Raw genomic sequence first — 144,179 nt, forward strand, 5'->3', positions numbered from 1 at the left:
AAACCCGAAGAGTACCCACAGTTGCCATGAAAGTCAACTATCCTTACTGATTACAGGGGCTGAGGCAAATGTAGCGGAGACCGGCAGCATGAAAAAGTACAACATTAAGGCATCCCGCAGCCTTCGCCGGATACCAAGGTACGCTGTTCAGACACAGAAGAATCAGACTCAGTCCCAGGATCGTGCCCCGTGAAAAGCATCCAGCAACAGCAGATAAGCAAGAACAAAGCTTCTCGCTCTCGTTTCCATTTCGTTCCAATTTTTTTTTTTTTTTTTGAGGCTTCTCTGAATTTGCAACACGCTGTAAACACGGCAAAAGCAAAGAAATGCGGCCGAGGCGAAGAGCACCATCCTTCTAACTGTAAACAGGATTTTGCTTTTTCACCTCTTCTTTTTTTGTTTTTCCTAAAGATGGGAAGATTTGACTTGTGGCTCCCCCCTCCCTGCCCTTCCCCCTCCACCCCTTCCCCACCCCCCCTGCAATGCTTTAATCAGGCACCAAAATAAGGAATCTATGAAAAAATATTTGGTGCAAATTAGGTTAACAGCGACATGTCCACCACAAGATGACTAGGGCATCAAACACAACATTTCTTAAGCTAACATGCTCCAGCTGCCATCCATAGAAATAGCTAAAGAACCCCTAACATGTTTCTACTTAGTCAAGAGGTATATATACAATCCTCATGAGATGCAGGATTGACAAGCCAGACTACCACAAACTAGTTCCTTCATGTTCAATACTAAATCTTCTGCAGCACAGGGCCTTCAAGCTCTGGGAATGCCAGCTCCCATGCATTGGGCCAATATGGCTGTTAGGATACTCTCCTACCCCTAGATTTTGTACCACCAACTCCTCCTCCTCCTCGCTAATGTGCTTGCAGACTTCTCCTCTAAATCAAATGGCTCAGAAGGCAAAATTTTGCTGCAAGGGTTTATGGCCATACGACCTGGTAAGGAAAATGGTGCATCCAGCTGGATCTTTCAGCTGTCGGAGCCAAGTTGTGTTTCAATGTCCACTCTGCAGATTGGGCACTTCTTGCTGGTGGCTAGCCACTGATCCACACACACTTGGTGAAATAGATGCATACAGGGTAAACGCCTGCAAGAGAAGAATCACACGCCTGTTAGGGGCCATGCACGGATGCACTTCAAGGAGGCTGGAAGGGAAAAAAAAAGACAACGAGAAAAACCTCGAGGGAGACGTAGACACTGACCCAGTAACCTAGAGGCAGGGACGAGAGCGTCATGCATTCTGCACTCAGTGTATTTCACGGATTCGTGGATTCGAAGGTGAGAAGGGACCGTGATGATTGTTGGATCTGACCTCAGGCATAGCACAGGCCATAGCATCTCAGCCAGTGGCTCTTGTATCATATCCACAGCTTCTATTTGAGCAATTACATCTCTGCCGAAAGGCAGCCAGGCTGGATTTAAAGATTTCAAGGGACAGAATAATCCACTGCCTCTCAGGGCATGGTGTTCCCATAGCTAATTACCCAGCCCTGCCAACATGCTAGCCTCTCTATTTCTTGCAGTTCAGTATAGTTAAATTTGTCCATCCCGATCTGCCTGAATGCAGCTGGCATCTTACACCGTCTTTGTGAGGACAGTCAGCTCTGTGCACTTCAGTGTACTCCACAACCACCCATTCAACAGAAATAAAGAGAAAATGGAGTAAAAAAAAAAAGGTGTGAAGGGCCAAGGCTCCTCGCCTGAGCTAATCTATGGTGGATCACTGGGATTTCTCCCTCCGTGAGTTTGCTGAGGGTCCAAAGTTATCCCAAATACGAGGCAAGAGAAAGGGAGGAGGCAAAGCTGAGCGCCCATGGTGCCACATAGCCTGATTTGGATTCAGCCATGGAGGCAAGCTACCACCCTGTCAAGGGCAAATCAGTGTAAACTGGCTGGGAATAAAGGAAAGCTGAAAAGCAGGGGAAAAAAGGAAACTCAGGAATAGCCTCCCAAATGGGGAAACCACCAAAGCAGTTTAAGGAGAGGGCTCACTCAGTTTAAGAAAAGGATGCTACGATACAGGTGCTTGAAATAGCAGGGCGCTGGACTCCATGACCCAGGAAGCCTCTTCCAGTTGTATGGTCCTAGTCAAAGCATCTCCTTGCAGATGAGACACAACCCTGTCCTGAGCTGCACTTGGACTGGCCTCCCCAGCAAGGCCTGCAGCTAAATCACATGATTATACAGAAGTGGGGCTGGAAGGGACCTCCAGAGGTCATCTAGTCCAGCCCTCTACTCAAGGCAGGACCATCCCTGTCCAAACCAGCCTATACAAATCCATAATCTAAACTCAGTGTAACACTGCCATTAAAACGACACCAAACCTTAGCTTGGCATCACTGTCCCAAAGCCACAAAGGGCTAGCTTGTCAGAGCCCGGACTCCTGGCTCCCACCAGCTGAGTAAACCCACCGAAGCTCGTACTCTACACACGTGCGTGTAAAACTGCTAGGAGAAGGGCTATGGGCTCTACCTTCTCAGTCATTACACCGTGTCTGAACCTTGGCTTCAATCCCACTTAAGTGAACACTGATAACATTGCTTTTGCTGTGATACAAGACAGGACCTCAGTGATAAAGGTTGGCCAGAGTCCTCTTGTTACAGCTTGGGTCGTTCTACTCAACCGCCTGTCTGCAGCGGCAGCTAGAACTTAATGAATAAAAGGCCACTAGCAAACACACCCAAATGGCCAAAAAAGGGTCATAAGCCAACCTTGAATTTCAGGAGCGCAGTTTAAAACCCTAGCTCCCATCCTCTCCACTCGGGCACAGCGGCCTAGAAGCTGAACTAAGAAAAACCTGAAGCAAAACCCTAGATCCAACCACCCTGAACTTGAATCTCAGGTCTTCCCATGGCCACTCTCATCAGAATGGGTTGACTTCAATCCCAATACACAAACCACCCCTGAATCAGAGACCTGCCTCCAGCTCAGAAACCTATTTTGTTCTTAATGTTGGCATCCAGCAACTTAACCAAATGCTGCACAAATGTTCCTCTGTGCTAAAGTCTTCAAGAAGAGAGAAACCAGAGACCACTGTTGGGAAAAAAAACCCTTTGCTCCCAGCCTCCCACCCTACTGCACTCTTTATCCACACTTTATAAAATGCGTTTTGAGACAGTCCTAATCATGTTTAGCTTCCTGCAGATAAACTGCACCTTGCATGCTCAGAGAGTTCACCAGAACAGGAACTTTGACAGCCTTGTCTTGGATGCAGACCCACGCAGCGGTGAATGATTTCCAATAAATAAAATACAAACCAAGCAGAAAATGAATGGAGAGAGGCAGAGGGGGAGAGCCAGAGCTCTCAGTGGGAATGATTATACCTCACATCTTCTCCATCTTCAAGCATAGACAGACAGATTGTGCATTTTTCATCGGTGTCCGACTCCTCCCCGTCCTCCTTCTCGGCTTTGCCTTCCTGCGGTCTTCTCTGTGACAAGGTTAAAGACATAATTTAATTACAAAAGGAGAGCTGACGACTCTCTAATGCTCTCGAAAGCCTCCTGAGTTGGAGGAATGCGAATAATAAGTGCTTCATTGTCAACTGAATAGACCCACCAGGTCAGGGAAGTCTGCCCAGCCAAAAACCTACAGAGGGAAGGATGCCAGGTCCTATTAATGTTCTGACTGTCAAAATGTACCGGGAGAGGAGAGGCAGAGAGAATAAATGTCAGCAGAGAAGCCAGGAAGCCATTTCCTCCCGAGTCCCGTGATTAATGTCACACTGATTATTAAGTCTCCGCAGTCTCTTGAGCATTTTGGGACCTGTAATTATGCGTGAGGGGCTGGATTCAAACCTCAGGTACAACGTGATTCCCACTGGCCTCCATAAACACCACCTTATCTAATCCAGGCATCATTTGTCCCTGTAGGCAACTGCATGTGTGTGCCTGAATTTCTAGGGTTGTGGGGGTTTTTTTCTTGCAGACTTCATAACTGCAATCGTCTTTACAGGAGAGCTCAGAATTCCCTGGAGTGCATTGCACATGACCCTATGCTTCCCTTAAAAAATACCTTGCCACCTCCATTCTTGCTATCTCTAATGTGACAGCGCTGACAGCCCTGTGCCCGTGATGCTAGCCACTGGACAGATCTATAGAAAGAGAAAGGATGTTTAATAGAGCCCACTGTCAGCAAGGGCACAAATTGGTCCAGGAGTTTTTCCCAATGGTTTGCCTCAGCTTCTAGGTTTAGCAACGTTCCCTTTCCCGAGTGAGGGTGGCATAAACCCAGTTCAGGATTCAAAATCATATGCCCCACTGTCCCCTGGCCTCCTCTCACACCAGTGTAAAGTGAGGTGACCGGATTTCATGAAAAGAAGTCGAGGAAGAGAGTTATCTTTCATGGACAGGAGAGTGCAAGCTTCCCCCTGCACTCTAGGAACGGAGTTTGGACTCACGGGAGTGGGTTTGTCCATGCTTTGCACACCACATAACTTTGTGGGTTTAACTTGTGGGTACTAACACTTGAATAAAAATGAGCGCAGTTGCAAGCACCAGGCCCTGTTTGCGTGTGCACGGGTCACGCTGAGAGAAAGCTGCATTGGCCGAGCAGGAGAAGGTTCACGTCCCTGGAAAAATCTGACTTGCAGATTTGAGCCTACAAGTCAGAAAGCCACCATCAGACTGCCCTGGCCTGTTAGCCTAGGCTTGCCGCTGTGTGTTATCATCATCCAAATGAGAGGTGGCCTCTGGATGTTAAATTCCTCCCAAAATCTGGGGATGTTTGGACTTGAAGCTCTGGGCTCCAGTCTACCCTGTCACCTGCACACTGTCCTATCTGACAAGGATGGCCCCATGTCTCTAGCTGCTGCACTCTCTTCCTTAGGCAGGGTGAGTCAGGACTGCTTGAGGAGCTGCCTGGAGACGCTGGAGGTCCGGCCCTCACCTTCTTGTACTTGTGTGGGAACGTGAACCTCTCGATGGTGTTCTGCACAGCTCCCCGGCTCACGCTGCCCAGTCTGTCCTCCAGCTGCAGCAGCTCCTGAAACACAAAGCACCAGCCGGTCACGAACCCACCTCGCCGACACCAACCAGCCTCTCGGACAAGAGGCAGCACCCACAAGATGAGAGGTAGGGCTGTAAATCAGGGAAAAAGCCAGGGAGGGGGCAACCCTCCTAAGTTTTCATCCCAATGGCCAGGTGATTAAGGCACCTGCCTGGGAGCCCAAAGACCCAAGTGCTAGGCTGCCCTCCAACCTAAGAGGTTGGCTGTAATCACCACCGCACACAACAGGCATTAGCCAGGCCCCTCTCTAGTGCCCCTGAATTCGCACCACCGCCCGGCAGCACAACGGTGGATGTTGCAACACCGGCTGCATGAAAACACACCTGATAAGCTACAACTCCTGCCTGCTCTCTGTGGGGAAGCAGCCCTCGTGGGCCAACACCCAAAAGTCTGATCCTAAACCCGCTGGTGACATTAGGCATCTTTCCATAGACTTCAAATGGACTACAGCTCCAACTACATGTGTGTAGCACTCGGGCCTTATCCCACGTGTCCCTAGTGCTCTGCTGCAGCCCAGCTGTGCTCTGGAGAAGACCTGTAACAGTTTATATTACAACATTTGCAGGGTCCTGGGGTTAACAACCACTGAAGTCAGAAGGTACGTACTTCATAGCTCTCCCTCACAGCAGATGTGTGCCTGTTCGGATTTAGTCCCTGAAGAGCAAGTAGCTGAAGCTGAGGATAAGGGTAGTTTCTGATTTCATGGACAACCTGTGCAGGATAGGGAAGAAAAACCATCTCAGCACCTCTAATCCTCTGACTGCCTTGACTTCAAATAAAACCTTTTTTTTAAAAAGTACAGAACTTAAAGGGCAGCCTAATAACTAGCTTTTAGCCTCCAAAATGAAGATTTCTCTAAAAACAAAGAAATAATAGGACTTTAATAAGTCCTATTAATAAATATGAATCATAGTTATTTTTATTTCAATTCAATTATTTGTAATACTGTGTCTGTAGTCTCTGCAGTGTTGCCAACTCAAAGGCTTCAGACATTGCCAGACTGGCTTAAGAAATAGGAGGCTTTTTTTTTTTCAGAAATACATTTACGGTTCTCCTTGTTTGTTCTCTGATCTTTTAAGTGTTTCTGAAACTTTTGAGTCATTTTTCAATTTCGCTGCAACCAAAAAGTGTAGACAGTTGCCTTTTTTTTTAAGGAAAGCTAAGATTCTCACATGTTCACGTTCACCCGGCTCCAGCACCTGAGGGCTTTAAGAAAAACACCAAAGGTTGTCATAAAACTGTCATGGGTTAGCAATGCTTATGTGGGTCAACCCAAAATACAGTGTTCTCAGAATGGGAGCAAACCCATCGACGAAGCGACCAGGCTTTGTTCATGGACCAGGTTGACTAAAGTGCAGAAAGTTGAGAGGCAATGGTGACATTTTCAAAACTGGTCAGAGGATCGTGGACACCCAAATCTCATTAGCATCTCAGTGGGTGCGGCTACACAAGATGTGTATTGTGCAGTTGACTAATTAACCGCAATAAATGTCTCGGTGTCTGCCTGTGTCCCTATAAGGGTGCATGAAACCAATAAATTCCACAGCAGGCTAGGACTTGCAAATACAAGGCTTACTCTGCTGAGGAGGTTTTTTGTGCACAGCAGTGCACGTGTAGACACTGACAGGACTGGCTGGGGCTAACTCAGAAGCACCCTCGTGCCCCAGCCAGCCCTGCCACTGCACCTTGAGCCTGGTTGGAGCAGCTCCAGGATGGCAGACTGACCCTCCAGACCCCCTGCCAGCCAGGGCTGCTTCAACCTGGCTCAATGTGCTGCAGTCTGGGCGCACGTGTAAACTGCACACCCAGGAGCTTTCCCAGGAGCAATTAACTGAGGAGCAATAAGCTCTGCAGTTTATTGCTTCATGTTAATGGCTTATGTAAATGCACCCAGTTTGAGGTTTCCTCTTGAAATGACCCTACACCAATTTAGTGTTGGGCCTCTCCCTTACAATTGCAAAAATCAGAACACACCCAAAGGCAAACGCTCTTTTTTTTTTTAAATGCAAAATTTTGGAGGGAAAGGTCTGAAATAATTATATTTGACCTCAGGGGAAACTGTGTCAATAGTGAAGAGTGAGTTGGGATTTTTTTTTTCTTTGCGTTTTAACGTTCTGCAGTGATGCTTTGTGAAACCCCCAGTTTACTCAGGTGCCCATTTAAATGAAAACAGGAAGAGGCTGTCAAGGATCCTTTTGAATGAAAAGGGGGTCAATGGACCTGTTTCTTATGTATGAGAAGTCCTATTTACGGTACCCCTGGCCCTATAAATTGGTTAAATTACATTTAAATCCTCTGTAAGGCTCTTTTACAGCATGCAAGTAGCGGAAATACGAATAAAGATCAGTGACTCGAAGTGTGCTCTCAGTTAAAACAAGGGGGGATCTGCAGTAACAACATCCACTTGAGCGGAGTTAACCTGGATTGACATTCGTTCACCTGAGAGCTGAATTTGCTTCAGTGCCTAATATCATGTGCCAGATCTTCCCCATTCTGTCTAGAACGTGTAGGCCAGCTTATCAGCTGGTGTAAAGTGATGTAGCTCCATTAGAGATAACAGACCAAACCCATCTTCAGCTAGTACACATCCTTCCTTGTAACTTTTCCTACCCCATGAATATAACAATGCAACATTATCTTTTCAGACAGACTGCCTCCCACGGACAGAGATAAGTAGGACTCTTGGAAGACAGGTGATGGAAAGATAGCAGCCTTTATTTTGGCTTCCGTCTAGTAGACAATGCATAAAACATTTCCCAGCAAAAGCATTTCACTCACCATCTGCGTTGAGGATGTGTTCCTAGGGAAATGGTGCATTCTAGGTGTAGCTAAGTAATGCTGATAGGGCTGAGGAACTGTCCTAACCTGGAACTGGGCATGAGTCAGGCCAGCATCAACACTGAGATCCCTGCAAGCACAAGAACAGGCATATAACAATAATCTCATCTTTTTGCAATGCATCCCTTTATTTCTCCTCTACCGTTCCATTCATAATCCATACCACACTCAAGAAGCAAAAGGGCACAGCGCATTGGCTCCAATTTTCAGCTACACCGATTCAAATCCAGCTTAATGCCATTGATTCGGTTACTTCTGATTTACATTAGTGCAGCAGGGCTTACAGAGATGAAGGGGGCCCGGATTTGCTCTCTGTACTCTCCTCGCCAACATATAAGAGCTCTGATCTGCTTTTGTTTTGCTAAATAGATGCACCGTTCTTTGCTGGGTAGCACAAAACTGAGTTCGACTGGCTTCATAACTGGATGAGCGACAAATCTGTAGCTCTGCTAAGACTGAACCAGCTGGGTTAGAGCAGGGCAGCGTCTATCCTTACTTATGTCAGTGTAAATGTGGAGTAACTCCACTGGTTACCTCCGGCAGCAGGAGGCTGGACTCTGTGAGCCAGGCGCTCTCTTTCAGCCCTGTGCTCCTATTAATTAGATCACAAAAACCCCACAAAAAAGAAATTTGGACCCACATATTCCTGCCTAGAACCCCTCTAATCGAACAGATGCCTTTCTCTCTTCCAGAAAGACATCTAAGTCTTGATCTGAAGACTCCAGAGATGCAGAATCCACCGCCGCTCTTAAAAGAGGAGGCTGCAACTTACTGCATTGCATTTCTGATGCATCTGCCCAGCAGAAATTAATTATCGTTCTGTACCACATCCCCTCTGCACTGACGCGGGCACAAGCCAGTGAGCTGCAACATGCTGGCAAGCCCCATCCCCATGGGTCTGTGTTGGAGGGAGGAGAGCGAGGACAGTATCTCCATCTATAATCCAATTTACCGATCCCCTGTCTCTCCAGAGAGCGAAATCTCTTCACAAATAAATGCTGAATGCCGTTCGTTTCCCCCTAATTACAAAAGCAGGCACTTTAATAAACATTGTCTTAGCATTTACCAAAGCAAAGCTCATTAGAAGAGAGAAATTGCCATTCATTTCATCTTCAGAACTTCTTTCCCCTGAAGCAGAGGAAGGCAGCAGCCAGCGCTGCGACTTGTTATGAACCGTCAAACATTTCTCCAAGTGGCTCTTGCTCAGCAGTGGATGACAGACACGAGGAGACGAGAGCTGTGGAAGTACCTGGCAGCACGGGGCCCCAAGCAGCGTGGGCATTGGAGCACATCAACCCCTTCTCTGGCCTAGACCTCACCTCCCTCGGTTGTCTGAGGCCTCCTGTTATATGTGAGCTCCTATGGAGAAGGGGCCAAAAACAGGCCAGGTGGAAAGCTATAAAGAGGTAAGGGGGGCCAGGGTGGGGGCTTCCAGCTGAGAAGAGATTTGCAAGCCATTGCATAATACTGTGTATGAAAAGAAGACGACTATGAGCTAAAGAGTAGCTGCATGGGCCGGTGGATCGGGCCCTGCGGTGGGACTCAAGAGACCTGGTTTCTATTCCTTGCTCTATGCCTGAACTATTGTGTGGCCTTGGGGCAAGTCACTTCAGCTTGGCTTTGCCTCCCGGTCTTAAGGTGCTCTGGGAACACATCTACATGACAGCAACATCTGTGCCCAACATGTGGACAACCAGGGATGTACGAGACAGCTTTTGCTTCCAGAGTTTATTACAAAGTGAATCCCTGCTCCTCCAAAGGCACCTGTCCAAGAAGACCCTTCTTGGCCAAAGCCACCAGAACTGAAGCCAGCCTTCAGGAGCAGGGGCTGCTTGCATGGGTGTCCTACCAGGCTCAAGACCCGTACAGAGCCATTACGCCATGCTTCTGGGTCATCCCTCTTTCTCTCCAGCTTCAGGTCATCCCTATTCTCTTCTCTACTGGGTCCCAGTCTCCCACCCTGGGCTCCTCATCCTAGCTTAGTTCACAGACCCCTTGGGGCTGAGTTTTCCAACAGCACCTGTGGCTGTAGGCACCACTGACAAGAAGGGCTCAGGACCGTGTCTGAGAAGTCATTTCTTCTGAAAATTACAGTGAAAAATATCAAACATTGGTCACCACCGCTAAGCAGCAAAACCCAGATTTAAGCAAAGACAGCAGTGGCCTCGTTTTACAAAGTGCTGAGCACCCACAGCTCCCTTGGGGTTGATGGAAACTCAGGGTGCTTACACCTCTGAGCCAGGTACTGAAATATGCCCACCTGGTTCGAAATGTTGGGCATAGCGTCCACCCCTTTGTAGCATCTCGCCCTCCCCCAGCACAGACAGTGGTGACATGTAAGTCGCTGGGACTTCATCACAAGCGTTGAAAGGCAGGAGGAGTTTCTGGAGTTGGGGGAAGCAACCCAAGTATGGGATCCTTTAAAAGATCATTTCTCTTCCTCTAAAAGCCTAGACTCACCTTGACAGCTCATTGTCACCACTGGGTTACATAAGGGACAGCAAACAAATGGCTTCATGACAGGACTATACAGAAATGCCCAAACTTCCCCCTGCCCCAGCCACTTATTATTATCATTTAAATTAGAGTAGGGCCTTGAGGCATCTGTCACTGTGCCAGGTGCTGTACCCCTAACTCTCTCCTCAAGACATCAAGGACTAGAAGGGTAGACGATGGCAGGGAGACAGAGGTACACAGAGATGGAGTTGCTTATCTGAGGATGCCCAGCAGGTCACGGGCAGAGCCAGAACCGAGCCCAGGGCGCTGGTCCCTAGTCTGGCATCTCTGCCACTGGGGCAGACATCCTCCTGCATGAACTTTATACACCTTTGCAAGACATGCTCAGTGCAGGGCTTGGCAACCTATGGCCCGTGAGCTGGATCCAGCCTGTGAAGATGTTGGCTCTAGCCCGCAGAGGTCTCATCTGGCTGGAGGTAGCATCGAGCGGTGTCATGAAGCTCTGCTTGTACCCTCCATTTCCTCTGCAGAGCCCACACTCTGCAGGCTGATCTCTCATGCCTGCACTTACCCTCACCACAGAGTTTGCCAGCACTCATTTGCTTTTCAGGACAGGGATTGGGGTCCACAGCAGAGGTCTGCAGCCTGTGCAAGGGCCGGGTTGGATACGGCAGCTTGTAACAGCAACAAGTTATGAACTCCTCGCTAGCAGGTAGCAACAAACTGGGAAGCAGAGGATCCGGGGTCTAGTCCCAATTCTGGCAATGACTTTTTAAGTGGCTTTTAGCATATAAATTCCTTTCTTTGCAACACCCTTTTTTTGGAAAGAGCTTCGAGACCTATGGATGAAACGTACTATGAAAGAATAAGGCATCGGCCTTTATTTCTAACCTTGTGGTGCCAAATTAACTATGCAACTAACTTGGAAAATAAAATTTAAGGAAAAATAATCAGGTCCTTTAGATCCGCACAAGGTCCCTAGTCAGCAGATTGTATTGGCTAATGTTCCCCCAGGTGTTTGGGAATTAATACATCTGACCAACCAGCTGGGGAAGTCAAAGCAAATAATATTCTAGCATTACATGTTTAAAAAAAAACAACCCAAAAAACAAGCATTGGTACAGAGCACTGATGTACGGACATTATGAATTCAGATCTTACTGTTTTGCCTTCAGGGGGTATCTCACTTAGAAATAATAACTGAAGGATTAGAGCCAAGATAACAGGTGAGATTGTATTCGCTTAATGCATGTTCAGAATTTTATATCAGGAAACAAAGGGAGTTTCTCTCTCATTTGGTTTAAGCACCAAAACATTTTAATAAAGGCTTGGTGGGTTAAGAGATCTGAGTTCTTGCCGCCCTTCCCACCGTCCCCGTCTCGTGTAAGAAAGTGCTCCGTTACCTTTGAGCAAGTGCAAATCTACGCTGATGTATTAATACATAAGAGAAATGTTTTTACATCTGTCGCTGGGGTGGAATAGTACAAGCACCCTGAGGGGAAATGAGTCACCAAGATGTACATACAGTATATGATTTCCTGCCATCCACTCCCTCGGTTTTTATAAGGCCATTGTACAGCCAAGGGAAAAATAGGAAGAGGGGAAGTGGTGCTTTGTGAGATGCTACTAATAATGATCCTAATTAACATTGCTCACACACACGTGCACATGCATGCGTGCACACACACACACTCATACGCGCACACACACACACACACCTTTCCAGATAGAAGTCAAAGCACTTTCCTAACCCGTATAAGCCACGCTGCATGGGCTGCATTCTGGTCCCCCTGGCATCTGCAGAAATGCTTGAGTAGAAACAGAAAGGATCTGGCCCTATTTTTTATTACATATAATTACCCATGAAACAGCTACGTTAAAAAAGCATTCACAGTTTGCAAAGCAAAGCACTCAGAAGTTCCCAAACGCCATAATTAAGGTTGCCTGTGCAAGTTTAATTTGACCCCCCTTGTCCGTAAGCATTATGATCATCTTTCGTGACATGATTGCACGCTATTTTTTTCCCCACAGGAGCCCCTGCCTCGTTCACCAGACAGAATGAATGGTGATAATTAATAAGCAGCTAGTCAAAATTTGGGTTTTCCTCAGAACGTGCCCTTGTGCCTTATTTTCTTATTATTCAAGCCTTCCTCTGAAGAAAGAATTATTCATATGTGGGGGGCTTTTCTAGGGTGGTTTTGTCCAGTTTAATTTTCTTCCGCAGAAACACAAGGAAAGGTTGGAAGGACAGGGATTATTTGGCCTGAAGAAGAGAAGACTGAGAGGAATTTGATAACAGTCTTCCAATAAAGGATTGCTACAAAGCGGACGGTGATAGATTGCTCTCTGTGGCTGCAGGGGGCAGGACAAGAAGTAACAGGCTTAAATTGCAATAAGGGAAATTTAGGCTGGATATTAGGAAGAACTTTCTAACTCTGTGGGTGGTTAGGCTCTGGAAGAGATCACCTAGAGAGGCTGTGAAATCTCCACCACTGGAAGTTTGTGAGAGCCGGTTAGACAAACCATTGCTTGCGAGAGTTAACACAGGGCTGATTCTGCTTCCAGCAGAAGGCTAGGCTACATGACCTCCTGAGGTCCCTTCCAGCCCCGTTTCTCAATGGTTTCATAGGGCTAACACTACAGTATCTGAGCGCTTGATAAATATGAATGAGTCTCCATAGCACTCTGTGAGGTGTGAGGGTATTATCATCCCAAAGTTATTTATTGAGTCCTGAGGCATAGATACATTAAGGTCAAATGTCTTCATTTTGGGGGTCCCGTTGGAGACACTGAGCTCCTGACTTTCCAGGATGGCTATGCATCACATAGCAGTATATATGTTCCAGCACTACACCCCTCAACTTGGGTCATGGCTTGGGCTCCCTACACTTCAAGTCAAACTCTTGGATCTCATGTGAAGCACCCAGGAAATGAAGACCACAAATGAGTGGCCATTTGCATTGAGTTGTTCAACATCACACAGGACCTGTGTGTCAGAGGCAGGGATAGAAACCAGTTTTGCAGGGCAGCACTCTACTGCCTTAGCACTGAGACCACCCCTTGTCTTCTTGCAAGTCCCTGCCTCATTCACTCCACACTTCCCCCTTCTGCAAGAGGCTACATCCTCCTCCACTTCACAGCCGCCGCTCTCTCCCGGAGCGGGTCCACCTGCGTGTGCACTGAAGGAGGCAGGGCTCCTGTGGAGAAATTTCGTGCAACTAAGGTGATCCCACAAAGCTCATCCCCAGTGGGAACAAAATTAAAATCACATGGAAGTCAGGCAGCATTTCCTAACGTCCGAGGGACTGCGCAACTTTAACAAGAGGTTTTTAATGCCATTTTTTGTGTGCGCAACTTTTTAGGTTTTTTTTAAAACAAGGATCAAGAATTGGAAATTCTATCATGCGTCTTTATTGTGACATTCACATGGGTACCTTCAGGTCTGCCACACAGACCCGTGTCCCTTGAGGTAACAGAGTAGCTGGCAGCAGCAGTAGGGTGTTACGCTGTGTGGACCAGCACTGGGGGTAGGAGACACACACTGTCTTCAAAAGGAGGCTAGGGAATCACCTTGCCGGGGTTGTTTGATCCCAGCACTCTTTCCTGCCAGGGCATGGGGTCGGACTTGATGATCTGCTCAGGTCCCTTCTGATCCTACCAACTATGAAACTGTGCCAGTGGGCTGACCAGGTAGGTGGTGATGGGAGGGAATGGTGACTTTCTGCCATCTTGGTGCCAGTCCAGGTCCTGGAAGGGGAGGATGCGCTAATAGGCCCTGGCCCTTCTGCTTGTCCCGTCCCCCAAGCTCGAATCTTTCTGCCCCATGCCCTCCCCCTGTGCAACTCTCCTGTCTCTACCCTCTACCTAACTCCTCATTCCCGTCCTGTTTGTCCATCCAGTTTCCCCGGTCCCAGCTAGTCATCTAATTGGTCTCTCCACACTCCTGCTGGCTGTCACTCCTACTCTCATGCCAAATGGCAGGCTCTTCTCCCAGCCCCTGGCCCCAGTTTCCTTCCCCCGTTAGTTGTAGTTCCCTGCTCCTGGCTCTTCATCTGATCTGGCTCTCCCTCTCCAGCCTTGGGCGGGTCATCCCTATTCTCTTCTCTGCTGGGTCCCAGTCTCCCTCCCTGGGCTCCTCATCCTAGCTTAGTTCACAGACACACACACCCCCTTCTACAGAACCTTGTCTCAGCCTCTTTGTCCAACCCCCGTCTGCCCACCCCCTATCTCAGTCCCTGGCTCAATTTGCTCCCTTACTGCTATTGACCCCATTTTTCTCCTCTCTGTAAAGCTGAGATTGCAAGACAGGGCAGGCAAGTGGCCAGGACGCGGAGCAGTAGGGCCCTCCAGACAGCAAGGACAGCTCAAAGCAGGCTCCAGCCAGCTCCAGTTCTGATTCAGAGAGCTGTCACTGCTCAGCGGCAGTCTGCAGCGCTCAAACCAGCTGTCTGCAGCAGAGGATCTGATCTGTTAAATTCAGCTCAAACTGACAGGGGAGGTAAACAGGGAGAAGGCAATCACTAGGCCTGGTGTGGTGCTAGGATGCTGAGCCTGCCCTTCTCCTTGCTATACAAGTGGCGTTATGCTGCGAGCAGTGCTGTGGGGATTGGCAGTGCTCATTTCTCACTGTCGTACCTGGGCACCACAATCTTGAATAGCCACAGTTGTCTTTAGCTGTGGTTGTATGCCTCAGTCCAAGCAAAACGAAAGACTTACCAGTCTGTGCCTTCAGCTAAGTACCTGGGCTGCGGCCCCATGGGTTGAGGAGTTTGCAGTTGGTGGCCAAAGTCAAAGCCTGGGTGTAACCGATGAGGTTGAACAGACATGCGCTCCTGAGTCCGCCTGCGGGGGGGGAAAGCAGAGCAGGGGTGGTGAGAGACAAGGCGGCTGAGCCTGGGTGCCGGCAGCTGGGAAAGAGAAACTTGTGCTGGGCTAAGCACTGGGCAGACGGCCATCAAAGACTCCCACAAGGGGATGAACAGCTCTCTACTTCCTGCAACTAAGAAGTGGGGGGAAAATATCGCTGTCCAACAATGTTATCTGTATAGTTTCTATATAACATCCTAAGCCCATAATACTAAATAAGGTGAAAAAACAGCAGCTAGAGAAATGGCCAGGTTTAGGAACTGACAGTCAGCAGAGGCAAGGCCTACAGAGGATGGGATGGAGGGGGAGCAGGAGCACAGAGTGGTGATGTGATGTGCCCAAGGTCAACGAGAAGGTCAGCAGCAGACCCAGGAAAATGTCTGAGCCCATGTCAAGAGATGCTCCCAACACCCTCAGAAGTATATAAATAGCTATCTAAGTGCCATATGGGTCAGACCATCTAGTCCAGCATCCTGCTCCCAGAAGGACAAAACTGGATGCTTTAGATGGAGAACACTAACCAGGGTCTATCTCGAGTGTCCCCTCCCATGTTTGTTAGCCTCCCTGACATCCACCGTCATCGGTTTAGAGGTGCCAGAGGATACATCCCTGACTGCTCCATCGACTCTTCGGACTATCCTGTTCTAAGAAACGTATTTTCTTCTTATCAGCATCATAAATTCAGCCAGAGGTCTGCAAGTCAACACACGCACACTCTGACTTGGGCATCAGCCGTCATAACAAAGAAGCACTGACCAAAACTGCCTACATCTCAGTAACCTAGGTGTCTCCAAGTTCAGTTTATTAACATTTGGGGAGCCCCATCTGGGCATAACTGAAGAGCTTGTGGTCCTGGCTGGGGACCTGAGCCAACAGTTCTCCTGACAAAAGAGAGGCTAGAGTAGATCCAGCCTGCTTTCCCATGGCTCTGCAAAGACAAAGACAATACAACTTAGAGAAAGAAAAAGCAGCAAAAACTCCTTTGAGCCCCTAAGAACTGGTCTATGGACAGTTTTCACTCCAATTAAATGACCTCAGTTTCTAACCAACATAGTTACAGATTTCCTAAAACCAGATGGGAGCAAGGCCTCAAGTATCTAGCGTAGCTCTGCATATGCCAGAGGTTGTTATAGACACATCTAATGTCCTGGCATCAGTGCATTAATGCACACAGGGGATCAAACATTACGAACAATTGCACAAAGACACTGGGGAAAATAGTGGCCAAATCCTCAGCAATCTGCACAGTCCTTATTTAGCCAAACTCCCACTTATTGATGTTCTGGGGCAGAAATTCAGGAGCAAACAGAGCAAAGCTGCTATAGAAACAGGAGCTGTACTTCACCAGTCCTCAACTGGTACAGCTGTTTTCAGAAACAGTATGCTGGACTAGCAAAGACGGTCTTCACCTTTTCCATAGCAGGACCCTCCTCCTCATACCAGTTCTCCCCCATGGACAGCTGCCACTATAGGTGGGCTCCCTCATTGTCAATGAGAATGATCTAATTCAGCATCACAGTTGCTACGTAGAACCACAGCCAAAGGTCTCAGCTGAGTGCAATGAGGCATGAATACGCGTCACCATTACCTCATCCCCAAATGTTGTTGCAAGTCAATTATTAACAACCAAAAAATAAAACAAGCATGAGAAAGATGCATGACTTAAAAGCACAAAGCGTATGAATCTTCACTCCACGGCACAGCAGCACTGCAAAGTTTCATACACTTACTTCCGACCCATTAGTGTAATACACAACTTGATTCCTGAGTGTTTTCAATCCACGCTCTCCATCCTTTGCTTTATATAAACCACTTGCTCAAGAAATTCAATCCGAGTCAAATTAGGCATTCATTTCCACCTCTGCTATGTTAAAATAATTCTCTTTGCAGGCAATCTCCCCTGAATCCAGGTTGTCTCCTTTGATTGGATGTTCAGCAAATCAACAGCCTCATTTATTCTACATACAGTTGGATTACAGCCATAAATCTCTAGCTGGAAGAGGGATCATTTGCCTATCCACAATCTGTACATACTACTGAACAGTCTCCGAATATGTAGACGAAGAGTTACATATGGTTTTGAAACCTCGAGGAGAAACGTGTAGGTTTAGCGTATCATTTTCTCCATAGTTCAGCACAGATTATCTACAATTTTAAAATGGTGCAGTATGGATTTTCCTGTCTTTTACAGTGGTAACTCCATGTGACTCTGGATTTACTCTGGCGTGACACAAGAAGCAGTCTTGGTACTTTTAAATTCATGTTTATAATTAAAAAGCCAAATATTTTCCCCAGTGTCTTTGTGCAATTGTTCACAATTCTAATCTCCCGTATGCATTAATGCATTGATGCAAGAGCAATATACGCATTAGATGTGCATAAAATGAATTATTTGAATAAACCTGTGTTTTCTGAGCATGGTGGGCACATCAATCAGGTGTTTTCAATTGGCAAATGTTTCATATGTATTCAAAAATGTATATACCACTGCAGTTCAGGTCCAGCTCGACCTGTACGTAAATTAGTGGCTTATTTTAAAGCAGCTGAGCATCCACCGCTCCTCCTGTATGGAGGTGCTTATACTATTACTGTACTGATGTGTATACCACATGAACATCTCTCCCAAAAATTCGCCATCCAAAATCAGTGTGTCCTAAGTGAAGCTGATTTCTGCACTGGAACAGAAGCATGGAGATGCTGGGGAATGGCTGCTTGGGGCTGTACTGGTTTCTGTGATGCATAGAGGGAGGGCAGAGTCTATCCTCCAGTGTCACTGCCCTCCACTTGCTGCTGAGCCAAAAGCTGCTGCCAATTTGGCAGCGGCACTAAAGGGATTAAACCTCTAGCAACAGGATGGCAAGTGATGCTGGAAAACAGACCCTGTTATGTGCAGCCAGCGTTTATCCATGGCTCTAAAAACAATTTGGTTTTCTTCATGCTGCTTTCCCAGAACAAGGTGTGTGTCCTATATGGGGGCCTGTGATGTTCGAGACATTATGGTAATGCCCACAAATTAGCAAAGTTAACAATCTGGCCTGTGGATTCTCTACCTGTTGATGATCCCTTTGGTGCCAGGCTGAAGCTGTGGCATTGACAGCTAGAATAAAAGATTATGCCATTGGCAGCAAGTGAGAGAACAATGTGATGCCCCTTACTACTCCACGATACTACTTACACTAAGCCACTTCCCAGAATTTAAGATGATAGGAAATTCCTTCCATCCTGACCCTAGAAATCTTTGGGACTTGAGCTCCTGGAAAAATCAGGCCCCAGGCACCTATCTCTTGAAGCAGGTCAGAAGTGGGTAGAATGCCATATAGCATCTCTCTGGACTCATAACATTTAATGGCCACTGTTTTATTACAGATCATGACCCAGACACCGTGCCAAATTCAGCCCCGAGCAAGTTGTTAGTGGCACTGGGAGTCACACGCCAGCCCCAGCACTGAGTTTCTCTTGTGTGGCACGGAAGAAGAGAAGATGCCCTCGTGAGCTGTTTGCTATCTGGCGTGGGTTAACTTATTGTTCCTCTGCTTCTTGCAGAATAGCTCACCTGGGATGAGGCATAAGCCTACGGTGCTGGGCCTCAAGGAGCTGCTGCTGGAGGAGGTATTGCTGGTGTAGCGCCTGAGGTAGGAAGGAGGGTCCTGTCACATCCTGAAACGGCAGGGCTGGCATAGGTGGCAGGGGCTGGTGCAGCGAGCCATTATGCTGGTGAGCTGTCGCCATGTGAGGGTTCAGCCCTGGCTGTGGCTGGACAGGGTGAGGGAGAGGGAAGTCAGCTGAGATCTGAGGTTGGGGGCCCAGATGGAAGTGCCGGCAGGAGGTAGCATGAGGATGCTGAGACCTTTGAAAGGGAGCACCTGGAAGAGAAGACCATCAAGCCTGTCATGGAGCCACAGAGATACAGTTGTAAGGTAACACATATAAACATAAAGCCTTCTTCTAAAATACCCAGTGCTTGTCAGAATTTTTCCCATAAAAAGTATTTTTTTGCCCCCCAAAAACCAAAAAGACCTAACACATGCAAACCATTTCACTGAAAGCCTGTTGTGGTGGATTTCCCGATTGAAAACAACTCTAAATCTGGATGAAGCTTTGAAATTGTTTAAAAAGGGTTGAAACTAAATGTTTTTTATGGTTTACAATGACTTTGGATTTCAAAATGTTTACCAAGGCAGAGGTTCAAAAAGTCAAAACTGAAATGACATCTTTGTAAATTCTAACCATGAAATGTTTCGATTGAGCCAAATGAGTGATCTCCGTTTGCACTGAGGGTCAAGATTTTGACTTTTCTAGCAGATATAGAATGGGAATTTGGGGGGGGAAATTTCAAGTATTCTAACAGACCAAAAAACCATCATTTTCCTCCCAACTCCTAATAGTAGCTCAAATAGAACAATCCCCTGTTGACTAAAGGAAAGAGTAGATGGCCCAGGAGGCATCTTCCATCTGTAACATCAATGATGAAAATCACCTGGAAGCATGACTGGATTTCCAAGCTTGTCTCCACAGAAGCTGGCCTTTGAATGATGAGTGGACCAAATGGATAGCTTCATTAAATGGGATGTGGAACGATAAAGGAATATACCGTATTGTTTCAACTATAAGCTGACCTGGCATAGGTTGACCCTGTATTTTAAGGTTCAATTTTTTTGAAAACCAGCTCTCCCCCTGAATGTAAGTAGTATGCTAAAGATAAAATACCTTGAATTGCTCTTGCCCTTACAAAATCCCACAGGAGAATCGAATGATCACGGAAAGGACCCAAAGGGTTAAAAACACTCAAAATACCACAACAGTACTGAGGAAGCTTGGAGAAAGGCTGTTATATGAGTGCAATGTCTTAAAGCATTCAATGAAACCAGTGAACGCTCCTGTTCTGCTGTCATCACGTAGTGAATTAAAAGGCCCTCATCCAAGTTACTTACATTTAGTCTGTAACATAATGCAAGATTGTGGGTCAATGAAATACTCTTGTAAGTTCATTAGGATACATTTTTCAACAGAGAAGAAAGTCAGCACAGAAGAAAGCAGAAAATGGAGATTCTTATATTTTAAAGTAACCCCTTGTTCAGCCCTAGTGAAGGTCCATGTAGGCTCTTGGTAACATTTGTAAAACCAGTGGTGGCCTTAAAGAAGGGCAAACGTGGTGACTGCCCAGGGTCCCACACTTTAGGGGGCCCCAACATTTTGCAATAAATGTCTAACTTGCTTATAGGCCATCAAAATTAAGCCTCCAAAGGGCCCCAAATGATTCTTTTGCCCAGGGCCCCAACAAGCCCAAGGCCACCACTGGTATGACCTTTCCTAACCTAAGAAATGGCTCTGCCAATAACACCTCGATATCCCCCCACCCCTCTCTCCCCCACCACTGGGGATGCTAGTCATAAACCAGGGGATGGTCTGATAGTTGGGGTATTATGCCATGGGTGACTGGTGCTTCCTGAGTCGGGGCGGGGAGCCAGATCGCCGATGGCGGGGGAGGGGATGGTCCCCCAGTGGCCAATCGCTGACTGGGAGAGGGGGTCCGCCAGCGGAAAATCACCAACCAGGGGAATTGCCCAGCAGCTGATCACCAAGCCAGTGGTGAAACTGGAAGTGCACTTCCAGTTTTGCAACTGGTGCTTCCAGGGGGTGCACGTCCGATCGCAGGGCGTGCACGTGCACCAGCGTGCATGCTCTATGCATTGCAATGGGGGACTGACGTTCCTGACTCTGCCACATTCTTTCCATATGATGTCAAGGAAATGACTTGGTATTTTTGCACCTCAGTTCTCCTTCAGTAAACAGGAATTATAGCAGTTCCCCACTTTATGGGTGAGGACAGATGCATTAGACTGCGAGTTGTTCAGACACCATAGTGATAAAGGCTATAAACGCAGTCAATTAAAATTTGCACTTTCTCCAGTGCTTTCCCTCAGATCATCTCCCATATTAATTAGTTTGGCCTCACAACTCTCCTGTAAAGTGGATGGGAGTTGCTGGCTTTCATAATCTTATTACAAATCTCATGAGATTTGGTGACTTTCTTCCAGCCTCAAGTAATTGTATGAAATGCTCAGCTCTCTGTTCACAAAAAGGGCAAGGTCCTAGACCTCACAGTTGTATAGAAAAATTCAAAACTCAATTGCTCCCTAAAGACTTGGGAACAGAGAAAAAAAGCTCCTCCCAAAATTATCATTTAACACCCTTCATTATTTTATACCAATACCATGATTTGGGGAGGAGGGTTTGGCTCATGATTCTTCTAAATGATAGGGATGATAATACCACATCAGACTCACTTTATAGATAGGGAAAATAAAGGTACAGAAGCATTGAAGAGACCAGGGAGCCAGGGAGATAATGGCAAAGGCATAATTAGGATCCAGACTGGAAGACGGGACTGGAGGGAATCTCAAGGGTTGCAGAGTCCAGTCTCCTGCTATTACCGACGCCCATGTTGGGTAATCACTTTCATAAAATAATCAAGCTCCATCTTCAATCGAGCTGGGCTGTTTGCCGTCAGTGCTGCTAATGGATGGCTGTTCCAGAAATAATGAATCGACAGCCCTCGGGCAAAGAGAGCCATGAAGAATGAAGGGTTTGCAGGGCGACGAGCACTTCACAACCATTCTTTACAACTGACAGCTCGAGCCGTTCTTGCACACCAGGGAAGATTTCACAGGACCTTGCCTGGGTGCAGTGCATTGCACACAGGGCCTCAGACCCCCCCACCTGCTGCCATGTATCCCAAGCAGGGGACTTTCTTTCTATGCTCAGGAAAGTACAGAGCAACTTCTAGGGTCCTTTGGGATATAGGGTGGGGGTACAGATGGGCCCCCCCTGCTACCCCAGGGAAGAGAAATCCCAGAATTGCTTCAGGAACTTCCTCTGGGATGGTGCATCTGCACGCCCGTTCAACATGGACCCATGCAAAAAAAAAGCATCACTGAGCACTGTATACAGATAATTTCTCACTACAAATTATCAGCATATCAGTCTACCACAAGCTAGCCATATATCTTGCATGCAGCCTAAGTGCGTAAAACAGAGTGACTTTCCCATAGGCATTTAAATAAACAGGCACTTCCTTATCTCTTGAAATCCATTAACAGCCCCTGCAGGGCTAACCTGTCATTTCACAGCTCCTCGGGGTTGGTCTCAGGTAATCCACTCCAGATACTACCAAGTCTGGAGACTGACAATACTCCAGATCTTCTGCACAGCAGACCAGGGGAGGTTGCTTCCAAAGTCCGTGTCCTTTACAATTAAAGCCCTGAGAAATGTTGTCACCAAATATTAAACGAAAACTGCACCTTCAGTAAGGTAAAAACTATTTGTGAATTCAGTTCAAATTCAGCAAATCATTTTGTACAAATATCAATAAAAATAAGGAAAAGATTTTGAGAGCCTACACATTTTTATTTTGACTTTAAAAAATCATTTTTTTATTAAATGGCATGTTTCTTCCAAAAAACTGACCATTTGGTTTTTTTTTTTAGAAAAGATTTGGGTTTTTTAAAAGAAAGTTTACACCTGTCAATGAAATGAAATGTTTAATTTTAGGGCAAATTAAATGTTTAGGGTAGACTCAAAATAATGCTTTGGTTTTTCCTATTCCACTGGAAAAAAAACCCATAAAATTGAAGGGGGAAAAAAGTGTTTAAGTGAATTCAAAGTATTTTTTTTTCATTTGCTTGTTGGACTGTCGAACTAAAACATTATTCACGCTGCTTTAACGATGTGCTTAACTGTGCAATGGACTACATAAAGCATAATCACGGTGTCACCAGACAATGCTCACAATGAAACCAAACACTACAGGAAACCTGATCTGAGTCAACCTTTTCTTGTAAATTCAAATCTCAGATCGGGTTTGTTAAAGGTTGGGAACCTCAGAGTAAGCTGGGTCTCTCCCGGAGTGAACGTGAACCAACGTTATGTTCTTGTACAAAAAGTTTATTGCAAATGATTTATGGTACTAAGTGTCAATAGTGAACACGGAGCTTTGCAAACCTATGCCACGGTACAAGCCTTGCCACCTAGTTCACGGTAAAGTTAAGCCACATCCAGTTTTTTCCCCAAAGCAGGACGTGCATATCCATGGCTTTATTTTATGTATTTGTTTGGGCGGGGATGAGGGGGTTCACCGAACTCAAACACAAAGCACTTCAAATGTGCCTGTTCCCCAGGGTGCAAATAAAGTCAGGAGCGGGGGAGAGAAGTCAACCAGCAAATGCATTTGAGATCTGTGGTTCGAAATGATTGTTGCATTAAAAATCAAGCCAAGCCTAGTAGTTTTGAATGAAGAGGAAGAGTTGCAAACACCGCTGGATCAAAACCAAAAGAAAAGATTGAACACACACCCGTGTAGCCAAGCGCCCTCATTGTGAACAACTTAAACCCTGCTCTAGTAAGCAAGCCTATCTGAGCATGGTTTTGGTGTCTGGAACAAAACTGGAACCTGATTGATTTTGCAGGGTCAGGGTTGGAGAAATTGCAGAAATGTTGGGTGTCTCTGGTGTACAACAGATTACAATGCTTTTCCACTTACGATTAAGAAAAGCTCGGACAGGAGGGGGCAAATCCCTGCCAGCTGCATTTGGGAACATTCATTGAAATAAAAGCTACAAGCTTGTTTAGCTATAATTCATCATCCTTTTTTGTTCATTTCCTTTGAGTAATTGAGGGGAAAAGCAGAGGCATTGGGAAATCCTTCAGTAGGTCTATGTAGGAGCAGCCTTCCAACCAGAAAGAGAAACAAGAGCAAGTAATATAACTACCACGACACACCACAGCAAGTGCCACGCTGACATAAATCTGTCCATAGACACACATAAATCTGTTCATAGAAAGGATCATTGAGCAAACAGAGACAAAAAGAAAAGACAGTTAAATTCACCTGCTCCGTTCTTTGTCATCAATAGCTTAGCCAGCTCTGCTCACCATCCTTGACTAACTAGGAGCTTCATTGAGGTGCCTCAACTTTAGGCCCAAATTTTGATCTTGTCTATACTAGTGTAAATCCATAGCAACTCTGCTGACATCGCTGGAAGAGAATTATTCCAGCTTTATCCTGAAGTGCCAGAGATCAAAATCTGGACCTAAGGCAACAGTCCCTTAACTGAGCTCGAAGGCTGATCTCAAGAGTGAAGTGCATGGGAGCACATCCTATAATATTTAATTAAGGAACAATTGTTTGTCCTTTTCCTCAGCCCCAGATCCGATGTGCACTGTAACCTAAAATCACTGCCCACAAGGCACTGGGGGAACTGAGAGCTCGATTCACGTCTTTTCCACAGCCTTTTGTTTCCACAGCACTACTTGGCACCGCAGAGAGAAATCCAGAAGCAGGAGCAAGCCGGAGACATCGCAGCGCCTCTCATTTGTGCTCCCCATAATGACAGCAGGACGGACACTTCCACCCTGCAGAGCAGCTCTTGACCCTGTAGGGCATTTTGACAGCAAAAATTATGTGCGTGTCAAATTCAACAGCCACTAACTGCATCTTTCACGTGCCACATTCTCCATAATCTGCCACACCAGGAACTCGCAGAAGAGAAGTGCCATACTAGGTGTAGAGAGGGGAGATGGAGGGTCAGATACTCCTCCCTGCTTCAAGTCAGAAAGGGGGCCAGGTTTTCAAAATCAAGGGAATGGGAAGTCTGAGCACCTGAGCAGTCTCCAGTTGGACTCCCTTATTTCCAAGGTGGCATTTTGCTCTTCTGACAGGTAAGCAAAGATCCTAGCAACTGGACCGACCAGCTTAGTCTAATACAGCAGTTCCCAACGCGGTGCTCACAGGTGCCATGGCACCCCCCGAGGTTTATTCAGGTGCCCATATGCATTTTAATGCCCAGTAAAAATCATTATTCCAACAAAACATGCTGTCACTGCTGATTGCACTCAGAACAGCAACGCTTCAAAAAAATGTTCACAGGCTGTACACAACCGCCACCAAAATGAGACTGAGTTGGTCTGTCTGGTGCAGTGACGGAGTGGCGCTTACTACTCCCCCCCCCAAATGAAACTATGCATGTGCGCATATGCATATGCAGAAGTTACCTTGAGTCAGCCCCGAGAGACCGACCGGCTGAATTCAGTTGTGTAACGACGTGTAACGTGTCCAAAGTGTTCCAGATCAACCACATCTCTGACTTTTAAGTTTTTTCTTGGGGGTGCATGCTCCATCCAGAATTATAAAAGGTAAGTTTTTAATATTTGTTGCTAATGTATTCATATTGGTGCCCACTACTTTTTCTTTTAAATTTGAATGTGCCCTTGGAGGCATAAACATTGGGAACCCCTGGTCTAATAGACCAGTTTCTGTAGTGAGAGCTGCTTTTTTTGGGCATTTTCTGGAGAATTAACTGGAGAACTCCAAAGCCCACTGAAAGACTCCCATAAACTCCACTAGCCTTCAGATCACATCCTTACTCTCCACTCCCCAGATAAGATGAGAGGAGGAAAAGGGGGAAGCAGTGTCATTTGTCTGGAGGGCTTCTGACCTCAAGCAAACCTGGGAGGGCACTATGAGGCCCTCCCAGCTCTCCCATCCCAGTGGACCAACAAGCCTTGAAGGCCAGGTGCAGACATTACACCTTTACCAGTATGAGCGATCAGGAAACGGGTCTATACTCATAACAGAACAGAAGTTCGGCGCACATAGATTGGTTTAAAAATGGCAGAATCTGGTCTAAGATTTGCCCCCCACCCTGCAAGGGCAAACGTGTGTTTTGTTCACTACCGATCTACATTATGCTGCTTACAGAAAACCATGCAACGTAGATCAATTCTGCCTTGGGTGTTTTGACTATCTGTACCTAGCCACAGGGAGTCCCTTGGTGTGGCAAGCCTATTTACATGTGTCTTCAAACTGGAAATACCAGCACCTCTCAGATCTCTCTGACCTGAGAGAGGGTTCTGGGACCGTTCATGACTTAATTTTTTTCTCCACCTCCCCACCAGCCAAAATCCCGATTTTGCCTTGTTGCCTCTTGCCCTCATTTTGACAGCCAGCTAGGATATTTAAATAGTAACTTGAACCAATATTGGATCAGCTGCCCTGATATGAAATATATGAAAACAGCATGCTGAGGCTGCATCAGCAGAGGAGATAACATATCAGAAAGCAGATGGAGGCACCGGGCCTAGCTGACTGATAAGGCCCAGGTGCCGTGAGGATCAGAGATCTGTGGAGCTAACTACGTTGTGCATTGGTAGAAAAGGCTGACTTTCTTCTTCCTTTGTCTCCTTGCTTTCTTTTTGCCACCTTTAATGGTCAGTCATCTCATTCACCACTGACTCTTTTCCTATTGCATAAACCTTGCTGCTTCCTAGCTATCCCTTTCCAATACAACATTGGAATATGGCAGGCTACTCATTCCAATGAGTAACACCACTGAAGCCAAGGAGGCAATTTAGCCCTGCATATGCCCAGCAGTGCTATATCAGACTGGACAAAACACCTTATGACTTGGGTCTGGTTCAGAAAGACTCCTGCATCCAAACATTTATCCAAACTATCCATAGAGAAGAAGCATGGTTCAATGGTTTTGGCACTGAACTAGGACTTAAAAGATATAGGTTAGAAAGACAAAGACTTAAGACTTAGGGGGCATGTCTACATGTGAATGTACATGTGCCTAAACTTAATGCACCTCAGCCTAAGGTGCATTAAGGTGATTTAGGCACGTGTCTACACGTGGATGCCTTAAGGTGCCTTAATGTGGCTCACTAGGCAGATGCCAGGGATCAAGGAAAGTGTGGGTCCCTGACAGAATAGGGGAGGCAACGTTGTGACAGAGAATGTAGAAAAGACTAAAGCGCTCAATGCTTTTTTGCTTCAGGCTTCACAGGTGAGGTCAGCTCCCAGGCTACTGCACTGGGCAGCACGGTTTGGGGAGGATGTGAACAGCCCTCAGTGGTGAAAAAACAGGATAGGGACTACTTAGAAAAGCTATCCAGCTATCCAAGGATGCTGAGGAAGTTGGCTGATGAGATTGCAGAGCCACTGGCTATCAACTTTGAAAACTCATGGTGATCAGAAGAGGTCCCAGGTGATTGGAAAAGGGCAAACATAGTGCCCATATTTAAGAAAGGGAAAAGGGAGGATCCAGGGAACTACAGACCAGTCAGCCTCACCTCAGTTGCTGGAAAAAACATGGAGCAGATCCTCAAGAAAACCATTTCTAAGGACTTGGAGGTGACAAAAGTGATTAGAAACAGTCAGCATGGATTCACCATTGGCAAGGTATGCCTGACCAACCTGTTTGACTTCTATGATAAGATGACTGGCTCTGTTGATTCAGGGAGATCAGTGGCTGTGATACACTTTGATTTTAGCAAGGCTTTGGATACAGTCTCCCACAACATCCTCCCAGGCAAGCTAAGGAAGTACAGGCTGGATGCATGGACTTTAAGGTGGACAGAAAACTGGCTGCAGCATCAGGCTCAGAGGGTAGTAATCAATGGCTCGATGTCTAGTTGGCAGCTGGTATCAAGTGGAGTGCCCCAAGGGTCGGTCCTGGGGCCAGTTTTGTTCAATGTCTTCATCAACTACCTGAAAGATGGCACAGAGTGCACCCTCAGCAAGTTTGCAGATGACACCAAGCTGGGAGGAGTAGTAGATATGCTGTGGGGTAGGACTGGGATTCAGAGTGACCTAGACAAATTGGAGGATTGTGCCAAAAGGAATCTCATGAGGTTCAACAAGGACAAGTGCAAAGTCCTGCACTTAGGAACAATCCCATGTACTGGTACAGGCTGGGGGCTGACTGGCTCGGCAGCAGCTCTGCAGAGAAGGACCTGGGGGTGACAGTGGACAATAAACTCAATATAAGCCAGCAGCGTTCCCTTGTTGCCATGAAGGTTAATGGCATCCTCAGCTGCATTGCGAGGAGTGTTGCCGGTAGGTCAATGGAGGTGATTATTCCCCTCTATTCAGCACTGGTGAGGCCACATCTGGAGTACTGTGTCCAGTTTTGGGCCCCTCACTACAGAAAAGATGTGGACAAATTGGAGAGAGTCCAGCAGAGGGTGACTAAAATAATGAGGGGCCTGGGACACATGACATCTGAGGAGAGACTAAGGGAACTGGGCTTATTTAGTCTAGAGAAGAGAAGACTGAAGGAACATTTAATAGCAGCCTTCAACTACCTGAAGTGGGGTTCAAAAGGGGATGGAGCTGGACTGTTCTCAGTGATGGCAGATGACAGAACAAGGAGCAATGGGCTCAAGTTGCAGCAAGGGAAGTTTAGGCTAGATAATAGGAAGAATTTTCTCACGAGGAGGGTAGTAAAGCACTGGAACAGGCTGCCCAGAGAGGTGGTGGAAGCGCCATCCTTGGAGGCTTTCAAGACCTGGCTAGACAAAGTTTTGACTGGGATGATCTAGTTGGGGATATTCCTGCCTTAAGCAGAGGGTTGGACTAGATGACCTCCTAAGGTCCCTTCCAAACCTAATTTTCTATTTGTCTATGTGTTGGCAGCCTGCCCTGGTCAGCACTCTGGACAGCCCTGAAAAGCCTGTGGGAGCATACCTGGGGGGTGCAGCCCGCACTGGATGTGATCAGCCCTGGCTGTAACCTCCCCTCCCCATCCGCCTGTGTTCCTGCCTCCCTAGTGTCAGATGAGCATGGGCTGGAGCTGAGTGTATAGTGCCCCGCACTGCTGCCACGTGCCACCAAAAAGAAGAGGCAGCGGGTGCTGTTCTACTTGGTGCAGATGTTGGAGCTGGAGCAGCCGTTCGGGCAGCAGCGGTCCCTGTCGGTGTGCCAACCAACTTGGGACTAAGTCAGCAGAGGGGGCAGGAGGCATGAGGGCTCCTGTTAAAGCACAAGAAACAGGCCCCCCCATGACTCCCTGCAGGGGAAGAGGAAAGTGCAGCATGGACAGGGCTTTTGCTAGTATCTCCCCTTTGCCTCTCCCTCAGGGCAGGCTTGCTGGCCAGGCAATGCAGCCCTGCAGGGGTGGGATGCCTCGCTGCCCACCCAGGATTCAGGCACCCTTAGAAGCCTGTGCTGTGACTCCTGCCCAGGAAAGCAGGCGGGCTGGGACTGCATCTGTCCCAGCACAGCTTTCTCTGCTCCACCCACCTCCTTCTCAGGCAAGTGCCTGGCCTCCCTGCTGGACACTGCCCATGGGAGAGGTGTCTGGAGCTCCTGGGGGCTCTGTACAGCTCAGCCCAGGCAGGTTCGGCCCAACACAGGTGCAGGCTCAGCTGTGAATCTGGTGGGCCAAGGAGAGCCGAGTCCCGGCCCATGTTGCACCTAGCCTTCCCATGGTATGTTGCCCTTGCCTCCGTAGGAGCTCATGGGGGAGCCTTTCCCTTGTACTTTGGCAGGAGCCCTTGCACCTCCTGTCCCATCTGCCAACTTAGTCCTAAATCGGTCGGCATACCAACAGGGACCGCTGCTGCCAGAACTGCTGCTCCAACTCCAGCACCTGCACCTTGAAGAACAGCACCCTCTGGGTCATCTTCTTGGCGGCATCCAGTGGCAGTGCAAGGCCGAAGGGGCTCATCTCCTGCCTGCTCTTATCTGACACTGAGGAGTCAGGAACATGGGGAGGGGGATAGATGGGGAGGGGGCCAGGGCTGGGCTGACTGTGTCCAGGGGAACCGGAGGTTCCCACCCCCTCATCCGGCACTGGGCTGCACCACCCGGCTATGCTGCCGCAGGCTTGTGGGGGCTGTCCAGGGTACTGACCAGGGAAGGCTGCCAATGCATGTGCCCAGGGAGCTGCCTTAAAGCACTTCAAGGTGTCATGTGTAGACGCGCAGCTATATCGCCTTAATGCGGGTTTAGGCACATGTGAATTCATGTGTAGACACTCCCTCTAAGTCTTCAGTCTTAGTCTTTTTAACCTAGGTCTTCTAAGTCCTACATTAGTGACAAAACTATTGAACCATCCTTCTTCTCTACTGATAGCTTGGATAAATATTTGGATGCAGGAGTTCTTTTGAACTAGACCCAAGTCATAAGGTGTTTCATCCAGTTGGATACAGGACAGGACATCAACCACCACGTCTTCTTCTTGGCAGCACCGGGTGGCAGCTCAGGGCCCCACAGGCTCAGCTCCAGCCTGTTCAGTCACATAGACAGCATTAAGGCACCTTAAGGTGTTTACACATGGGTTAAAGCACTTTATGCATGTATTAAATTTAGGTGTAATTAGCCTAAAATCTCCATTTTTAAGGCAAACTCATATTAAGGGTATACACATGTAGACCCATGCCCTTAATGCACCTTAAAAATGGCTAATGTGCCTTAAATCACCATGTGTAGATGAGCCCAGAAGTCCCTACTCTGTTGTGACCTGGAGCATGCCATGTGTCTGGAATCCACCCGGTCAGTCACAAGCATAAGTGCCATGGCTCCCTGTTTCTGACTTCTGGCTCTTCTGCATTCCACTTCCTGTCTCTACTGCTCATAATCAGAGCAAGGTGTAGAGAACCAGTGAGAGAACCATGAGAACCAGTGTCTCCCAGTCCCCAAACATCTCTCTCCTACTATCTCAATTACATCAGGGAACTACAGTCCACTCACTGGCAGTCCAGAGGCTCTGAGTCAAAAAGGTGAGAGCAAGGCTTGACTTCCCTCATGTCTTCTACATGTTCAACTGATGGAGCAACCCATCATGTACCTAAGCCAGGGGCAGGCAAAATGCAGCCCTCCAGGCAATTCTATCTGTCCCATGGAGCCCCTAAAAAATTTAGAAAATTAATATTTTATTGCCCCTGGCTGCCTGTTATGTGGCCCTTGATGGCTTGCCAAAACTCAGCAGTGGGCCTCCACCTGAAATAATTGCCCGCCCCTGATCTAAGCATACTCCACCAGGTCTGAAACCAAGGGCGATTCTTATTCACTAGCATGATCACACAGTCCTATGAAATCTAGTCGTGGGTGGCCTGCGTACCGTTTTTGTGCCTCTGTGCCTCTAACTGTGAACTGTTTCATGGGGGAGAGGAACTCATAAAAATAATACAGTACTTCTAGCTTTGTGAATGGAAGATGTAGAATAATATCACAATACCAGCAATAGGAGCACTAACAAAGGTACTTCCTAGTTCTTCTTCTTCTGTCAGGTCTTGCCTCAGCAACAAAGTGAAGGTCAATTTAGGGAATTTACAGAGGGCAGAATTTAGCACTTCATTACTTCATGTCATTTTAAAATATAAGCACTGATAACTAATTATTCCACTTCATTTGACTCACCTTCATGTCCATGACACAAACGTTCATGCTCAAATTACGGCAGTGCTAACTACGCCAGCGGTCGGACACAGAGCTGCTCTATAGAGTCATGTTGCAGCCACCCTGGGGGAGCGCAGAAAGTGGCTAACCTAAAAGCAAAGCATCTGCATGGAACGGCAATGCTAGGATTAGTGTAATGGGAATAAGTCCTATCTGAGAAATGCTTGATTTTACACTACCACTTTCCCTGCCATGCAGTTTGGCACAGGGCAAATATCGCAGCAAAGGAAAGTAGTTGTGAATGGTTAAGGTGAACTGAAAAGTGAGCAATTCTGAGGTTAATCTCTGACACAGATTCCCTATAGGATTCACAGACTAGCTACTTAGCTACTTCATGCCTCAGTTTCTCCATCAATAAAATGAAGGTAATACTTTGGAAGCTTGTTGTGAGGACTGATTAATGTAAGTAGATGAAGCAACTTGAGATCCTTTAACAAAGGTGCAAGTACAGCCTACAGCTAAAGGCAGTAAAAAAATTTTCTAAGGAAACAATGTTTTGCTGGAAAGGGATTTATGGGGCCCATAATATTTGAATTTAAAAACTTCAAAAAACAGAAATTTAAAAACAGGCCACTTCTGTAAGTTTGTTGAAAGACCAGAAAGAAATTTTTGCAATAAGTTTCCTGAAGTCCATGGTCCTGTGGCCAAGATACTGTAAAATCCATTCATGTTTTATAAAAGTTTGCATGTGGCACCCTAGTTGTGTTTGTGTTTTGGCATGTTGATGTAGGCCAGTTTGACATCTAAGGGAAATTAACTTGGGTGATTAATTTTCCCACATATAGTATAAATCATGTATCCCAGGGGGCACAGGGCCATGGACAGACCAAGACTCCTGGGTGGTGGCAGCAGTGACCCCAGACTTGCGGGTGTGATCTGGAAAAGGGGTCAGCTAGATGTGAGGCACCCCATTTCCTAAGCATTTCCTAAAAAAATGTAAATCTTAGAATAAAGGAGACAAGACTAGAAGCATCTCTTTGGTCATCTACTCCAGCACCAGCAAGTTCAAGCAATTCAACTGTATAATAATACTAATGAATTTATCAACCTCCACCTTAAAACTAGCTAGTGTTTCTGCCTTTCCTATTCCTGCTGGAAGGCTGTGCTAGAACCTCATGCCTCTGCTGGTTTGAAATTTCCTTAGTTTTCAAATCACATAAATTTGAGCTCAGTTTAAAAACAACTTTTACAATGGAGATTAACTGTCTATGTAAAACAGATTTGAAACTGGCCCGATCACGGTGCAGTCAATGGGTAGTACCATGTTCCCAGTGTTTTTCATCTTAATATTTGCAAGTTCACCTATTCACACAGAATCACTAAGTATGCTGAAACAGGTAGGGATGAGCCTCTGACTCAGTGGTACTTCTCTGGAAACAACTCAGTTTCACAAGTCTTTACTCACAAGACAGTGTGAGTAAGGAATCTACAGGATGATCTTTTCCTGACAGAGCCAACACTTATAACAAGGGCTAAGTACAGAAAGGCAAAAATCCTGAGGTTGAATTGATTCAATCTTCACAGGATAGTCGAATCTACATAGATTGAACCAATAAGCAAGTGAACAGACACATTCACTTTTGATTCTGGAAATAAAGCCACATGGCTGCAGTGGAGCAGGCCAGAAGCCGGGGGGTGATAGAGCAGACCTCCCTGCTTGGCTGGAGCAGACAGCTTGGGCCATAGCAAGCCCACCCGCCCTGCAGAGTGGGGTTTGCGGGGATGTGCAAAGCATCCTGAGGTGCTGGGGGACTGTGAGTGAACTTGAATCTGGAGGGGATATGGGAAAGAAGTTCAATAAACCAATGTAACCTAAATCAGTTAGGTCTGATAGTACGTCCATCCAGGTTTACATTAAACCAGTTTCAGCCATTTTGAAAGTGGTTTATGTGCACTGAACTTCTATTGTGTTGCAGATTTGAACCAGTTTCTGATCACATAGACCAGTTTATGTGTAATTTCTGTCCCTAGCCAAGAACAGCGTGCACAATATTACCCAGCGCTAGTATTCTATGTATTGATGTTGAAGTGCAGCTATTAATGAAGACATCAGGGCTCGTGATCCAAAAACTAACAGTTGGATATATATCAAGCTTTATAGAGCGAAGTAAAAAAAACAGTGAGATTCTCCCCTCCTCTACCCTGCTCACACCCTGAAGCCTTCCACATATAAAAACAATGCTTTGAAGATAATAAGTCCATGATGAAGAAGACTATTCCTGTAAGTAATGAGTTGCAGGATCAGGCTTTTAGTTTGCACTAAAATAGATATCTCCAAAAAAAAAAAAAAAAGAAAGAAAGAAAGAAAGAAAATGCTCAAGCAGATGCTGCCCGGGAAGGACTGTCACATTTAACTGGAAACAAAGTCTGCTTTATATTGTTAAGCTGCCTGTGATGCATGTGAATTTTTCCCCTGGGTAAAACAACCTGGTCTGCTTAAAGAGACATGAACAGCTTGTGTGTGCATGCGTTCATCGAATGTATGCGTGCATGAACCTAGCAAGAAAGCATTGCTGGGGTAGAGCTGAGGTACTATGTGTACATCTCTATAAGATCACAGCAAAGAGGGAAGTGGCAGCTTCTGGAGAGTTCGGCCCACAGGCCAGTCACAGACAGGTTGTGTTAACTGCAACAGATCTTCATTCCCCTCTCCCAATCTGCTCAGCCTGGAGATGGAGACATGCTGGGAGCTGGCAGTGCCAAATGTGTCTGAGGCTTATCTCTATCTTGGCCACTTGCTCTTGTTTAAAACCCTGACTCAAAACCTGCCCCATTACAAAAATAAAAGATAAAAAGGACCTCCACAGAGGAAGCCATTCTGATTAGACTTTGAAGGCTGTATCTGCCAGCAACACTCTCTGGAAAGCTGACAGATTCAAAGCGGCTGTGTGCAGCTAGGAAGTCTTTCAAGGAACAGTTACCTTTGTAATTGTAGCTGCCCAGGAAAAGATTATTTCAGACCAGTCCTGTTTGGGTTTGCTCACCTAGCCATTAGGGCTGTGCGAAATTTCACCAGCCGTTTCATTCCGACACTGTTTCGACCAATTTTGAGGTCGAAACAGCAAAATCAGAATGAAACAAAGACCGTTGAAATAGCCTCAAAACAAAATGAGTCTGGTCGAAACGTTTCAACCATAGGCTGGGGATGGGAGTCAGATCAGCTGGGCTGACTTCCCATCCCCCGCACTAGATCACTCCGGGGCCAGGAGGCAGCTCAGCAGGGCTGCTTTCCCATCCCCTGTGCTAGATCATGCCGGGGTGGGCATGCCTTCCATCCCCGGCCTGATCTAGCACAGGAGACGGGGAAGCAGCCCCGCTGGGCTGTCTCTCAGCCCCTGCATGATCAAGTGCTGGGGATGGGAAGTCGCCCAGCTGGGCTGATTTCCCATCCTCAGCAAAACTCAAAACAGTGTCAAAACAGCCTTTCTGTTTCAATGGAATGGAACAGAACAGTTGTTTCAACTCGAAATGGAATTCGAGACAAAACACTGTTTCTTCGAACCATTGAAACACAAGGCGAAATGAAACTGCTGTTTCGCACAGCCCTACTAGCCATTCTGCATTGTCTACTAAGGTTCCACTGAGAGCTCATTGCTAAAGGGTTAGTAATTAATACTGATTACATCATTTATTAACAACAGACATATGTTAAAAATGCATATGAAGTATGTGTTTTATATACAGTAATAGGTGCCAGAGATGTTTATGTATCATGGTTACAAGCAACCTAATAACCTGTTGAACTCCACAGACTGAATGGCTTTTAAAATGTATTAATACATGGTATTATTCATGTCCTAACCCTCTACAACTATTTGTAAAAGTACTCTTAACAAGAGCCAACAGTGTTTCACTAATCTGAAATGAGAGACTACTTTCTATCCCCAAACCCCACCAGCCTTAACTACAGATGATGTGTTTTTAATACACCAATTTGTGGTCCTGTAAAGTGAAGTAAGCTCTACAGAGAGGGGAGTATATTAGAGGGATGAGCACATTCAGAGTTTTTGCCCAGTAGTTTGCTTGCTAAATGAGTGCAGTGCTGGCTCCTCCTTTTGGTAAGTGAGAGGTGTTAAATACACTGTCCATAGGTTGGATCCAAGCCATGGAGCTGTTTTACCCATCCAGCAGGGCTCCCAAAGGTATTGGGAATTTGAGAGCACGAGTGGCGGCAGGGCCTGCCACCCAAATCCCAGCCACAGCGCCCCAACAGGCACTTATGTCATGGGAAGTGAGGGGAAGCGACAGCTGTGTTAACCCCAACCTGCCACCTCCTCTGCTCATCCTTCCACCGGGGCTGACTCCAGATTGTGGGGAGCCCAGGAATGTATGACAGCCTTATGTTAAGCCAAAAGGAAAAACAAGGCTTTGCAGGTACATGACAACTTTCCTCCACAGAGAAAAACAATAAGCACCAAAAGCTTGATGTGAAAGGCCTTGTTGTTCATGTCAGATGAATTTAAATTAGAAATATGGCATGCATCATTCACTGAGAGGATAACCAAACAGTGAAATGCTCTCCCTAGAGAAGCAGTGGACTCTTAGTCACTCCAGATCAAGACTGGGGGCACGTTTTGACATTGGAGATCCAAGTGTCAAAAAAAAATGCCTAAAAAAAGCAGGGTGGCACACGTGGTGGCAGCATGCACTGCCCAAAACCAGAGGCTGGCCAGCCAAAGACATACTCCGGTGGCCAGCCAGGCTCCCTGCAGCCAGATAGCCACAGCTGTGGTCCCCAGAGGCCCCCAGAACCCCACGTAAGGCTTCTGGGGCCTGCCCAGGTGCTGGCCCCAGCCTCCCCTACCCCACCCGAGGCAACGTAGTGCATGCCAGAGCACGTTTGCACAGGGGTTCCCCAGGGATAAGTAGGAGCAGCACATATTATGCCACTGCTGTTTCTTCCTGGGGAAATGCGCATTCCTGCTTGTGAGGGCATGCCCTGGGTGCCCTTCTGAAAGACATGCATTAGCCAAATAAGTCACTGGGTACAATACAGGTGTCAGCAGGTGAAAGTCATTGGCCTGTTACACAAGAGGACACACTACATCATCTTATACTCCCTTCTGGCCTTAGAATTTACAAATCCCATATTCTACAAACAGGTCAACTTTAGACCATGCCACAACAGGAACAATGTGTATGTACCAGATGGATATCACATATAGAGCGGTAAACTGAATTGGCCAAAGTCATAAGCAGGACAGTAACAAAATGAGGAACAGGAAACTCAGGAGTCCTGACACTCACTCTCTTGCTATAATGGTTAAACCACAGTGCTTCAGGAGTGCAAGATATATGGCTAGCACCCCAGTGGTTACCGGTGTAGTTTTCCTCTGAAAAGTGACCTAAAAGTACATGCCGGAGATGCCATGTCGACTGTCCCCTGCAAATTCCATATCTAATGAGCTCATCTGACCTAGGACGCAGACTGGAGGTTTACAAAATAAAGATACAGACACACATATATTTAGAGTTATTTCAAAAGATAAGGGGACTCTTGCCCCAAACTGTGCAGCAGCCCTTTCTAACAGTTGAGCGTGGGCAGGAGCGATACAAATGTAGCAAAACCACTCCAAATGTATGTGTGTCCATACCCTAAAGAAGGGGATGCAGTTGACTCTTCGTTGCCACCTAGCGGTTCATTTCTCTCTGTCAATGCCTACAATTCCTTGGGTCAATTCTTCACAGCGGACCACTCAGAGCACACATGTCCAGGCTGGCTGAATTACAGAGTCAAGTTTTTCATCTTTTCCCCCTAAAATCTGAAAATATTAATACAAAAATTATAGCCAACAAAGAAAGTCTCGACTCCCAGTGCCTATTCAGAAGATCCTCTTCAGTAACAGGCTCTACTCCATCATTACTCACTATAAAGAGCTACAGGTTCATCACTACACATATATAATTAGTATAATTAAAAATACGAATTCTAAGTATGTGTAGAGTTCTCATACCCTTCTGACACCCTGCAATCAACAAATTTCCCAACACCAAACAGAACAATCATTTCATTTCAATTCACTATTCAACACCAATATTGTTGTCTAGCAGCAGCAGAATACATCATGAGAAAACTTGCAGAATATTGACAGAGTCCTGGAGAGTTAGATTCCTTTTGGGATCTTAACTACACATTTAATAAATAATTTAAAATACTGATATGAAATATCTAGCAGCAGCTTTCTATTAAAGATCAAAAGAAGGGGTGAAGTTAATTATGAACAGTGTAAATCATGAGCAGCAAGAGTGAGTGATTAATTGTTATGTGACAGCATGGAACTTGTCATTAGAGTGTTCTACAAAGAAGATGTCTGCATAGAAAGAACCAAGTGATTTTTTTTTCCTTGATGGAAATATTTGCCATTGAAAACTGCCATTTTGTCAAAATCAAAATGTTTTCCAGGCACATGTCAATTCTGACAAAGTTTTCAATAGGAAAATTCATTTTAATTCATGTGGCCGTGACTATTCATTTTATTATACCTATTATAGATATGAAAAGTTTAATATGTTAATACAAGGTCATAGTCAAAACAAAATAAATTAAAACTTCATAAAACTATTTCAATGGCCCTGAATGGAATTTTCTCAGAATTCTCGTTTAATAGGAAACGTAAATATTTTAGGATTTTGTTCCAGTTCAGAGCATATTTTTATCCCCAAAGCGTTAGAATTATCCATGGAATGTACATTCTGGTTTCTGCTATTACAAAGAAATTGCTTGTTATTAAATGTCACTCAAGAATATTCAGCATAATTCACAGGTGCTGTAGACCCAGAAGAAGTTGCTGGAGTGATCCAAAAATGGCTCCCACTTGCTCAGCACCTTACAATGACTCTTTAAAGAGCAGCGCGGGTCCTTTATCTCTTGCATCTCTAAACTACTTAGCATTAGAAGTCAGAATTTCAGGCAGTAGAAGCCAGCATGACCACAGTGACTTCAGTCAATTGACACTGGTCAAGGATCTGACTCTTGGGGCCGTTCAACTTCTCACCTATGTTGTCTGTTTATGGATAGAACTGAGAGTCTCAGGAGTGCTGATCAGGGAAGAGTGTTCAGAACTCTTGGTAGAGAAGATATCTTTTATTAGTCCAACTAAATAGTTGCAAAAAAAAAATCTTTATTCACAACCTGAATCCTTGATCAGAGAAGAACACTTTAAAAAGCTAACTTGGATATTCAGGAAAGATATAGTCATGCCAGTCCAACAGACTAAAATCTACCATATTTCCCCTTGGAACAGCTGTGACAGCAATGCATGCTAATTTCCAACTAATACATCTCCATTTTGTTCTGGAGGACTCGTTAGGTCTGCCTTCTGACAGGGGTAGGTCATCAGAAGCACTGGCTCCCAGCAGCTTTCCAGGCACAATTCAAGATGCTGGTTTTGACCTATATGACTATAAGCAGGTCAGACCCTATATATCTAAGTAACTGCTTCTCCCTTATACCCCATCATGATCCCTAAGGTCAGCCATGAACAACCTCTAGCAAGTACCAAGAATATATTGTCTACTTGGTGAAAATGCATGGGAGATCATTCTCAGCAGTCACTTCTCAGCTCTGGAGTTCCCTCTCTGAGGCTCACCAGAACCTAAGCCTGGACAACTTTGGAAGCACTGTAAGACCTTGTTATTTGGGCAGGCATTTAACAAATAAAAGTTAGACTGCGATACTGGTTAAAGGATTTCATCTTATGTTGATGCTCTGGTTCCCCTTTTAAGTTGTTTTGCTCTCTTATTCCTAATCATGTTTTACAAGCTATTCTGTCCTCTTACTATAAGCCTCTCTGAGCAGGGTTGCCAACTATAACTAAATTTACTGTCAAGTAAAACATCAGGCTAAAAAATCACTGTCAGTAAAATTCATAAAAAAACTTCAGCTATCAGTAAAAACACTAAGCAACCATAGCTTGACTGATGCTCTGACAGACAGAGCAGAGCAAAGGCAAGTGGCATCTGTGCGGGAGTGCAGCACCCTTCAGAGAGTGTGCACTCACGATGTGCTGGGGGCATCAGGCTGTGCAGGTGGGTAGGGGGCCCTGGCAGCAACGGAGGGGGGCAACATAGTATAAAGCCATTGCTGCACTCAAGTAGGGTTGCCAACCCAAGACATTTTTTGTTTTTACTGCAAACCTTTTACTGACAAGCTTTTATTTTTTTTTTCCTATGGTTGAAATAAAACCCCTAAATTTCAACCCTGTCCTTCTAACTGGGGCCTGGCAGTTACATTTATATTATGTAAAACATATGAGTAAAAGCATGTGCTGGTGAAAAGGTTTGTCTGTCAGTAAAAAAAAAAAATTGTATTGGCAACCCTGTCCATGAGCCTTTATTAGGAAGGGCAGCATTTCAATCAAATCAAATAAATGAATTTGCTATTTGGTGTCACTGCATTGTTACATAGTAGGCGCATCTACACGTGTGTGTTAATGCATAGTAGCCTATTTTACTGTGCACTAAAGTGTTATGTAAAAAAGTGTGATTACCCTAATATGCAGTAAAATAGGCTACTGTGCATTAAACGGTACTTAAAAACTATGCACATTCATTACTGAGTATTAAAGCAGCCTAATGTGCATTTCTTTAGTGCCGCACGTTGGAGGTACTAAATTTAATGCACATTAGAAAAAGTGTCCTAATGCACATGTACATGTGCCCAGTATGTACTGTGTGACTAGTATGTACTAGTATGTACTTTGTCCTCCACTGGGCAGAATCAGAACTACTCACTGCTACTACCCATGCTAGCAGCTAATGGGATTTTTTTGCTGAAGTGGCAGTGGTCCATGCTGTTTTTAGACAATCCCAAGTATGGTGTGAAATTCCAAGGGCTTGCCTACAGAGGACATTTCACCGGAACAGCTATGCCTGTATAATTATACCGCTATAGCTCACCTAGTATAACTTCCTGTGGATCCTTCTTTCCCCATATTTAGAGTGCCTGATTTTTGTTTGTTTGGTGAAGGGGCTTGTTTTATTGTGTTTTCAATTTAACTTAAACTACTTCCAAAGAGGCATCATTATGTTATTCTGGTTCTTTGGATAAGTTGCCGTGTGTAGGCAAACCTTACACAGTGACAGTCTGCAAATGAAGTCCCAGAGAACTACAGATATTACAACCTGAATTGCTTGCCTTGAAAGCTTGCGTTACAATTAGAATGCTGCTTCCGAGTCCATTTCTCTGAAAATCAGTCCAACACAGTTTGTTGCTGATCAGCAGCATGTGTGTTCTTTTATTTAACTAAGAATGAAATCCTGGTCCCCTGGAAGTCAATAGGAGTCTTGCCATTGATTTTAACAGAGGCAAGGTTTTACCCTGAGAGCGTATTTCAGTTCCAAAGCTAACAGCTCCTCGCATGGCTGAGAGGCATTTCAACCTCCATTCAGTTCAGTTCTGGTTTTGTCTGAGAGGACAACTTCCAGCCAGGGTGCAGACTGTGCTTTGGAAACCTGTTCATTACAAACGGAGAATTTCAGTTCATTTTCCCATCGGATGGTAACAATTTTCAGCCAGTCCCAGTATGGGCTGGATTTGAAGCAGCCCAGGGAGACGCTGTAATTCTGTCTCATGTTACAACCGCCCAAATGCTACCCAACCCCCCAGACAGCAGATGTTTTAAATGAATGACTTGACTTTCTTCCCCTCCTCCTCATTATCTATGGTATGCACTTACACTGTGTTCTTCATTCTTTCAAATCAATGCTTGCAAGGAGATTTCCTCTGGACAAATCCCAGTTGCACCACCCAAAGTTGCATGCATAATTCCTAGGCATGAAGCTTTTGCATTGCCCTAAGCCTATTAACATATATATACTCTACAAGCATCTAGGCAGAACTTGCTCATACAAGATGACTGCTGTGCACATAAACCTGAATTCTACTTGTCCGAAACTGAGCTCCCCCTGACCCCCAGCATTCGTACATGAGGGGGCTCAAACTTGGAGCCTGTTTTGGAGAAGCTGGCCATTCACCCTTCAGTCACTGTCTGTCCTTCCTCCATTTCCCATACCCTCCTTCTCCTTCTAACCACTTCCTGTTTACAACATGACATCATCCCACCCATACATTAGAAAATTAAATTTATAAACAAGATTTTTACCAAGCTTAACCCGGAACCCCTGGCCTAACAAAAACTCTTTCTCAAACTTTGGCTGCAGCGGCACATTTGGCACAGAAAATGCTCCCAGGAATTGCATGGAGTTTTGGAACCAGAGTGCTTTGACTTGTCTAGAATAAACGCACACCAAAAATCTATCAAAGACAAAAATACCCAATTACCCGCGGGTGCGTGCTTCTACAAGACAGCCACACTCCTATCAATCTCTCAGTTCTAATCCTCAAAGGGAATTTACAAAACACCTTTTGCAGACAAGCCTACGAACTTCACATGATCAATCTATCAAATACAAAAAATAATGGACTAAATATAGACATTGGATTCATGGCACATTATAATCTGCCTGACATCTGATAACCCCAGGTAACCTGTCTACATTTTACCAGCTACATTCTATACCAGTTCAACATTCCCCCTTTGCCCCACACCTCCCTGTCTCACACCTGTTGTCTCCCATTCCCTCTGATCCTGACAGCCATGCATTTGCATTTTCACAGACCTGCATTTTGCATATTGGCTTCTATTCTACCCAGGAGAGCACACAAACACCAACAGATTCATCGTAGGCTATGTCTGAAGAAGGGTGTTTGTGCTCAAAAGCTTGCAAAGAACAATTTTCCCAAATGTTTAGTTTGTCTAATAAAAGATATCACATTTACCCAAAGAACCCTGTCTGCCTATATCCTTAGACCAACAAGGATACAACCAACAATACAAGAGTATTATAGACACCCTATTGACCATTATCTGCATATCTGCTTAGCTCATGACCCAAAACTTGGCCAGTCTCTTTGTCTGACTATCCCTAAGACTACAAGCTGCCTTATTCCTACTTCCATAGCAGCCAAGCCAACCATCACTGTTGCTTTGTGATGTTAATAAAACATCCAAATGGACTAAATGACAGATCTTCTCCCCTCACCCCTGTTCTTTCTTAAACACATCCCTTGGAAAAGTCAGAAGGGAAATCACAGGAATGCACCCTAAGGGATCCAGAACAGAGAGATGTTAATGCTTTTTCAAACATGGGGTCCTGCTTGCTGTCTCTCAGCTCTATTTGTTGCCTTTCTTGAAGCTGGTTCCTGGCAAGTAAGCTCAGGGAAAACAATTCATCCTTCACTGTAAAAAAAAGTTTATGACAAGGAAGATTTTCTAATGAACCTGCCTGCAGAGAACATCAGAATAAATGAAGCTGCATACACACAATAGGGAAGCATTAGATCTTAGTCCTTTCCCTGCCAGAATGTAAAATGTGCTTACTTGCATGTGAGCATCTCAGAATTTGAAAAGCAGCCATAAGCTGCTCCTAGTTCTTTTACCCAGGGACTTAAATAAAGCAGAGCATCAGAAAACTGCTTTTTTGCAGTGCCCAAAATGCTAAGGGGCCAGCTGACATTGCTGAAGCTTTGGCTTCTAATGACACCCTTACCCAGGCTCTAATGATATCCTTAAAACTGTGCATCCATGAATTATTGCTCTTGCTAGGCGTAATAGTACTTTGCTTGTCTACAGCACCCTCCATCCATCGCAGACCTGTTTAAGGGTGGGATATGGCTGAAATCTCAGAACTTAACACACTGACTGTGGGCTTTGGCCTCTAATTTCAGGGTCTCAGCTAGAAAACCTGTGGCCATCCTCTAACTTTTGAGAGGGTCCAGATCAACCCCCTAAATCTTAACGCCACTAACCCATGAAGATCTGAAACCCAGGACTGGCTCCAAATATTGTGGCTTCCTCTCATCTCTGTGACCACCTTAAAGACCTTATAGCAGCAGTTCCTAAACTGTGGGTCATGACCCCAAATGGGGTTGCAACATTAGCAGATGGGGTTGCGATACAAGGATCCGGGTTTTCTGTTCACTGTGGGAAAACCATGGGAAATGGCAGGTTTCCTCTTGCAGGCCAGCGGTGTTTCAGCCTGCAAAGGTCTGCTTGGAGCTGGGGGGAACCAAGAGGGTGATCGGAGGCAGAGGGCATCATGTGTATGGAAAAGCCTCCATGGCCCAGCAGGTAGGACCTGGAGCAGGAAGGAGAACCATGCTGCCACAGCCACCAAGGTGAGGTGTGGCAGCAGCAGCGGTGCAGAGTTGTATCCCTGCTGTTGCCAAGTGGGCAGGAGGTGCCTGAGCTTGCTGGCCATGGCAGCACGATGCTCCCTCCAGCCCCAGGTCCCCCAGCAGGCAGCCCTAATCTGCCCCCCCACCCCGCACCCACAGGCTCCACTCCAGTCATGCCACACATGGGGGAGAAGCCGGGCTCTGTGCTCCATTCTGGTCACAGCATCCATCTCCCGCGGGTGGCAGCTGGGGCTCAGGTGCTGCTGGGGAGGCAGGGGGCTGTGGGCCCAGGACCTGGGGCATCTGGAGGGGATGTGGGAGGCTGTGCATGGGGAATGAGGGACACCGGGGGTGGGGAGCTTGGGAGGTTGCAGGTTGATGCTGATGAAATTGGGTCATCAATGGGGTCACGCTAAGGAAAAGTTTGAGAAGCAGTGCCTTATAGCATGAGACAACCTTCTTCCTCCGACTCAAAACCCCTCCTTGGGCAATTCTATAAATATGCTGTCTGAAGAACATGCAATTCTACACTCCCTCCTGCTCATAGCTGCCCAGGATATTTGTTCTGTGCATGTCTTTACTAGACTTGAACTTGAGATGGGAGCAGAAGCCATCTATATGTTTACAAGGAGCTAGATGCACAGCTCTGATCCACTCTGGCCACCACGTGTGCTTAAGAGACATCAGTCTGAGTAGTGAACAGCACGTGAGGCAGTAAGGTGACCAGCACCACATCCAGCCACCTTTGATTTTTCAGCCCAAATTACCAAGTCCCATTTACATCCAAGTCAACTGCCAAAGTGCAAGGTGCAAATCTCCAGCAGACTTATCTCTCTGCTCTGGACTTAGGGGCATGCTATAACATTTTCTTCAGTGCTTGGAGAGGTCTTCCTGCTGGGTCAGTCCCATCCCTGGTCATTTGTACTCATCTGCCCTCCAACTGGGCATATGGATTTTACTCTGTTCACGTGAAATTCTGCATTGGCTACTGGGCCCAATGCTTATCCCAGATTTGTATAAGGATACTGGCACATTATGTCTCAGTCCAGTCACTCACGGGGCAGAGGATCTGAATGAGACGTACAAGACTTCTGTGTTGAAGACTGAGCTGAATCCCAGTTTTCTACTCATAAGAATAAGGGAGGTGGTAAAGACACCTTTGATTTGCAATGATAGGCCAAATACTGCTCACCTCCCTCTGGAACTCCACTGGAGTCAGATGAAGTAATTCTGGGGTGAGAAAGGGAGTGGGGGGAGTGCAAGACACCTGGGTTTCTTGGTTCTGGAAGAGTTTTGCATTTTGATCGCAAAGAAATAGAAGGCTCCAGTGAGAAGGGGTTTGCTATTCCCTCCTTGTGTGGCAAGGATGGTAAAGATCTCTCACTCCGGACTCAAGACAGACAAGAGCACACAGTGCAAATGACTCCCTCGACCAGGTAAGCCTGTGCGACCTGCCCAGAGCCTGCAGAACTTCATAGCCAGGCATCAAGAAGGGTGCAGGCCTGCGATTTACAGGGACCAGGGCTACACTCTTGTTCTCTCAGTGCTGGGACCCTACCGTGAGACCCACCACCATATGAAGTGAACAGATTCCTCCCAAGCTGTGTGTTCAAATGTCCACATGAACACCTGAGGCTACCTTTGGAGACTGACCCACTGCCAGCCTCCTAATATACAATTGGACAGACCGTCCAAAACCCTTCATGAGTTTGTGCGGGTTTGTGGAGGGCAGCAGAGCACTGGATTTTTTCAACTTCAGAAAACAAGACTGCAGCCTTAACATTGAAGGATTGGGAGATTTGGGAGGATATTTTAAAACGGTGTTGTTTCTAGGGCAGGCTGCACCATTGGACCTGACAGCATATATTGAATTGTTTTTACCTGAGGTCCCAGAAGTCCTGATGAGAGACAGACGGAGGAGAAAGGGGGAGAGAGGGAGCGGGTCTGTTTGGGTGGTGGCAGCGCCGAATGCTCGAGTTCTAATTCCAGCACTGAGACGCCAACCAAGTCTCCTTCAATGAGTCACTTAACTTCACTCCTCCAGTCTGCACAACTGCCGTGCTTCACCGGCTCCGTGGGGGAGGTATTTGGGTTGGAACATTTTGCACACAATAAGCAGTATGCCACCACAGCCGGTCCTGTGTGTCCACAGAGGTGTAAGAAACACAGAGCACCCTGCGTCCAAGAGCATCCTTAATGCACTCGACAATCAAGCAATTTTTGTCTCTTCTTTTTGCCCATGGAGTGAACATCAAGCAACTTAGGAGCAGAACTGGGAATTTTGGCTCCAAAGCCTTATCTAAACATCAGACATCCCTCAGCTACCTTGCTTCACTACAAGAAGGTCTGGCCAGAGGCACCTCCATTTGAGATTCTCCATGTTTATCCAAAGAGGGGAAGTAGAAACTCAGTTCAGAAAGGCTGTGTGTGTGGCAGAATGACGCCACTGGCTCTCCCCAAAAACTCTGCTCTGTGACAATTTGGTTAACATGGTCCCTGCAGAGGGTAGACATCCCATCTCCTTAGGTAACCTGAGTTGGATACATTCCTGAGGGAGGGGGGAACCCTGCTCCCTCTGCCTACGTGACTGGCATCACATACCTGGGTGAGGGGCTTAAACTCCCTATTGTTCTAGGCAGTGCCACCCTGACTGGGAGGGGGCTAGAGACCCTGCCAGTCTACCTGGCAACCAGTGATGTGTTTCAAATTGGTTGGCTGGCAGCCAACAAGTGCTGGCCTCCATTGGACCAGGTAAATGAGGTCATCAGGTCTATATAAGTTAAGGACTGCCCAGGAGGAGGGGCAGTAGCCATGATGAAAACTCAGAGAGAAGCTGGACCATGAGAAACTTGCTCTCTCTCTTGAAACTCATGATCAATGAACTGTCTGCCTCCAGAGGGAATCTCCACCTGCCTCTGGATGATACCTGTGAGTAAGCTACCTGAGATCTAACTAGATATATAGCTTTCAGTAACTCAGACGTGTGATCAAAGGCTACCCAGCCACCCTGTTTGCTCTATGGGATTTCTCTGATATTGCTCAACCCTGTTCCCTATTCCAAACCTACTCCTTGTAACCAATAAAGTTCTCCTTTGTACCTAGCATGGAAGACTTATTGGGAATGGGTCTAGATTATGCCTTGGGGTCCCCTTGGTTCAGCTGACTAAGTGAGACCACTACTTGTGCTTCAGACTGAGGGAAGCACCCCAAGTTCTTGAAGTGGGTCGAGTACCCTCAAGGGCTACTAGGCCAGTGTTTCCCAGAGGGCACAGAGCCAGGATCACTCCAGACCCTGGGTGGTAGCAGCGTTACCCCCAGGCTAGCGGTTGTGCTCCAGGAAGGGGGTCATCCAGATGTGAGGTGCCCCCAGGGAGGCATTCAGAGCCTGGAAGATGGCTGGGTGCAGTGAGGTAGGTAGCTCAGCACAGGAGCACCCCCTACTAGCCCGCCACATTGTGGACCAGTGGAACTGGCACCAACAGGGACCTTAATTCTGTTCTGGCTGTGGCACTGCCCTATTTTTAGTCACCTCACTTCCCTGTCCTTTGCACCTCTCCTTTCTCTTGCCTACACACTTGGTAATATTGTCTCTCCCTCTGTTCTGTACAACAGCTGGCATGATGGAGCTCTAGTTTCACCAGGAGCCTGCAAATAGATGGATGGGTTTGCTTTAAACTTGTTCCCAAGTCACTGCCCATTCTCAACCGCCTTCCAGCACCCACACCTCCCCATTTAACCCTGCCAGGGCCTGTGGCAGAGATTAAATGTTTCCTTAAAAGGGGCACTAAACCAGTTTCTCTCCCAGGGGTTTTTAGTGTCCAGTAACAATGTTGTTCATTTCCACTTTGCAACCATTAACCCTCTTCCCCTGTGTTTCATATCGTGCTCTAACCACCAGTTTTGTTGCTGGTTGTTCATTGCCTAAACCCACATCTGTGCAGCTGCCTCAGGTAGGTCAGCACAGCTGTTGGCAGCGGCCAGTGCTGCTGGCTTCCCAGCCATGCTTCTGTCTGCAAAACATGATGTTATTTCTGTATGGCTAGTGATGGCATTTTCACAGTCAAAAGGGGGAAATGGTCATAATCCAGCCGTTCTTCTTCATTGGATTATAGCAGCTGTCTGGTAACCCACAGCCGAAGCCTCACCTTTTTGACAAGGCTGCATGTCACTGAGCCCAGCTTCCCTTCTCATGTCGTGCCACATAAACCTTCTGCCAAAAGCAGCCACTGAATCACTCACAGAGTCAGCAACCCCAGAAAGCAGGCCGTGTCGATGCACTCAGGCAGGAGAGGTCGGGCAGGCAGCGATAGAAGTGTCAGTGCCAATGGAAACACGTCTTTCCACGCGCAGCTATTTACAGAGCCACCCCTCTAATTATTGTTGCTATTAATAGGAAGAGTTAATCAGCACAGAGTGCTTTGGAGTGGTTGGAGCGGAGGCATGGGAGAATAGGAGCGGTGACTTGTGGGTATTCTCCTAAGCTATGATGTGATCCTGTCACTCATTATGGGACACTGGATAGGTCATAGCCTCTCGCAGTGGAGATCTCAGGAGTGCTCAGTTTTGGTCTACCCCAGCTCCCTTGCAAGCCCAGCTAAAAGTGGGCACAGTCCCATTTTCTGTGGTTCAACTGACACTGCTGTAGAAATGCATCTATGTATGATATTTGCAATGACATTGTAAATGATTCACTTTCCCAGGGTTCTTCGAGGGATGTTATCATCATATATGCATATTAAGACAGCACCTACTCCTGTCATATACGATACTATCTCAATCTGCTAGATCCTGTTCTCCTCAGACTTGTACCCATTTTGCCCAATTATAACTCAGCTGACTACAGTGGACTTACCAGGAGTAAGCTAGAAGGAAATCAGTTAACACCCTACAAAATAAACATGCACAAGACCCCAGGTAGATCCACCTTCTGGCCAATGCCACAAGGATCGGTGTTGGCAAAGCCTACGTCATTCAGTTTAGTCTGAGCCACCCCTTGGTGTTGGCAGGAACGTTGGTTATGGAAGAAACAACAATTGGTTCCATCAGGAAATACATCTTGATACTATCTGACCTAGACAAGAGCTGAGCATCCAGGACCAGCAACCATGCATGGCATAAATAAGACTTGGGTCCTACAGCTCACTCTAGGGTAAGAGGAGAAAGGTCACTTAGGAATCATACTGTGTAAGTGCTATGGAGACGAAGGCACAGAGAAGCAGAATGGTTCACTCTAGCACCCAAGAGATTCAGCTCTCTACTTCACCACAGGCTTCCTTGGTGAGCTTGGGTAAGCTATGCTCTGGCCCCCAAGTTCATAGGAAGCCTACCTCTCAGCTGCATGCAGACATAACTCTTCGGTGTGGAACTGAAGTACCTAGGTGCCCCTGAGGATGTGGGTCTTTCGTCTCTCTGTGGCTCAGGTTCTTACATGTAAAAATGGGGATAATTAGATTTCCCAACCTCACCAGGGTATTCTGGAGAAGAAGGCAGAGCTGCTCCAAATACTGGAGTCACACAGGTAAGACTTTGGGTACCTACATAAAGACACTTATGGCACCACAGTGGGGATAAGAGGGTTCAGTGGGGACTGTTCCACCTCATTCATGGTTTCAGGACATGAAGAATAAAGTGAAAGTTCCTCCAGGGAGAAATAAGGCAGTTCTTTGCCAGGACCGTTGCCAATGAGTTGTGATGACGTGCAACAAGGATGCGCTGACAGCCACTGACCAACATTTATTCTCTACCTTCTATTCAATAAAACCAAAATAGTACATAGTACTCCATAGTACATGCCCCAATGGGGAATGTGTCATCCATGATGCCATCTTAAGGGTGGGAGGTAGCAGCTCTTTAGCAATGCATAGAAACCCTCACATAGTTGAAGCAAAAAAGCAGACTGCCATATTAAATTAAACCAGCAATGGCATTTTTAGCAGCTGGCTTCAGCACAACTGCCTCTAGTTGGGACCCTGAATACAACTTGTCATCCTCCAGCAGCAAACCAGCCCTAAAGCTATGCTGGAGCATGGACTATCTTGGACCACAACTCCATCCCCTGCTTCATGCTGAGTTATTTGCTAAGTTCCCCAACCCACGCTAGGCTTCTGTTTGCCCTCCCACCCTGTGTCTGTCTTGTTTAATTAGACTGCAAGTTCTTCCAGGCCAGACTGTCACTCTGTGTTTGCACAGTGCCAGTACCAGCATGTTCTTGGGTGACTTCATAAAGCAGCTTGTTCCTACTTGGAAGACCGTGAAGCCTCAGCTCAACATGATGTTCTTACCCAATCTGTGCACTGGGTGAACTATGTGCTCCAGCTGACAGAGAAGAAAAAATGCCACCTTACAAGCACCATGTCATGGAGATTTCCCTTCTAAAGAGGTAGGAGCCTGGGATTTTGGAACCAAAGATCCTGGCTCCCTGTACCTTTACATTTATGGTACAAAGATGCCCTGCCCTCAAGTCTTGTGAGGCTGTTGAGCCTCATTGACCAGATGCAACATGTCAGTGAGAGAGAAGCATTTGCATTTTAGAGACCCTCAAGTCTCAGTTCTTTGGTGCACTTAATGCTTGTACAATGGGCCCCAAGTGCAGTGGGTGCTGCTGTTATACAAGTGAGCCTGTAATCTGTACATGGGCCAGTAATTTGCACTTTAATGCAGCCCATGTAAAGCCATGCATTTAAGAGCATAGAGTACAGGTCCTACTTATAGAATAGGGATCTCCTTCCTGCAGAAAAAGTGACTCTGGCCCCAGATACACACCACGTGCATGCCCGTGAGGTTGGTAATGACACCAGTGCAAATAAGGAGCAAAAAGCAAGATGGACAGCCTATCGCTGTGCAACTTGCTTCAATCCAATGTAAAATGACCCAGGGAAAAATAAGGTCATTTATTTTACTAGACCTGTTGATGCCTTATTTTACTAGACCCATTGAAGTTGCACCTGTGTGGATGGCATGTGTCTGCAGCTTATCCCAGGGTATCCTGTTCACATTGAACAAACCATTATCACTGTATGCTGACGAAAATTACAGAAGTGTGAATGCGGTCTGTCCAGGCCCTTTTCTTGAGGTCATAGGGAGTTATCGGCTGAACAACACCCCGGGGTAATGCTACTATCCAAAGGGCTAATGGAGAAGCCCTTGGTCCCAGTCAAGACTTGATCCCAGTCTATAGGTTCTCCCATGGGGAACAAAATTTTTATAGTAGAGGGTTTTCTGACTGGAAGGGGAACCTAGGCAAATTCAGGGCATAGGGTGTAGGTGGTAGCCGTGGTGGTCTAAGGACACTCAGGGCACAGGCACACAAACTGGTTATCTCAAGGAAAACGAAGGTGTGGATTTACTCTAGGTCAACTACACTGTAGCAATTATCCAGGTGTGTACTCCTACCCTGCAGTAAAAGAAAGCCAGCCTGTAGCGGCTTAGTCCTTGGTGAAAAGTGTATCATAAATCCCCACCCTTGTTAACCTCACAGTAACTTGTTCATATGCCTGGGCTGTAAGACAAGCAATAAAGTGCACATTTTTAACGGTGAGTGTAATGAAGCATTGGAACAACTTACCCAGGCTTATAATGTATTCTCCATCGCTGGACATTTTAAAATCAAGATGGGATATTTCTTTACAAAGCCCATGATCTCATTCAAAAGGAAACTCATTCACAGAAGTTATAAAATACAGACCAACTGATCTGCAAGTTACTAATTTCCCTTCCTGAAGTCAAAGTGAGTGAGGCTTCTGTTAGCAATGAGACTAGAATCAGGCAACAAAGAAGAGAGCTCCTCTACAGTGAAAGATGCTCTAGAAATATGATCCCAAAAAAACCCCAACACCCTAGCTGTCAGGGAACCACTGGTGATGGGCACTGTGAGAGCTGGCAACCTTATGAAGACAGAGAAATGGGAAACTGTACGACCGTTACATGGCAGAAGCAGCATTTTACATTCCCAGCGCTGCCCGTTACTGTATTCGAGCAGCGCTTGGCAGCGCTGCTCGAGTTAAGGCCAAGTCAATGTTTCCATCATAAACCTCACTTTTGAGGGGCTCATAACTCTTGACATTCATGTTCTCCCGAGGCTGAAACTTGGCCTGGAACACCCAGCCCAGATGTGATTTTATTTGGTAATAAACTGCTTAAATCTCCTAAGCCATTTTTTTCAGCCTGAGAATGTGAAAAGGAGGTAAGAAAAATGTTTTTTCCACCTGCAGATACTTTTTTAAAAGCAGCTCACATGGAAGAAGGGTAATTTGTCGGATATGCATAATACAGTACATTAGTTTTTAAATATCTTGCCCTTTTTATGTGCACTCTAAAAAGAATCAGCGGCTATTACACATTGCACTGTATGTACCCCACCCCGCTCTATTTCTCTAGGCAGAGGTAACTGGTGAACAATAATTATTCATTCTTTGGAGCACCCAATAAACTAGTCTTTAAAAGGGGCTCAATTTGCAGAAAGGTGTTGAGCACCCCCAAACAACTGGTCCCTTTAGAAACCTTACCATCCTTGATTAGTACTTATTCCTAATTTATTTATAATAATTTGTTATTATTACTAATTATGCCTCTCTGGGGTCCTACCATGTTTTGCTCACACAGTTATTACAGCCCAGCTCGAGTTATAGTCATAGAGAAGCAGGGCTGAAAGGGACCTTGAGAAGTCAACCAAGTCCAGACCCCTGCCCAGAGCAGGAACATTTCTATCCAAACTAACCCATAGAAATCCATTTCCTAACTTCTTAGCAAAACCTCAAAGTCAGCGCTGACAAGACATAACACCTTCGCCTGCCACTGGTAAAACAGGGGAACGACAATGGCTAATCTCCTCCTGCTGCAAAGGTAGTTAAAAAATCCTCAAGAGATCCCTGGAAGAGGGCCACGGATCCTACTACAGAGGAAGGGACAAAACCCCACAGCCCATTCCAATCTGACCATGGGGTAAAAGTCCTTCCTAACCCCAAATGTGGCAATAGGTCTGACCCTGAACAAAGCGCCAAGCCCCTCTAAGCCAGGAACTTCCAGTTTGAAGGGTCAGCAGGAGCATTGGCACACCCAGGCAAAATCCTCAGCCCTGGCTGCACGCAACACCCAATGCCTCTGAGGAAGGCTTAGAAAAAACAACCCTGACATATGTAGCACCAGAAGTGGGTGAAAAAATCTCTCCCAGCTCCATGGGGCAACCAGCAAAACTCAGAAACATGGGAAGGACCTATAGTAGAACATAGGCATACCTATAGATTATTCCTCACCTATGCCTGTCCAACCATTAGCTAACCAACCGTGGTTAAGTGAAGTATTTAGTTAACCAAAAGTCAGTTCTGTCTTCTGGGATGGTACTTTACACAGGGTTACCCCGAACTGAAACACAGCAGAGAGCCGGTGGCTGGATTTCCAAAGGCCATCCTGCCAAAGAGCGTGGCACTGGGTGGTTCCCCTGAGGCCAGCCTCAGCCTTGGAGAGGTTGGCCATGTTTCAAGGATGCAGCGGAGATAAATGCCAGTGAGCTTCACAAACAGGTCAGCTTTGCAATGGGCCCTGATTTTAAAAGCTTCTGTCATCAAGGGATAAGGTCCAGCATTGCCACCTACTCTTACCTGAACCTACGTATGGGTGCCCTCCACATACCACACCTTCAGATGGCTGGGATTCTTCTGAGTTGAAGTTTTCCCTCATTCCCAGTTTGGATGCTGGGACAAATGGTCAGCTTAGTTATGAGGTCCTGTTTTCTGACAGTACATGGGGTGCACTCTCATGCTACCCAAGCCCCGATCACCCGAGAGCAACTTCTGAACGTCATGTCCAGGCCTCAATCTACGCATGTAGCTTTTCTTTAAAAATGTGCGCAGCAGCTTCCAGCCACCCTGACAGGCAACGTGAAGAATAGTAATTAGGTACAACAAAGCAAAAGTGGAAGGGGCTGGCTGGAAGCAAGGTAGCTCTATACTTAACTTGGGCTGCATGAGTCGTGGAAGGTGTTCGCCCTACCAGTAGCTCCTGAAGAGCGCATTGTGTTCATGTGGCCTCCAGAAGGAAATGTGCTATATTTGTACAGGCAACAGCAATTGAAGTGACTCACTCAATGGGCTGGTGGTGAATCAGAATAAATCACAAATATCCTGATCTGCTTCTGCAGATGACGCTAATCAGGAGTGGCATGGCTGAAGAACCTCTCGCCCCTCTGGCAAAGTGATCTCCGAACAGAAGCCTCGCCTCACCCACCCCTGCAAGGTTTCACTTCTGGGGTGAAACTCTTCCAACATGGCACAGCAATCATGTAAATCGAGGAAGAACAGTTCTTATCCCAGTGACACAAAGTAGGACCTTTTAGCAGCCATAATGTCCTGGCAGGATTCTACCGAGGGCAGGGAGCAAAGATCTCCAGCTCTTAAAGAAAATATCCTCTTCCATCAACTCTCCTTCTGAGCAGCGGTAAATTCACATCTTGGGGATATTCCCACCTTGAGAAACATCATCTTAATCAGGATGCACAAGTCACTGGGTGTGTCTACACGGTAGCTGGATGTGCAATTGTGGTATGGGGTTGGTGTGACCATACTACTTTTATTCGAGCTGGCACCATAACCCCAACAGTGAAGATGTGACAGTGTGAGCTCCAACAGAAAGTAGCGGCTCGAGTTCAGACCCACAGGGCATCCTGGGCATGCAATCAAGTCGCTAACCAGCACTGAAGCCCGTACCATCAAAGCTCCATTGCTATTGTTCCTCAAGCTTGGTAGATTAAAGCTAACCTGGTTTGCTGATCCACACATGGTTACACCTTCAGCTACAAGGTAGCTGGACCCAGAGTGATATGATCTACACGTGTCACTACCATACCTCCTATCATACCATACCTTCACCTCTGAACAGGCTGAGCGAAGACATTTCCACTTCAAAAGCTCCATACTGCATGCTGAAACCTTTATTGAGCTTAGGTGTGCAAGGCAGCATATTTGGTTATGCAAGCCAAAGTTTGCTCATATTGGTCACTGTAAACGTGCCTCTCCCACTAGTACCCAGATCATACTTGGCATAACCTTGCTACCAATTGTGCACTCAGGTAAGTGCTCATCCAGACCCTGATCCACTAGAGCAATTAACTCTATACAGGTGAGCTAGCCCATTGGGTCCAGCAGGATGCTGGGCAGAACCGCACACTCAACTATTCTAGTAGCTCCAGCAAAAGTTGCAGGACTGCAGCCACGACTCAGCCTTTGGGCATTTGCTGCAGTGCAGTCATTAGCCTGCACATGGCAGATTTTGTCCCTTTTCTGTTGGCCTTTACAGTTGTGGCTATCTGCTTTGTCACTGGCAGTACCTTGATGCCCTGGACAAATGGGTAAAGGCTAATGTGAACACTTCTTGAACATGCCTTCCCCCAAAGAGATGCTTGTCCTTTACACTAGGTTGCTCCCTATACCAGGGGAGTTACAGGCAGCAGCATAACTAGGGAGTGGGGGGTGAAAGAGGAACATTAGGTGTTTCCTGGGTGCCACATTAGGAGGGGTACCAGAATCGCCCCCCAACCCTGCAAAGTCTGCAGCCCCGAAGTATACCCGTACTGGGAAGTCCAAAACAGTCCCAAGCTGCTGCTGTTGCAGCTGCAGCTCAGCAAGGGACTGTTTAAGAGTTCCTGGCGTAGGTAAGCCTGTTGCCCCCTCAACCCCGCTTTCCTGCATGGTTTGCCCCAAACACCAATTCTGCTTGTTATGCTGCTGGTTACACGTGAGAAATTAGACTGGGGTGGGCAAAATGCGGCCCACCAGGCCATTCTATCTGGTCTGCAGGTCCCCTAAAAATTTTAGAAAATTAATATATATCTGCCTCTGGCTGCCTGTCATTCGGCCCTCAATGGCTTGCCAAAACTCAGTAAGTGGCCCTCCGCCCACAATAATTGCCCACCCCTGAATTAGACCCTCATGTCTGAGGGGCAGTTCTTCAGTTGAGAGTTATGATAGCGACACGTCCAGATGTGCCCAAGCTAGCCTAAAACCAACCTGTTCAGCTACCAATGGCAGTGCAGCTACAGCAGCCCATGCTTTAAAAGTATGCACAGGCCTGCTCAGGACTCACTCAGCAGCTGAAGAAGTCACCCACCACATCTAGGGCAGTTATACACATGCTCTGGGAAGGGGCAGGTGGCGCTTTAATTCGAGCAGCTCCAAGAGCTCCCACTAAAAGTACCCATATCACATGTATCAGCATCCCCACGCTTACGAATGGGGCTGCTTTAACTAAAACTCATTCAACAAGCATTACTTAAAGTGCCCCCACCCCCCATTTTTTAACATGGGGAGACTGATACACAAGACACTGGAGTCTGCTGGAGCACGGTAATTACCATGCTTCAGCAAACTCGATTAATGGAGCCTACTCCAACACACTGTAATTACAGCGCATCAGAGCAGCCTTGCTGCATGTGTATAGGCAGCCCTAGTTTCTTACCAGCACTGAGGGTCACTAGATCAGTGATTCTCAGTCTGGGTGTGGTAGCATTTTGACCGGTTGTGGTCTTCCTGAGCTCTTTGCAGTAGAAAAACTAGTAAAAAAACGAGTGAAAACTAGGAGCTGGTACTCTCTGAGGGACACCTTGAGTCTAACAAAGGGTTGTCTTGAGTCTAAAATGGCTGAGAACCACTACACTAGATTAATGCTGGTTCAGAGATGTTTACACTTGCTGCATTTACCTCTGGCCTGCAGCCTAGATGTCCCCTGTACTAAATGTAAGATTGTGCTGGTACACAGGGTTGGCACAAGCTGTATACAATAACTTTGTGTGGATGCTTCGTCTAGGCACAGAATGGACTTGAGATCTTTTGCCTTGTTTCTTCTGCTGCTTGTATCCATCTCCTGGGCATGGAAGAAGCAGGAATGCTAGAGTGATGAGAAAGCCATTGCCTTTGAGAGAATTAAAACACTAAAGGAAGAGTTTTAAGAGTAGAACATCTGCCGGGGGGGATGGGCCATCAATAACCGACTGAAATTCCTCCTTTTTATGTCACACCACCAGTCAAACAGAGCTACGTAGACATCAGCAGTGTGGACAAGGTGGTGTAGAAGTCAGGTAGGAGGGCATGAGGATCTTCACTACAATGTGAAGTGAGCTGGTGAGTCTTAGGGGTGCTTCTCACCCCGCATTGCCCACCCCATGGAAAGCAGCACTCTGGCTTAGCCCAGATTAGAGGTGACTGAACAGACTAAGTCCCCTCTCCTGAGCCCTAGAGCCCAGTCATTCCAGGGCAGGGGCTGCGCACAGGGAGGAAACCTGGCCCTGTTGCTGCCCGTGCTCAGTGCGTGCTGCAAGGACATCACGCTCCAGGACGGCTGGTGTGAAAACTCACATTTGTACTAAATTAACAAAGGACCTATTTCTCCCCCAGTCACTCCAACTACTACCTGACTACACAAATCGTGCTATCCGGTCCGTGCTCCTGAGCTAACGGCAGATTCAGATCTGATGAAGTTTTCTGGAATGGGCTCCCAAGGGAGGTGGTGCTCTCCCCTACCCTGGGGGTCTTCAAGAGGAGGTTGGACATGCATCTAGCTGGGGTCATCTAGACCCAGCACTCTTTCCTGCCTATGCAGGGGGTCGGACTCGATGATCTATTGAGGTCCCTTCCGACCCTAACATCTATGAATCTATGAAGCATTTGTTTTAAAGGACTGTCTCTATTTCCTGTGTGTATGAATACATCCTGTGGACAGGACCTGATCTGACCTCCTCTTCTGATTTTTACCATCCCTGACAGCAGCTTCGCAATGTCCACTCAGACAGAAACATTTTCCTTTCCCAAGAGGATGTTGTTTTATTACATCTGCCTCAAAAACCTACATGCTGCCATTTAGCATATCCAGCAGGCACAGCATGTAGAGGAAGTGTATTCAAACCTCAGTCGTAGTCTTCTGTTAGCAAACCCCCTTGGAGAACGCTGTTAAATGGCGTCTGGATGCTTCTAGTATCTTGTTTTCCACACCGAGCCTCGCTGGTGAAAACTGGATTTCACATGCAGCCAGGCAACTCTCTCTATAAATATGTTTCTTCTATTTTTTTCAGTAGCTCTCACAGGTTATACGATTATGTCTTCCTTGTCTATTGGATTGGTTAGGAACTGAAGCACCTACAAAGTAGGCCCTAGCAACATCCATCATCTCTGGCATCAAGAGCCTAAGCCTGAGAGACAAGCAGGGCATTGCTGTAGAGTCATGAGCAACGTGCATTGTTAATGTGCATTGAGCTGGTTCTACTTTATTCCAATAATATTCCACCTACATGCTAAACCAACCGTCTGTGAACAGATCCCCAGCTTGCACCAGTAATGCTGGTGTTTGCATGCACAGATTAGATAGACTTACCGCCCTGTTCCTCTTGGTCTCTAATGCTACATGATACAGTGATATTCTTACTTACACTAGTTAGGATACACACACAAAACGGGTCTGTTCATATATTCCTGGTCCATCTATTAACTGCCTGAAGTTAGCAACCCCTCCCTCCCTTCCTATACAGGTTGATTATTTCTTACTTATCGTGGGGTTTCTTGTTCCTTCCCTTGAAATATCCAGGGCTGGAAACCAAAATGGGGACTAGACAGACTACTGGTTTGATTTGGCCATTGCTGCATCTGTACATGAGCCAACTGATTTACTATCAGAGGCCTTTCCATAGCGCGGTGTCAGGATGAGAGCAACTGGAACCTGAAGACACATCAGTTCCTAAGCAAGCAGAAGTCCCAGCAGGGCTGATCTGATATGGCAAATGCTGCCTCTCACAGCTGCTTAGACAGGATGTAGCCCTGCTGAAGCATGACTGCTTCCTACTCCTACATGTCTGTACATCTTAACGGCAATGACTCGGGGCACTCTTATCGATAAGGCACTATGGACAAGCAGTGAATCTAGGCATGAAGACACAAGACTGACAGGTAGATTTCTGTTGCAGACCTGCTGATTAAATACATGATGCAATTTGGTAAAGGAGCCAATTATTTTAGGCAGCCTTATGATCTAATGATCCCCTGCAGCCTTAAGCATCTACAAATGCTCCATATCCATTTACATGTTCCTTATTGGAGTATCTCCTAAAATGTGAAGCTTTCCCTCCAAACACTCACTCCATCCCCCTTCAATAGATGACCTGTTTCATTTTTAGCCACAAGGCATGACTGCATGACAGAAAACAATGAAAAGCCTTTATAGCTGTCAGGCTTTCATAGAGGATGGACTAACCTATGACTGATATTCAATAGTGACAATGCCATGTGGGACTTCTGGCTCAGTACTGTTACAACCTTTCCATGTCACTCATCAGAGAGTTTGAGATTTGACGGGTTTGGATTCCTTCCTGGAGGTTGGAAGCAAGAGTTGTGGAGGACAGTAGAGCACAGCACTCCTTAGACAACAAGGTAAATGCTTAAAGAAAGCATATAGGCAGACAAGGTTCCTTGGGTGAACTTGATATCTTTTATTAGACCAACCCAAATGGTTGGAGAATAGTTATTAAGCAAGCTTTCAGGTTCAAAAACCCTTCGTCAGGCTAAGGAAGCTGCAGCAGTTGGTGTGTGCTCTTCGCAAAGTTGTCTACAAAGTATAAGCATTTCACTGTCAGTTATTAATGGGAAAACTGAGGAACAGGAAAAAGAAATGCACAGCAAGATATTTAATGGCAGAATCAGCAACAGGACATCTTGATCATGCCTACATGGTGCCTTGCAGCAGTGCCCTCAAGCATGCCAAGCTCTCCAGGTGGGCAACCTCCTAAAGCAGAACCAGGGTAGCTACATTCGTGCACCTCTTTAGCAGGGGCAATTCTCTCTGCTGAGTCAGGTCCATAGTGTGGATGCACCTACACTTCTTCCAGAGTCAGCCCAGGCTGGGGGAGCACAGAAGCTAGGGACAGAAGTTACACCTAAGCCATTTTAAGTGATCAGACACTGGTTTAAACCTATAACAGAACAGAAGATCAGTGCATATAAACCAGATTCAAATTGGCTGAAACTGGTTTAAGATAAGCCTGGTTGAATGCAGTATCAGACTTAACGGATTTGGGTAAAACCAGTTGATGAAACTTCTGTCCCAGATCCCTCCCTGGTTCAAGTTCAATTAGAGTCTCCCAGCATCCCAGCATGCTTTGCAGCCCTGTGCTGTGCTGTCTGCTCCATAGAGCAGGGCTGGCCCCACCCCTCTGCTCCCCAGCTGGAGCAGTGAGGGCTGGCTGACAAGGGGGGGGGGGGAGTGGGGGCAGCAAGCCTGGCTGGAGTTGCAGCCCAGTCTGTGTGGCGAAGAGGGGCACTGCCCCCCCTCAAGCAAACCCCAGCTTGTGTCTGGGGCCAGGGAGGAGGGTTAAATACCCCTTCCCCCAGCTCAAACTTACTTCTGGCTACTCAAACTTACTACAAATCCCAGCAGCATCTGGAAGCAGGAAGAGGAAGTGACGAGCAACCCTTCAGAGTCCTGCTGCTGTAAGTCTGGACTGCAAATCCCACAGACCTCGGGGTGGCAGGAAGAGAAAGTGAACATACAGCCAGAGAGGCATGCTGTAGCACCCCCCGACTTCTGGCCTGAGCCACTGCAGACATGTGGCTGCATTTCCTAAATCAAAGGTAAGCATCTGTTCACTTCTGTTTCAATTTAATCTGTGCATCTTAAACTAACCTGCAAAATCTGAACTGATCCAGCCTCAGGCTTTTTGGCTGTCTGTACCTAGCCAGAGTGTTTTCACTGGCAGTGCTGCTCGCTGGGGGTAGGGCCGCACCATCCAAGCACTGAGCCCGGCTCTGACTTAGACAGTGTGCTTATGAAAATCCTTACCTTTCAGACTGGAAAGCCAGGGGTCGACCTACATACCATGTTGACCTATACACTGTGAAATACAGTAACTGTATAATCACTACTGGCCTTTGGATTTAATAAAGGAATTTGAGCTGGATTGCTGACGTGGTCAGTTAAATTCTTACACACGGGTTAGCAACTACAAGAAACCAACACAATAATCACAAGAGGTAAACTTATGCCAAAAGCTGGGGTCTGGTTACCCCTCTCTCAGATGCACCAGATGCAAGCTAGCCCGACCGTGTCAGTAGGCACCGTCAGATTTCCTGAGAGGGCACTGTGCAGAGGATGGAGGCACGGACCTCCAGCTGCATAAGTGGACTTGGCATTTAGATACTCAGAAGCACTTTTCAGACTCATCCTAGGAATCACTTCACCCAAGGTCAAGCCTCCCTCCCTGCATTGCTCCCTGCCCTTGCGGTTTCCCCACGTACTGCTGCAAGCAGAGAACAAGAAGGGAAGAAGGATGGGCCAGTAGGAAAAGTGCTGCTCTGGGCTATGTTAGACCTGGGATCAACCTCCAATCTCTCGTGGGCTTCTTGTGCAGCAGGGATTTAAAGAGAAAGATCCACTAGTCTCTAGCTCTGATTGAGACCTCCGGGTCCCAAGGACTTTGCTAATTGCTTTTATTTATTTAATGTAATTCGTTTCAGTCTCTTCAGAGCTCAGCCTCTGCATTGCTGCAGCTGGGCTGAAGCTCCTTCCTCTGTCCCCTGTCAGCATTCGGAGACCACAGCAACCTCAAATTAAATATCAGTCACACATTAAGGTCAAGTAGCGTGATTACATTAACAGGCAGCTAGTTCTGCTTCCATATCATGAACAGTTTCTAGCCTCTTAATGACACTGGCAGAAGGGGAAAAAAGATGTTCAGTTAACTCTGGTATTCCACGATTGGCACCCCGCTGACACCCGGGACTGCAGGGCTGAGCCCCTTCATCTTCCAAAAAATCACAGCTTAAATTCTTCTAACCCATGACAAATCGGTGCAAGTTTTGATGTAGAGGCAGAGCCACAGGGACAGATTTCAGCAGGCAGGTTCACTCTTGGCTTCTTACTGTCCGCAAGGCAACTGCATTTCTGCACCTCTCTTTATAAACAGGGTTAAAGATTTTCTAAACCCCCCCTGGTTCACCCAGGATGTCACTTGGCTCATGCCAGAGTGGGGATTATAGAGGCTTCTACAACATTTCCCTCCAGTTTAGCTTTCTTATCACAGAATCAGAAAATGAGGGTTGGAAGGGACCTCAAGAGGTCACATCTAGTCCAACCCCCTGCTTAAAACAGGACCAGCCCCAACTAGATCATCCCAGCCAAGGCTTTGTCTAGACGGCTCTTAAAAACCTCCCAGGATGGAGATTGCACCACCTCTCTGGGTAGCCTGTCTCAGTGCTTCACTACCCTCCTACTGAGAAAGTTCTTCCTAATATCTAACCTAAACTTCCCTTGTTGCAACCTGGGACCACTGCTCCTTGTTCTGTCATTGCTCCTTGTCTTCTGAAAGGTCCCTGTGATAGACAGGAGGCTGGTATGAAATCCAAGCCTGGTGAGAGATCGGTGGTTTGCAAAGCTGCCAAGCTTCAGCCCAGAAAAGCATAGCTGGTCTTGAGCATGCCAGCTTTCTGGGAACCGAATTTGACTCCTTATTGCACAGAACAAAGAATCAGCAAGGAAGGAGTGGAACTGCGCTGCGGCGCATAATGTCAGAGATGAGCTTAAAGGGAAGGATATTTATTCTACTCTTTAATTTGATTATTTCAAACTAACACATGCATGAATGCGGCCCAGGGCTTGACTCCCTCCTGGACCAACGTGGTGCAGGATGTGACTGTATGAGGCTTTTACATTCTGACTGGGTCTTGGATAAATTAGTATGAACAAATCAAAAGAGGATGCCTGGCACAGCTGTCAGTCAGAAGTAATTCCATTCCCATGGGGAATCTAAACCAGGCCCCAGGTGTCCTAGCAGAAACCATCAATGACAATTGCCTAACAAGCCTGAATTTAGATTTTACTATTTCAGGACATTTGTTAAAAAAGCAGGAATCTTAGGGCAGGGAAAAGCCCCAAAGCAGTGGAAAACCTCATGTTTCAGATTGGAAGATGACCATTTAATAATCTCTGCACCTTGCTGTGGGTTAGCTGCTTCTATTCACCTTGTCCTCTGCAAAAGGTGTCCCTTTAAAAGGAATCAGCTCTTTCTTTCTGCAACAGAGAGCCAGAGGCCCCTGTTACTGGGAAAGGAGGAATGCAGCAGAGGAGCCTGCTGCATAAACAGACAAGCAGCTGAGATAAGGGTTGAGGACCAGGGCAGCAGATGAGGATCTAGTGGCTCATTAGCCCTGGGGGTAAACCCTTGGGGAGGGGGCCTGGAACTCAGCAGATACTGATACCGTGGCATCCCAGGGATAGATAAGGGGGACGACTGGGAGGCAGGGCAGCTGGCCGGAGAAGCTGCTCAGGTAGCCACATCAGAACCGGATTACTCTGAGCAGAGGAGTCCTTTCCTTTTTCATGCCCTTGTGACAAGGTGTTTAGCAGGATCTGCAGATTTCGTTGGAACCTGACAGGCCATGCCACAAACGCTTCTGCTGTGGCCTCGAACTTGAGGTCTCTAGGCTGACAAGAGTCTTTGTGTAAATCCAATATCATTTATTTAACCAACTCAAATGGTTGGAAAAATTCTTCTTTGCAAGCTTTTGGGTGCAAACACCCTTTGTCAAGCTGAGGAAGCATCTGCAGATGGTCTGTGCTCTTCCTGGATGGAGTGGTAACGCAGCCAGAGGCCAGTACTGTGCAGGAAAGCCAGTCAGTTAAAATGTAAATTGAGACGGTACTAGTACTGACACTATCTCCACTCCACCCCAAATCCACCTGAAATCAGCACATGGCTATTTCACAGATTTCATAGACATTCTTTTGCCCATTTTGTGAAGCTGTTTTGTAAAGGACTGAGCTCAGGAACTTAAAAAATGTCATACCAGCAGTGACAGACAGTGCATTGATCACATTAGTGAGAGCACAGTCCTGGGGTCTTACCCATTTCTTTCCTCTGGACTCTTTTCAGTACTTGACTGCACCTCTTTCCTGTACAATGGGTTCATTTTTCCAATATTCAGTAACTGCAATATTAATGCACAAGTGCATTAAGTATCTACCTCAAATAATTTCTTGTGTTATGTGACAAAATCCCATCATAACTGCTCACTAGAACCTAAAACTTGGGCACTGGCCCTGCTGTCGAAAATCAGGTGAAGCTTTCAAGACGCTTCCTACGTTGCAAAGCCTCACCTACAGGTGGGAAATCAGGAGGAGGAGGGCTCTGCCATTTAACCAGGGAGGGTAATGTCTTTTGGGAGAGTGACAGTTTGTCCTTTCTTTATGTTCATTTGCCCAGGCTAGGGATGTTTGAGTTAAGACACTAACTTGCCTTTTCTTTATTTTATTTTACTCTAAGTGGGCATGGGTTTTGTTAAAAAGGCAGTGCACCTTTTTCTTTCAGGACATTCATCCACCCAGTGCAGGGAGGTTACGGTTAAGTAGATGGCCTGTAACCAGTGGGATAACCTTGACTTGCTGGGGATGTTGAGGTCACAGGGTGCCAGAGAACCATGTCAGGTAGCCCTGCCAGGAGCACAGACCAGAGACACAGCATAGCTAATTTTATATGAGCCGGAGGAGGGTGGACTTAAGTAGGTTATAGGCGTGGAGGGATGATCCTCTATTAAAGAGGGAGCAGAGGTGGTCTGAAATGGAGAAAGCCAACAGAGGCTGAGCTCAGAAGCCAAGGTCATCTGATGGTGGGACTAAGACAAGTGAACCCAGCTAGATAAAAGGAGCCAAGCCCAAGAAGAATGAGGCTCCTACAAAGACACTGAGGCCTGAAGGGCCAAACAGTGAACAGGGCAAGTACCTCTACTAAGATAAAGACTGGTGACACCTGTGAGGCATGGCCGTGGCTAGAGGGGAGATTGGAGGCCACCAATATAGCTCCCAAGGCACCTGGTATCCAGAGACATCAATAAGAAACAGCCTGGCCATAGACGAGGATCCCTCTGGCTTTGGGCAGCCTCCCAACCATGTTCTCAGACAACATCAAGGTGTGGCAAGCGAGTGAGATGACAGGGCAAAAGTGACAGGAAGAGACCAGGGTCATGAGGTCAAGAGAGGGCACTGCCACGCTGCTCAACCATAACCTGCCACAATTTCATTTGAGCACAACTAAAAGAAACCCCAAATCCAAACTACATCTCCAACCTGAAAACACCTTTTTTCTTTTCTACAGTTTAAAAAAACAACTTAAATTGATTTTAAAATATAGTTCTGTTGATTCGAACAATTGTAAAACATAACATCCTGATATTCTGTATTAATTCCCTTTCAGTATCTTCAGATCTGATTTGCATAGCTAGATTAATTCTCTTTGGCATAAAACAGCCCTGCAATATTGGCCCTCTATCTGCCAGCACTGCCAACACTCAGTCTGGGACCACAAAAGTAAGCTCTGCAAATTACAGACAGGAAATGGATCTAATAGTCAGACTGGTGTTAGGATAAGCAGGTCCTCTTGTTAATGCTATTGCTAAGCAATTATATGATCTTGGGTAAATTCCTAAAAGGATTAGGCCTTCACACTAATTTTACCAGTGAATACTTTTATGATTAGGTCTAGCCAACATTTTCTGTTGAAACTATTTTATGATGGGAAAGTGAGTTTTCAACTAATCAAAATGACAAGTGTCTGCCTTCTACAGAGAGCCATAAACCTAGACCTAAACACACAGTTTGATGAAAACTCTGGAAGAGTTGAAATTTTTCTTTTCTGGTGAGGGTTAAAACTCCAATAAGCTCTAGCAGGTTTGCTAACATGGTGCTTCTAAAGCACTGCACAGACACAAAGCATCACTGCCATCAGAATTTGTGGGATAATTTTGCTGGCTGTATGTCAGACAGAATAGAAAAGATTTTTTTTCCCAGACCACTCTTGACTACACCATTTTAATTCCTGACTCCACAACTTTAATAGAGGAAAAATCTTGGGTTTTGTTTCCTGCAAAGTGATGAGCTATAAAACAAATACCCATAGGGACTGGATTAATTTAATCAGAAATTGGCATGTTAAACATCCTTTCTTGACCAGAGCTGCACTGCAAACAAAGTTTAAGCAAACCATTTCACTCCTTGGCCAAGATTCAGTTTGAAATTCTCAGATCAACTGTCCCTGCATGATGCACTTTCAAAAACTCAGCACAAACCCTTACAAATAGAGAGATGGGATAAAGAAAAAAGACTTCTCAGAAATGGCCAGAGTAACTTTAGCAGAAACTAATCTCTGCTCGCTGTAATCAATGATAAAATGGCATTTGATTTTGGTGGGAGCAGAACCCGACACAGGCAAAACTCAACAGTAGAGAAAAGCATGTGTGTACCTAAAGAAAACTAAACAGAGTATGTAAGAAAGTAGAAAACCCAGTCTTTTCCCACTTCCTGCCTCACAGCATCTCTATGCCAATAAGCACTTTCATTGTTCACAGAATTTACAGCAACAGACAAACGTCTTTTAATCTTGCCTATGAGGATGACCGTATTTATCCCATTTTAGAGATGGAAAAACTGAGATGGCAAAGTGACTTGCCCATATCACAGGACACCTAAGACAGGATTAGAAATGGGGAGTTTGCATCACCTCAAGCCTCTGCTCAAACCACAAGCCTCCGTAGGGTAGTACTGCTCACGGATCTAGATTCCTTTACAACCCTTGTCTGCCTATTGCCCTTGATAGTGTGTCTACCTTTTGATCACTCACCCTTTTCATAAAAACCCCTCCTTAAATCCAGAATGAAGTTCCCTTATTTGAGGTCAATCCCTGACTTCAGAGGTACTATATTTTATGGTATATAATGCACATCTTTCCCCCCTCAATAAATAGCTTGTGGAAACTGAGGTGCGCATTATATTCAAGAAATATAGAAAATCATAGAAAATTAGCGTTGGAAGGGACCTTAGGAAGTCATCTATGGATTCCTCAAGGGTCCAGAAATTAGCTGGTGTGGAGTGGTGGCAATTAATTCTTCCACCACTCCCCCGCTGACAAATTTCCAGACTCATGGGAAGCCCTTCATCCTGATAATATGACTCCATGTGCCAGGTTACATCAGCCTGAGGGGCTGGCCTGCAGCTGGACCCAGAATGCAACCCTGGACCTGACATGCTGGCTGGGACCCAGCAAGCTAGCTTGGCCCCAAAGCATGGCCTCAGACCCAGTACCCTGGGATGGACCTGGTACATGGCCTTGGGCCCAACACCCCAGGACGGACCCAGCATGTGGCCCTGGACCCAGCACCCTGGGACAGACCCGGCATAAGGCCCTGGATAGACCCAACACCTTGGGATAGACCTGGAATATGGCCCTGGATGGGTCTGTCACATGGCCCCACCCAGCACATGGGACTTACAGCAGGTTCAAGAGCAGACTTAGCTCCCTAGCCACTGCTACTGAGCTTCTCTGCAGAGATGGTTTTGACAGGCATTCAGGGGATAAAAAGGTGCATAGTATATACAGGGGCATGTTATATGCAGGACAATAAGGTATTTTACCTTGCATTGTAAAAGGCCTTTCCCTGAGTTTTTGTACAAACACACTGAGGATTTCTAAGGTATGATGAAACCACGTTTCACCTACTCTTTCTTACGTAGTGAACACATCTAGCAGGCAATACTTTGCCTTTGCAATGCACACGTCTCTTTGCCTGGGAGCAAAGGCCAGTATCTCTTCTGAACAAATCACAATAGGCAGCTATAAAAATTGAGACAGCTGTAGCTGGAGGGCGAGATTGTCACCAGCACCTTGCACTGGTCCAATTCTGCTTCCAGCAAAGTTTATGTAAGTTTGGCTGCAGATGTCTGTGGGCACTGACAATTGATGAAAATCTAATCCCAGTGCTTCAGTCAAGGTCATTAAGTAAATTTTACAATGGAAACTCAATAGAACGAACACCAGGTAATGGATACCAGATGGGGATTTGGGGAGTGTTTCTAGTGTCGTTCACTCTGCCAGGACTCATCTAGACATCCCTTGATCTTGACCCTAGACAGCACTGCAGATGCACATGACTCCCAACAAACTCTCTGGCTCCTCCTGTCCAAAGCCCCTCCAGAGCTGTGCCAGGGACCCCCTGCTCTGCCTTGACCAGAGCCTGGCTGTGATTCTGCTGAGGTCAGTGGAATGACATTAGGGATGACTCTGGCCCATTTTTCTTAAGGCTCTGAACTGAGGTTTACAAGCGATGAAAAGTGAATGTATTTCCCTGTCTGTTACACACCCAAACCCATGCACACACTTGTATTTATGTCTAGGCCCTACAGTGTTTCCAGTATTTAGTAAAACTATTAGTGATGTCAGACGGATGTACTAAACATCACTGCAGAAGGCACAGAGAAGGTCATATTTCTAGGGCCTTCAGAGAAAACCTTAGCACAGCATGTTGCATTCTTGGCTAAAGAACATGACGCTCCCTCTTTTAGATTGCATGGGGTATCACTCAAGTTCTTCTAAGAAAGCAGGAAGAATGAACAATGCTCAGATCCTAAGAGACGGGTTGAATCTCCTTTCATAACTCCTTCCCCTCTGAAAAAACAAGAGATGTATCACCGTGCGGGAGCGCAGTTCATATAAAAAGTCCCCAGCTTGCTTCAGGGAATAAAAAGTCATGAAACTCCAGTTGTGAAGGAAATGATACTTGCAGCTTAGTCTATGCTAAGCGATCCCAGATGCCTAGGTAGCAATCTCCAGTGACTTATAGCAAGCGCAGGTCATATTGTGCAGCACTGTCGGCCTTTCAGCTCCATACACAGCTGTGCATACACATGCTGGCTCCCAGGCTGAACAGTCTCCTTGAACCATGGCAAAACAAGGAAATACTCGAGACTTGGCTAGGCCGGGTGAAGTGGGAGCATGCCTGGCAGCTTAGAGCAGGGGTTATCAACCTTTTTAGACATAAGGTCTCCCTCGATGCGATGGAGACCCCTCCCTCCTCCTCCCCCCACCCCAGAAAATACCAGCTCTTGGTTTACACTCATTTATTTTGACTACAGAAAAATACTAGAGTAATTCTGCTGCAAACAATGCAGAAAGACCACAGGGGGGCAGAAGGCTTTTGACACTGTGGATTCCTATTTGAAACCTATAGGTTTATATTGTGAACTACGTTTGCACACCCAACAGTGCTAACATTGTGTGCCACCTTTGAAAGGATTGCAAAGCACCCCACGGTGCCACGGCGCCTGGTTGAGAATCACTGGCTCAGAGAGAAGAGCATTGTGCTCCCAGCTGTGTTACAAACCAGCTGTGTAGCATCTGGCTACTGACAGTGTTGACCTGCCTCACTGAAGCACTGGAAGATGCTCAAAGTGCAAATTATGGTAAAGAGCTGGCTATTGTATATGTGAATCAGTCCCCTGGCAGATGCTAAAATAATAGCACAACTGGGATCTGAGGATTTTATGCCCCACTGCAAACATGGCATGCCAAACATGCATGATAGGATGCACCTGGGGCACAAAATTCCTTGTACCCCAATTAGGTCTCTGTGGAGATGCCCCCCACAACCTGATTCTACCCACCAGGCAGGGCTGGCTCTGTCCTGACCCTGGAGATGCCACATGCCCAATCCCAGTGCTTAGCTGAGCAGACATGGGCAGCCTTGAGTCCCAGTTCAGGACTCAGAGCTGCCTCAGTCTGATCCTGGGGATTGGGCCAGGCATAGCCCCAAGACTTGGGACTGTCTGAGGCCCGTTGATTGCTGGCATCAGCCTTGGACAGCGCTGGGTCTCAAACCAGTCAGAGCTGTCTGGAGCTGATTGTCTGACCCAGACAGGCCTAGTTCTAGTTGGAAACCCGGCACTGGCTGGGGCCAGTGCCAATAATTGGCTGACTGTCAGCATTGCAAAGACAAGGCATGTCACACATTCAGTTTATGGCACTATACAAACCAAAGACGTTCTACATTTTTTGTGGAATCTCTTTGTGGCTAGTTGGCCTTAGGTGTCAACTTTGACGAACATGTAGCAAATTGCTATTTATAGCATAATTAATGCACTAATTATGCCATAAATGTAACATGTGCCAAGGGCTTCACTGCCCTCTATCGGAAGGGATTGGAACTGCGAGCCACAGCTTTAGGAGATCCTCCTCTTGTTCAAATGACAGCAAGCTGTGTCGGCCCTTGTATATAGATTATATGCAAGAATGCATATAAGTACGCAAGCATATACATGTCTGCAGAAAGGCATGTTTCATAGTGCCCTCCCATCAGGAGGACTAGGTGCTTGCCTCAAAAGTTAGAGTGAAAATAAATCAGATAAAGTTAACTGTGACTGCAAGTGGCACTGCCATTCATGAATTAACTGTTTATAAAAAAACAGACATAGGCAATCTTTGAAAACTCATGGCGATCAGGAGAGGTACCGGATGACTGGAAAATGGCAAACATAGTGCCCATATTTAAGAAAGGGAAGAAGGAGGATCCAGGGAATGACAGACCAGTTAGCCTCACCTCAATCCCTGGAAAAATCATGGAGCAGATCCTCAAGGAATCCATTTCTAAGCACTTGGAGAAGAAGGTGATTAGGGACAGTCAGCATGGATTCACCAGGGGCAAGTCATGTCTGACCAACCTGGTTGCCTTCTATGACGAGGTGATTGGCTCTGTGGATGCAGGGAGACCAGTGGATGTGATATACCTTGATTTTATCAAGGCTTTTGATACAGTCTCCCACAACATTCTCCCAGGCAAGCTAATGAAGTATGGGCTGGATAAATGGACTCTAAGGTGGATAGAAAACTGGCTGGAGTATTGGGCTCAGAGAGTAGTAATCAATGGCTTGATGTCTACTTGGCAGCCAGTATCAAGTGGAGTGGCCCAGGGGTCAGTCCTGGGGCCGGTTTTGTTCAGTGTCTTCGTCAACGACCTGGTAGATGGCACAGAGTGCAGCCTTAGCAAAGTTGCAGAATACACCAAGCTGAGGGGAGTAGCAGATATGCTGGAGGGTAGGGCTAGGATTCAGAGAGACCTAGACAAATTGGAGGGTTGGGCCAAACGGCATCTCATGAGATTCAACGAGGACAAGTGCAAAGTCCTGCGCTTAGGACACAACAATCCCATGCACTGGTACAGGCTGGGAGCCAACTGGCTGGGCAGCTGCTCTGCAGAAAAGGACCTGGGGTGACAGTGGACAATAAGCTGAATATGAGCCAACAGTGTCCCTGTGTTGCCAAGAAGGCTAATGGCATCCTGGGCTGCATCGGTAGGAGTGTTGCCAGCAGGTCAAGGGAAGTAATGATTCCCCTCTATTCAGCACTGGTGAAGCCACATCTGGAGTACTGCGTTCAGTTTTGGGCACCCCACTACAGAAAGGATGTGGTCTAGCAGAAGGCAACAAAAATGGTTTGGTGGCTGGAGGACATGACTTCTGAGGAGAGGCTGAGGGAACTGGGCCTATTTAGTCTAGGGAAGAAGAGACTGAGGGGGATTTAATAGTAATCTTCAAGTACTTGAAAAGGGGTTTAAAAGAGGATGGAGCTGGACTGTTCTCAGTGGCAGCAGATGACAGAGCAAGGAGCAATGGTCTCATGTTGCAGCAAGGGAAGTTTAGGTTGGATATTAGAAAGAATTTTCTCACTAGGTGGGTAGTAAAGCACTGGAGCAGGTTCCCCAGAGAGGTGGTGCAATCTCCACCCTTGGATGTTTTCAGGACCTGGGTAGACAAAGCCTTGGCTAGGATGATCTAGCTGGGCCTTGTCCTGCTTTGAGCAGGGGGTTGGACTAGATGTGACCTCCTGAGGTCCCTCCAACCCTCATTTTCTATGATTCTATGATATAACCTATGATAATAAGCAGCCAAAAATGCATGCCATGTATTCAAGAAAAGCTCTGTCCAGGGAGAAGTAATCTGATAATAATAATATCTGACTCTTACATGGTGCCTGTCACTTAGCTGTTCAGCAAATTTTAGGTGTACTTTCAATTCCTTTTCTCTCCTAAGAGCAATGATAAAATGCTTGTAAGATTTCAATTCTGTGATCCACTTTCAGGATAACGCTCTAGGGCAGAAGTCTGCTATCTGTTTCTTCCTCCTGTTCAAATCACAAGAAACTTCACTGAGCTCCACAGTGTTACCCCCAGTATAAAACAAGTGGAAGTGAAACTAGAGACAGAATTTGACACCGTGTAGAGAAATTACTCCAGATATATACCCATGCCAAGCAGCACAGATTCCATTTATTCAAGATCTAAAAGCATCCTTGCAGACATTGAGAGAGAAATCACATTACCACAATATGACCACGCTCTCATGTGATCCTCAAGTGCGGGCAGATTCATTGCAAGGGTGATTCAATTGGCAATCTGAATGATGAAGAAGGAAATGCATCATCTAGAAATACTTTGATTAAACCAATTCAGCAAGGTGCTTTCTGAACCAGAAACCTCAGAAACGTGGAGCATGTTTGAAATCTGACCCCAGAGTCATGTGTGGATTTGGCTATGGCAGTACAACCATTCAGCTGACAAAGTGCCAAAAGAGGTCCCCACAAAGGGTACCCCTACACTCGAACACCCCCAACACTGGAGCTTGATGTCAAAATCCAGATCCAGCCCTGGATCCACTTTTTATTGCAAGGACGTCTTAACGACCAAAAAATGAACAAGAATATTCCATCTGAAATACGTCAGTTTTCTGCTCTAGGGGTTTATGCACTTACGGCCTTTCATTTTATGCTGTGGTCACTCAGCTAGTAACATAAGAGGCCATTATTATAGCATTAATAATGCTATTAATGCTAGGACCAGCGACCTAGTGGTCTGAGTCTCGAGTTATGAATATCTTGGCACTCTGGAAACACAGGCTCAGCAGGTCTACAGTGCATAATGCGCCATGTAGAAATAGTCACGCTACCTCTAAACAAGCTGTCCCAGGTATTGGCAGTAGTACAGCCGCATGAACATGGCTTTCCACCCATACTAATTCACCTTGCATTGTACTATCCAGACACACCGTCTCTGGAGGCCTGTCATCCAAAACCTTAGTCTGAATAGCATGGCAACTCAGGATCCTTTGGCACTTTTTGTAAGAAAGGAAGGCTGCTCAAAATTGCTCGGGCCAAGTTCTCCTTCCCCATCATCGTCATTTTAATTGCCTGCCAGCTTCCAGCCCAGATACAGCAGCGTTACAACTCTGCATTTATCGCATGATGGTAAAGTGCTTTGCATTGATCTGGTTTGACAGGCACAGAGCAAAGCCAGGGACTTTGAGGCCTATCCGCTGCACAGACATCCAGGCTGCTTCACATGTGAAAGGGGTACAAAATAGGCAATAGAGATCAGAACAGAAGAGTCCATCCCGCTTTCCTCAACCTTTGACTCGACTAGTCTTCTGCCGTACCCTAAATAGCCCCATAGCTGATGCACATTGTCTAGGAGAAATGTATTTAAGGACAAAGACAAGTCCACCATCTCCTCAATACTGGCAAGTTGTAAGGTCAAGACTCATGATTTTATTTCAGGCCTCCCAATAGTTTGTGTGTCCTTGAAACTCCACCGCACGAGCAATGTGACTGGGGAAGAATCACAGATTTTATCTGAAGGCAGAAAGTAAGTTTAATCTAGCTCTTAAAGCTGCAGAGAGAAACTTGAAAACCCGAATTCTAAAGGCTCAAAAAAAAAGAAAAAAAAAAGAAAAAGAAATTAAAAATAAATCACAACCATTTTTGCAATGTTATGATTTGCAAGCCAACCTCACCATTTTGGGGGCTTGAATGAGAATTTCTGAACTTGAGATTGACTGTGCTGCAGAGGCTTTACATAAACACAGTCGCACGTGGGGAGCTGAGCTGCATCCACAAAATGTTATGTTTAAGCCTGTCCTGTTGCAAAGATGTCCCTTCCTATAAAGCAGTACAGAGAGATTCCCGAAGCCACGATGTATTTTACAATATGAGAGTTAACAGAAAAGACAAGCCAAGAACCAAAGAAAGGGTGAAAGTGAATTACAGTTTATCTCCTACAGAAAGACCCATCCATCATTAGGAGTGCATGATAAAGGAAAGGATGTACCATGCCATTATTGCTCTTTGTTGGCATATGTATTACACACCAAGCTTTATCTCTCATGTCCAAGCGCTTCACAAGGCCACAAAGAGCAGAGCAACGTCAAACTCTCAAAAACTTAAGTGCAATTTGACACGCACAAAAAAATGACATGACAGATGATCCTTCACACGTCTGGCTGCAAGGAGAGATCTGGCCAGGAGCAGCCCCGTACAGTAAAATCTTTTATTGCTCTAGAAATCTTACCGAGTACCTTTTCTTGTCACTAAGTATGAACTGCCTGGAGACCAGACTCCGGTGGGTGGAGGAGTTACCCATCTTCACCATAGCTCCTGTGAACACTTGTGTGCATTGTCTTGAGACATTATAACCTCATAGGCTGATTCTCCCTATACACACACCCGTCTTCCAGGGGTCACATGTGAGCTACTACAGCCTGAGTTAAAACTTCTGAGGCTCCCACTGTGTTTGGGATTGTACTAGACTTGCACTGTCTGTGGCTCCGGCTAAGACAGGACACACTGTAAGCATACACTCCGAATTGGGTTACAGCAGCGCTCAGCAATTTCCATGCTGGTACGTGCAAGTCTTGTGCACAAAAAACATCAAAGTAAAAAGACACACAAAGTGAAGGGACTCTATGGGTGTCACTGCCATGACTGACAAGCCTGCATCAACACTTCTTTTTAAAGACCCTGAAAATCTGACTAGTCCTTCAAAAGAAGAGGACAGCAATAAAACCTCAGCTTGCAAATTGCCCACAAACAGCAAGCGCAGACATCCCATCGTTAAGCAAGCTGCAATAATACAAACGATCAGATCCCATAAATGACTTGTCTCTGAAGGTCAGGAAAGACTCCTTCCACTGGATGGCCTACCTGGGATTGCAATTTTCTGTGAAGCATCAGGGTGCTCATGCAAAACGAGCAGGCCGTCGGATCAAGGAGAGCCAGTCCTACTTCCTCCCTCTGCTGTGGCTTGCACTGTAAATTATCATGCATTTCAGCTGCCCGCGACTTCACGAGAACAGCTGGGACAAGCCGAGATGGCACGAGTGCACACACGGACAATGCATATCCCCAAACATCTGGGATTCCTACACACTGTGTTGAATAGGATCTAAGGGTTACTAAATATTCCCCTTCTCCAGACATTGATGTTTGCTCACCATTTTGGTTTTGTCCAATTCATTCCTTTTCCCAACATTTAAGCAACATTTCTTTTTATTTTTTCCCCAGTGGTATGCCCAGAGTATATGAAAAGAAGATGCCCTGGTATTTCCCTTTAGGCAAATGGTTTCAACCCTATTTTCATATTTTTGAATTAATTGCTTTCAAGGACAAAGACTGTAAAATAAGTCTTAGCATGTCAGAAAAGCACCCTATTGTACTATCCTGCCTATTCCCAGATGCTTCGCTGGTGGGGTCAAGAGAATATCTCAGGCAAGAAGGGGCTTGCCTTCTGCAGAAAAGGAACCTAGTGATAATACAAAAGTCACCTTGCTAAAGCCCCAACTATCATCTGTCTTAAGCTGCTAAATTTGCATCTTTCCCCAAAATCCTTACAATCAGCCCTGCATTTTATATCCGGACACGACAGGGAGCTTTGCAAATGAGGAAGAATGATCATCCGGGATAACGTTCTGGGTCATCGAGCTTCCAAGAATCAAGCTGTCTCATGCAAAGATGAAGAAATGCCTCCAGTGTGATTCCCAGTGCGTATACCTTTACACATAGCTGTGTATTTCAAAAATATACTTAGGTATAAAACACTGGGAGCCATCACCTGCGGGATTACGGGTAGCTTTTCAAGTAATCATCTCCACAGTGCGGGGTCAGAGCTTAGCACACTAGTGCTACTGCTGTGCAAATTGTTAAAATCCAGTCGTAGATGCTCAACACATCTTGGTTTTCCTTGGACATGTTGGTTTTCCTGAAAATCTGGCCCGTTTTTGCTGCTTAACTGGGAACAGAGATCTGATCCCTCGTGTTTGGGCTTGTGGGTTGTGTGTTAAAATCCATGCATGAAATCCCAGCGTGGCTGAATTCAGGAGGAGTTCTGTCATAGACCCCAGCAGGGCCAAGATTTCACCCCAGCTCTATAGACCAGTGCAAAGTTTGCCTTTAAAGTGCAAGTTCACCAGCCTCCTGAACTGTATGTAAGTGCTGACAACAGGACAGCCCAACACTGGGACTAGGGGCTTACTCACGTGAGGTGCTGAGAGCTGGAGGTAAGGTGTTCAGCACTAAGGCAGGTATGAAAAAAGGCCAGTAGATTTTTTCAATCATAGAATCTGAAATTTGGATGGGATTTCAACAATCATCTAGTCCGAGCTCCAGCACTGATGTAGGATGTTCCTGTGACAGATGCCCGACCAGCCTCTTGAAGACCTCCATGGAAGGAGAGTCCACAACTTCTTGTTCCCGCGTCCTACTGTTCTGATACCAACAGAAAAGTTGGTTTTTTTGTGATTTAATCTAAGCCTGCTTTGCTGAGATTTAACCCCATTGCCTCATGTCCTACACAGTGTGGCAAAGGATAGTAATTGTCCTCCCAGGTTTTGAGGCCACCTTGTCAAATACCGAAACACTATGATGGTGCCCCTTCCTCCCCGTTTTTTCCAACTTAAACACACTTAGTTCCCTTAGCCTTTCCCTGCACAGCTTGCCTTCCAAACCCTGTATCATCTTGGTTTGTTACTCAAGTTTCCAACTTCCTTCTTAAAATGTGAATCCCAGTACTACACACAACATCCCAGCTGAGGCCTACCCAGCACCAGGCAGATGGGTCCCATCACCTTCTGTACCTTATGTCCAATACTTACATGAATGCAGCCCAAAGTTGCATTTGTTTTTTCTGGAACTACATGTCAAGCCTAACACATGTTGAGTCTACAAACCACCACAACTTCTCCAATCCTACCCCGCAAGGCTCCTGTCTAGCCAATGATACCCCATTCTGTATATACGCATTTGGGGGTTTCCCTCCTGAGTGCAGCACCCTGTATTTGTCTGTGTTGAAATTAATTTTGCAGGCCATAGCTCTGTTCTCCAATGTATCAGGACCCCTCTGAATGCTAATCCTCTCCTCCAAAGTGCCGCGAGCCCTTCCAGTCCCGTGGCCTCTGCACACTTGTTCAGGAAGTGATCTACTCCTCCATCGAGTCATTTTTTTTATGTTTCACAAACAAATCCTCAGTTAAATGCCAAACAGAAATGGGAGTCAAGGGCCTTCAAGGGGGACAGCAGTTTGTTCCCCTTTTCCCCATACTCTTCTGTAGTCAAGGAATCTCATAAGGACTAGAGCTCCCACAATGCATCAGTCTCTTCTGCAGGTCAGAGTAGCGGTGCTCAGCATTATCGCCCAGTGGGCAGGATGGGCAGTACCTAGTCTGGCTGCAGGCTGGATCCAGCCACTGGTCTCAGTGCTGGTGCAGTGGGGTCCCACCCAGCCATACTGGATGTAGAGGGGGCAGATGAGTGAGGAAGGAGGCTTAGCCCAGCCCCCACGGGGCAGCATGGCCTGACCCCAATCCGTCCAGGGGGAGGTAGCATGGCCCAGATAGAGGGACGGGTGTACGGCCTAGCCCCAATCTGGCCACGCAGGAGGAAAGCGGAATGGCTTTCTCCAACCCACCAGTTTAGGCTTGGGGTTTGGGAATTTGGCAGTGGGGAAGGTGGCCATATTAACTGCCACTGGTCCCCCGTCACCACATTTCCTGATCCTTGGAGAGTCCCATGGGCTGGATGTCATGACTCTGCAGGCTGAATTTGGCCCGCAGGCTGAATTTGGCCCACAAGCTGGACATTGAGACCCCTGGCTTAGAGGAAGCTGTGACTCCTTAGACTGTGAGGAGAGCGAGGTCATTAGCTATGTTGGTCAGGCAAAAGACAGGGTAGATTTGTACCTTATGGACTAACTAAATTGGGCTCACAACAGCTTATGCTATATAAATAAATCACTTTCTCTATATGATGCTCCTTTCACAGCAACTTATGAAGTGAGTTCAGGCTCAAAAACCTTATGTTATATACAAGTCTGATTTAGTTAGTCTGCAAAATGCAAATCTACCCCGTCTTCTCCCTGGAACATGACACTATGGAGTTCCTGGCCATAGTGATTTGCAGGAAATGTAGTTTCCTTGTGGACACCAGGCCTAGGGACAGAAATTACACATACACTAGTATAAGTGATCAGAACCAGTACAAATCTGTAAGACAACAGAAGTTCAGTGCACATAAACCACTTTCAAAATGGCTGATTCCAGTTTAAGATAAACCTGGGTGGATGTAGTAGCAGACTTAACTGATTTAGGTTAAATCAGTTTATTGAACTTCTGTTCCAGATTCCCTCCATATTCAAGTTAACTCACAGTCCCCCAGCATCCCAGAATGTTTTGCACCTGCCCCACAAACCCCACCTCACAGGGCAGGTGGACTTACTATGACCCAAGCTGTTTGCTTCACTCAAGCAAGGCGGTGTGCTCTAGCACCCCGCCCCTGCCCCCCACCCCCAGCTTCTGGCCTGGGCCACTTCAGGCAGGTGGCTGCATTTCCAGAATCAAAAGTGAAGGTCTGTTTACTTGCTTATTGGTCCAATCTACATAGCTTAGACTAACCTGCAAAGATTGAATCGATTCTGCCTCCAGCTTTTTGACTGTCTGTACTTAGCCCAGACAACAGACAAGAATGAGGCTCTGAACTTTCCTTACCCTCCCATACTTTCACTTCCCCTCCCATATTTTCAGGTGAAATACTTGGAGGTTTTACTGAATTGTTTATACATGGTCCTGAGGCACTGGAAATCCCTGGCAATTGGTCCTTCATTCAGAAATGTGTAGCTCGAGGTGGCTAATACAGAACTCCCATAGATGCTAGAAGCACTAGGTCCTTTATCCTCTGTGTCAGTCATCTTCCCGAAAGCAACCTCCTGCTTCTTTCCTCGCATACAAAAACTGGAGATGCTCTTTGGGACCAGGTCAGTGTGAGACTGTGACAGTCCCCTGACCCATTTACCGTCACGTGGACATCCTCGTGGCCAGGCTAGGGGTGAGCTGGCCGGCACCACGTGGCCGGAAGAAGCACCACTGGTTGGTCCAGTGCCAAAAAACTCTTGGCTTAAAAGAAGCCCAGAAACAGAGCCTAGAGGGACAGAAAGGGGAACACCAGCAATGGAGCCAGTAGCTCCCTCCACAGCCAGAAGTGACCCAGCCCAGCCATTCCAGACCAGCATGCCAGGAGGAACAGTGTGGGCTTGAGGCAGCAACAGGGTGTGCAGAGATCATCCAGAGGCATACTCCACTGCCAGCAGGGAGCTGGCAACTCTTCCCAAGGCCCAAATCTCCAGAAAGTGTGGGGAAGCCTGGTTTGCCCAGGCAGACCTGGACACAGTTGCTGATGCCAGCTGGATTTGAGCAGCTGGTGAGTCGAGAGGCTACAACCCCATACCACTGCACAGCACCCATAAGATCCCTCTCAGGATCATGCAGGTCAGCTGGGGCTGGGTACAGTGGACATGGCCAAAGCCTCCGGAAGGGAGAAGCTGGCACAGGACCCTACTAGCTGCAGAACACCCCCATCAAGCATTCATGGAATCCGAGTGCCCTGAAGGAGGACATGCAGAACCGTAAGCAGAGTGTGGGTGCAGAGGGATGTGCCCCTCGACACTATAGCACCTGGCTGTGCAGAACACAGTCCCAGAAGCAGGCCCAGCAAAGGGGCATCCTCGAGTGGAGAGCCCATGGGAGAAGGGTACACAGTGCACTGGCCGACCCCACACATTGAAAGAAAGTGCTCAGTGTGGGGGCATCATTGCCCTGCCCACTGCAACATCTGAGCTATTTTGGTTGAATTCTTGTTCTGTTGTAGTTTTCACAATTCTACGGGGTCACAGCCAGGCCTCCTGCAGCCATCCTTGTCACCAGGCCTCACACAGGAGGGGAGAACCCCATCATCACATCAGAGCATCATCCAGGCTGATACAAAATACCCTAATGGAAAGGGGTGGGGTGTAGGGAAGGAGGGGCCTCACAAAAGACATGCCAGCAGAGTTACCGGGGGCCCCAGGAAGCTACTGAACAACACCTCCAGAAGTAAAACCCCACTTAAAAAGTTGTGGGGGGCAAATAGACCCCAGTGTGACATAGCCAAGGACATGGTGCATGCCCATTGATTGGCATGGTGGTCATAAGCCTAACACAGAGATGTTCAGTGTTTGTATGGTAACTGGCCCTTATGCAGTTTTTCCACAAGCATGGCTCCTAGGGACCACCACAATATAAATAAGATCAGCAGCAAAAGCCCCCCACCAAATTCACATCTGGTTCTGAACTTCTCAAAAGTCCTAGCATATCAGCTCAGTCCCTGCTCTCCCTTACTAGCTCTATTAGCTTCACTGGAGCTACACCACATAGCACCAGCCAAGCATGTTCCCTAATGCATGCACCATAGCATCCAGCAAACTCAGAGCTTAGCTTGGAGAATTCAAAAGCATTTTACATAAGGGTGAGATCGAGCTAGGACTCTCTGACACATGGTTCCCACACTATTCTCTTCACCAAGAGCTCAAGCTCAGAGGATCTCTGGCTCGAGCCTTTTTTCTTCCACACTCAGCTCAGACCTGGGAACACACACAGCCTGGCCTCATAGAGCCAGCAGTAGCCCCCAAGCAGTAGAGAGCTTTCTGGTAAATGAGCTGGGAAAACCAGAACAAGGGGGAGTGAGGGCAGGGAAGAAGAGAATTGAGCCCAAGGTGCAGGCTGAAAAAAAACCCTAAAAGGAATAAGAAAATAAAAAGGCAAAAGGAGGACTATACATGGAAGATTTTTTAAAGTAAAAATAGTTGAGGGAGGAGTGGGACAGAGGGAAATAACATTGGAAAAGAAAGGGAAAGGGTCACAGTAAGGTAGAGCCAGAAGCCATCATGCTAGGATCTGAAGGAGAGATAGAAATGAGGTACCCACTGCAAGGCAAGGACTGACCAGCCTTTCCCAACTGGGATTTCAGTGAGTGCTTTGTCCCTGGCCATGCTTCATTATCATTACAAGAAGAAAAGATCCATATGTTCTGTGCTTTAAATACCATGGGCGTGATGCAGAAATGATAGCTTTTATGTAGGAATCACTGAGTGAGGTTTTATGGCCCAATTTATGCAGGAGGTCAATCTCCAGAATCATAATGGACCCCCCTTGGGCTTAGGATCTATGAATAATCTATGATTCAGTTACTTGAGGGGTGAAGAAGAAAATGCCACTAGAGCAGGCTAATTATTTTGTAGTCTGTTTACATCGTGTTTCTGGTTTCAGCTGAGCCCAGCCTATTTGTGAACTTAGGAGAAATTTGCTGAATAACTGAAAAAAATGTAGCAGAGGGAGAGGGACAGAGTTTGGGGCACAAGAGAAGCGGGTGTTTCTGAGTCCAGTGGCAAGGGCACTCATCTAGGATATGACACCCCTTTTCTATCTGAAGGGAACCTGCTTTTCCCATCCGCCATGAGCATGCCCTAACCCCGAGAACAGAATTTCACTCGGGGCTCCCATGTTCTGGATGATACCCTAACCTAGTGGGAATGGGAAAGCTAATGGGAAATAAGGGAAACTCCTTGTCTTCCTCGCCTGTTTGGTAAATGGTGCCTCATCTGGAGTCTGGCCCTTAATGCCATTGCTTTGTTTTCATTGCAGACATCAGAAACAGATTCGAAGTGATTTGTTTCAGAACAAACAAGACAACTGGTTTGGCTCCAAAGAACGTTTTTCCCAATTTTTCATTTTCAGGGTTTTTCCTCCTCCCCCCGCATCAAACACCCATTTCACTTGGATCCAAAGCTTTTTCTTTCCCAGCTACTGAAACTAAATATTAATTATTCATACATTCCTAAACATAATCCCAGAGGTGGGTTGCAAGACCAGCTGAGAAAGGCAATTGACTGCCTGTGTTCATTTCCTCACAGCTCTGTTCAGTTTGCTGCTGCTCTTGTATTCTCTCCATTTTAACAGTTTATTAAAAAAATCTCCCCTCTGTGTTGGTAAAAGCTTCCTGGCCCTTCCTGGGTTTTCTGTTTTTTTTAAATCCCAGCATGCATCTGTTTTGACATCAAATAGCCAACCTTGTGACATGGGTCCCAGCTTTTCATTTCAGAAATCTGCTCCCTCATGCCCACGTGAGTTCTAGTAACCCAGCAGGCAGGATTTCTTGGGCAAGGTGATGCTGTACCTCAGGGCATGTAGCAAAGCTCTGCTACCCCATCACAACGTTTCAGCCTATGCAGCATAACATAAGCCTAAGACTCCTTTTTTTGCTACAATTCTGCCTTGCAAATAAAGGGGACTGATCCTATTCTCCATTAGTCGGAAAAGATTCCAGCCCCATGTCCATTTACCGGCACCATCCTTTGCAAAATAGTCTAGGAGACAAAGCCATTGAGTTGCGTGTACATATTTGCCTCCCCCTCCTCTACCGCTTGTTTGACTTAGGGCCAGATCTGGACTAATAAGCAAGGCATCTAATCATTACCTTGATGGAATTAGGTACTTAAATGAATACAAGCAACTCAGATCAATCCTATTCCAGTAACCATAAAACTTACTAGGTGCCAAAAATATCCCTGGATACCAGAACTTAAGCTGCTGCACTTGCCCAGAATGGCCCCAGTCTTGGCAACCGGGCACTTAGTTCCCAGCAAAGCTCCACAGCAATCTGGAACAGAGCCGGCACCAACACCCAACCTTCATTTGAGTCCCCAGAAAGGTCTGAAATATGAAGTGTGCTCACAGCACACCTAGCTGACATAGACTGTGGTAGCACCCACCATTTGTGCAATAGCCTCCTGCAGAGCTGTCCAACTTCTGGGTGACCCGAGACTGCAGGACCCCGTCACATTTCACACGTGCTGGACCACCAGGGCTCCATGCCACATGGCTCCCTCCACTGTACCATGCCAGCGCTCACATCCTACGCTGTGCGTGGTCCCTGCAAACCATTCAGCCCTGGTCTCCCTCAGCACCGTGACCAGTGAGGGGGCAGGCAGCAAAAGCCAGGGAAGGGTGGGAGAGCCCAGAAACCCCCTTGGAGCAGTGGGGGAAATACTAATAGCACCTGGACCAAGAGCCCAGGGGCTGCAAGATAACCCTTTGGGGACTGCCTGCAGCTCACAGGCCACTAGTTGGACAGTTCTAGCCTAGTAGCTAGAACAGGGGTAGGCAAAATATGGCCCAGGGACTGGATCCGGCCCACCAGGCCATTCTATCTGGCCTGCGGGGCCCCTAAAATATTTAGAAAATGTAATATTTATTTGTTCCTGGCTGCCTGTCAAAGATGACAAGAGACAGGGGCAGTAGGACCCAGGGGAAACTGGCAGCAGGACCCAGCAGCAAGGCCCACTTAGCCCCGCCCCCACAACCACAAGCCCCTGCCTAGCAGAGGCTTCTGGCCTGGGACCATGAGACTGTTTCTGCTTCCCTATGCCGGAGAGGGAAATGTGGCCCTCGATAGCTTGCCCAAAACTTGGTAAGTGACCCTCCGCCCAAAATAAGTGCCCGCCCCTAAGAACATTCACCCAGGAAGGGAGACACCTGCATACTGGCCCTTAGCCTGAAGAGCTTCAAAATGACATCTCCCTTTTTCCAGGAGAGTGGCCTAGTCACCAGGGAACAAAAAGGGCTGGAGGGCAAAACCCTTCTCCTCTCTTGAAAGTGAGCAAATAGGCAAAAAGAAATGCAAGAGTCACTGGGCCAGCAAAAGAACAAAGAGGAGGGAGCCAGAGTAACTCTGTGATGAGGGCCCTCTCTTGGGATAGGGGAGCCTGGGAAAATGTCCCTTGCTATCAGCACGATTTATGTATTTTACATTAGATGGTCTTTGGATAAAACACAGAAATTACCCCAAACATTTCACTTGGCTCGGTCTAGTATTAATTACACATTGGTAATTACAGTATTGCCAGCTCTCACATTTTTATCACAACATCCTGCTATATTTGGTGTTTTTCTTAAAGTGTCAGATCCCAGATTCATGTGACTAGGTGATATCTCAGCTTTTTTTTGCTTTTTTTGGGGGGGGGGGGGAGGGCGATAAGTCATTTTTGGGTTCTCTGGGTTTCAGAGAAAAGCTCAGAAATGCAGCACGGCTGTAGTCTTAAAAAAAAAACACCCATAAAAATAGAAGACAAACAAAAAACGCCTACATCTTTCTCTTGGGATTTTTGGGCACCTGCTCATAATTTCTGAATGTTTGTCATTGCTGGTATGGAGATTTCTCCTAGTCTTTGATTCAGTGGGAGAGCCAAAAGGATTTGCTATTTGTAAAAATATATCTGACCCCTGTACAAGATGCTATCACAGCAGGGCGATGTTGGAAGCAACATGATGAACAACTGTTACATTTGGAATAATTTTAAAACACCAGCTGCGGGTCAGCAGCAAACTTTTTCTTTTCTTGGAGGCAGACTAGCTTGTAATGGCTGCTTGCGATTCTGTAATGTTAAAGTAGGCTAGGAAGGGGAACTATCCAATGACATTTTTCATAAGGGCTTGGATTGTTAATAATTCTGGCATCCATGTCCTATTCCAAATCTCTTCATCACGCACTTTCTGCCTAACTTCTCCCTGCTGGTTCATTAGGATACCGTGTTCTTCACTTGCTGTCTCAACTACTCTGCAGCGTTCCTATGCCCTGTTAATCAGCTGCCATTTTGCAACACGCGGGGGTGAGTGAACAATGAATATTTGACCTCAGAGGCATAGGGAACCATTAATTAATGTAGTAGTAAATGCACAAGTCAAACAAAGAGACAAACGGAGACCTGAATAGTGTGGAGATGCACAATGGGCTATAGAAGCTCCTGCCTGTCAGCTGAAATCCTTAGCTTAATAGTGACAGAAAGGCCGTTACCCACTTCTGACTACGAGGGGAGTGGTGTGACATGAGCGGATGCTCTCGACCTCTTTCGCAGCAGATAGGTACACGCATCATCAAAAACAGCACAACAGCAGGCCCTGGCTGGTGGCCTTGTTAACAGTCTCAGCACAGAGTGGAACGGGTCTGGAAGCTAAATCATCTTTGCAGATTTAACAGGGGTCCTTCCAGCTTGAGGGCCATGCAGTTTGGAGAAGACAATACTGTCACTAGCTGTAATGGCAATGGCTTGGGAATAAGCAGAGCATTCTCCAGGATGGTCTATCCCCTTTGTGGCTTGGAATAAGTTGATTTGTGAAACCTGGGGCCTTTCCCCTCCCTGGAGGGGACAGACCTGTTGTTCTAACACCCTCCTCCCCAGCAGTCACGCAGGCTGGCACCTTTCACCAGCCCAAAATTCACACACAAGTAATAGAAGTGCCAGACTGTGTATGTTCACACCGCAGTATAACCCAGGTTTGTTATTACATCCAGACTCTTACTAGGTTTGGACTTGACACACAATATATTACTGCAGATGAACACAGCAGTTCGCATGTAAGCCAACAAGGGCTGAATAAAACAGCCAGCCTGACGTCTGCAAGATTAAATGGCTGGATTTTGTTTTACAATGCCCAAAGAGTTTGATCCTCATCGGCCAAATTAAAGACCAGAATCCTTCAGTCTTCGATTGCAATGAAACTTCACCTGAGTAAGGACCGCAGGTGCTGTAGGGATTCTTAATGAGTGCGCATGTGCAGGTGGTCCTGGGAGAGCAGAGGCAACGGCTCAGAGGGCTGGAAGAAAGGGGTACGGTGTGGAAGGGCAGGGCTCGGGATGCCAGTTGTTGTGCACTAGCTGATCTTGGTCAGCTGTGTTATACTTTGGAAAAGGCTGATTGGAATAACTCACTTGGTGGATCATGTAGCACCTGTTTCCCCTTTTGTAAGTGCTGCCTGTTCTTGAAACACATGCACCCCCCAGTTCTCCCCTCCTCTTTTGACAGAGCACTTATGGCATTCATTGCACGCGCATGTTTTTTAATAGGACTATTCCCTCACTTCCAGCCAGCCATTTACCTCTGTTGGCCCTGCATCTGAGAGAGACTCGCAGAGTGACTTCTCCATGGTTATCCCCCAAGCCAGTGGAAGAGCCTGAAACCCAGGCCTCCCAAATCCCCAACCCCAAGTCCTGCTCACTCCAACATAGGACGTAGGAACCGACTTTAAGCACCACTCTTGCTTGGGACAGGCAAACAACCCTTCTGGATAGAGACATGCCCTAAAACATCTCACATGTAGTTCCCTCTCCGTGCACTTTTCACATGGTTACACTAAAACTTCCCATACACTAAACACCACGGTGAGGGACAGAAGTTACACATCAGCCGGTTTAAGTGATCAGAAATTGGTTTAAACCTGTGACAGAACAGAAGCTCAGTGTACATAAACCAATTTCAAAATGGCTGAAATCACTGGTCTAAGATAAACCTGGTTGAATGTACTATCAGACTTGGGTCAAACTGGTTTATGAAACTTCTGTCCCAGACTCCATCCTGGTTCAAGTTAAATCACAGTCCCCCAGCATGCTTTCCAGCCCTGGGCTGGGCTGGGCTAGGCTGTATGCTCCAGCAGAGAAGGGTTGTGGGGCAGGGAGGGGAAGTAGGGACTTCCCCCCCAGGCAAACCCCACCTGTGGTCTGGGCCAGGAAGGGGGGTTAAACCCACCTTCCCCCAAGTACAGAGCTGCTCTGCCCTGCTAAACTTAGTGAAACTTACTGCAGGCTGTGACTGTGAACTAGAAATCCCAGAAGCACCTGGAAGCAGGAAGGGGAAGTGATGAGCATCCCTGCAGAGTCCTGCTGCTGTAAGTCTGGACTGCAAATCCCAGAGATCTCAGGGGCAGCAGGAAGAGGAAATGAACACACAGCCAGCGAACTCTGCTCTAGCACCCCCTGGCTTCTGGCCTGAGCCAGTGCGGGCATGTGGCTGCATTTCCTGAATCAAAGGTAAATCTGTTCACTTCTGTTTCAATTTAATCTGTGCAGCTTAAATTAACCCGCAAAGACTGAATTGATTCAGCTTCGGGCTTTTTGACCATCTGTACCTAGCCCACGCAAGGCTTGTGTTGCTACATCCTGCCTCAGACTCTCCCTCTGACTTCACTGAGCTCTGACAGCCAGTTCCTAATCCAAACTTTCTATACTGGGTGCCATGGCACAGCAAAAATTCACTATTTTACAGGTTCACTAGAAACCACAGCCTCAGTAGGACATGGACTCTGAACCACCCTCTCTCCTACTTGTGGTTTCACCAGGCCATTACAAGGGCACCATACAAGGTTTGTACCACTGCAGCCCCTGCTGTATCTTCATAGAAGAGCTCAGGCCACCAAGCTCCCATGTGACAGTTCAAGAGTAGGGTTTCTCTTCCGATAAAAGGGCTTCACTTAAAAACAAAATAGTCCATAGACTACACACGCATGTCCCTGCTCAGCAAACAGCACTTTTCCTTACCTCAACCCCTGTTGTTATATGGAGCATCATAACTAACTGGTCTAATAGATAAAATTTCTTCCAGCCTTACTGCTACACAACTAACACACGTGGCACTTTCTGCCTTGCATCACTGGTGCCCAAGTAACCTGTTTCTGAGGGAAGTCCCCCAGAGCCTGCTCAGGTAGAAGATCATCCTTCTCACTTTGAAGTTCACAGCAAAGAAGTCCCACTGTTCCCATCAGGGCAACATCAGGCCCCAAAATACCAACCCTGCAAGGTGCTCAGGGCCCTCTACTCCTCTTGGTCCCAGTGGGAACTGTGGATATGGCCTTTGCCACAATCGACCTAACACACATGGAAGACGAATCCCAGTATCACTGCTGACATCAAGTAGTACCTTGCCCTGAGAATGAACCTATTGATTTCAATTAAGCTCCTCACAGAGGAAAGCACTGCTCAGTGACAGCAACATGACAGAATCTAGCCCATGCACAGCATGGTGATGAAAATCAGAGCCAGTTGGTGGCAACACTTTTATAGACTAGTGATTCATAATACTGCAGAGTTTGCAGGAAATCTAACACCATTCATGATTTTAAAATGCTTTTACTTTCATCTAAATATATAAAATAATCACTCATGCCCTCAGCAGCAGAAGTGAATTATACAGAGTATTAGTCCTGCAAACCACTGGCTATAATTCTGGTACCGAATGAAGCTACTCTCCAAGGCTCTACAGTCGTTTAATCTCTTTTCTGACGTCAAATGACAAATTTCTTGCCCTGGCTCATTAACATGATGACTAATGAAAGCTTATTATAAGTGAATTTATAAATGAAATTAAGAGATTTATATTAAAGACCAGGCAAAAAAAAAAAAAAAAAAAGAGTGGATTTAACAACAAGAACAACAAGGGAAAGAATATGCACACATTTCACAGCCCCGCTCCTGCCAGGCAGCTGACAGCCAGAGCGCGTGCTGCTCAGTGAATGTGGGAAATGATTGCTGATGCTGATGGACATCTTCAGAAATGCTGGCACCCTGCTTAGCTTCAGGTGCATGCTGAGATGGAGAAGGGTGAATCCCGGACAGGGGGTGGGCACATGCTACACGAGGGGCAAGGGCAGGGTGAGATTCTTGCTGGATATGATCAAGGAAGGTAGAGATCGTAATTCTGCACCAAGCTCTGGTAAACAGAAAAGCCCTTTTAGACAATGACCACTTGGATAAACCTCTTGATAGACATCTTAGGCTGTAGTATCACCTAATTTATGCCGGAGTAACTCTGTTGAAGTCAATGAGATCTTTTTTTCTCATGTCTATACCCAAGATCGGAATATATTGCCTGGTTTATTGACTGCGTTTCTGATGGTTCCAACCTGAAGCTAAGGCTTGTTCTGGCTGTAACTACTTCCCCCCGGACTTCGGCTCCAAAAATATCTCCTATTTGAAACCTTTATGCCCTTCAACTGGAGTAAGATGTCTGGTAAAAGTGCAGCTACCGAAGAGGTGTGGGCCAAGGGAACTCCAGAAACAACCAACAGAAATAAACTCTGGGAAAGGTCAGATCTGGGCTGAGCGGTCACATCCAGCCCTATTTGGACTCAACCAAAACATCCATAGCTGAAAGTTGGCAGCCAGATAGCTGTACTAAACCCCACCACTAACACTGAAAAAGGCACAGAGAACAAACCTGCAGCTCGAATCACAACGGATAGAGCAGGTCGAGGTAGCTTATTCCGTATCCAAACCCACCGCGGGGAAGGGAAACACGCTGGCTTCTTTAGTCTATGAAGCAAACATTACTTTCCAGCCAAAGCACTCAGAGACCACGGCAACAAGATGGGCAGACAAATGGATGGAAGAATGGGCAGACACATCATACAGCACTTTCGAAACATTCATGATTTCCCCTTCACAACGATGCTAGGAAGGACTCACAGCAGGCTGCCCTTCATGCCACACCACTGGCCTTAGAGAACAGAATACCTTTAACTTGGGTTTTGCCAAATTCTGACCTCATGTTCAGTACAAAGAAGCTGAGGAAAGACTTGGGTAACACACTCGTAGCCACTGGGCCCCTTTTCCAGGCCATGGATGCTCCAAGTGTTTGTCTGGCAGTTTGGGAAACTGAGGCACAGCAAAAGGAAGGCCAAGGTCATGGAGCAAGTCAACAAGCACCAGAAGCAGGATCCCAGGTCTCCAATGTTTTACCACCCGCTTCCTGCTGCTGGGTAATGGAAAGCAGCTCGTACTGTACTCTTTTTTCTGCCCTTTCACATTGCAATGGAGGAAGAAGCACAACACATGCCTGGAGCTCCTGCGAGTTAAATTTAGTTCTTGCTAGAACCAGGCGCCCCGGGCTGCGATTCCAGCTGAGCGTCCTTTTCCTTTTCCGTTTCCTTTTTTCTTTTCCTGCCCAGGAGGCTATTTCTTTGGCTGACAGTAAATCGTCACCTGCACATGTAGATCCCTTAAAAACAAGCCTCTAATCTCCCCGCACTGTTTTCAGCTAGCAACCAAATACATGGAAAATATGGATGCAAATCCCTGCTGGTTGCTCAGGTCTTTTGTGCCTAGACAGCGCAGACGTCCAGCTTCCAAGGTCAAGTCTTCACGGCTCAGTTAGGCCAGGCTCTCACTCAGGGGCTGCCCTGGCCCTCTCCTGCACACACAGGAAAACCTCTCTGCTCAGTGAAGTTGTGCTTTCAACCCAAGTTACACTCAGCTTATGGGGAGAGCAAGAGCCACTCAAGTAACCATTCGAGTACTGACAGACCTCTGCTGCTTCCCACAACCCTGCCCAGAAGGACAGACAAGAAGCAATCCCGGAGCAGCTCAGTGTCCTAGGGATGCATCCCAAAAGTCCTAGTGCCAAAAAAAAAAAAAAAGAAAGAGTCCATAAGGACACAAATAGGGCTCAATAAGGCTTTCCAGTCTGGCTGCTCACACCTGGATATGATGACTCCTGTACTCAGACCCGGCTATTGTTCAATTCTCTACTGAAGATATACCCTAAAAAGAGGTTGCAGCATGCCCTCTGCTCTGAGCCTGGTTAGCTCTTCTGGTCCATCAAGGGGTGGGGGTGGAAGTGACCCCCATAGCTAACTCAAACAGTGATGCCAGCAGAAAAGTTTGGGAAACCTTGACGACTGTAACTCTTTCCTCTTCCTTTCCATGCTCAGGTCTCACGCATGACCTGGCCTAACTACCTTCCTCCACCTGTGAAGCAGCTCTGAATGCCATTAGCGGTGCCTGCAAAGTTGGGGGGCAAATTATCCCTGCAAATCACAGAAGCATGGAGTTGGAGGGGGCCTCAAGGGCCAGCCGCTAGATGCTGGTGGTAGGCACAAACCTAGACTTGGAGTTGAGGCCTTTTTGAAGACCGGATTTAAGAATGCAAGGACCGAGGAAGGCTCAGCCTCATCTCTGTTTTTTAGAAATGCATGTGCTTGCCCTACCACTCAGCTCAGGAGGCAAACAACGCCGCGCTATGCACCCTGGGATAAGCGGTGTGACATCTCAGTGCTTTCCCTTGAGCCCCACCCCTCGCATTCCCCCCAAGGGAAAGGCAGCTTCTGCTCGCTGCTTCATCAAAGTTAATGGCCCACAAAGAAAAATCATCACCTGCTCAGGGAGAGGTCACAGGGAGCAGCATAGAAATGGGAGGCGGATTCTGCTAGAAAACACTGACCCGGGTCAGCAGCTCCTCATCTCTCGGAGACCAGGAAAATCGCCCTTTGGGGATTCACTTAGAGGTAACGGAAACCCCGGGTTTCCTTAGGAAGCTCAGAGAAGGACCCTGTATAAGAAAGCTGTTTGTCAGAACTCATCTAACCCCAAACAGATGCTTCAGTTCATCAAATCAGCAGTGCATTTGAGTGAATAGTCAAGTGGCCTTTCCATATGAGAGTCTAATGAACTTGATTCCTGCAGAGCTGCCAGTTCTTATCAAGGAAGACGTTTTGATTTGGCTTCCGCCTCTCTCCCCCCCTTCTCCCTCTCTCCATCACAAGGGCCTTCAGAGTAGCTAAATGATGCCTTTAAATTTCATCCAAAGCAGCCAGGCCCACATTATCTAACACGTATGCAGGGGGCGCTTGCAAATTCAAGCCCCGCTGCTTTGGATTCTCCAGCCCTGTTTCAGTGTGGTAGGGCTGCTCTGTGATTTACAGGGCTTTTGGTTACCAAAGTTGATTTGTCAGCACTGCATAAAGAAAAAGAAATCAAGGGTCCAACCTCTGTTCTCAATGACATGCGTGAAGGCAGAATAGGTCCCTTCACCAAAGTTGTTAAGGGTGACCTAGATGCAATTATGAGCAGAACTTTTGCACATGTACCAGTTTGCACACACCCAGTGTGCCCAACAAGTCTTGCAAGCCTTGTGATTTGTGGGCACAAATACTGAGATGCATGCAGAGGCCCTGATGGGCATACATAGGACACTGTGTCCACAGAACTGCCAGTGCACTTTCATTTGAAGGTTGTGTATTTTTGGGCCTGACTGATTTGCTTGAAGCCACAGAATAAGTCAGTGACAGGAGTGATATGGGATGGCAAGAGGTCTGATCAGTTAGTCTCATACACAGACCACTGTTAGGTGCTGCCTTGTGAAGGCGGAGTGGTAAGATGTGTTGGATATCCTCCTACCCAGCACTGATCACTAATGCACCGAAGGCAGTGGTCTTCACTTGAGTTCATGACATGGTGCCGTGTGTTTGGACCCCCCCCCCCCATACAGACACAAGAATGTGTCCTTGTACACAAGGTTTGTCATTCTTCCCCAAGACCATTTTGACGTCCCTCGAGGTGAGTAGGGACTGTTACAAGCATCTAACCTGACCTCTTGCATACGACAGGGCACAGAATTTCAATTTGCAGTAAAACTAAAGAATCCCTTTTCAAAGGGGGGTCCACTCATGGTTGACTCGCACTGCTAAAGCATGGCATCTTCTATCCTGTTCAAACAGCCTTCATTTCAGCTCTTAGCCATGGGGTCTTGTTTTGCTAATTTGAGGGGAAAGGGGTAGAGATCTAGTATAGACAAATTATCCCCAGCAGAGTACGTATAGGCCATAACCAAACCACCCATAATCTTCTCTTCAGTAAACTAACTAGACTCCAACGCTTCCCTTTGCAGATGTTTTCCAGATGTTGAAAAACTCCTTATAGCAGTCCTCCAGCCCCTTTGTTTTTATGACATCCTTTTCAAAATGTTGGCACTCCAACTGTTGCGGTCACTGTCTCACCGGATAATACCACATCCTTAATCACGATCTGCGCTCCCCCCTTATACATCCAAGGATCACATTAGCTCTTCTAGCTACAGCAGCATGCTGGCAGCTCATGTTCACTTGCTTAGTTACAGTGGCCTTTCACAGTCACTGCCTGCCACGATATACTATAATGCGTATTCTTTTTTCCTCAAAGGGTTGACCTTACTTTGAGGGGGTTAAAACACATGTTGTTTAACCGCACCCAGTTTATCTGGTACGGTACTGGGGGAGGACCTGGCTTGGCAGCGTCATGCTGCAGGAGGCAGAGGTCTCTGCTAGAGAAAGATCAGGGAAGTGGTCTGGTGCGGGGGACAGGAGACACAAATTGATCCAACTCACTCTGCATCAGTGACCTGGTCTCATCATTATCTGCCTCCTCCACCAGGCAGTCTGTGTCACCCACAGACTTTACCAGCAGACACCTCTCGAGTGAGTGCCAGAAACCTTCACCCCATATGCATCCCTCTTCAACGGCCCTTGTGCCATGGGACTACATTTCTCCCATCATCTGCACTTCTGCAATCTCTGGGCTGTTCTGCAGCTTGCCCACTGGATGTACCATTTGCAAATTTGGAGAATGCTACTGAGCATGCACTACATACATCCCACTCTTCTCCAGCATTTTGGTAGTTATAGGCTTATTAAGCTCTGCTACCAGTTACTAACCATCTCCCCTACCCTAGGCCAAGCTGTCCATTGCAGGATCCATCCATGCACTGGTAGGAATCTGTATTCAGGTTACTATCTGTTATAGGCAGGATAGACTTAAACCTAGTGTTTAACCCATGCAGCCCCTTACTTGCCAGACTATCAGTAAGAATCAGGCTCGCAATAGAAACAGCTTAATACCTTGCACCTCCTGTGGTCATTTACACCCGTCCCAAGTGGATTTAAACCACCACCAAAGGAGAACGCTCTGCTCACTGTCAAAGGTAGCACAGGTCACCCATTTGGACAGGGGCACAGCGGTGAATCAGGCCCATGTTGTACAAGCAGGGTGAACTGATGGAGCAAACAATGGGAAAGTACATGAAATGCAAAATGAGCATCCACCTGGAAAGATGCAGCTGGAAACTGCGGTGCCTTTGTTCCCTGGGTGGTGCACACCGAATCCTCCCTGGAATCAGGGCAGCTGCCACCTGTCACTGCACACACAACTATACTAGCGACATGCTGTAGAGGTAGCATATTGATCCAGGGCATGTGCAAGATGCCAGGCCTGTGAAAGATGCAGGCCTACACCCTAAGGCTTTCCCAGAACTGAGGAAGGGCATTTTGTGCTTGGAAACTTGTCTAACTGCTCCCAGCTGTGTAGCTGGCAATCATATGGGTGAGCCCAGACTCCCACCAAACAAACCTTACTTCACTGCGATGCACACTGTGCTCTCTCTTGGAAACCTTACTCTTGCTCCTCCTTGCTGCTGTCTCCTCTCATCCAAAATAAACGGCCCCTCAGGCTGGCGCGCGTCTTGCTTGCTCCTTAGAAGCGTCACAAGGACCGATGTCCTCCAAGAACCAATAATCAGGTTCCCCACCGCATTCGCCTGGCCCCGAGGAGCAAGAAAGGGCAATCGTGATAGGAGCTGCATGAACACTTACCAGCTGAGACAGAGGCGTCCATAGCGAGCAGCAGCCGACAGCAAAGCAACCACTTTAGGGCTGCAGCTGCCCTAAAATTGAAAGGACCTGCACCCCAAAAGCCTTGCTGGGAGCACAGCTATATGAGATAGCAATGTTTCACTGAGAAGATTCAGTATGGGTTACAGGATTCTGGACTAAGGGGCTTGTTTTAGTGTGTCCCCACTGTCACTCCTACCTCGGAAAGCCCCACTGAACCCCACTGATTTCAGTGGATTGACACACGCAGTGTTCATCACATTGGAGCAAGGACCTCTCCGGCGTTGGCTGAGAAGCCTCCAAGATGGTTCATGTGACTTTACCTGGGGTTCAAAGGCAATTTTTGCTGTCCCCAAAGGCTAAACTAAGTGCTCCTTTTGCTCTGAAGAAAACGGAAGTGCAAGATGCAGAGAACTCCAAGAATATGGGAAGTCAGTCTCCCACGTGTCTCCCATGTGGCAGCAATGAACCGCAAATAAGGGCAAGGCTGGCTCTGATGGCTTGGCCCGGATGAGCCTAGAGGGCCCTGCCAACCCTCCTGCTCTAGGGAATCCACGTCTAATGCAAGCGGCGGGACTTTCATACACTAAACTGTCCTCTGTCCTGCTGTGGCAGGGACAGAAGCAGAGGGAGGAGAAGAAAACTCACCGCCTGGCCCCTCTGAAGGGGCAGAATCAGAGGACTTCACGTCCTGACCCCCTCTGTATAGCAGCTGCTGTGGTACAGCCATCCCCAGCTACTCAAACTCAGGAGTCAGCGCCCTCAAAATCCTGAGCCTGGCACAAAAAACGTTGGGCTCTTTTTAGCCGCCTTCTCTTCTAATTGCATGGCACCGGAAGCTGGGTCTAGAAAGAAAACACCTACCTACAGCTTGTGAGACCCCTGATGCAGTGCTGGTAATGCCCCTGGCTCTGCTGCGTGGTTGACAAACAGCTGCTTGTCGGTCCCCCCCCCGCGGAGCTGGCTCTGGTGTTGTGCCAGGGTCGGGTCTGACCGACTGGCTGTCAGTCCCAGCCCCGAGCCTGCACCTGCACCCAGTGCGGTCTCGGTGGAGCAGCCCCGTAGCTGAACCCATGTTACTTAATATCATCTGGAGATACTCCTCTGCAAAAAGCACTAACTGGGCTCCAGTACAATAGCACTTAGCATGTGTTTTACTGCTTGAATGCGCAGATGCTGGCATTTTAAGTGCACTTAACGTGTCCTACATGTAATGTGTGACAAGACCCTATTGCAGGGTCAATTGTTGTATTGGGAGCCTGGTTCATGCCTGGAGCCCCAGCCGGGGGTCTTTACTGCTGTCAGAATGTCCCCGGGATGCTCGTGCATTGTAGGGATTTCATGACAGAGGCGTCCAATCTTGGCCCCCGGACGCTTTCCTTTCCCATTGGCAAGAGACTGCGTGTGACCTGCAGCAGAGCAGGTGTTGCCGTGACCCTCATCCTTGGAAGCCTGTGGGGATTAAAGCTCCCAGAACGCTCCAGCAAGCGCTGTCTGAATTAATATGGAGCACGGCAGGCTCCGGCACGTCCCCATAGGTGACACCTGCTCAGTGGAGGCAGGAGGGGTGACCATAGGTCATTGCGTGACGTCCATACCGAACAAGGTGTACCAGCGCTTGCTCGGTGTCTGCCCTCGAACACTACAGAGAGGCCCAGAGACTGGCGCAGAAGCAGGAGTGACTCAGGCAAGAGAGAGGACGTTTTGCTTTCATGAGCAAATCAAGAAATGATTTCCAAATTCAATTAGAAGGGCTGCAGAGCACAAAGAAAGTTATGACTGCTGTGCTGGCTAATGAAGCTCAAATCAACAAAAATCAAGCAATCAGGAATGACCGGCCTGGGGATCTGGCAAACACGCACACGGTTTTCTTGCTTTGAGCTGCTGGCTGGTTTCAATGCAGTCGGTTGTGACGGAGGGCAGCTGTTCGGTGAACTGAATGGGGGAGTCTGCTTGTTGTTGGGCACGACACACAACCCCCCACCCCACAACCACTCTTCTTTGGTCTCTTGTTTGCAGCCTCAGCAGCGAGGCAAAGGACCAAATGGGAAGGGAAACAGTTCGTATCTCCCCTCTCCGAGCCTAGCTGAAGTCCCTCGAGGAAGGGATCCTGAGTAGTGCAGTGAAGGAGCTGAGGGCTTCCTTAACTATTCTCATCCAGCCGCCCTCAGCAACAAAAATAAAAGGCTGAGGATATACCAAGGTTACTTCATTTAAGTCACTTTGAGGTGTTGATAAATGAATCTATAGACTTCAGTATTTCTGGAGCGATCAGTCTGTGATTACCTGCATTGCCTAAACAGGCATGCAGCACTATCAGTGTCATAGAGGGGAGCTGGGTTTTTGCTTGTAGCCGTATTGGTCTAAGGAGAGGAGTTCACATATTCCTGGTAAGAGCCGACTTACATTTCTCCAGCGAGAATGTCCCATGTCACTGAGGAATTGTTTTTCCACTGCCACCTCTGCATAGCCTGTGCCCATTTGAAAAGACCCCAAGAAATAAGAAAGCTCCCACTTCCAAATATTGTAAATTCAGTTCTAAAGCCCCATATAACAGGGTGGGCTACTAAATACCTACTGCTCTGGGCTGAGTGGTTAAATGCAATATCCCCTAATAGTATGGTACAGCAGGGGAAGCAAGATGACATGGCCACACATCAGAAGAAATATCAGAAAGTGGAATATTGTGTTCTCCCCAGCCATAGCAAGATTTCCCTAGAGAAAACTTGAAAGCAGAAGTTGGGAAGGCAATACTTTAAATCGGAGCAGCATGAACTGCAGAGTGAATTTCATAATCCTTTCGGGAACACTCTGAATTGATTTGTTTGGAATAAGAAGAAACTATAGCACCCCGGGGAGCCAGATGTCTGGTGGAATTGGTAACAGCATACAGAGCCCTTCTCCTCGAGGTCACCTGTTGGCACCTAGCCCGGATCATTACTAACCGATAGTTCTTGCTATCTGATAGATGCTGAGCGGTCTACATCAAATGAGTTACTGGCTCTCATTTCAGTCCCTCATATCCACAGCATAAAATCTATCCTGACACAGGCCAGCGTAGCACAAAGATTGAGGATTAAATGAGCACAGGTAGTAAATTATTCCCTTATCCTCCAGGAAAGCAAGTGCACCCACTGGCTGGGTCTGTGCAGCCGCTACCTGGGCTGTATGCATCCTGCACCGTTCTCCAGGGCTGCCCATCTGGCACCTTTCCCTGATACTATTGTCTCTCTACGTCTATCAATATTGACACACACACATTATTAAGGAAGAAGATTTGCGCTGACAGCTTAGGAGAGATGGTGCCAGGACAGTTCCAAGAGACAGGGCGATCGTTATTCACACCAACCACTGGCCTTTCATAGACATGGGCAACTGGTGCCTCTCAAGTCTGGGGGGGCACCAGATCACCAATGGAGGGGACGGGAAGTCTCCTAGCGGCTGATCACCGACCGGGGTGGGGGTCCCCCAGCCAGCAGCAAAACCGGAAGTACACTTCCAGTTTCATAGCTGGTGCTTCCAGGGGGTGCACGGCCAATCTCAGAGGGTGTACGTGCACCCACGTGCACCCTCTATGCATCACCAATGTTCATAGATATAATATACATATAGGTACATTACTAATGAAGATATATACTTGTAAATATTAGGGGGGTGTGGATACATGATATGCACACACACATAATATATATTTACATGTGTACATATATGCGTGCAAATATACACACATGCACATATATGTATGTCATGGGTCTCTGGATTCTGTCCTTTATCAGTAACCTGATAAATGCATTTCTAGGCTAGATACAGATAGTCAAAAAGCCCAAGGCAGAATTGATTTAAGTGATGTGGTTTTTTGTAAGTGGTGTAATATAGATCAGTAGCAAACAGGACACGTTCGCCCTGGTGAGGGGGTGCAAATCTCAGATCGAGTTCCACCATTTTTATACCAGTCTATGTGTGCCGAACGTCTGTTCTCTTATGAGTATAGACTGGTTTTGTGTGCCAAACTTCTGTTCTGTTAGAGGTATAGATGCCTTTGCAATCATGTATATCGGTAAAAGTATAATGTCTGTACCTGGCCCTAGCTGCATTGGAATATGGTGCTTAATGAACTGTCTCTTAACATTAAGGCAAAATCACCCCGGCAAATAGCAACTGCCTTCATCTTTACACATTGCCAGAAAAGGAGGAGTATGATGAATGATTGGAGTTCACCTTGTGGAATCTGCTAGTGCAAGTGGATCTCTACCTTTACTGAAAGGCGATGGGGCTAAATCAGAGGTGTCAAACTCACCTTGTGTCCCAAGTCAGATCCGGATTGTGGGGCTCCTTGCTTGCTGGCCAAATCCAAGCTGAGAACCTGTGTGGTTCCAGTCCAGGGCATGCAGCGGCAGCTCTGGCACTGACCCAGGGCACAGGGCAGTGGACTGGCAGCAGCAGCTCTGGCTCTGGCACAGGGCACAGTGCAGCTCCGGCTCCCACCACAAGCTCCATGCTGGAGCTGGAGCTGACGCTGCCACTGCGTGCCATGAGCTGTGGTGGCAGCTTTAGCTCCAGTGTGAACCGTGCAACAGCTCCAGCGGCTGAGAAGGAAAGGCTGCAGTGGTGGCGGCAGATAAAGTATCCTCACTTGCCCTCCTGCTGCTGATCATCATGTCCACTAGCCCCAGACTCTTGTAGCAGGTCATGCCTCTGGCTATGCCCGCCAGCTACCAGTGGTCTGCTGGTAGCCCAGTGGGCCGCACAGAACAGCTCCATGGTCTGGATCCAGCATGCAGGCTGTACACTTGGCAGCCCTGGGCTAACTGGTTAAACTCTCATAGCTCAAGTCAGCCCTGAGAAAACCAGAGTACATACCAGCACCCTCGCATTGGATGGATAAAGTCCTGGACTGCCTACAAAAAGGGATTCCTTCTGTGATATCCGTGGTAGTGCCATAAAGACAGGGTAATGCCATTCATTTCAGCTGAGTCATTGGATTTACATGGAGGTACCTGAAATCAGAATTTGGTTCACACGTGCTGCTGCTTTGACGCACAGCCCCAGCTAGCAAAAATGGCTAATTGCAAGGCTAATTCTTTTGAGAAGAATGCAAACTTTATGAGGGCCAATGACTGTCCTTGGGTTATAATGTGGAGTCACATCCACCTCGTATGCTGGCAGTGTGAGCAAGTTCAACCTAAATTCAACAGCCTCTTTTACAAGGTCTCTAATGCCATTCCTTGGTGATCAGTGTTTAGGGCCAAACAGTGCTGGGGCACAATTCCCTTGGCCTACAGCAACAGTTATGGTGGACACTAAGCTGAATATGAGCCAATGATGTGTCCTTGTTGCCAAGAAGGCTAATGGCATACTGGGCTACACTAGTAGGAGTGTTGCTAGCAGATTGAGGGAAGTGATTCTTCTCTATTCAGCATTGGTGAGGCCACATCTGGAGTCCTATGTCCAGTTTTGGGCCTCCCACTACAGACAGAATGTGGACACATTGGAGACAATCCAGTGAAGGGCAACAAAAATAGTTAGGGGGTTGGGGGACATGACTTATGAAGAGAGGCTGAGGGAACTGGGTGTACTTAGTCTGCAGAAGAGGAGACTGAGAGAGGATTTAATAGCAGCCTTCAACTACTGGGAGGGGGAGTCCAAAGAGCATGGAGCAAAACTGTTCCCAGCAGTGACAGATAACAGAACAAGGAGCAATGGGCTCAAGTTGCAGCAAGGGAAGTTGAGATTGGATGTTAGGAAAAACTTTCTCACTAGGAGAGTAGTAAAGCGCTGGAACAGGTTACCCAGAGAGGCAGTGCAATCTCCATCCGTGGCGGTTTTGAAGACCTGGCTAGACAAAGCCTTGGCTGGGATGATCTAGCTGGGGCTGGTCCTGCTTTGAGCAGGGGGTTGGACTAGATGTGACCTCCTCAGGTCCCTTCTTCCAAACTTTGTTTTCTGTGATTCTAACAACGCAGCTCAGTAAAGAAGGGAGAGAAGGTGACTGTAGGTTGCTTTTGCACTCCTTGAATCCTGGCCTGGTTTGGTAAAGGCCTTGTCCCCACTTAAAGCAACCTTACCCCAGGTCCCCATCACCCTGGCTGCCCAGAACACAAAGGCACGCATGTTGCAGTGAGGACTTCTTTTGACCCAGGCTGCAGCAATTATACCACTAAAGCATTGTCCTATTATAGGGATCTACTCAAGGCCAACTGACCCCACCTGTCCTTCACACCAGCAGAACACAACACAGCAGATGTCACACAGGGAAGAATTAGACCCATGGACCAGATTAAGGAGTATGGAGCACAGAAATCAGCCAGTAGGGCCTGATTCTGCCCTTACCTTACAGAAGTGACTCCAATGAAGGCAATGGAGTTACAGCAGTCAAGAGCAGACTTGGGACCAAATCCTAGCCTACCTCGGAGGCACCGACATGCTAATAAGGTGCCTAAGCATCCTCCTATTCCACCCAAATGAGTCTCTGAAAAACTGCTCTCCCAAAAGGTGTGTGGGTCCTCCTAGTCAGCATCCTCACTCATGGGGAATTAGTCTTCAGGCAACGAGGAAGGCCCGTTACTAAAGGAGACTCAGACACTCAAGCAGCATGGACTAGGGTCACATATAGGCAGCTCAGAGGTGAAACAGGAGCTTGCCCTTGGCATCCGTGTCAGGGTAGCTGGCTTTTCTTAGGGTTTTTTTTAGGAAAGCATGTGCAGACTTGCGCGACAGCCCAGGAGGTCAGCGCTCTCCTTGTGACAGCTCATTTAGTGCAATATCAGAAGGAGTTGATCTTTTGGAGGAAGACAGGTGATCCTTAGCGCAGTGTACAGGGCCGCTGACTCATCTCAGTCTCCAGATCCAGACTCTGGCTTATTTCCTTCCTCTCTTTTCTCAAGGGACTATTTTCCCCCCTCGTACTGGGTCAGGCTCTCACAGTGAGCTCACATGAGCCAAACTCAGCCCTCACGCAAGTACCCCAAGGACACGCATCGCCGAGGACAGGGTGGATCCCACAGCGTTGAGACTGAGAGGGGCTGCTTGCACCCGAGTGACTGAAACCAGCACTGGGACTGCACAAGGGCTGGGAAATGCTTAGTTCACAGGAAGGGGAAGGATTTATGGTCTGGGATTCAGAGGTGCTGAGCAACCCGGGCTCCCTCCGACTCTGATATATGAGTACTTCACAGGTGCGGGCCTCTCACCTCCTTTCACGCTCCAGGCCCCAGAGGAACAACACTAGACACTTAGCTTTTCTGGGGATGACACCATTAAACTGCTGATTTGTTCATCTGAACGGCACACAGCGCACTGCACGTACACGGGCCGTGTCCAGAATCAGCACACACAAGGAGCGAGGCCTGTCCACGGCTGAATGCACGTCGTCCCAAAGAAATCCCGTGGCAAGTGTAGATGGGGTGAGGAACTCAACATACTCCTGGCCTCGGGGAATCATAGCAACCTGTGTTTTTAGAAAGGATAGCCCTCAGCCCATGGAGTAGGGTGGCCATCATAGAGGAGAGGCCGGTTGTCCTCTGTCCCCGAGTGATACGAAACCAGATGCCTTTAGGTCCTCTATTTTTCTCTTGAAGACAGCTCATTTCTCTTGAAGAGAAAAATAAGGGACATAAAGGCGTCGGGTTTTGTATCAATAGAGGACAGAAGACAACCGGGCTGTCCTCTATGATGGCCACCCTACCATGGGGAACCACACATGGCCATGCCAATGCCTGGAGCCTCTCTGCTCAATCAAGACGCCCTATATTGCCTTGGGAAATATGTTCCCGTGGGATCTCAAGAAGGACGGTGCCTTGGAGATCCTCTCTCCTCTGGCTCCCCACCCAGCCTGACGTCAAAGCACCCCAACTCCAGAGCCCTTGCTGGGTGAGAGCTAGGGAGAGATGAGGGCATTTGTAAAAGGTGGTCTTCTTGCCTCACCCTAGCACACTGTTAAGCTAAAGAGAAGGCTTTCCTCTTCTTTCCATCCCCAACGCACCAAAATGAACGAGAGGTGAGCTGGTCCTTAATGTTACGCTTGCTCTCTTTGGCACGAACGTGAGGCTTTCATGTGACATCTTGGCCTTTCTGACTTACATTTTACCCTACCTGCTAATGAGGTTCTTATGCGCTCAGAAAACTGCTGTATGGGCGAAAAAAATAATAATCTCAGGATTACTCTAGCCACTTCTCGAGGGTGACGGAGAGAGCAAGGCTCAGACCCGATTGGCCATGCGGCCGGCTGAAGGCTGCAGCGAACCAGGCTAACGGCCCATCCAGGCGGATGGGGCTGTGTGAGGATGGAGAGATTTGTATGAGTGTAAGCAGATTATGCAGCTAAATGAGAAGGATGGGGAGGAGGCACTGGGCTTTCTTAACCTGGAAAGAGCTAACACGTCAAGGAGCCATGTTTCCTAGCGTGCCGTTGACATTTCCTGAGGTGCCTCAAATTAAGTACCTAAATCCCCTTTCAGGAAACTGAGTCACAATGTCCTTTTTCAGATGACAGGAGGCTCCTTCAAGCCCAGAAGAGCACAGAGCACTCAGCCCTCTCCAGGACTTCCTCTGCACCTGGCAGGATTGAACTTTAACCACTTGACTTACAGTTGCTAGATCAGGTCTTGGACTGGATTTGACTGCACGCATCTCACAATTCAGCTTATTCTTCACAGCTGCTTTTTCCTTTTTGATTTGCAAAGTAATTCATTAGTAGCTAAAAAGCACGTGTCAGTGGGCCCAATTCTGCTCTTGGAGGTGTAAATCCAGAGTAAGCTCATTATACTTTGCTGAAGTTAAACCAGAGAAAATGACAGCAGAAGTTGGCCCGGGATGTGTATTTCTGAAACCGGAAACCAATACAGTTTGTGGTAATCCCATGACCCCAGTTTGAGGTTCAGTAGAAGCAGTTATATTGACCTCATCCACATTTGAAATTCTCTGATAGCACAAAGAGGCTTTAAAGTGAATATAAATGTATTTAAGACCCTTCTACATGACCAGAGCAGTATAAAGGGATTTAGCATGAATGGGAATCTGGTCCAGTTATGTCCATGTTCAGACTTATCGTTCCCCCGGTATAAGAAGTTATTCAAACTAACCCATTAGTGCATCCTGATGCCCAAAAGTAACCTACCCTCTGCAGCAAGCAGGGTGTGTTTGCACACCCAATGGCACTTGTCTCAAATTTTCCAAGTCTGTGACACTGAAAAAAAAAGATGATTTTCTTTGTACAGGTGGTTTCCGAGATTGCAGTGGCAAAGGAATTTGTTATTCAATTGTGGATGCATTTGATGAATTATGAACTACAAAAAAACCTTTGGTTACTTGCTAATAAGGTGGAGGGGAGGGGGGGTGTTTTCTCTTATAAGAATGTGCTTCTAACCAGACAGGTCAAAATATGATGGCAGATGATAAATTGCTTAGCTTGAGTCCCCATTAACCCAGCAGCTTTTGGTATTATTAGATTACTAAACCATCTTCAAAATATATTGACCAAACAGTTTTGATCTATATTAGCAGTAATTTGCAGCAGAGGATCTTGTGGCTTGTTATGCATGCTGTGATGAAACCACTGCCCGTAACAAAAGGGCTGCTGCTTGCGTCTTTCAGATCAGCCAGGGCTGGAAACGTATGATTTGGAGGGAGTGTTGGTTTGGTTTGCGTGAGGTTTTGTGTTTTCTTTTGTTTGGTTGGTTGGTTTTAATTCCATGCCAGAAACAAAATTGAATTGTATCATGTGAAAAGAAAAATCACATCATCAAATGATCAGCTCCAACAGGCATGCGGGTCTCCCTTCATGCAAGCTAGAAAAGCACAGCCTCCCCTAGTTACATACGTGTACGTGTACATGTGTCACAGCACACGGCTAAGCTTTCCAATCTGGAATAGGATCGAGCAGAGAACAAAGGGCCACGGCATACAGTACATCCAGAAGGGGGAGCAAAGAAATATATACTGTTGGTGGTCATACAGGAGGGACATGATGGCCAAACAATTACTAAGATACATGGAAAAGGAATATGGAGGAGGAAAAAACTCAGGATACAGCTGGGGAAAAAAAGTGAAAAGGCATTGCCTTGCAAAATGATGAGTCTCCTCAAATGATGACCATTTAAGTGTGGAGGGGTCTTTTAATCGCTTGGTGGTTTCTAATGTGTCTCTTTCTACAGGACAACTGTAAGATTACTTGTCTCTCTCAGAAATTAGGATAGGTGTAACTGCTAAACTCTTGCTCCGCTCATAGCAAATAAAATACCCATCCTGCTTTCACCGCTTCCTTTTCAAATGCAATTAGTGCAAGAGATCCTTTCATCTTTTTTGGGGTTGGTTTATTTTTTTGGAAGTGCTGACTTTATTTATAGTTGGCACTTGTAACACCAAAGTACCACCCTGTAACCAATTTTGGATGTATTATGTAGTAGCTCCTTCCTGGGAAATAGTTCTCTTTAGGGGCTCTAGTGAGATAAGAAAGATGGGTGACCTGTGTTAGGATTTCATAGCGCCTGCAGGAAAAATCCCTACTAACGAAAGCAGGGAGCTAATTCAGCTTTCCTATGTGCTGCCCTGTGCATGAATCATTACTGTGGTTTCTAGACAAATAGTTACATCTTCAATCAAATCTGATATTCCAAAGAGCGTGGCTTTCAAGTTTCTGTGCTATGCTGCAAGCAGGAAGTATAGTTACACTAGCATCTCCAACACTTTCTCCCCTAGCTCTCCAGCTGTCTAAGGTATTTATAGTGTGCCCGTCATCATAGTATCTAGGCACTAGGATTTCTCTCCTGCCAGATGGTGGGCAGAGCAGTCGTATCCAAAGGCCAGATTTATAAAAAAGGAGGAAAATGATTTTTCAAGGTTACTTACTCCTTGCTAAAACTAGCCAGTTAAAATGCCTTTCCCCCTCCTTCATCTGGGTATGGTACCGCTCGTTACCGGAATGATATTGTAACCAATATGTAACACTGTAATTAGAAAGCAATAATAGCAGGCTCCTTATATATATAAATATATATATAAACATTTCCCCCTTATTGATGTGTGTGTATTTATACACTTTTTTTGCCATTCTGTTGGAAAACAGAATTATAACATGGTCACAGTGATAATACAGGATGTGTATCTATAAAATGTATATACACAGACTAATGCTGGATATCGATATGGGACAGAAAATATTAAACGCCCCCATATCTGTGGTGCTGAAAAATTCATTCACTCCAATCTTACAATGGGGAAAGCAAGGAAAAAATCTAAACAGCAGGATACGACAATAAATGGGAAAACAGCAATAGAAAAAGCACACTAGGTTAATATAGGAAAACTAGTTTCTTTATTGAGAGTCGTATATTAGTATTAGTGGAATTGTGTGTAACAATGTCATCATGCACACAATACAAAAAGGCAAGGCCCACCATGCCATGGAGGGGCAAACAGAACAAAAGCAGCGTACAATGAGCAGATGTATAGGCTACAGCACATTACATTTCAGCAGGGTATGTCTCTACAGAGAGATTTACATCAGAAACTAGGTAATGTAAAAAAATACAGACCATGCTTTAGTTTTAGTACAAGAAAAAGGTGAAGATACACAACCAAAGGATATTTGATACAGAAAATTACCCACAAAATAAGAACAGGAAGTAATTTAGCACAGCAGAAAATGTTATCCCTGTTTAATGGAAAACCATTTTGCCAGTAGTCTTTCTCTCTCTCTCTCTCTCTCTTTTAAAAAAATACTTTAATTAAAATTGGCATTTGATTCACTTCTTTGGAGGTGTGTTAATTGATCAAATGTTTGCGTCCAATTGACACACACTAAATAAAGTGTTTAGATAGTCTGTGTAGCAGGCAACTCTACATACTGGATGTTTCAGCTTTCAAAGAAACAGATGGAGACCAGCTGTTGAAAGTGGTGTAATTTTGGCCAGGAGTGCGTGTGACACATAATGTACAAAGATGCAGTACCCCTTTTGTATTACAAAGCCTTTGAGTAACCCTTCTTAACAATCAGGGTAGAGGAATAGGCAGACATTCATTTTCCTTCGTGCTTCCATTTGACCACGGATCTGATCCTCCAACTATTTTAAAGCCTTCCCCCCTAACCCCCCCCGACCCAGAATGAAGACAAATTGCATTGAATTTAATGGGGGGGGGGTTGTTTTGTTTTGCCTAGGATTGACTGCAATTTGTTTAGTCATGACTGCTTGCTACATGGCAAAACCCACGTTTGCCTAAATAACTGGAGAAAAACCACAAGATACTGCATCCACCAACTAAAGCAAAATGAATCCACTTAACAGGAATTTACAGTGCAATGTACTTAGCTAAACAAGATGAAGATACAAAAATGGCTGTTATTATCTACAGCTATTCTGAAATGGCCTGTTTTCTATACTACTACAGTGAAACTAAAAAGAACAGATTTAAGCTTACAGTCTGCCTAATAGTTTTACAAGAAGATTGTGGTTTAGACTTCAGGTTTAAGCATTAGTATCCTCTGTCATAAGGACTTACACTTTATTGATTCACTTTAATGGGTCAGATATCCCCAGCCCCTATACCGTTTCTCTGGTGGGGGCGGGGGTGTTCACCAGCAAGTAAAATGAAAGGGGCAGTCAAAAACAGCATGTCAATTTTTCAAGGGGCAGGAGCGAAAAAAAAATATAATAACCCACTAGAACTCATTTTAAGGTATCCGAATTTGAAAACATTAAATTGCATCCTGTAATGGTATTTAAAGATCAGTGGTATTAATGATCATAATGATTTAATCAGGATAATTATACTTCCAGGCTTCCCATCATTCTTAATGATTTTTAATGTATGCCTAGCATATAATAAAAAAATCCTAGACATTCTCAAGTAATAAAGGATAATTACAGAGCAGGAGGGGAAAAATTAGCGTGACAGCGAAATCTCATCAATCTAAGCCTTTCTTTTTTTTTTCTTTTTTTTTAAATTGACAGGCAGCCCATAGAGAGGGGATACTGCAGCTTAAATATCAATGCCTTCCTCAGATGGATGCAGGAAATGGTTAAGAGAGGGGTGTCACAATACAGCTAAATGCAGAGGCAGAGGGCTACAGCACACAGCAGCAAGTTGACCATTCACTGTGCTACACAATGAAGAAAAAAAAAAAAGATTTGATAAATGCAAAATGTCATCATCTCAACATCACAATAGAGACTGCACTCAGAAATGCCACAATGTTCCACCTATGTTGTATGGACACAGACAGGAAAGGGCAAGCTATTTTAACTTGGCGGGGCAAGAGCAGGGAAGAAGGGACAGATTCTGATCTGAGTTACCCTACGTGTAAATCAGTGCATCCCAAACCATCCATGCCTTTTCAGTCACTGGAACTACTCCACATTTGCAGTCCTGTAATTCAGAGCAGAATCTGGATTCGAATTGTTTTAGATTTTAATTCAGATTTACTGGGTCCCCCCGGGAGCAAGATCTGAATGGGAATTATAGCAGTCTATCATCTGTTAGAGGGAATTATATATATATATATATGCATATATATATATATGCACATACATGCATGTATATATTAAAACATTTGATATTGTTAGACTCTAGGGATCTGACCAACAATAGGCCGGTGGGGGGGGAGGGAGGGAGGGAGGGGGGATGGGCTGGGGAAACATTTCCATGGAAAAGAAATGCAAGGAGATTGCAGCTGATTTCAAATTAATAATGAATCTAAATGCATCCTGATTTGGGGAGAGGAAGAAAATGGAAGGAATGAAAGGGGAAAAAAAAACAACCAAAAAATAAAAAGGTTCAAGTCCATTGTTCGTAGCAGAATGTAGGGTGGTGGGTGGGACCGAGGGAAGGTGGAAAAAAAATGCAATGGCCATACACATCCCATATTAAATCTCTGTAAAAAAGAATCAAGCTGATGCTTTCTTTTTTTTCTCATGTCTCTGAGCCATAAGTGCACCATGGAGCACGGCGCGGCGGTGAATGGATGCGCTCTCTGGAGTCAGCATTACCAACAGTTTGAATCCCAACAGAGGAGGAAAAATTACGGGGAGGGGGAAATTGTCCAACAAGAGATGGAGGGGGGGAGGAAAAAAAGCCACCCTAAAAACAGTCTGCTAATCCCACCGCTATTTTAGTCCATTACAGAAGAAACAGCAAGGGACAAAAAAAGCTTAAGAAGGCTGAACATGCTCTCAGTCCGCAAGGGAGTGGGGGGAGGGCAGAGATAAGCCACGGAGGGATCTCCGCTGGGGAATAAATATTAAAAGCACAAATCGATGGTTAAACAGAGCAGATGCCAAATGTATAGAGATGTATCGATATCTCTGTATCTCTCTCCCTACCGTCCAGAGGCACCAAATCAAAAATCCTTCCAGCACCTTGACCAGGACACAGCTCTGCTTTTTATTTTTTTATTAATTTTTTTGCCTTTTTTTTTCTTTTTCTTTTTGTACCCCAGATCTAGATTGGTCAGGTGAAAAAGCAAGGAGTTGGGGTTGGGGGGAGGAGAAGGAAGAAGATGATTTTGGTTATCCGGGCGGTTAAAGGAAGGATCTCACATAATCCACCGCTTGGTTTCTGTCTGTCTGTCTTTTCCACCCTCCTCCTCCTCCTCAAGGAAAAAGTAGACGCGACAATTCAGCATTCAAAAAAAAAAAAAACCCCCAAAAACACCCCGCATCCTCCTCCCCATCCCCAGCATCAATCACTGTGCATTGCAACACCAGAATAAAGAGCCCCGAAGGATAAAGCGATACCTCTGTTTCGTACAGAGCCAAACACTGGAAGAACAAGATAGCCGACGTGCACAAGTACCATCCTGCCCGCTGCGGCGCCTGCTCCTGCTCCGGCTCCTGCTCCTGCTCCGGCTGCGGCTCCGGCTCCGGCTCCTGCGGCTGCGGCTGCGGCGCCTTTGTTGCGCGGCGGCTCGACGCTGGAGGTGCGCGTGGGGCGGCTCCGGCTGGAGCGGCGGCTGCTGCTGGCTGCGAGACAGATGGCCCATGGAAATGGTCCCTTCCAATCCCCTATATACATTCAAATGTGGAGCTGGGGCTGCAGCTGCCTGGCACACAAAGGGAAGGGCAGCCAATGGGAGGGAGGCCTTGGGGTAGGCTTGGCTGAGTCTTTCTTTCTTTCTTTCTTTCTGGGGTTTTTTTTTCTTTCTTTTAATGATCTCCAGCCTGGGTCTCTGTGGCAAGGGAGGAGCCGCACGCGGGGCCGGCCCCTGCCCCCCGAGCAGCCTCGGGGAGGAGATGGGGCCAGGGGCTGCGAGCCGGGGCTTGCACACGCGGGGATGCTGGCACGCGTGCACACGCAGGTGCTGCAGGCACATGGGGACGTGTAGATGCACACGCATGTAGATAGGCGAGCACGTGGCACGTGCACACGGTGATGCTCGCATGCACATACATACACAGCGGTGTTCACGCGTACAAACATACATGCACATACAGTAATGCTCACATGCACACACACATACATGCACAAACGCACACAATCATGCTCACATGTACACATTCACATGCACGTACACGACCATGTTCAGACATACGAACATACACACATGCACATGCAATAATGTTCACAGGTGCACACACATACACACATGTACAAACACACACAGTGATGCTCACATGCACATACACTCACATGCACATATGCACACAATGATGCTCACGTGCACATACGCATTGATGTTCGCACATACAGTAATGTTCACTTGCACACACATATACACACATGCACAAACACACACAATGATGCTCACGTGCACACGCACATACAATGATGCTCACATGCACACACTCACATGCATATACACACACAACCATGTTCAGACATACAAACATACACACATGCACCTACATTAATGTTCACATGCACACACATACACACTTACATGTACAAACACACACAGTGATGCTTACATGCACATACACACACATACACACCGTGATGCTCACATGCACACACATACACTCACATGCACATATGCACACAATGATGCTCACGTGCACATACACATGATGCTCACATGCACGTACGCAATGATGTTCACACATACAAACACACACATGCACATACAATAATGTTCACATGCACACACATACCCACACTGGCATGCACATATGCACACAGTGATACATGCACACACACTCACATGCACGTACACATAATGATGCTTACATGTAGACACACATACATATATACACACAATGATGCTCACATGCACACATATACTTACATGCTCACACACAATGATGCTCACATGCACACACAGATGCACATATGCACAATGATGCTCACTTGCACATACATACACACACTTGCATGCTCATACACATAATGATGCTCACGTGTACACACACACATGCTCATACACACAAAGATGCTTACATGCACACACATACACACACTCAGATGCACATGCACACGAGCACAGATGTTCACATGTATACACATGCACACACACATAGGCATACATACATCTCCCCCCTCCACAAATGAGCCACAGAAGTATACAGGTGCACACAAGCACAGAGCTGTGCAGGGCTGTGCTGCCAGACACACATGCAGATACACAGGGATTCATGCATACTTGGTTATCACAGAGGTGCACACAAATTCACACGATAGACCCAAGCCACAGAGATATGTGTATGCACGCTCTGACATGCACAGAGACACAGGTAAACAGACTCAGATGGAGACAGAGCAAGATGCGACACTCACAACACAAACACAACACAGACACAGGCACATGCACAGATACAAACACATACAGGGACTTGTGCATACCTCGTAGCCATAGAGACACACACACGCAGAGATACAGCAATGCAAATGGGCAGTCCCCAGCCAGGGACGTACATTCACACCCCCACAAACACACAGGCCAGTAGAGATGTACATTGAGAGACAGCAGGACACAGACACCCACCCGCAGGCTAGCCACGGACACACAGAACAGGAGTGCCGTGCCAGGGCAGAACAACGATCTGTCTAGCCCCATAGCCTGTCTCCAACAGTGGCAGAAGTGGGTGCTGTAGAGTAGAGGTGCTCAACCCCCAGCCCATGGGCCGGATCTGGCCCACAGAGCCATGTCATCTAGCCCACAGAGCTCCCCCTGGGTCCAAAAACTGGGAAGCAGAAAGCGGTGGCAGTGTTTATTGCTGCTCCCCAGCTGCCAAATTTCTGATTCTGTGAAGAGCCCCGAGGGTGGATAGCGTGGCGCTGCACTGCATAAGGCCCAATCCAGGAGCAGAGGCCCAGGGCAGCATAGGGCCTGATCTGGGTGTGCAGGGCCCAATCCTGCTACACAAAGGCCAATCTGGGCGGTGGGGTCTGGCCGTGCAGGGCCCAATCCTGGGGGCAACAGAGCCCAATCCTGGCAGATTGAGGCCTAATCTGGGCACGTGAGATCCAATCCTGCATGCTGACCTTTCACAAGACCCAGTTCACAGACCAGCCCAGTGCCACTCAACTGGCTGGAAGGGCCAAAAGACTGAGTACCACTGTTGCAGAGGGAGAGCATTGAACTGGGTATATCTAGTGCATGCTCCTCAGTTCATTACCCTCCCTGGTATCCTCTAGCATTAGTTGAGAGAGATCTCTGACTATTCTGTTTAATAGCTATTAATAAGTCCATCATCCATGCATTTGTCTAGTCCCTTTCAGACCCTGGCTCTGCCACCTACCTCCTGTGGCAATGAGTTCCACGCCTTAACTACATGCTGTGTAAAAAAACAGCACTTTCTCCTGTTAGTTTTAAACCTGTCTCCTGCTAATTTGGACGGGTGCCCCCTAGTTGTAGTATTCTTGGGCTTGTTGAATAACCCTGCCCTGTTCACTTGCTCCACACCCCTCCTGATTGTATAGATCTCTGCCATGCATGGAGAAATACAGAGAGAGCGAGGTGGACAGAGACCAGTGACAGATTGAAGCAATCACACACCATAACCACAGAGATACATGTATGCACACACATGCACTCATAAACATGCCTTATACCATGAAGGCCCAGACTAGACTTACAGGCATACAGATGCAGCTTTAAAATCCTGGCTTTAAAGGCCATGCAGCCATAGAACCATATATACAACGAGCCCCCCATACACATACCAGGACATATATACAGGCATGTATGCACAACCCTGCACCAAGAGACGTATAACCCCTGTGCACACACATCAACGTGCAGACACACATACGCATCCTGCACAACATAACCTAGGCACGCACATTAGCGCCTTGCCAGCACATTTACAGTAAGCGCCCTGCCCTTCTGAAATAATGCTGGAGAGTTTGAAGGTAATTCTCCAGGACAGTTAAAAAAATTATAGGAATGTGTTTATTCAATTCTCTCATTTCCCCTAGTAATTTCTTTAGGACCCCATGAGATACCCCTAGAAATGTATTAAACCCATTGCATTCGATAGGTCTGGAGCACAACAGGAATGTGCATCAGGTTTAGGGCTTAGTGTATTGTAGTCTCTAGCTCTAGGCACCTCCCCCAGCAGTGCCTAGGTGGCCTAAATTACCCTCCAGAGGCACCTTACTCTCTCCACGGAGCCTCGGTACCTAGCAATGTCTACCTGAGTCACCCTGCTGGGGCCAGAGGCCTCGTTTTTAGGCACTGCACTGGCAAAGTGGCATCGTCTAAGGGAACCATCTGGATTTTGCCCTAGTTGCCAAGTGTAAAAATGTTGGCCCTGGTTTAGAGACCCCTTGCTAAGGCAAAGCCCTGGGTTGGGTTCATACTGAATGCTACTGTATGGTGTTCAACTTGGGCAGCTATTGTTTCCGTGCTGAGGTCACTGAAGTGCATTGAATTCAAAGGACACTACTTGAGAGCCCGTTTTGTTCCCCCACACATGCCATGCCACATCAGTCTGAATGCTTTTATATTCATAGGCTCTATTTTTCATCCATCAGGTGAATCAAACGATCTTTGAAAAAATGGGAGGGTAAATTTAAATGGTTCATCCTACCTTCTCCCTGGCATCCAGTCCAGACATGCAAACATATTATTTAATTCCATTAAGCTTATTTTTAAAATGCATTTCAGGGACTTGGGGGTTTCAGCTTTGGTTTAAAGCCCACCATAGTAAAGGCATTCGGCATGAAGGTGGAAAATCCAGGCAGCGAGTCTGTCCTGGTATCACCCCCTTGTACAAGGGGAAACACATACAGCAACAGCCTAAGGCCAAGGTGTCAGTGAGGATTTTGAGCCTTGGTTCTGAATTGCCGGCCTGTCATGTTGTTGGTTTAGGAAAGACCTTTAACATTTCCTAAGTGCAGGCTGTTGTGACTCAGCTCATGTTTGTTTCCTTTGCAATCATTTTATTGCTTCCAACGGATAGTTTCCTTGGAAAGAGAAATAATTGTTCGTTTTCCTATCTACATACCTAGATCAAGCTTTCCAGTAACACAAGTCCAGTGTTCCTCTCCATTCAAGAGTACTAATGGGAACAAAACACCTGCAGTCTGTGCCGCTGCTCCCGCTGCCAATTGCTTTAAAACTGGCGATCGTAGACAATGACAGTTATGCTCCTCCCGCCTGGAAGACAATGCACGTTCTGTTGTTAACTTCAGGCTCAAGCTTTGAGGATTGCTGGTTTGTTTTTTTTAATCATGAATCTCCCTACAATAGACAACTGTGCTCTATTGTGTTGACGCCTCTTTGCTTGGAGGACCCATTAAGTGGTGGAGCAGCCGTCTTGAATGGCCCCGACGATCCCAAATGAAAGCAAGCTCCCCCCCAGATACCGTTCCTGACATTTTTAGTTGACAAACAGCTTCAGACACCCAGGAATCCATACATGTAATGAGATACCCCAGGTGATTTCTGCCCTTTCAAAGCAGCAGGTGTGATTACAACGAGGCCATTCCTTTCCCATTTTGCGGTAGCTTGCAAAAAACGTATTTAAAAAAAAACAACCCAAAACTGAGCTATTTGTGACTTGTAAAAAAAAAAAAGTAACAATAATAAAAACAATAGTAATAATGACAAAAACAGTCATAATAATAGTAGTAGCAGTAGTATGAATAAGCCTGCAGACAGAACTGTTCTGGGGTTTGTTCTGTCTCCTCGAGGACTTTCACACTTGTAACCTAGGCATAGTTTGGCCGTTTGGTAAGACATCTTCCTTGTGTCCTTCCTCCCAAAACATGTTCACCCTAGGAAACAGGAGGTTGCTAGAAAGAGAAGCTAAGGGGAAAAAGAGAAGCTCTAAGGGGCTCTAAGGGGCCTACACTGGTCAACATCTTCATCAGCGACTTGGACAAGGGGGTGAAAAACACGTTGTCCAAGTTTGCTGATGACACCAAGATGTGGGGAGAGGTAGGCACGCTTGAAGGGAGAGAGAGGCTGCAATTAGACTTAGACAGACTACAGAGGTGGGCGGATGAGAATAGGATGGGGTTCAACATAATCAAACACAGGGTGCTGCACCTTGGGAGAAGGAATCCACGGCACACATACAGGCTGGGGAGCTCCCCTCTTGAAAGCACAGATGCAGAAAGGGATCTTGGAGTCATTATCGACTCCAAGATGAACATGAGCCGCCAATGCTAGACCGCAGCCAGCAGGCCAGCCAGACCTTGTCATGCATCCAAAGGTGCATCTCAAACCGGTCCAGAGAGGCGATACTCCCCTTCTATGTGACATTGGTCAGGCTGCAGTTGGAGTACTGTGTCCAGTTCTCGGCACCGCACTTTAAGAAGGATGTGTCCAGCCTGGAGAGGGTTCAGAGGAGGGCTACCCACTTGGTGAGAGGGCAGCAGGACAGGCCCTAGGAGGAGAGACTGAGGGACCTGAACCTGTTCAGCCTCAGCAAGAGGAGGCTGAGGGGGGACCTGGTGGCTGCCTACAAGCTCATCAGGGGAGATCATCAGCAAATAGGTAGAGCCCTTTTCTCCCCAGCACCACCTGGGGTGACGAGGAACAATGGCTAGAAGCTTCTGGAGAATAGGTTCAGGTTAGAGATCAGGAGGCAATATTTCACTGTTACGGTGGCTAGGATCTGGAACCAACTTCCTAGGGAAGTGGTCCTCGCTCCCACCTTGGGTAAATTAAAAAAGAGGTTGGATGAACACCTGTCTGGGGTTGTGTGATCCCGGCGTGTGCTCCAACCAGTGGCAGGGGGTCAGACTAGATGATCTCTTCAGGTCCCTTCTGACCCCTAACTACTATGAAACTATGAAACTATGAATTGGAGCCAATTTTAACCCCACCTTTCCCCACCTCTTCTGGCCTCCCCAGGCTCTCTTGGCCACTGGCAGGTGGAAATGGATAACAAGGAGAATGAGAAGTCCCTCTTGCCATGTTTCCTCAAGACTCAAGTAGCTTCCAGATCCTGTAACACATGCCCTCAGTGAGGGAATACGCTGGAGCATAATTTATCTGGCAGACACCGTGTCTTCCTCATGGCCTGTCTCAATCCTGCCCTCTGTTCTTGGCTACTCTATTGAGCCAGGCTTGCTGCTGCCAAGGGAGTGAAAACTGCCCCTGTGGGTCTCCTATATCCAGCACTTCCTCCCTGGTAGCACTGCACCAGATCAGCTGCCAAGGGGGCCTCCCAGACTACAGAAGAGAGAGCTGTGTGCCATTGATAACATAAGGCAGGAAAATGGAGTAGTTAAGATGAGCAAAGCGCTTGCACGTCTCACATGGATGTGCGCTGCACAGAGCTAGCTTCAGATCTGAGCCTGGACGCTCCATCATCTGCTGACTGCCAGGGGTAGGGCTCTGCCCTTGGGAAGCAGCTCTGCACCTTTGCTTCTGAAACCTCTCAGCCCCTTTGCTTCCTCTCTCGCAGAGTACTCAGCTCTTTCAGAAGTACCGCCCGAGCCGAGCTGGCACATCAGGCTGGCAAGGGTAAGGCACATCAGTTTTTCTGTAGCCCGTGGCACACAAAGGGAGTGATGTGGCTGGCATCAGCCTGGTTGCTTTATGAGTCTGGATGCCCGGGTACCTGCTCATAGATGGCTCAGCTGGGGGTTGTTGTCTTCAGCACGAGTCTGGAACAAGGCCCAAGCTCATACCTCCAGAGCTGCCATGAGGGGCTGTAACCACGCTGCCAGTGCCCTCTGTCGCTTGTGTACAGCCTACCCGAGCCTTATCTCTCCACCCCTCCATAGCAGGGCACTTCACAGACACACAAACACAGCCACCTCGCCTCTGCCCTCGTAACTGCTTTACCCTGCATGAGAGAGCCAGGTCCTTCGCACGCCCCCTGCTTCCTCCACCCAGCTCCCACCTCCCTGCCCCTCCACATTTTTCATCCTTAAAAGGTGACACTTCATTCCCAGATCCTGCCAGATAAACATAAAAGAGAGCAGACCCTTTGAATCCATCAGAGATGGGGGCAATTTACCCAGGATAAGATTGCACAGCGTGTGGATGTGTGGCAAGTGATTTCTCCCCCCAGGAGTAGGGTTGAAGTGTCATTGAAGTGACATTATTGCCATGACAGTCCAGGGAACATACAAGAGGCATAGGGATTTTTAGGACATCTTTTACGGGACCAGCTATATAGTTGGGAGAGAAGTTTGTTCCAACTGATTGGACGTGGTATCCAGTTGGTCCAGTAAAAGATACCATAAAAAACCTCTTTTGCCTGAGTGCCACAATCATAACACTACCTATCTCTTATATGGCCTGTCTAAAAGGAAGTCAACAGCATTATCCCCATTTTACAGCAAGGGAACTGAGGCACAGAGAAGTGCAGTGACTTGCTGAAGGCAGAGCCAAGAATATAACCCAGGTATCCTGATGCAAGAAGCCTGCAGTGCTCTTTGCTCTTGCAAATATTATTTCTCATTATGGCCGAACTTGCATAGGATTCAGATTGTGCTCAAAATTATTATTAGATATAAACTAAAGTGTGAATTTAAGATGATGTATTAATCCTGGTAAAACCCCCTGTGAACACACCTATTCTAGAATAAAAGTCTCTTTTCCACCTTTGCTTGGCACAGGGTTTAGCCCTGATGAGAAAAGCCACTCTTACACAAGAGTACAGCCCCAACTGTGTCACTAGTGCAAGGTAACCCGTCCCCGACTTCCCCCTGTTGCTCTAGGAGCAGGTTCTGATATCTGGAGCCCCCTCCTCTGAACCCTTTCCAATTTCCCCTTGCCACACCGTCCTCCCCTCTGTTCCCTAGCTCAGTGGTTCTCACCCTTTTTTGGACTAGGACCCATTTGTGAACATGGATGGCCAGTCCCGACCCAGTGCTGCCCACTCCCAACCTGCTGCCCCCAGGCTCCAGCCTCCTGGTGTGGGGTGTGGAGGGGTGGAGGGGCAGGCTGGGCCTTTGCCAGCCTGCAAGGGAAAAGCCACGGTTTCCCACGTTTTTCTCCTTTAATGGAGAATCCACTTTTAAAGTTTGTTGATCCATTTTTAACATTTGTTCGCAACCCGTTCATATATTCTTGTGATCTGCTTTTGGGTTGCTACCCACAGGTTGAGAAACACGGCCCTAGTGAACCCATAGTTCCTGACTCCCTATTGGTATGCTTGGCCTCATTCACCAGCCTGTAGTTTTGCTGCTGTTTCTGCCCAAGGACCTGGAGGACTGGGGGATGGCTCTGAACAGGAGTTGCCATTGTCTGCGCTTCCGCATCCTCACAAAATCTGCTGAGGCCGATGTGGAAGAGGAGGAGGAGGACAGCTGTCCAACCCAGGCAGACTCCCCGAGGAGGGCAAGCTCAGATATGCCTGAAAAGGTGGAGTGGAGGCCGTTTTGGGGATGGGGATCTGCACTAAAAGGTGTCTGGGGGAAGAGAGCTAAGAAAGCCTCTCCCCTCTGAAATGGCCTGGCTGGGAAGAGGGAGCCACTCGATGGGATACTGCTTGCTCCAGGCCAGGCAGCTGCCGACAGGGGAGAGGAAGAACCAAGCAGAAAAGTCCAGGCATGTGATGTTGCGGCTGCATCATTTGAAAGTAGCATCTTGACCAGGCTCCAAAATAAATCAAAGTGGTTTTACTCCAGTGTGCTGAGCCTTAGCTTCAGCTGGTCATACCCCAGAGATCCTTATGTCTCATCTTGCTCAAGCCTGTCCCACCCCATGGTAGCTTTGTCACAGGTTGGCTTGAACAGACATGCTTTGAGGTGGTGACGAGATTTCTAATTTGCAGCAGGAGTGTGGCGTATTGACAGGTGCTCATAAATAAGCAGCAAAGAAACAAAGGCCAAAGCAGAGAGCTAGCAGGAGTAGCCAGTCTCCCTCGGAGGAGGAGCAGCGCTGGAGTTCAAAGGACGGCAGCGCTGGCACAGGCAGTTTTCACAATGGCCCATGGATGGCCCCTCTCCTCTCGTCTCTGTTGGCTCCCAAATTCTCCACGACAAACACAGACCACTGGCCTTTACCTCAAAGCCCCTTTGCAGAGTGGCCCCATCTCCCCTCTTGACTCTAAACTGCTGGCCTGTCTCTGCTCTGCCAGCAATGCCAGCCCTGCTCACCCATTGCTTCAGGAGCTCTAACAGCCTTATGCTCCTTTCTGCATTGTCTCCTTTATAGAAGAAGAGGATCTTGCCATCAAAACGTGTGCAGGAAATACCTTAGCCTCCTCCAGATCTATCTGCCAAACCCTAGAGAATGCCTGGGCCACTGGAGTTGCTCATACAAATATCACTGTTTTACTGATCCTTGGTTTTTTGCCCATTAAGCTTTGCTGGTGTCCTCTGTATTTTTGCATCCTAGCTAAGGTTGTAAGCTCCTTAAGTGATAAGATTTTTTTGTTACCTGTAGGCCTCCCGGGCCTTGTAGGCGGGTGTCTCATGCTTCCGTTCCCCAGGAGAGGATTCTCTGATCACACTATGTCTTTGAGGAGCTGAACAGCTTCAGTATCTCATGAGAGTCCTGTGACTATGGTGAGAGAAGTCATCATTTAGAGATGTCCCCTAACAGGAGACTGAGGAAGTTGAGAATTGGGAGATTCATAGATGTTAGGGTCGGAGGGGACCTCAGTAGGTTATCAAGTCTGACCCCCTGCCATGGGCAGGAAACAGTGCTGGGGTCAGATGAGATGGCCCCTGAGTTAGGCAGCAGCTAGGTAGGTAGCTAGTTAGAGAGAGACAAAGGGTCGGCAGAGGTTGCCTACTGCTCCACAGTTAACATTTGTTATTGAGTTCTACTCATTCCTTTTATCCCTGTGTTTATTGAACTCAGTGACTACTACAGTGACCATGATGCACAAACAGGATGTATAAGTCAGTCAAGTCATAAAGGCTAATGGGTCATAAGACCCTGTGACCAGTCTTGTAAATATATATCAAGTCAAAACAAAGTGTTTCACCTTTTCCGATGACTGGAACACTCCTGGAGTTCCCATTACAGGAAGAATTATAATATTTTGACAGAACCAGATGTCAAAATATCAACAACTCCCCCAAGACGGGAATCCTGACTAACGGGGAAGGTCTATACTGGCCAGGAGTCGGTCTTCTGGCTTCAGGAACTCTACTGTATTGGAGGAAACACCGCTTCACACTTAGGTCAGAAAAGGCTGTCCCACTGAATCTGTATTTTTCCCACCTGTGCAATGTGGATAATCTCTACTATACTGGTAGCCTGGTGTTGCAACATGTGTGCTATAATAATATTGTACCTTGTGCTGTGTAGTTCTGTAAAGCATTCTGGGTTCCCATATGAATGAAGGATAAAATAAGTTGGGTTTTGACTTCCGTACAAAATCAGAGAGTTGAAAGGGACCCTCAAGGGTCATCTAGTCCAACATCCAATACAAATGCAGGCTATGCTGTTCCTAAACTAACCCAGACAGTTGCCAATCCAGACTTTTCTTGCAAGCACTATTGAAGAAGATCCTACAACTTCCCTGGCAGTGTCTTCCACTGTCCTACTGGTCTAAGAGCAGGCAGGGCAAGGTGGCAGATTACAGACTAAAGTGGGGTTGGAGAGGCTTGAGTTCTCATAGGCAACAGCCTACATTGTTGGATGCCATGAATGGACTTGCAGAAACAAGGAATTTTACAACAAAAGACAAGGGGAGGGAACACTGCTGAGAGAGGTGAAAGTGGGTTGAATAGGTCAATAGGGACAAACAAGGCAGTAAACTCTTTGAGAGACATTGGGATTAAAACTAGTCCAGGTAACAGGATAAGAATCCATCATCTCCTGCTGAGACTATGCTTAACGCAACCCAGTCTGCGCAGATGATTTTTTTTCTCCACAATTTCACATTCAAGTAATTTTTTTAAGTTTTATTGTTTAAGAACAGCTACTCTGAGGCTAGTGACAGAAGGTTAAAGTGTTCTGCCATGAGCTTTTGTGCGATTCCAGAATGATAGCAAATCAATGTCCATTCATTCTTTCATGTAGGGATTGCCGCATCCAGCCAATGTACGCAGCAGAGGAGTGCTGAAAGCAAGCAGTGGCATACATAACTTCGGTAGAGGAGCAGGGGAATGAGTCCTGGATGTTAGAATCTGTGTTATTTGGTCCAAGGATGATGTGGTCCATGTTGATAAGGGGGCACAGCAGCCATCTGGGTCTGTAGCAGGGCGCACCGCTCCCAGGGCAGCCTCAGTGGGACACAGAGCCCAGCCTGCAGCGGCAGCCCACCTCCGCCCCATACAGACCCAGGGGATATGTGCACCCCAGGCCTCAGCCAGGGTGCCTGCAATGGTGGGACACCCCCCAACCCCAGACAAGCTGCCCAGGCTCTGAGTGTCCTACGGCCTGCCTGGCCCTGGGGCGCCATTCACCCCAGCCCCTGTCCCTGCCTCTGCCCCATTCCCTCCCTCACTGTGGAAGACTTGATTTGCCCCCCAACCCCTCCCCCATGACAGACTTACCTGCTGGGGGGGTGCGCATGCACACACAGCCCCCCAACTAATATTTTCTCCTTCCACCTATGTGTCCATAGGATGAAGATTTCATTGATGTATACCAGAGGGATTGGAGGGTGCCTGTGGAAGAAGTAATCTTCAAGGTCTGAGATATATATATATATATATATATATATATAAATTGGCATATTGCGGGGCCATGAGTGTGCCCATGGCAGTGCCATTCATTTGTAGGTATAGTGAGTCCCCAAATCTGAAACAGTAAGGAATGACTTTTTCATTTTATTTTATTTCCAGTTCTCTATATGCACGTGGCCACTGACCTTTTTTTGCTATATTGTTTTCCGTGATGTGCTTTGCCCTAAGTTGTTCTAATACCCTAGTTTTCATAAGTCAGAAACCTCTTTAATCCACACTTATTTTATCCATAGCATACATCTGGAAGATTTAAGCTGGCCCTAGTCTGACAACATATATGTACTATGGATTTGTAAATCTGGATTATTATACTTTTCTGATCCAAAATGAAAATGTCAGCTTGCAACCTGAATCTGATTAACCCTTTTCCGTCCTGCTATGTATCTCCAGCATGCTCCACATTAGCACTAATGCAAATGCCAGCTCCCAGCGTGAAATGGATTAAGCTGATCTAACGAGTGCAGAGACAACTGCTTCCAACCCCTTGTTTGCCTTTTTATAGCTGCTCAATTTAGATGAAGGGAGGCTGATTCTGCTTTTCACATTTCCATGCCATTTCTGTACAGAAAATTCGCATCTCAAGGGAACCCAGTGTTGGTTCATAATGTTCAGTGCTTCACACACTACCTGTTTGTGATTGATTGGCTTGAATTTTCCTTTCCCAGTCTGTGTGATAAAGGCAAACTGATCAGGAAAGTAACATTAGGTTTGTCCCCTTGGTCCAATACATAACACAAAAAAGAGACCTGAAAGGATTGGTTGGGGTGGAGGAGGGAAGCATGGACCTTCATAGATTCATAGATTCATAGATGAAGGGTCGGAAGAGACTGAAGTAGATCTTCAAGTCCGACCCCCTGCCCTGTTTTCTTATTTAAAACAAAACAAAAATAAATCCATCCTGCTTTTTATATTAACAACTCAGATCTCACCTCCCCAATACTTCCTATAAGATGGCACGGACAACAAGAGATCTTTTGGAGCAAGAAGATTTTCAATTGTGTTACCTGCTGCTTCGGTGATGCTCTGTATGGCAGCCAGCCATAATGTCCTGAGATAGCCGCTATAGGTTTATAATGGTAATTTATTACACAACCCTGGCAGAAGGGAGAAGTCTTTAGCCATGTTATTAGAGGTGGCTAGCAGTGTTCGTCTGCAGTCAAGGAGAAAGTAGGGCAGGGCGGCGCCTTAGAGATTAACTGGTTCAAAGAGGCATGAGCTTTCATAGGCAACAGCCTACTTTGTCAGATGCTAGGAATGGACTTGCAAAAAAAGAAAGTGTTTCAAATAGAGAGGAATTGAACTACAAAAGAAAGAGACAGGGAAGAGGACACTGTCGCAAGAGGCAGAAGCTGGGATGAAAAGGTCAGTAAGGAAAATCAGGGCAACTAACACATCAAGGAACAGGAATAAACAGCTGGAGTAAAAGATAAAAACCCAGAGTTTCCACTGAGACCTTTTTGAACACAGTCCAGTCTGTAAACAATTCCTTCTTCCACAATTTTGCATTAAGTTGGTTTTTAAAGTTCTGTTTTTTATGGACAACTATTCGGAAGTCAGGGATGAAGTGTCCAGGGGCTGGAAGTGTCCTGCCAGGGGTTTTGTGTGCTCCGAATTGATGTTCAACTGCTGTCCATTTAATCTTTCCCATAGGGATCACCACTTCTGGCCAATGTAGACAGGAGAGGGACAGCGTCACAGGATGAATCTAATCCTATCTTTCCCTCTTCTCCATGGCAAATTCCCTTCTGAGGAATAATCCTGATGCGACTTGCAGGAAGACTTAGGTCATCTCTAACAGTGGTTAGAGATTTTAATTTTTGTTCTCGCCGCAGCAGGCTACAGAGTAATTGGAAATGCAGCTGGGTCCTTCCGACTACATGAGACTGGAAAGGGCTAGTTTATGACACCCTGACCAGCGAGTTTATTACTTACAAGTTAAACAGACGACAGTCAAAGTTCCTCTTGAAACTCGATCGCTCTCTGACAAACATGTCAAGGCCACATTAAGTAAATGCTCAAAACCTGGGGAAAAAAAGGTGGAGGGCAAAAAGTTAACACAGCAGAGAAGCGTCTTAGATCCTAGATGGTCACAAGAAATTCATCCAGCCTTAGCCGAAGTCTGGGATTGATGCTGACAACCTGACACGATGAGGCTCTCTTGTGATATATGCCGTGTCTCCATGGTCCTGCTCCACTAAAATCCCACCATCAGTTTGCCTGCTGGTAGGAGCAGGGGCAGCTTGGCTGAAATCAGTAGGGAGGGACCTGCAGTAGGGATGCACCTAGAGAATACAAAGCATCTGGCCCAGATTTGCAGCTTTTTTCTGGCTCAAGCCTGTGGGTGCTGCAGGTTTCCAGCTGTGCCAGTGCGCATGGAGCCAGGGCTCTGGGCCTCGCTCTGGCCCCGATGCACCATATGCCCCAGGGAACAATACTTCCTCTCTCCAGACTTCTGTTTCCCCTCCTACCTTAGTCAATTTAGATTTAAAAAAAACTCTTCAAGGGGTCTCTTTCTGCATTTGTACAGCCTCTAGCACATAGGACCCCAACTAGCACCATACCCAGACTCCTGGAGGCCTTGAGCAAACTTTTTGTATCAGGCCCCCCTTTGCCAGAGATCATGATAATAATAATTTAAAAATTACCATTTTCAGGCCCCCTTTCTGGTGGGGCACTGGGCCCATGCCTGTGTCCGGCCCTGACCCCAACTCAGCATGTGCCTCTGCAGGGCAAACAGAATACGGTACTGTCTCCCATACCCTATTCCCCCAAATAACAGATGCACTTTGTTTTTTGGAAGGCAGCATGGAGGGGAAAATATTTCTCCAGAGTCATGACCGATTGTGTGACACTGAGTAAATCCTCCTGGACACGAACATGAGAGGGTCCAGCAAATGTGGCACCCTAGTCTGGGTGACACAATAGGAACTTCCTGGTCTGGCAGGACAGCAACAAGGTGAGGCTCGAGACCAGGGGTGGCCAACCTGCGGCTCCAGAGCCACACACGGGTCTTCAGAAGTGAATATGCGTCTCCTTGAACCTTTGCACAAGTGCACGGTGACCAGCTTCCACTTGGTCAGATTCGGTATTAACTTCTGAAGAGCTGCACGTGGCTCCGGAGCCGCAGGTTGGCCACCCCTGCTCTAGACACTTGTCAGGGCAGTAGCAAGACTTCTCCTTCTTGACTGTAAGTAGTTGTGTGCATGAACGCCTCATGCCACCTGAGGCTGGGGGGCGGGCAGGCAATCGCCTGCAGACGGTGACAGCTGTGTTGGTGGTGGGGGCATGGAGGCAGCAAGCGGGGACCGCACAGAGGCCACGCTGACATTGGTCACGAAGGTGGGGACCAGCTGCAGACTCCACCGACGGTGCCAGTGGTGGGGGAGGGAGGGTGGCGAGCAGCGACTGCCCGCAGGTCTCAGGGGGTGCACCGCCAATCTCAGGGGTGCACGTGCACCCGCGTGCACCCGCAACACATCGCCAGTGTGTGCATAAGTACTTGTAATGATCAAGTGTTGTTTCCACACCACAAGCCTCATCAAGATACTACCCACTATACGGAGCAGCTCACCTGCCCTGTGCCAGCTTAAGTGCTGTTTGAGGACAAGCTACAGTGCTCAGCCCATGCAGCTGTGACACTGGCCCCTGCCCCGGCTGCTTGCTGAGGCAGAAAGTAGTGGCAGCCATGACAGCACTGCCTTTCCCTGCTTCTATTCCAGAGGAGAAGAATCAGCTCCCCTCCTGAAGACATGCACCCTATTTTGAGGGGCTGATTTGGGGCAGAAAAGTGCATGTGGTTTGCAAGTAAATATGGGATAAGCAGCAATCATCCCCTCCTCCAGGGTTTGATGCCTGGCTCTAGCAACACGCTCAGGACAGGCTGGGGCCTGAGTGTCAGCGGCCTCTTGGTAGCAAGCTGCCTTCAACATTTGTCCATCTTGTCACCCATCACAGCTGCTTCTGACACATCTGAGCACTTGGTTCTCCTCAAATGCCTGATGCCATCTGTTGGCTGAGCAGGACTGCTCTGTCCTGCTGGCCAAATGCAAGCAGTTCATGTGTCCTGCGAAAGCTTCGGCTCCTCTGCTGAATCAGTTGTCTTGGATATTTCATCGGGCTCCGTCTGCCCTAGCCCCCTGCTTTTAATCTGGACATGCTTTCCCTAAGCAATATGATCTATCAGCGTGGCTTTAAATGTCATTCAGATGCCAAAGGCACAGACTTATGTTAAAATTAGCCCTAATATTCCTTCTTCCACCTCCCTGCAGTCTGCATGCCCAATGTCAAGGCTTTGTCAAGGCTCAACAGCAGCTACAACCCCTTGCCTCTTTTGAAGCCTGCCTTCAATGCTTCCAGTGTTCAGCTGGGCTGTGATTCAAGGGTTGAACAGCGTGCCTCTGCTGCAGAGAAACCTGCCATTTATTTCTTAAAAACACTGAGCACAGATCTTTGCTTCTGCGCTGCAGGACCGTACAGTCCCCAGGTCATCTAGACATTGCAGCTACCAAGATCCCTCGGTCTTTTCTTGCTTTCAGCCCAAATTCAATGGGATTATGCTGCTGTGCAGGAGAGGAGAATCAGATGCAATACATTTATAACATGCTCATCTCCATGGCATCAGCTCTCGCATGGTGCTTCGGATACGCTCTTGCAGTTTCCTTCCAGAGGAGCTTTGTGACTTTGAAGCCTCCGAGCGCTCTCTCCCATCTGGTGGCACTTTCTGACCCCGAAACACCAGCTGAAATTGCGTGCCCTTGGCTTGGGCGTGTTGTCAATACTATCGGTAATGGATGCCACATCTGATGCTCATGGCTTGAGGCAATTCAACCTGGAGAGCCCTGCCATCGATTGTCAGAGGTGTTGCTACTCTCGAACTTACTGATTTCAAAGTGAAGATGTCAAATACTAGCGAGGCACTGGTGGGTGATATTATTCAATCATTGTAGATGTTTTTGTAACGCCTCTCAAGTCCTCAGAATAGGAGAAGATACCACGCATTATCTCCAAGTTCTCACAGCAGAGCTCGGGTAATTAAAATCCCGTGTCATTTTTCCAAGAATAGATGTGTCGCTCTGGAGACCCCGGCAAACTTCCATTTTAGGTCATTAGGTTCCTCCTACCTAAAATTTCCCTGTAATTTTAATTAGGCCTGGGATGCCTTACCTTCTGTCCAGAGCTATGGCCTAATGGAAGCGAAACCAAGTTAAAGGTTTGCCTTGTGCAACAGCAGATATTTGAGATCCAACTTCATATTGAGCCTCTTTTTCCATTTCTTATAACTTTATCAAAGCCTGCTATTTAAGGCTGAGATTTTCTATGGTCTTTCAAGACAGAAGTGAACCATTTCAGAAAATTGGAGCAAACATAGCGAACCCAATATGGCTCAGTCAGGCACAGCTCAGAACTGGCCGAAACACTCACACTTGTCTTGTTTTCTAGATCTTGGACAGGAAAAAGGAGCAAGCCGCAATAGGGGGAAATGTGGTTTTGTGGTTTCAAGTAGGAGTATTCAAAGAAGGATGACTTTGAGTTTGTTATCAGTTTATAAAATCTGATGTGATATTTGGATGAAAAGCAAAATAAAATTGTCAGTTGTAATGCTAACAGTTTAGCATATAGGATAAACACATGAATAATACACATCCCTGCTCTTTCTGTCTGCTAGATGACTGGCGAGACATTTGATTATTCTCTGATACTTGACTCGGCAAACAGTAAATGATTCCTCAGTAACACGTGATGATGTCACTGGTAACATAATCACATCCACTGCTATTTGGAAAGGCATTTTATAGGAAGATTGAACCTTACAGCCTGGTTTCATTTCATTGCAAAACATATGAAAAAGAACGGGTTTGAAGTCTTGACTCAGATTTGCATATTAGTTGGAGAGGACGGAGATCTGCAGGGGAGTCTGATACAGAGAGGAGGAAAGGAAAACCCAATGAAAAAGGAGGAAGAAAAACTGAAGAGAAAATGGGCTAGAAGAAAACAAGTAGAGACATTTCCAAAAAAAATAGAGTTTTCTAGGTCCACAGTTATTTTTTTTTAAATACCCAATTTTGCTGGAAAATATCTAATAAAACGGCTATTTTCCAAATGAAATGAATATTATTTTAAACATTTCAATGAAGTCCACGATATGGTATACTGCATGTTCATATAACCTCCCTTAGGTCTGTTGTTTTCTCTTCTGTTGTAATCTATGCTGAATACTGAACCCACGTGACTGGTTCCTTATTAATCAAATAACATTTTTTTTAAACTCAGTTGCTTTACTCTGTTTTATCCCAGAGAAAATGAACCTGGATTTTAATTAGAGAGGGAAAAGTCAACAAGCTCCGACTGGCTTGGAGCAGTTCAATAAGTTTCCCCTAAATCTTTAACCCCCCAAGTTTCAACCAACCAGGAATGAATATATTTTGCAGACAAATGAACTGGTGTGGGCCCCTTGGAAACTTCAAGACAGTGATGCATCGGCTGCCCTATAAGCATGATGCTGTGCCCTAGTCCTCACCTCCCATCTTACTTTCATTAACTCCATTTTTAAAAATTGTGGCCAAATAGCTGCAAGGTAAGTACCCCACTGCTTTTCTAGACATTAATGGTTCCTCCCTTGGGGAGAAAGAATACTTAACCTTTGGCCCGGTCAGTTATCTGCCTGGGGACTGGATCAGGGTCTTTTCAAACATCCCGATGATCTGCCTTGAAGAGCTCCCATGCGGCCACGCACTCGGATCCACTCCACGTTCTGCAAGTCAGGCAGCAAAGTAAAGCACACGAATGGATGGGGAGGCACATCACTGCTCAGCCTCACTTACTGGTAAGAGGCCAAAAGCTTGAGAGAAGGTGTCCAGAGGAGTTGTTAGCCATTGGGCAAGAGATGACAACATAAATGGCAACCCTGAATGCATCCATACTGTTAGGCCAACAGGACCCTATAGACAAGAAAGGGCATGGGACGGGACGACCTCTGCTAGAACACAGGATAGAGTTTACAGACCTCTAAGCCAATTAATATCCATATGGGATTCACCACTTTGGGAAGGCAGGGGCATTTGCTCTGCTGCCTTTCTTGGGGAATCACCTGCCTTGAATTGCCCCCGTGCTACCTTAGGAATCCCAGTCTGCAGAGTCTGGGATCAACTTCGAGCAGACCTGATTTTGCAGAGACCTGCTGGGAGATGCTGTGTATGCGTTCCCCTCAACTCCGGTTGACTCCAGTAGTAGTAAAGGACGTTTATAGCCTCAGGTAATCAGCTGAGCCCTTTTCCAGTAGAAGCAGCATAAGGAAAGAGGCGGAATATATTACCGGGGTTTAGTCAAGGCATTTAGGGTAAACACCCCAAGCGGCACAGCACAGCACCTCTGTAATCAGAGTTATCTAAGGCAGGGGTTCCCAAACTGTGGCAAGCCTGCAGATACGCAAAATATCTCTGGGGGAGAGTCATTATGTAATGGCAGATTTAATTTTCATTAATAATAATGAGCATTCATTCAACACGGTATTAACATTCATTAATAAAAACTGGCATTTAAAGGGTTAAAATAGGCTGGTAGGGATACACGAGGAGCTGGTAAATCTGGAAGGGGATATACAATAAGAAAAAGTTTAGGAACCTCTAAGCTAAGGGCATTTTGTCTCTGTGGGTGCGTTTACACATTCATTAATGTGCCCTAGTTACTGTGCACTAAATTTAGTACTTGGTTAATCAAGTATTAAATCAATACATGGTAACCCTGGCACATGGCTTCTTAGTGATGCTTACTGTGCAATAGTGTAATACTACTGAGCAGTGCATGGTTTTTGCCTGGCATGCTACTACGCGGTGTTATTAGGCTACTGCACAGTGAGCATCTCGTGTAGACGTGCCCTGTTTCAATTAATAAAAGGCGTTACATGATCTGTTACAGGTGGGGTGTAGTCAGAGCTAGAACTGCTCCGCTTCTTACTCCCCAGTGATAAATCCAGCAAAAACCCAGATTCCTCTCCTTGTCTCCTCTCCTTTCCCCTTCTCAAAAATATCCAGTGGAGATTCCTCCCAAGGACCAAGTCTTTGGTTCCTGGAGGGAAGAGGCAGAGAAAAGCAGGGTCTCTGAGCTGCTGGAGGAGGGGAATCTCTCCACACTGCCCTCCTAGCCAGCTGCTGATGCTCTTGGTCCTGGCAGGGTGCTTCCCAAGGATGGGGGGCAGGGAGCGGAGGCAAAGAGGAAGGTACCCCACAAGGCAGAGCAGCTGAAAGGCCTGTTAGCTGCACAGTGGGTCTTGTGTTGCATGGTGTTGCACCTTTAATGGGAGGGCATTTGCCCATTGCTGCCCAGGCAGCTGCACTGCAACAGGGATGTGCATACCATGCTCTCAGCAGTTCGTTCATAGAGAAGTAAGGCTGGAAGGGACCTCAAGAAGTCATCTAGTCCAACCTCTCCCCAGAGACCTCATCTGAAATAAAAGGTCGAGTCTGGCTCAGGGCTGGATGGTTGTGCACCTTGCCCAGCTGTACTTCCAGCAGCCCTGTGTGGCTGAGCGCGGACATCCTGCAACAGCAGCCTGAGGCTGCTTTTCTTCTGCAACTCCTAACGGTGACAGCAAGTCACCCACCGGTGGATGGAGAAGGGCAGCAAGGTGGGTGAGTCCCTGCCCCTTCCACGTCAGCTTGAGGAGTGGGGTCACGACACCCTGGGGAGCAACCTGCCGAGCCGCAGCAGGAGAGACTGGTCCCTCCTGGGGCAACTGCATCAGTGCCATCACCTTGCTTTGAAAATGCAGAAGAGATCTTTGTGCTTTGGCAGCAGCCTCTGCAGCGTGCTCAGCCCCCCTTCTGCCTGTGCACGTGGAAATAAATGGCAAAAGGAGGGAGGGGGAAGAAAGGGATATTTCGAGGGAAATTCCTTACAGTAGCTCCCTCCAGACAACACCCTGGATGCTGAGCATCCCACCGGTCCCTCCCCTGCTATTTCACATGACTCCTTGCCCACCTGCCTCCGCCGAAAGGGGAAACGGGCAGAGCCAGCTCAAGGAACCGTTGCCTCTGCCGTGTATGAAAGGGAGAAGGCCGCACACACTCGGCCTTTGGGGACGAAGGAGTGCCGGCTGCAGGGACGGGGGAAGGGAGCGGGATTATATGACACTACAGGGATCTATCTATCCTCTAGAAACTGGCCGCTCCCGAGTAAGACAAAGGGCAAATAGACGGTCTGCACAGAGAGGCTCTCTTTATGGCTGAAAGTGGATACTTTGTTGGAACAGATTTCGGATAGATTGCCCAGCACTTTCTCACAGCTCAGAATCTAATTTCTTTATGTTCCTTGAACAGTGGGGTATGTTAGCGAGCTTGCAGCTGTCTTTGAGGAACTATTCCCCGTCACGTTGCTCTTACTTGAATACCGGCTATGTAATCACTTATAGAAGAAAAAAAAATGGTTTCTTTTCAGCACGGCCTGCAGATTAAAAGTAAACTGGATTGAACTCCCATAAATCACGCTTTAGTTCCAGTCTTCTTTTTTTGCAATCAAAATATTTGTGGGGGAAGGAGGGGAAAGGGTTACTATTGTGGTTGGTTGCCAACAAAGTCATCTCAGCTGTCTGCAAGAAAGCACAAGCAAGAAGAAACAAAATGCAGGATGTGTCTGACTAATTAATCCTGGCAGGTGATCTGGTATTGGCCAAATAAAAGAGTCCCCCAAGCAAAGACTTTGTTAATGAGATAACACTATCGTCTTATTTTAAATAAAGCAGGCAGCACTGTGTTTGTGTTTCCTCATATGGCTCCTGTCACCCCAAAATCAGAGCGTCTCAGAACCACGAATGGATTAATCCTCCCCACATCCTCTGAGGTACAGCTTTTTCTAAATTTATTAATATATTTCACGTTCCAGGTCAAATCAGCCAGACCAGTCCCAAATCATATCAATTGAGCAGAACTCAATTGTTCCAAAAACCATATCGACTGAGCAGGCAGATTTTTCTAAACACCCTGTATGGCGGTACAACCAGCGAGCATCCTCTGTCCCAGGCTCTCACACTGCAATTTCAGATACCCCCAAATCCATTGGCAGGCATCCTACATGGTACAGCTACACTATTGCTTGATCGTTTCGTAGATGCAATGAATCCATGTGACAGGCATCCTACGTGGTACAGCTACACTATTGCAGGATCATTTTGTAGATGCAATGAATCCATGTGACAGGCATCCTACATGGTACAGCTACACTATTGCTGGATTATTTTGTAGATGCAATGAATCCACATGATAGGCATCCTACGTGGTACAGCTACACTATTGCTGGATTATTTTGTAGATGCAATGAATCCACATGATAGGCATCCTACGTGGTACAGCTACACTATTACCGGATCATTTTGTAGATGCAATAAATCCATGTGATAGGCATCCTACATGGTACAGCTACATTATTGCTGGATTATTTTGTAGATGCAATGAATCCATGTGACAGGCATCCTACATGGTACAGCTACACTATTGCTGGATTATTTTGTAGATGCAGTGAATCCACATGATAGGCATCCTACGTGGTACAGCTACACTATTGCTGGATTATTTTGTAGATGCAATGAATCCACATGATAGGCATCCTACGTGGTACAGCTACACCATTACTGGATCATTTTGTAGATGCAATGAATCCGCATGGCAGGCATCCTACATGGTACAGCTACACCATTACTGGATCGTTTTGTAGATGCAATAAATCCATGTGATAGGCATCCTACATGGTACAGCTACATTATTGCTGGATTATTTTGTAGATGCAGTGAATCCACATGGCAGGCATCCTACGTGATACAGCTACACTATAGCAGGATCATTTTGTAGGTGCAAAATAAAGCCCTGCAGATAATAAGGCCATATATAGCTACATGGCTTCCCTCCGAACCCTGAAGCCAACATCCAGAAAATAAACTCTGCCCTGTTGGCTGCTGTGGGGATGCACCAGAGATCACCAATTAGTCAGTGTAAACAGCCCAGAGGCAGACCTGCGCACCCTCCCCCAAAGTCTGCATTACTGAGGCTCTTTTGAGACAGGCAGCCTGAGCACGGCTTAGGGAGACCCTCCTCGGATCTGCCTTGAGCCGCTCGGGGCCAGTCCTGAGCTGTTTGTGCTGCCAAATTCCTGACACTGGATGCGCAGGAGGGAGGGAGCAGGGCTCTTTACTCAGCAGCAGGCCCCAGACTAGGAGATAAGCCCTCATGACCCTGCTTGAGCGACTTGTTCGAGCTCACACCGCAAGGCCCCGACTCCCGTACTGAAATCCATAGGGATCACTGAGCTCCAATTCTGTCTGCCTGCCTTGAAAGCAAGTCACCAAAAAGAGGGGCTGGAGTGGAGAAAGGCCTGGGGTGGGATGTGGAGGCAGAACTGGAAGGGACCAAGTGCTATGAAATCAATGGTCCAGTTCCCAGCACTGAAGTTAGCACGTGCATCCCCTTTCCCAGATTAGGGCTATTTCCCAGGTACCACCCCAAGAGCACAGGACCCTCCCCAACCCTTTATCATTACTGCTATTTATTCACCACCACAATAATATTATTATTCTTGAATTAGTGTTGCACAGAGAAGCCCCGATCGGCTAGGTGGTTCAGATCCACCCAACAGCTGGTTGGTCTCATGATCCCTCCCCACGGCTGACACGGACAGGAGATCTGCTCAGAAGTGAATGCCCCGGCTCCTGTGTGAGCGACCCTTGGGGGTTCGGAGCCAATAGCTCTGTGCCATTCTCCTTGAAAGCCCCTGGCATTAGGGCATAGCAGCAACCTGGCCAGAGGGGCAAGGAGCAAGGGCAGCTGCCCTCCACCCATTCACAGCTGCCATCGCAGCACACAGGGATTGTGGGTAATGGCGCACCAGCTAGACGAGTCATGGGATTAGGGTTCCAGGCTGGCATGGGACTGGCATGGCCAAATAGGATCAGGGCTGTGCAGCCAAAGCCCAGATCCTCTCCCACCCCCCAGAATTTTGTGATGATTTGTATCCGGATCAGACCTTTGTACTGCAAACCCATTTCTTCCAGAAACCTTCCCTCCCCTCCAGCCTAACGCCCCCGAGCAACCACCCAACCACTAAGGGAGTCGCTGATTCCCAGATGACATCCACCGAGGCATTGCGGGGACAATTTTGAACCCCTATGAAATTCCTGAGGGCCAGTTTATTCGACGGCTTGTGCTTGCAAGCACCCCTGGGGCTGAGCGCGTGACTCTCGTGCAGGTCTCGTGGAGGGTCACTGACAGAGTGAAATAACACTTGAAGAAGAAGTTCTGCAAATGCCAGACTGAAAGATTTAGAGCAAGAAGATGCAAACCCTCCTCCCCTTTCACTAAGGAAATCCAACAGGTTCTGAGGCAGCTGAAAAGATTGACCACCACCCCCAGCACAAGTCTGAGTCAGCTCCCCAAAGCACAGATGATTCACAAGTGGCTGGCTGCACAGAGACGGGAGAAACAACTCAGGGCTGAAATGCAAAAGGCAACAGAGCTGAGCCCAGACATGAGAGAGGCGATGCAAATGCAGGCAGGCAGTTAATGCCCTAAGCAACAAGGCAGTTCCAGGCAGGCTCCTTTGCATGGCTTCATAAAGGGATTTCAAAGGTTAGTTCCTCCTCCTTGATGCCTTCCTACAAGACAGATAAAGCCAAGGACTCCTCGAGAACAATGGCCCAGATCTTGAAGTTAATGAGAGTCTTGCTACTGATGTCAACAGGAGCAAGATTTGGCCTTTAAGGGCATTGGTGGGTTGCCCTGTGAAACCTGGGACTGGTGCGATGGCAGCCACCATCGATGTAGGTATAGCAAGGCAAAATTCCTCAGTCTGTAGAAGTATGAAGACTTCAAAGCTGAGCTATTATGATTTTGTGGGGTGCCTTCTTGGAAGTCTTACATGCTATTTCAGATCTTTCTCAGACTTTAATGAAATGTTTGGGAGATTTTTTTTATGAGCTTTTCTCCATACTGCTTACTGGGCATTTGAGTTAGGTCTTGTCTATTCACAGTGGGCGTGTGAATAAATCATGCCCCATAGCTGACATACCAGCAAAACTCTGGGGCAGACCCACCTCCACCAGAGAAGACCCCAGAGCCCTGATGCTTCAGTTAGTGGCAAAGCCCCATAGATTAGACCAGGGGGAACCAACCTTTTGGGTAGGTGTCACAAATCAGCCCTGTGCCTTCCCCTGCATGATCTGATGTTCTGCTTTCTGCTGTGTGCTGTCTGCTGGATCTGCTGCTCTGCTTTCTGCTCATTGCTCTATCTATTGCTGTGCTGCCTATTCCCTCCGTGATTTGTTGTATACAATGCATAGAAGCTACCGGTGCCAGTTGTGGCATGTGTACCGCGGTTTGTTCACTCCTCGTTTAGACCAAGGCTTAATGAGGTGTTTATGACAGACAAAGTCTACATCCTTGCTCCTTGAGACACCTTTTATTCATGTTCTGTTTTTTGCTTCTTTAGGGTTTGCATTTTCAATCTCTTCTCTACAACCAAGGGAGTTAATTATCTTCTACAAGGAGGCTGAGATTCCCACGTGAGGAGCTATCTCTGAGAGCTGGGACTAAGGGAAACTCTGGCTATTGCAAGAGTGGCAAGGATTTCGTAAGAGTTAACAACAGTGATAAAGTATTCCACAAAAAGCAAGGGAGACGAGGATAACATTTTCAAATATATTAAGTAATTGGGGAGCTAAGGTCCTGTTTTTGAAAGGGAAATTTTACTGACAAAACTGGCTTTCTGTCAACCACTGCCTGAGATGCAGCCCATGTCACTTTTGTATCTACAATGAGAACTTGCGCCAGTTAAAGTGGTAACAACCTCCACTTGGGTATACCCAGTGGTCCCACTATAAAAGGGCTGTGCAAAACGGCACTGTTCCATGTTGCCTTGAGTTTTGAGGTTTTGACAGAACAGTGTTTTGTATCGAATTTCATTTCAATTAGAAACAGCTCTTCTGTTTTGCTTCATCGAAACAGTAAGGCTGTTTCGACTCTGTTTCAATGTTTCACTAGATCAGGCAGGGACGGGAGGTCAGCGCAGCTGGGCTGATTTCCCATCCCCAGCGCTGGATTGGGCAGGGGACGGGAAGTCAGCCCAACTGGACTGACATCCATCCCCAGCACTATGGTCAACTTAGGGACATTTGACTTTTGAAACATTTCAACTAGCCTCATTTTGTTTCGAGGCTGTTTCAAGGCCCTTTGTTTCATTTTGATTTTGCTGTTTCGACCTTGAAATGAGTCAAAACAGTGTCGAAACAAAATGGGCAGCAAAATTTTGCACAGCCCTAATTTATAGCCGTATAGCTCATTCTTGTACGGCTAGGAACAGATGTTGCATTTGCCCTGGGACTAGTTGTACATGTGTTTGTCTCAGAACAGAAGAGTCCTGGGATTGGTGTGTACATGTCACCCTTCCAGTCTGAATGCACTGCAGTTTTTCTGCCACTGATTCAATGATGCGATCCCAAGATCACCATTCAGTCTCACTTTGCAATGTCCCGGGGCAAACTATTACCACTTCTTATCCCGTGAACCATTTTAGGGTTTGTCTTGGGACAATGGACATGGATGTCTGAATGTGTGCCAAGAGAAAATGGTTCCTCCGGGAGCCTATGAGAAGGGGAATAAAGGTACAGGTAAAGAAATGACTTACCAAGGAACAAAAGCTGAGCAGAGATTTATCTCGTGCCAGTTGGTCTGCAGTCATTGCCCAGGGTGCACGTCCCCTACCCTTCATGGAAGGCTAAACTACTACTGTTTATCTTCTCCCTTGTTTTAAGTGATGAGCTGTAGTGCTGCTCACTCTTTTGGCCTCTCTGGCACACTTACAGGGCACAGGTTCTTAATCTGTTCCCCCTTCCCCTCCAGAGCCCCTCGGTCCAGCTGCCCTAGGTCCAGTGCTGAACCTCCAGTGGCCTATCTGCACCTCTTCCTGGAGCACCAGGTTGTAGGCACTCTGGGTTTACCATTGAACTCTCCAGGATTATGGGATAGCTGTAGCATATAATGCACACACAGAAACAGGCTTTGCCCGGGTTTTCTAACAAGGAATGACTCTTTCCTTAGATAGAACCACTAATATATAGATCTCTATAAAAATATGAATCCCCTACATGCATTGCCCTGTCTTAGTTTCCTTGTCATGCTGGGGAAATCTTGGGGCTTTGGTCAAGATCCTTGAAAGTGTCCAAGATCCATCCTTATTCAGCACTCTACCCCACTTGGCTTCAGCATGGTGAAAGAGGGCTCGTGTGCATGGCAGAGGGTATGCCTACCACCTCTATGGCAATCCTCAGGCTGCTGCTGGGAAAGAAGCCCTGCCTGCCCACCTGTTGCTGCTCTGCAGGTGCTGTTTTCTGGTTGTTGCCTGACATGAGCCCAGGTATGTTTTTAGGGTCTTGGTCTCAGGTAGGCTCCTAACAGTGGCCCTGGGCACTCACAGCACCACTGTATTAATGACCGCAGGCTGTTTTTTCAGTCCATATCATGTACAGATCAAGATTGATTGAGCAGGGCTTGTTTCTCAGGAGTGGCTTGTGGGTCACCCCAGAGGCACTAGACATACTTAGTGGCATTGGTTGAACTTGAGGGGAGATTTTGAAGTGATTTCATTGCATGGTTGCAATGCGTGATTTCATTGCATGGTTGCAACATTCTTCACTCTGCAATGACCGGCCGCTAAAGGCACAGCTGAGGAGTGCAGTCATCAGGCAGACAGACTTCATGCCAGGTCACAGAAGGGCAGTGAGCAAGGAGAGAGGCCGGGTAAGCAGTGTGTGGCACTCTTGCTATTATTGTTGTTTCTGGAACTTGATGTATTTCTGCAGCAGGAGGAAACTCAAGAATATGGAGAGGAAAATGAGTCTGGTGTTAATCTGAAGAGTAAAATCCTTAGCGATGGGTCAAGCAGGACTTGCAAGCCTGGCTGAACTATTATTGCATTAGCACCTGGAACTATGAACTATGTTATTGCATTAGCACCCGGAAGTCCTATCCAAGATGGGGGTCCAATGTGGAGAAGTTTGAGAGTCCAGAGAAGAGCCACTTGCATGATTAGAGGCCTGAAGAGTAAGCCATATGAGAAAAGGCTGATGGATATGGGACTGTTCAGCCTAGAAAAGCCTAGACTTCAAGGAGATTTGGTGGCAGCTTACAAATATATCAGGGGAGACCATCAGGGGCTAGGCTTATTCACCAAAGCGCCCCAGGGGAAAATCAGGAGCAACAGTCATAAACTCCTAGAAGAACAAGGTTTCAGACTGGATATAAGAAAAATTTTCTTTAGGGTTCATGTGACCAGACTCTGGAATAGACTCCCGGGGGGGTGCAGGCACCTACCATAGAGATCTTCAAAAGGAGACTGGGTGCACACCTTGCCGGGGTTATTTGACCCCAAAAGTCTTTCCTGCCCAGAGCTGGGGGGCTGGACCTGGTGATCCCACAAGGTCCCTTCCAGCCCTAAACTGCTGTGAATCTGTGCCAGGTGCTAAACACACACAGTAAGGCCAGGTCTACCCTCTAGGTTTCACCAGCGTAGCAGTGTCAGCTAGACACGTGGAATGAATCCCACACACAAACACACACCCAGGCCAATGTAGCTACAGCTGGCAAAACCCCTGGTGCAGACAGAGCTCCGGTGAGGACTTGAGGGGTTTTGTCAGTTTAGCTATGAGGTCTGTGGGCAAAATCTGCTTTTCTCTTGCAGCTGTGCTGACTTCGCTAGAAGGGCAGAGGTTGTTCTGCTGTAGTTAAGTCCTAGGAGTCAGTCCCTGCCCCGTAACATTAGTCTCCGTTTTATACAAATAGAACTGGGATATCAAGAATATTAAGCACGCAGCTTTTTGAAGGTAGTGAGGAGACTCTGTTAAGGTCATAGGGGGATAGAGGCAAGAGTCGAAGTCGGGTTTTGTGAGTCCCAGTCCAGTGGGAGGATACTGCAGCCACATTGAAAGTCACCAGCATGTGGGGGCCTTGCCCCCTTGCTGGCTGCTGCTTCCGGAGTCAAAGAGCGTCGCTAGACTCTGCGGTCTGTTCATTGCTAATCTCCACTAAAACTGGAAGACTTTTAACAAAAAAGGCAATGGAAAGAAATGAGCAGGGGAAATGTCTGCACAACTTGGAAGCCGACGGAGAGCATAGGCGGACAGCTTCTCCTTTACGCCCGAGCCCATTTGCAGCGCTGCAGCAGTGGACGGTGGCTTGAATGGGAGTCAATGCCAGTAGCACCCATTCTCCTACCACCCTCCATGTGAGTTGTATTGGGGAGGGTGCCTGTGCACTGAGATAAGTACCCGTCTGCCACTTCTGCAATCCTGTCGTCTGCGGTTTATCCCATTTTCTCCTTTTCTTCGCACTGTTTTCACTTACCCTGAGAAATTCCCTAAGCGCACACACTGCTTTCCAGTGACCCTTGTGTGTCAGCTTGCCCACGCCAGGAGCACAACTAGCGGTGGAGAACCAGGGCACGAGCCCCAGGCACAACATTAAAGGGGGTGCCAGCAATGGGAATCAGGGTGGCGCTTGGGGAAGGAGCAGTACTCGGGATAGGACAGGGCCAGCTTGAGGGCAGGCCCCATCCAATTTGGTGTTGCCACATTCTGGTGGTGATGGGCTTTGGTGGTCCTGGATCATGGTGGAGGTTGTAGGGGGCTGCAGCAGCGGCATCTCCCACAAAACTACTGAAGGTCTTCCGAGGGAGGTGGTGCTCTCCCCTACCCTGGGGATCTTCAAGAGGAGACTGCACAAGCACCTGGCTGGGGTCATCTGACCCCAGCGTTGTTTCCTGCCTAGGGCAGGGGGTTGGACTCGATGACCTACTGAGGTCCCTTCCAACCCTAGCATCTATGAATCATTCATGTCACTAACCACATTGACCCATTAGTCACTGATCAGCTCCAGAAATCCCCTGTGATTCCGCCATGTTGGGCAGGTGCCCAGTTTGCCCAGAGATGAGACCTGTCCTGAGTCCCTGCAGTCCACCACCAGAGAAGCCCTTTTGTACAAAGGTATAAAGGGATTGTGGTGCACAAAAGAATCAGCGCCCTGAGTCATAGCTGCCAGAAGCCCCAGCACTCACTGAATACCCCAGGCTGGGATTTAGGGCTTTTATTATTCAGTGAGGGACCTAGAGAAGCCGTGAGGGTCACAGGATCTGTCTGTACCCAGTGGTCTCAGTATGGACTCTCCATTATATTCCTTCACGGCCACCCTGTCCCATCTCTCCTCTGTCTCGGGGAGTGTTACAAGAGCCAGCTGCACAATCTGGCTCCAGATTTAAAATTCCCTGAGCCTGGGAGTGTTCATCTCTGGGGATTTTTTAGTACCCCACCCATCTCTCGCTTTATCCCTGTGCCTTTGTTACTACAGATACTACCAAGGCACTTAGTTACATACTGCGGGACAAAAACCCTATAAAGAAATTTGTCAACCACAAGGAATTCAACACCAACCCATGTGTCACCTTAGACCTCAAGTAACAGGCAAATCAGAATAACAGGGTTTTCATTCGTGCAGCTTCAAGACTTGAATGCTTGTGACTTGCAATACTACAGAAGTACTTGGAGGGCCTCACCTATTGTGCTAGGTGCTCTAGAAACACAGGCCTTACAGGGTAAATACACAAGGTAGGTTAGTGGAAGCGGGGAATAAGCAATTCACCAAAGGTCACACTGCAGAGCAGTGGCAGAGCATGAAGCAGAACCCATGTGCTGAGCTCCAGACTTGTGCTCAAGTCACTGGACTAGAGGACAGCTCCACCGCTCTTTGCCACCTGGTGACGGCCGACGTGCTGTAGACATGGGGTGGGGAAGGAGTCTCATAGTGCACTGAGGTCCACTCCAGAGGTGCCCACATTTTGGTGCTGGATACTGTAATACCTGTGTCTTGCTTATGGATGTGGCAGTTTTGTTGCCCAGCCTTGATGTCTCCCTGCTAGTCAAGCACATGGAAGTCTTCAGCAGAAAGGAGACAAGCTGCAAGTTATGATGAAAGCTATGCCATGGGTGCCATCTCAAACATTGGCAAAGGCTGTGTGTGTGCAAGCAGGAAGAAAGCATTGCTCCATACATTTTACAGACCCCTTCCCAGAGAGTCACAAGATGAGGAAAAAACAGGGACAAGAGGCAATTTAACTCTCCCCCCAACACATGGTTTTGATCTCTTACTCCAGATTAAATCTGACGATAACTCTGTACAAATAATCAGGGCACAGCCCAGGTTTTACAAGCCCCGTCAATGGGATTACCCCAGTTGCATTGCACTAAGCACAGTCTGTGTGGAGTCACTGTTACGCAGGAGGGGAGGACGGCTGGTGCAGCGATTAGGGCCGTGACACGCAAGTTAGGGGGCTTGGATGCAACGTGCTGCACTTGCCGGGCTAAAAAGCTCCTGTTGCTTCAGGCCTTCAGGATTGGGCTTTTCATTTTATAGGCCCTTAAAGGTTTATTGAGTGCCTAACTCCCACTAGAATCAATTGGAGTTAGGTGCCTAAGTGCTTTCAAGCGTCTGGAGCTTTGCAGCTCTGGAAAAGGGAAATAATTGTACGGTATTTCCATGCAGGAGTGGGTCCGGGATGTTGAAAGAGGCAGGGGCATGGCACTGGGGGTGACTGGGAGCCCAGGCCAAAGCTCACGTACTACACGGTCAAGGGAGTGGGAGGTCTGGACTCACCCCCGGCTCCATGAAAGGCTGTAGAGGGCTCTCCCAACTCTAGCCCCTTTATACCTTTGAATGCATTTATCCTTTCCGGTCTGGAAAGAGAAACCCTTCCCTCCCACTGCACAGCATCGAACCGCTGAAGGGCGGAGGGTGGATCTCTGCTGTGCTCCCTCTCTCCCCAACTGGAAGTAGTTCAGCCACGGGAGTGAGCCCCTGTACACACGACAGTGAGCTTGGCCCTCAGTTTGGCTTCACCAGGTGTATTCAGAGACCTGGCAGAAGGGGTTGTGGGTGAGCATTTGGTGGTGGCACCACCTGCCTCTGCTGCTCGACCTGGCACAGCTGCTGGCATGTGTATGTTGCTGGGTCATTGCTTCGGGAAGAAGCACAGGCCCTTGGGTTCAGCCCCACACTGCCTTATGGGTGAATTATGTAGGGAGTCTGTGGTGCAGCAGCAAATTGAATCTCAGCAACCTAATGGCCTAGGTCCAGGGGTGGCCAACCTGCAGTACGTGTGGCATGTGACACACCCAGGATGGGACAGACAGGACAGGGAGCAGAAAGCAGAGCATCAGATCAGGCAGGGAGCAGAAAGTAGGGCAACAGATTGGGTAAAGGAAGGAATCAGAGTGGCACTCGGGGAGGGTGCAGGGCTAATTTGCGGCACGCTTGCCCTCCCCCACTGCCCCAGTCACTGCCCCATCCTTTTCAGACAGTGCTGCAGCGATGGACGTCACATAGCTGGACCGATATACCCAGCCACATTCCCTCTTCCAAAGACCACGCTATCAAAAACGGGCAGGTCAAGTCAACAGATGAGGCCTGCAACAACAGGTTGGGATGAGGCATGCGGAAACCATTTTAGCCAGAGACGTAAAAGAAAAAAAAACGGGTGCGAAGGCAGAGAGAAGGGGGCGAGCCTGCTTTTGTTTGCAGGCTTGTTGCTACACTAGGATATAATTTGATATTTACAGCTGCTCTGGGTCTGCAAGGATATTTCAGAGATCAATCTTTACATCCAATCTCCTTACATAAAAAGCAAGTGGCTGGGTTATGGGCTGACGCTGATAAAACCAACATAAATCCAGAATAACTTCTGTGGATAATGTGGCCCCCACCTGCTGAATCCTGATGGGGGGCTACGTCATCCTGAGGGTTGGGAAGAGGGCTTCTGAGTACTTGCACGACTATTGTATGAAGGTATCAGCTCTCATGTAGCAACGTGTAAGAGCTTCAATACCAATCATCACCATACCTCTAAGTGATCAAAATATTCTAACAGTTTTTAGCACAGAGAATTCAATTTTTGTTTTCTCTCGTTCTGTGTTTTGTGAGAGAGGATTAAAAACAGCGAAAAAGCAGCAAGCTGTCAGTACCTCCAGGAGCAAACTAAAAAAACTGAGACTAGTTTGCTGCAATTCATTTATGCATTACTGAATAGGAATTGCTTTATAAAAAAAAAAAAATTTACAGTATCGCTAAGTAGCATCGCATGGAAAAGATGTGGGCTAACATTTTTATTTTACTACGAGCCCCAATTAAAATTCTTATGCATTTAGTGGCTGCTTTTTGTATCTGTTGCTCATCTTTACATAAGATTATGCTGCTTGTCACCATTGCAAATACGTTGGAGTGGATAGGAGGTGGGTAGTGTCCCTTCAGATACTTTGGAAGCCCTCTACTGGTCCCTATATTTCATTGCAAGAGTCATCAGAGCCAAACAAAGCAGCTGAATGTGGTTGCATTTTGGTCTTGCATGTTTGCATGCAGTTATTACACGTGATCATTTGTGGTGGGGGGGAATCAAAATGAAGCATTTCAAGAAATACTAAAAAATTCTGTTTCAAACATATTGGAGTGAAACATTTCATTTTTTTTTTTTTTCATGTCTAGAGCTGACAATTGTCTGAGATTTCCATTCAACAGGAAGTTTGGACATTTCCAAAAAATCTCAAATTGAAATGAAAACCTGAAATTTCAACATGCCTCATGAAATCTTTCAAAAATTATTTTGGGTTACTTGCAACATCACACTTGGATGCAATGGAAAGATGTATTTGGGTTGCAACACCTATGCTGTTCTTAAGAGTGAAAAACACTACTTGGACATTTTGAAATGGAAAAAAGGAATCATTTTGTCCCAGTAATTTGAAATGGAATATTGTGGCTGTTCTGATTTTTTTTTCAAAAGTGTAGTTGCATCGAAAACAACACATTTTCCAACAGAATGGGTTTAATAATGACCTACTGAGGTCCCTTCCAACTCGATGACTTACTGAGGTCCCTTCCAACCCTAACATCTATGAACCTTCGGGCAGGGGGCTGGACTCGATGATCTTCCGAGGTCCCTTCCAGCCCTAATGTCTATGAAATCTATGAACCTATAATTTGTTGAATCAGCATTTCCAAATGGAAGATGTGTTGTCTTGGAAAATTTTCTGACTAACTTAAGTATCTGGCACCCAACTCTGCTCTTATGGTCTCCTCCTCTTGCTAATGGGACTTCTGGGTTCCCCAGTAGGATTGCAGCAGCTTTTTGCATGTTAATTCTTCCACGATGGGAGGACAGGAACTAACCTTATCCCTACAGTCTGCCACTGCCTCCTCTCAGCAACACAGACCACAGAGCAAGTCCCTCAGATATTTTCATGGCAGGAATGACTGTCGTTATCCTAGGCAAGCTTCTACTAATGCAAGATCTCACAATAAGGCCTGAATTCCTTATATGTATGCAAGTTTGTCCTGGCTTAACGGAAGTGTTAGGTTGCCCTGCTCGAGTCAGACCAGTATGATTTTGTGCAAGGGAACTTCTCTGTAGGTTTAATCTTGGCTGATCTCAGATATACTGCCTATAAACCCTTGCAGTCAAAGTGCTTCCACACAATGTCACACCAGTTTAACAGAACCAGGTCAACTGTGTTTAGGGCTAGGGACAGACATTACACATAAGCCGGTTTAAATGATCAGAAACTGGTTTAAACCTGTAACTTCATCCTTTTTTAAGACATGGATCCCCGGCTGCCCCCTTTTTAAGAAGTATACCCCTGGGGGAGGGGGTTGGCAAGCGATGGAGCGGTGGCAGCGTAGCATCTATGCGGCCGTGGCGTGGGGTGGCCGTGCTCCGTCCCCACGTCCCCCCAGGACCTTTCAAGGTACCCCCAGGGGTATGCGCACCCCCGGTTGACAACCCCGACTGCAACAGAACAGGCATTCAGTGAACATCAACCAGTTTCAAAAGGGGTGAAACCGGTTTGAGACAAACCTGGTTGAATGTTGTATTAGACTGGACTGATGGAGCTCAAACCAATTTATGCAACTTCTATCCCAGACCTAAATGAGTCCTGACCCCAAGGAGAGATTCCAGCATGGGAATATCCTCTCGTTGCTCCGTCCAGTAGCAACTCATGGCTAAACTCCCTGGTCTCCTGGTATACTGATTTGGGCCTGGCCTACAACAAGGGACTAAGCTAAAGACCTCTGGAGTGTAACAGCGTGAGGTGCTACACTTTCTGCGACAAGACCAGACTCACCGACTACCACTGTAACTGGCTTGCGCCCTTTGAGGATAAAGCCTAGATGTCAAGCTCACCAGTGGGTTACACGTGGTACGAGAGACTCAGAGACAAGCTAAACCCCGGTGAGTGGCACATCAATAAGATCCTAGTCTAGAAAATCCCATGAATGTAGGCATCACTTGAAGGATATGAATAGTTTC

At 47.0% G+C, this 144,179-nt stretch overlaps 1 protein-coding gene across 1 annotated transcript; it reads right to left on the reverse strand.

The window, feature by feature from the left end:
* Nucleotides 1-479: 479 nt before the first annotated feature.
* ARK2C (arkadia (RNF111) C-terminal like ring finger ubiquitin ligase 2C) lies at nt 480-109,148 on the reverse strand. Its single transcript, XM_006263339.3, has 8 exons — nt 108,545-109,148; nt 18,737-19,046; nt 15,034-15,159; nt 7,801-7,930; nt 5,629-5,733; nt 4,903-4,998; nt 3,339-3,445; nt 480-1,102 (listed from the first exon to the last, which is right to left on the reverse strand). The coding sequence occupies exons 1-8, from the start codon at nt 108,819-108,821 to the stop codon at nt 985-987; spliced, it is 1,269 nt and encodes a 422-aa protein (XP_006263401.3). The 5' UTR covers nt 108,822-109,148; the 3' UTR covers nt 480-984.
* Between the last annotated feature and the right edge of the window lie 35,031 nt (nt 109,149-144,179).

The sequence above is a fragment of the Alligator mississippiensis genome, chromosome 3, assembly GCF_030867095.1.
Source record: "Alligator mississippiensis isolate rAllMis1 chromosome 3, rAllMis1, whole genome shotgun sequence".
Classification (NCBI taxonomy): domain Eukaryota; kingdom Metazoa; phylum Chordata; order Crocodylia; family Alligatoridae; genus Alligator; species Alligator mississippiensis.

Bases quoted from the DNA above. Each gene is read 5' to 3' on its own strand.
- ARK2C (XM_006263339.3), bottom strand. From the start codon at position 108,821: ATGTATATAGGGGATTGGAAGGGACCATTTCCATGGGCCATCTGTCTC. The intron at 19,047-108,544 runs GTATCGCTTTAT...CTTCTCTTCCAG, and splicing joins TGGCTCTGTACGAAACAGAG to GTGCTCCCTTTCAAAGGTCT. The intron at 4,999-5,628 runs GTACGTACCTTC...TTTGTGTTTCAG, and splicing joins CTGTGAGGGAGAGCTATGAA to GAGCTGCTGCAGCTGGAGGA.